This window comes from Malaya genurostris, chromosome 3, assembly GCF_030247185.1.
Source record: "Malaya genurostris strain Urasoe2022 chromosome 3, Malgen_1.1, whole genome shotgun sequence".
Classification (NCBI taxonomy): domain Eukaryota; kingdom Metazoa; phylum Arthropoda; class Insecta; order Diptera; family Culicidae; genus Malaya; species Malaya genurostris.
The window spans coordinates 144,301,290-144,445,468 of NC_080572.1; the positions used below are offsets into that span (position 1 = coordinate 144,301,290).

General features: G+C 37.7%; 1 protein-coding gene and 3 long non-coding RNA genes across 8 annotated transcripts in view; 3 read left to right on the plus strand and 1 right to left on the minus strand.

The window, feature by feature from the left end:
- Positions 1 to 435, plus strand: part of LOC131437110 (uncharacterized) — a 2,201-nt gene extending 1,766 nt beyond the window's left edge. For all 3 annotated transcript variants that reach the window (XR_009230704.1, XR_009230702.1, XR_009230703.1), the window contains one exon: positions 1 to 435. This exon is cut by the window's left edge and continues 6 nt beyond it. This is a non-coding gene — a long non-coding RNA (uncharacterized LOC131437110).
- Positions 436 to 5,054: 4,619 nt separating this feature from the next.
- LOC131439087 (4'-phosphopantetheine phosphatase) lies at positions 5,055 to 80,027 on the plus strand. Of its 2 annotated transcripts, none has more exons than XM_058609694.1 (5): positions 5,055 to 5,317; positions 5,372 to 5,574; positions 78,941 to 79,083; positions 79,135 to 79,423; positions 79,539 to 80,027. In XM_058609694.1, exons 1-5 carry the CDS (start codon positions 5,070 to 5,072, stop codon positions 79,724 to 79,726), a joined length of 1,071 nt encoding a protein of 356 aa, XP_058465677.1. In that variant the 5' UTR covers positions 5,055 to 5,069; the 3' UTR covers positions 79,727 to 80,027. The 2 variants fall into 2 exon arrangements, with proteins under 2 accessions (XP_058465677.1, XP_058465678.1); XM_058609695.1 differs by having other exon boundaries at positions 5,375 to 5,574.
- LOC131439088 (uncharacterized) lies at positions 7,978 to 14,585 on the minus strand. 2 transcript variants are annotated; one of them, XR_009231058.1, is made up of 4 exons: positions 13,937 to 14,585; positions 9,076 to 9,320; positions 8,749 to 8,993; positions 7,978 to 8,666 (listed from the first exon to the last, which is right to left on the minus strand). It is a non-coding gene; the product is annotated as an uncharacterized LOC131439088 (long non-coding RNA). The 2 variants fall into 2 exon arrangements; XR_009231057.1 differs by lacking the exon at positions 13,937 to 14,585 and adding an exon at positions 9,403 to 9,712.
- On the plus strand, positions 11,445 to 78,125 carry LOC131439089 (uncharacterized). The gene is made up of 3 exons (XR_009231059.1): positions 11,445 to 11,531; positions 62,174 to 62,646; positions 78,043 to 78,125. It is a non-coding gene; the product is annotated as an uncharacterized LOC131439089 (long non-coding RNA).
- Positions 80,028 to 144,179: the final 64,152 nt, after the last annotated feature.

Here is a 144,179-nt window from a genome sequence, read left to right on the forward strand (position 1 = left end):
TAAGAGGATGTCTTCGTATAATGATTAAATTAACTCGCAAGGGCATAAAGCATAAGGAAACAATGGAGCCGAATATTGGTATAGATACTGAACTAGCAGCTCCATTAATTAGATGGATTTCTGACTTACGAAAATTTTTTTGTATATCTATCTCCTTGTGTCATTATTCCCTGTGGAAAGGAATCAATTAACGCTATTGATACATTCTTTAGATCGTTCGTAGTGTTTAATTTGCGAATTCCGGTAAATTTATTAAAAATTGCAGATTTCCTGGACGTGTTTGCCTACAAAATTAAATCATACAGTAATCGTTCGACCGTTCAGAATTTGTGTTCTTTATTCATTGAAAGCGAAAATGCAGAAAAATTATTGTAACGTGCAGGTTTCGTAAATTTGACACTAATAAATGGTTTAAAATTACCCACTGGTTGCAAATACTCTAAATTATTGCTTATTCCATTTCTTCTCAAGTTTCTAGCACTGAGTACTTTTTCACCCATTTTCTCCAACTGAAATCTGAGTGTAAAATTACCCATATTTTGACATATACGGACAGTACTCACTTTTGAATAGAGGTCTTTTACACATTAAATGAGTTTTCCCAGTTTTGTCCGATATGGGTAGTATAGTACTCATTTATGAGTACTTTCATTTAACCGTGTGGAAAAAACAGAAAAGAAACAAATACTACGTTGACAGCTTCTTATGTCAAAATAATGCATTTCGACCGTCCCACGACAAAAGGGTCTAACTGCAAATGACAGTTTCTCTTTGTTTACTTTTTCTTTCACGATTTACCGAACTGATTTTATATTTGACGCTTAACTCTTCACAAAACTGTCAAGGTAAAACTACAAGCTTTCGATTTAAATTGTAAACTTAAGAGAATTTGCAATAATGAATCCATAATAATCAAAAGAGAAAGTACACGAAGAGAGGCTCTCATTTGTCGTGGGACTATCGATTTCCAGATCTTGGCTAAACTTTTCTAATCCAGCGAGATCCCTGCTAAACCTTTTTACTCCTGGTAAGACTTGTTTGAGTTCAGACAAAGTTTAGAGTGATTTACCCCTTGATCTGCTGTATTTTAGGTAATCTGACAAGTTATTGAGAGAGTCGATCCAAAATTCTATAATTTTCGTGCAATAAACAAGGTCTTCTTCTTCTTCTTCTTCACTTCTGGTGGCGTCACTTCATTTGAGATGACGCCGATTGATGGCACCAGACATGCCGTTTATACCGGCTCCCTGTCATGACGCCATCTTGATGAGATCAAAATCGGAACTTCAAAATCAGCTGATTGCAACGTAGACAAACAAATAGTAATACTTTTGTTTTACGCGTTTACCTTGTTTAGTGCACGAAAATTAGTAAATTTTGGGTCGACTCTCTCACAATAACTGGTCGGTTTACCTAAAATACAACAGACAGTGTTTTGGGACATCAAGTGGAGATAATTTGCACAATTTGAGAGTCGCGATGAATATCAAAACATCGCAATGTTTGGGGCTCGACGTAATCGGTATACTTTCGAATGGCTGGTGCTCACATACCGGTGTCAGATGGGTGGTTTATACAGATTCATCTGTATTATACAGATTTTTACATGCACATACAGATTTCATACAGAATACAGATTTTGTACAGGTTTTACATTTTTTCATATATATAAAAAATAGGTATACACACTTAAATTTTTTAGCTGAGTCTCGGCAAAAAAATGCCGAGATTCGCACAGCCGAGTAATCAGCAATCATCTCGGCAAAAATAAAATAACTGAGCGTCTCGGCACCCTCAAATTTGACAATCGTCAAATATTGCCGAAATCGCCAGCATAAGATTTACTGTTTGCTCAGTGAAACGTTCGCTGAATATTCGGCAATCCAATAAAACGAAAAAATGAAAAAAAAAACAAATTACCAAATCATCAGTAATTAAAAATTTAGTCAATTAATTTGGTTTGTAATTTCTAAACATTATAAACACACCATTCAGGATCAAAAATTCATTTTATTAACACTTAAAGGAGGCTTACAAATTTGTTGCCAGTAGTGCTTAAAACCTCTACCTTAAAACATGTAGCATAATAAAAAGCGGCGTTTCCGGGTGCGGCCACCTTGAGTCGAGCTGGAAATATGAAAATAAAAATAAATATACAAAAATTTTCAATATTTAATGATGCATATACGGTATTGTTCAAAAAATAAACTTACTTTGATCTATTGAATTTGTCCTCCGTTTTGTCTCGAGGACTCTTTGAGCCGTGTTGGGTGTTTTTCCCTTATAATGTGATCTGATAAAGTCGCTTTTTATAAAGCGAAACATGTCACTATATTTATTCAATATTTTTACTTGCAAGTGGTTCCACGTTTTTTCGAAGATTATTCATTCTCGGCAACAGCTAGCGCATATTCCGAAATCTCGGCAAACGTTTCTGCTAATGTCGGCATATCTGTTGTTTACTGATAAATTCAGCAAGCAATTATGCCAAATTTCGGCAAAGTGAAGCATTTTACCGAAATATCAGTGAATGCATTTAACGAAGTTCAGAAACATGCGTATTGATTACTGAGCAATCAGCAAATTTAAGTGTGTAGAATTCGCTCAAACTTTAGAAAAATTTTCCGAGGCCCAATCGATCGATTCAGCTCGACGAACTGAGCAAATGTCCGTGTGTGTGTGTGTGTGTGTGTGTGTGTGTGTGTGTGTGTGTGTGTGTGTGTGTGTGTGTGTGTGTGTGTGTGTGTGTGTGTGTGTGTGTGTGTGTGTGTGTGTGTGTGTGTGTGTGTGTGTGTGTGTTGTCAACTAAGAGGTCGAGATCTCAGAGATGGCTGGACCGATTTTGATCAAACTAATCGCGAATGAAAGGTCTCCCCGTCACCCAGAACGCTATTGAATGGTTTTGAGATCGGATGTTTACTTTTTGAGTTATACGAAGTTTTATGTCAAAATTTTTAGTTTTTTGACGGTATCTGTCACACTTGACCTTGAAAACGGAATATGTTTTCAGACTTAGATTCCGCATGGTAATACCTATCCAACAAGCCATAGATTGTTAAAATCCGTACATTTTCAACGGAGATATCGAAATTTTTGTATAAACGACTTTTCCCCCTTTTCCAGCAGTAGGAGTTTTGAGCGCTATATGATAGAGCAATGCTTGGGAGCAACGTGAAACGCGATATTTTATACTGTTACATACAATTGTTTCTAAGTACCAAAAAGACTGTGTACAGCATCTTTTTTATGACATTTTGCCTCGGACCGATTTTAGCACGGTTCATTTTTGGCAACATAATCGATCGAACATGGCATATTTAAAGATGATATCAGCATTTTCGAGTTGAAAGTAATTTCATAACTATATTCATTTAAACTACTTACAGCAATAAATGCTGGAAGAACATAACTTCCATATACCATACGACTCACTTTGTCGAGATCAGCAAATGCGTGTGTGACAAATAATTTCACTCAATTTTCTCGGAGATGGCTTAACCGTCTTCTACAAACTCAGAATTATATGAAAAGTAGTATACTCCCAAACAAGGTTCCTGAATTACGTTTGGATCCGACTTCTGATTGCGGAACCAACAGGATATGTGAAACGAAATTAAAATAATGCAATTCATTTTTCTCGTAGATGGCTGAACCGATCTAAGATTCAAATGAAATCTAATCATCTATGATTGAAATGAGATGTCTTAAAATCCTATAAAACATCTTACTTTTTAGTCAGATCCGACTACTGGTTTAGGAGATACAGGGTGATTAGTATAAAAATGTCCATTTTACGTAAATTAATCAGGTTTATCGGGTTTTTAGATTTGGATAGTCGATTACCAAATAAATTTATTTCAGTTTACGCGGTATTCGTTTTTGGATTCGGAATGTACCCCCAATTTTATTTCGCACTACAATTTCTCATAGATGTCTACATACTCCTCAGGTGAATTTAACTGATTTCGGCTACACCGGCTTTAGAATTCCGGTTCCAGTATCGAATCGTTTCTCAAAGCTAAATCATTTTCTCAAAATGGCCAAATCGAACTTCAAAAACAAAAGTTTAAATTAAAGGACTTAAGGTCCCATACAAAATTGGTGCATTTTATCCGATTCTGGAATTACAGATGATGAGTTTTTAAAATTCATACCGATATAGAAGATGTAAATTGTTTGGCGTATTAATTGATGGCCATTCGAATCATTTTGGGTTATGCTAGTTCCTGAATACCGGCTCTGGAAGTACCATAAATAATGACGAAAAACTCTAAAGTGGAACTTACTTCGACACCTCATGCAATGTTCAAACGATTGTCACACGTTAAGATTGAAATTCGATACGATTTGCAGTTTCGACATTACAGGGTAATGAGTGATTCAAATCTCAATTTGCCGTTTGAAGCGACTATAATTAAAATAATGACATGAGAACTAAAATACCTAAGAATATCCATGCAAAAAACACATGCGGATTGATAAAAAAAGGTATCATCTCACTGCTAGATGGATTAATCACGTTTTTCAAACTCAATTGTACAGATTTATAGATTTTTTTTAAAAAAAGGAAAGAATAAAATAATTTCGTTCGTCTAAGCTCTCTTTGGTAGTAGTGACGAGATGAGAGTTTTGTAATCAATCGACGAATCACAAATTGATCTAAAGATCTTTAAATGGTGTTGATAGTTTAAGTTGAGCGCTGAAGTCCTACATCAACTCACCAAGCCAACATTTTGAAAGTATATAAAATTGAAATTGTGTTTTGTTGATTCCGATTGATGATGAAAATTTAAGAGCATTTAATGTCGTCGTTATAGAATGATATGAATATTGAGCACTCATTCATTTTCTCATTGTAAACCATAAATTTTTGGAATAACATTACCTCAACAAATTTTCATTATTAATATTTCGATTTTATAGTGGATACAGATTTTTCATTCTGGGTAATACAGATTTTCTATGAAAATATCTGGAATCTCTGATCGATACATTGAAGTATCGCAGTATCGATATCCATCCCAAGAAATTGGCATTTTGTTTTGAGCGTGTATATTATTACTTCAGATATGTCTGTACACAAACGATTTTATCTTTTAAAAGATATTGATGGATACAGTCCAGACACACTTGACCTTCATCAGGATAAGGAGGCAAAAGAATACTGGTTCAACTGCTTCTATAAACTCGTGTTGAAATTTGAGCAGCAAGCTGCTAAAAGCCAGAATTTTGATCCTACCGCTGTAGAACGTGCTGCTAAGTTTAGAGAACACTATTTGGCAAAACTAGAACAACTTAAGCAAGATGATTGCAGTTTGTAAGTAATGATCATTTGAGTATTGTGCCTTATGCGATATGTGACTTTTTCTAGAAGTAGGCCACTATCTATTCGAAATTTATTAGAACTCAATGAATCAACCCTTAGAATGTTTGGCTTTGATGATCCATGGAAGGAACAAAAACTGATAGAGAATTCAGGGTCAATTAAAAAACTTAATGCTCGACTTCATCACTTAGATCAACTGGAAAACTCGACTGTGAAATGGATCGAGATTGTGAAAGGCGTGTTGGCAGGTAGCTTTAATCATAATAACATATATCGGGTCGGATGAAAAACTGGTCGGTTATGCTTCCTTCTTGTTCAGTTGTTCGGGGGAACGGATTAGACTGACCTCAGACGCTGACACATGGTTCGATTTGCAATCCATCCAGAATGTTTTTCTGGCTCGAGAGGCGAATTACTCTTAGAACAAAACCCATATTTAAACAAATTAAATTGATGTAAGAATGGTATATTTTTCTATTAGTTTTGCAAAACCAGTGATGCATCAGTAATAATTAGGCTTTTTATTATGACAGCTTTGAAGTAGGGATGGGTATCGATACTGCGATACTTCAAGGTATCGATACTTAAGCCTAAAGTATCGATTTTTTAGGATCGATATCGTGCAAAGTGGTATCGCGTGGTATCGATATTTTCATGGTCGATACCTGTCGATACTAGCTTAAAGTAAACATTATCTAGATCCCACTCTAATAGTCAATCAAAGAGCAACCAGCGACACCAAAAGCGCCCATTCTGTCTGGCAACCAAAGAAATGTCCAAAGAAAAGTATACAACTCTTAGTAAGATCATTCCCATTGTTCGAATGATTTCTGATGTAAGTATGTATCGAAGTTCTGTAAGAGCATATAATTTAAAATAATCGACCTAACTATTAAAACATATAATTTGAATGAAGTTTTTTTTAACAGAAACCAGGTACCAAGAACTTGCAACCCTCTGCATACATGGGAATCGATTTGCCATCAGTTTTCTCATTAATATCAATTAGCAAAAAAATACTTCAGTATTGGGGACCTCAGTACCATCCGTACGCCTATTTTCATTAGCCAGTAGGATAATGTACGACAAAAGTTGTCGTTTTACGTCTTTCACTTTCACTTTCAATGAGTGTTCTTATCCAGTTTGGATAACGAATTTTGGTTTTCATAGAAGAAACAGACTCAATCAACTAAGAAGTGAGATACCGTTTTTAATAACTCCGCAAGCGCGAACTTGTTTGATAAAACTCATCTATATTTCGTTGGAAAGGTATTCTCGCGAGGTATTGAAATATAAAAAAGAGTTCTTGATCAATTGCAAAAGATATTCTCAAATAACTGAAATTGTTTGTAACTCAAAAGGTGAACAAAGGATCTCAAAACCAATCAACAGCGTTTTGGATCTTTGGGGAGGTCATTATTTGAAGACTAGTTTAATCAAAATCGGCCTAGCTTGCATTTTCGATCGATACCGATACCGATAATAAGTATCGATACTTCTTCCTATAGTATCGATACAGATACCTGAAATTACAAAACGGTATCGCGATATCAAGTATCGATACTTTACCTCTCGATACCCATCCCTACTTTGAAGGCTTCGTGCTTATTGACTCGTGGTTCTTTTTGTTCTACCAGTTTGAAACTCACCAACAGAGATGCCAGGTAAAAATTTCAAATATCTGCAGACAGGGTCTGTAAATCTGAAAAAAAATCTGCAGTCAGCAAGTATGTCTTGCTGGCACCAATTTCTCTATAAAGTATGACAGGCAAAACTGACTTGGCGAGCAAAAAACACCAAAAGGTCGCGGAAATTGCAAAAGTCTGTAAATATAGACGAAAGTCTGCGAGAATTTCAAAAGTCTGCACAACAAAAAATGTCTGCTGCACTATACCTGCAGATTTACAGACAAATCTGCAGACCTGGCATCTCTGCTCACCAACTTAACCCAAAGCAGAGATGCCAGATATTTTCATAGATAATCTGTATTGCTTTGCGGAAAAATCTGTATTTATCTGCACAACAAAAAATGTCTGCTGCACTATACCCCCAATCTGCAGATTTACAGACAAATCTGCAGACCTGGCATCTCTGCTCACCAACTTTACCCAAAGCAGAGATGCCAGATATTTTCATAGAAAATCTGTATTGCTTTGCGGAAAAATCTGTATTTATCTGTATTCACTAATAAAATGAATTTTCTACAATAAAATAATGCTATGATGTTATTTCAATATATTATGATTAAAGAATAACAGATTTAATGAGCATTCATTTTTCATATCTTCTTAAGTCATTCTTAAGTCATTCATTAAGTTTGTTTACAATTCATCGACGAAATTTAATAGTTTAAAAATGTTGACTTCATGAGTTCAGGTCATACAACTCTCAGTCTGACAAAGTTTCATGATGTCATGACTTCTTTTAATATCAGTTCAAATTGGTTTCAAATTATACATGTAGTCCGTTGATCGATAAATTTTTATCTCGTCACTGCAATCAAATACTAATAGATACATTTAGGAGTTTTTGTTGGTTTGTGCAGAAACTGTGAACTGCCTTAAGCACTGACGCGAAATAATAGAAACTAAATATGTGCTATTTGCACAAACCAACAACACCCCTAAATGTTCACATTTTGCGACGGCCAGTATTAAGCCGTCACTCGCTTACGCCTGAGACGTCAGAAATAATATGGCACTTGTACAATATTGAAACGTAATGAGTTTCTCAATTTTCACTATGGTTGATAAAAAGACGTCTGCTATAGTTCACGGTTCACGAAAAAGTGAAGTTTTCTTTAATGCTCCTGTATACTCAGTTCACAGTATATAATGTTATGTATTTACATGTTCGAAAATAGGTACATTTAATAAAATAGTGGGAAATACAAGATGTTTTCGAGAGGGTGGACACTTCAGTCGCCGCCCTTTAAATGTTAAGTTATATATAAATGAAAGCTTATTCTATAAATTTATACAATGAAAAAGGTTTACAATATTCAGTGAAACAAATTATGGTTAATATCTCGAAAGATATAAAATTCTATCATCCGTAAATAAATTCCGAGTCGGCTTTTCGATGGCGAATTCTTTTTGAACGCCGTAGACACACGTCCGGCAAGTTTGCCGTGTTCGCGTTTCGCTTTCTGTTCCCGGCCTTTGCCTGAACCTCAGAGAATCCCCTGAATGGTTCTTCGTCCGTGCTGTATCCAGCTTGCGTTGTCTCGTCTCCTGGGTCGTCTTCTTGAGCGCCGGGCATGACCCACACGTTTGACCTCGGCTGTGAATCGTTCTGGCACCAACTTTTAAGCCATTGTTTTGACGTTTCCAATTGCTATCTGCAATGTATTAATAGAGAATCGTTTTAAGAATATAGCTTTTATCCATCTGTTGGGTAAGTTTGGGTTATGGTTTTTGTACCATATTAAATCTCCCTCGGTCAGATTATTCAACCAATCATGTGATTGTTTGTAATGTTTTAACGAATCATCTTCGTTAACTTCATCATTAGGGATGGTTCTTCGTCCGTGCTGTATCCAGCTTGCGTTGTCTCGTCTCCTGGGTCGTCTTCTTGAGCGCCGGGCATGACCCACACGTTTGACCTCGGCTGTGAATCGTTCTGGCACCAACTTTTAAGCCATTGTTTTGACGTTTCCAATTGCTATCTGGAATGTATTAATAAAGAATCGTTTTAAGAATATAGCTTTTATCCATCTGTTGGGTAAGTTTGGGTTATGGTTTTTGTACCATATTAAATCTCCCTCGGTCAGATTATTCAACCAATCATGTGATTGTTTGTAATGTTTTAACGAATCATCTTCGTTAACTTCATCATTAGGGATGGTTCTTCGTCCGTGCTGTATCCAGCTTGCGTTGTCTCGTCTCCTGGGTCGTCTTCTTGAGCGCCGGGCATGACCCACACGTTTGACCTCGGCTGTGAATCGTTCTGGCACCAACTTTTAAGCCATTGTTTTGACGTTTCCAATTGCTATCTGGAATGTATTAATAGAGAATCGTTTTAAGAATATAGCTTTTATCCATCTGTTGGGTAAGTTTGGGTTATGGTTTTTGTACCATATTAAATCTCCCTCGGTCAGATTATTCAACCAATCATGTGATTGTTTGTAATGTTTTAACGAATCATCTTCGTTAACTTCATCATTAGGGATGTTTGGTACTAACAAATGTCGTTTATAAGACTTTTTTGGATTTAATAAATCCAAGATTGTCTTAGGTTTAAAACAAAAAACTCTTTCACTGGGAAGTTGCCCGTGACTTGTCACAATATTGTTCCTATAATTCATAAGAAATAAATTAATCTGATCCTCCAACTCAACTTCAACCAATTCTGGTTCTAATAAAAACTTTTTCAGTACATCTTTTGTTGTCCTTACCAGCCTTTCGGCTTGTCCATTACTAGATGGATTATAAGGAGGACTTTTTAGAACCTTAATTCCCTGTTTTACAAGAAAGGTCGTAAAAGAGAATGAGTTGAATGGTGGACCCCCGTCCGACACTAAAACGTCAGGTAAACCAAATCTAGCAAAATAAGCTACCAATTTCTTTATTACTTTTGCACAATCCGTGCCTTTCCTCATCCATTCAATTTCTAACCACTTTGAATAAGAATCTACAATTAATAAAAATGTGTGTTGAGAAAAATGGAAGAAGTCAATATGGATTACACTGAAGGGTCTTGTAGTTGGTGTCCAATTAGACAAAATCTTTGTTTTTGGAACCACCCTCATGCTACTGCATACCTCACAAGTAGCAACATACTGTTCAATATCTTTATTTATCCCGAGCCAATAAACCTGTCTTCTTGCCAATTGTTTCATCTTAACTACTCCTGCGTGATTGGCGTGCAAAAGCCTAAGTATCCCGCTTTGCATTTGCTGTGGAATCACCACCCTGTCTCGATACAATATGCATCCATCTATAATTTCCAAATCATTATGATTGGCGAAAACGTCCATAAAGCGTTTGTCTAACTTTTGCGGCCATCCTTCACGCAGAAACTTCATTATCTGTTGTAAAAACAGGTCGTCATTTGTCCCTTTGGCAATCATGACAAAATCGATTGGAAAATCGTTACTAAAGTTTATACTTTTTACAAATTCATTATCTAGTTCATTAGGGACTTCCTGCTCCAATGGGAACCGCGAACAAAAATCCGCATTGCCCATTTGGGAAGAAGGTCTGTAACGAATTTCGAAGTTATAAATTGAAAGTTCCAGTATGTATCTTTGCAGCCTCGTAACAAATATAGAATTCTTGCCCTCTTTACCGAACATCCCTATTAATGGCTTATGGTCGGTATAAACTACAAACCTTTGTCCGTACAAATATTTGTGGAATTTTTTAATTGTGCAAACTAGTGCCAAAGAGTCCAAATGAAGAATTGGGTATCTTTTTTGCGCGTCATTTAACGTAAAAGATGTAAAACTTATAGGTTTTTCTTGCCCATCTACTAGGTGTGCAATAACACCACCCAGACCATAGCCTGATGCATCTGTAACTACTATTATTTCTTTCTTTGGGTCATAAAACTCTAAAATATTGGCAGAAATCAAAGATTGTTTACTATCATGAAAAGCTTTCTGACAATTGTCATCCCAAATGAACTTAACATTCTTTCTCAATAAATTGTACAGGTAAAATAGCTTGGAAGACATATGAGATACAAATCTGTTGTAATAATTTATTAATCCTAAATAGGATTTTAGTTCATTAACATTTTGAGGCACCTTTGCTTTCTGAATTGTAGAAAGTTTTTCAGGACTGGGCAAAAAACCATTTCCCCCAATAATGTGTCCAAGATAGTTTAATTCAGAAACAAAAAATTTACATTTCTCTAGATTTACCTTAATTTTTGCATTTGCAAGCCTTTCCAATACTAAAAACAATTTATAGCGACAATCGTCCAGGTCTTTACCTGCTATTAAAACATCATCAAGATAAACGAAAACACCTTCAATTCCGCCTAAAATCTGCTCCATTATTTGCTGGAAAATCGCAGCACTTGAAGAGGTCCCTTGTGGCAGACGATTATATGTGTATAGACCTTTAATTGTGTTGATGACCATATATTTTTTTGATCTTTCAGTTAAGGCAACTTGAGTATATGCTCCCTGAAGATCAAGAGAGCAAAATACTCTGCTATTTGCCAATTTAGCAAATAAATCACTCGCCACAGGCAAAGGGTAAGTATTTGGTATTAATGCTTTATTCATCGACACTTTACAGTCTATAACTAGTCTTATTTGACCATTCTTTTTAATTACTACAATAACTGGCGAAGCCCACTCACTGGTCTTTACCGGAGTTATCACATTTTCTTTTTCTAATTTCTCTAGGTATAATAAAACATCATCTCTTAGCCTGAAGGGAACATCATAGGCTTTTTTGAAAATTGGCGCTTCATTTTTCAAAACTAAATCCGCCTCAAACCCTTTGATGGGTGTGGAGAAATCTTTTTTGAAAACGGCAGAAAACTTATCTTTGATTTCTTTCACTATATTACCATTTGGCTCATACGTTTTATATACTTGCTCATCTGTTGTAACATTTGAAAACCATTGCCTCCACTTAGGATAAAAAATATCCAACCAATTTCTGCCAAACAAGGGCGTAAATTTGAAATCTGTATCTAAAACAAATAGTTTCAAATTAATTTCCAATCCATTAAGTTTAACCAAAACTTTTGTTTCCCCCTCAATTTTGAGTTTTGAACCATTTACTACAAGTAAATTTTTGTTGCATTTGCTTAATTGTTTTTTGAATAAATAAAAATATTGGCTTTTGCCCATAATAGAAACAGTAGAACCGCAGTCAATTTCCATATTGATCAGTTGATCATCTAACCAAACATTAATCAAACAAGGTTCACTTACATTACTCATTGACGCAACACACATACACTGTAATTCACCTGCATTCCAATCGTCGTCGCTGTCATCGTCAGTTAAAGTGGTCGTCATCCTACCCATCAAGGTGTTCAGCTGCTTCTCCGCACTCGTACCAGGTTTCGCTATATCCACAAACTTTACCGCATCTCTTTTCATATTTTTCAATCTAAAACATTTCTTTTTTATGTGCCCTTTTGTCCCACAAAAGTCACAGACTACATTCGAAAAATCAGGTCTGCGTCTATCATTGTTGTAACGGTTGTTGTTGTAGTTTGTTTTTCGTGTGTTTGGTCTAGATTCGTGATTCTGTCTCATGTTGTTCTGTGTGTACGTGTTTGGTCTATCTCTACCATAAGGCTGAAACCCTAATCGTTCTTTAATAGGTTTTTTCACTAAATTAATCTTTTCAAGAGTGTTTTGATTTTGTGCTCTGTTGTAAATGTTCATCAGTTGTTCCATACGCAAACCAGAAGAGGTTGGTTGTTTGTTATTTAACGTCTTGGCATTACTTTTCGCAATGTTCCAAGTCGTAATAAACTTATCCATCGACTCAAGTGTGAGATTTTCTTCATTTAGAAGTCTTTGCTTTAAAGCTTCATCGCTTAAACCCGCTAAAATTCTGTCCTGGATGGCGATATCTTTAAACGCCCCGAATCCACAAAACTCAGCTTGTAATTTAACTGCTAAGACAAAGTCTTCTGCAGATTCATCAGGCTGCTGAACACGGTGGCTAAATCTATAGCGCTGTACCGAATCCGGTTCTGTCTTATCAAATCTTTGTTTTAATTTATTAACCATTTCAGTGTAGCCCACTGTTGTCAAAGTACCGTTTTGAAAAACTAGCTTTAGTTGAGAATATACGTACGGCCCACATAAATTCATGAAGTGTGACTTTCTTTGTACCTCAGTCACTTCATTAGCAACAAAGGTAAATTCTAGGCGATCAGCCCAGTCAGAAAATGACGTACCTTTTCTGTATGGCTCAATACTTGTAGCCAAATGTCCGTTGAATTGTGCCATTTAAAAAACTTTTATTTAAAATCCGAAATAATTCAAATAAAAAACCAATTCAATAATTTAGGAACACAATAATACAAATGTTTGAAAATAAATGAAAAGGAAGTACATAAAAACAAGAAATCACTATAAGTTACTTTTTTTTAAATTAGTGAAACACTCACTTAAAAATGAATTTGAAAAAAAAGACTCACTCGTATCGATGCTATTATGTGTTTTTAAACGTGTATGGCCTTTGCCTTAATTTCGACAGTTGTCGGGTTTACTTATCAGATTAATTTTATTTGCAACAAATCCTTCAACACTCAGGACTTACTAAAAATATATCAAATTTTACTTCAAATCAGGACTTACTAAAAATATATCAAATTTTACTTCAAATCAGGACTTACTAAAAATATATAGAGAAAACACTCTTAGTATTGCGTAAAAAAAAACAATTGATTAATATAACAATAGCTTTTGAAAATCATCAAAAGAACCAATTTCATGAACCCTGAAACAAAAGAAAATCAATCGTATTGTTAGATACACAAATTTCACATGCAGCAGTAGCTGTAATTTTTATACACATATCAATTATTTCTTTAATTTTTTCTTACCAACTTTCCCTTTGGAAATTTTCTGGTAAACCAGCTCCGAAATAGTACAGCGAAAAAAAAATTTTTTTCACCTCTACTTACACGTCTTGGTTAAAACTTGCGTCGTCCAATTTCACGATGGCGTCGTTTCACAAATTTTCTTTCCTCGAAGCTATTGTCCTCACGTGATGGCCAATGGCGTATATGACGCCGGTCAGATTTTATCGATGGCGTCTCAATTAAATGATGGCGTCTGCGAGCGTCGTTATCCTTCTTTCGACAATTGTACCCAACAATCGCCTAACGTGCCAATTTCGTAGAAATTATAGATGTACAGCTTCAAATAACGGTATTCAACCTCCACTCGCGAGCACAGAAAACTCCAAAAGAATACTTTTCCTCGTCGCCAATTAAAACGTAATGAGTTTCTCAATTTTCACTATGGTTGATAAAAAGACGTCTGCTATAGTTCACGGTTCACGAAAAAGTGAAGTTTTCTTTAATGCTCCTGTATACTCAGTTCACAGTATATAATGTTATGTATTTACATGTTCGAAAATAGGTACAACTAATAAAATAGTGGGAAATACAAGATGTTTTCGAGAGGGTGGACACTTCAAATATCATTTGAGGATTGCATAAATAGTGCCAACTTTACGTATGCTTATAGATTGATCTGCTAGGCGCGAGATGGCAGTTAAATTTGAACTGCTTTAAGCACTGACAAGCCGAAGACGAAACGCGAAGAAATAGAAACTAATAGATAGCTAAGGCGAAATAGTTTATTTTTTCTTTCTTACGTTTTTGTAAAATCTGTATAAAATTTAGAAAATCTGTATAATATCTGTACTCTGTATCAAATCTGTATACGTATTTAAAAATCTGTATAATACAGATAAATCTGTATAAATGGCATCTCTGACCCAAAGACATATTAACAAGATACCCAGCGGTTTACCAAAAGTGACTGTTTGTATCAAGTCAGGCACTAAAACCCGAGCAACCAAAATTTGTTTGGTGTTTGGAATTAGACGATTCTCGCGCCATCTGCGTGTCACATTTTGAAACCGTCAAGTTAGGCACAAAAATATTTTGGTGCTTGAATGACCGTCAAGTTAGGCACCAAAATTTAGGCATACAAAAGAAATAGAATTCCTTAAGGAACCACTTTCGATCAAAGCTGCAGAGACCCACAGAGTTATATACAATTAGATTCAACTTGACAAGATCGGAAAAAAATCTATGTGTGTATGTGCATGTGCACAGACCCTGTCAGCTTGGAGCGAAATCAATCTTCAGTTCAACAACGCCATCACACGGCATCACATTCAACATATCATGTCAATTGTATGGGTGCGCAGCCATGCTATTTTGGCGCGCACGAATTTGACATTTCTCTCCCCTACTTCTATGTATGAGATTCGATGCGGACTCACCTGAGGGCGACGTGCTCGCAAAAAAGGATGTTGCCAATGATTTGTTCGGGAAATGTGAGAGCTGGATATCTTGTTAATATGATGTCTTTGATGTGCATCTTTAGAAGAGTTTTCTCCGCACAATTTTCTCAGAGATGACAAACGGTTTTCAACTTGCAACAGAGATCTCTATTAGCATAAGGAATTGAATGAACGTATTTTTCCATGACTTCATATGAAATTTTTCAAAATGTACTATGCTGTACTAGTACCAGAACCAGTGTACATTTTCGTCGATAACTTTTGATCGACCCGATAAATTTCGATTAAAATTGCAACACAATTTCGATTAATGTTGGCGATGAAGAAAAAAAGGGTGTTTCTGCTTTGTGAAAACTTTAATGGTAGATTTACAAATTTCTAAAAGAGTGAGAATAATATAAAGTGGGTTCATGTTCAATAATAAAGGTGACTTACTGTAGAGTGCCTATAACCAGAGTGACGACATCTCATCCGTAATTTTGGCAACAATTCAAAACATTCCATTAGCTTTAGATTGAATTGACAGGTCGTTTGCTCGTTTGGAACTGGGAGCTGTCATTCCAAACGAACAGCTGTCGCCACTCTGATTATAGTCACTCTAACTTACTGCAGTGTCTTTCAGCTACCGACCAACAATTTATCAAAGAAACGGTCTGGAACTCGATACTTAAACCTTCAGAAAGAACGAATTTTACTTTTTTTAGCATTAGATTGATCAATTTTACAAATTAAGGTAAAACTTTTAAGTTTTAATTCACGCGATTAGGCTAAGTTTTAACTTTGCTGTTTTTTGTTGCAAATCCTAAATAGTATTAATTTTAGATATAATTCACTGCACAGTTGTATAATGAATTCTTACCAATATAACGTTATTCTAAAAAGCGATTATATGTAGCTTTAGTTAGAATAATCAATGAATTTTTAAGTAATTTTTCCAGACGTGCACTTTTTCTTATATGTTTATCTTCTTCTGGTATTTCTGTTTACTCATCTCGGCTGCCAGTTCAAATAGGTCGGTAGGTCGAATGGTGTGTTTAACTTCAGTGGTTGTCTCGACGGGGAATTCCGTTCGCGGTACAAGAACTCTCGCTGTTAGACGTCGCGCATGTAACACTCCCTCCTTCAATGCGCTTAGGCTTCGTCTGAGCAGCATTCCCATTTACGTCATCGTCTAATACGGCGAGTTTAACGGCTGGTCGCTCGAAGATACCGTGAGCTGTTTGCACTGTAGCCATTTTCACCTGGGCGTCCGGAGCTACTTTGGTGGCTATTATACGTCCTTTGGGCCAGCTATTGCAAGGTAGCCTCGTGTCGACGATTATTACGATGTCGTTGATCTCGATTGGCTTCACTTTCGTAAACCATTTCGTTCTGCGAGTTATAGTGGGAAGGTAGTCATGGATCCACTGTTTCCAGAACTGGTTTGCCATTGCCTGTGATAAGCGCCAACTTTGCTTCAACGCCAACGGATTATCATTGAAGCAAGTCCACGGAAGCAACCCATTGGACGTTCCGGTTATGAAGTGGTTGGGTGTTAGTACTGGAGATTGATCGTCATCGAGAGGGATATCTGTCAATGGTCTCGAGTTAACGATATATTCCACCTCTATCAGCATATTTCTCAAAGTTTCATCATTTGGTAAGTGGCTTGGAAGCAGTTTGTTCAAGTTTTGTTTGACCGTTTGAATAAGTCTTTCCCATGTACCTCCTATATGTGGCGATAAAGGAGGGATAAAACTCCACGTTGTGTGTGGTGTCGTAAACTCTGCCACAATTTTATCATGATTCAACTCCTCTAAAGCCATTTTAAGTTCTTTGTTTGCACCCACAAAGTTTGTCCCACGATCGCTGTATATGGTAATTGGAATTCCCCTCCTAGCGATTACGTTGCGTAGAGCCATTATGCAGGAGTCAGCTGTTAGCGAGTGAGCGACTTCTGAATGGATGGCACGTACAGTAAGACAAGTGACTAGAACACCCCAGCGCTTTTCTGTGCGACAACCGATACGTACTATCATTGGGCCGAAGTAATCCACCCCCAAGTGACAGAAAGGACGACTGTAGGCAGCTAAACGTGCTGGAGGTAAATCGCTCATCATAAGTGCGTCTAGACGAGAGAGTTCGTTCTTGCAGAGTTGACATTCATTTCGCACTGATTTGTAAACAACCTTTAATCGAGGAATGTAGTAGCGTTGCTTCAGCTCGTTTATTATTGTCGCATGGTTTCGATGCAGTAGTTTTCTATGGACGTCCATCACTATGAGCTTGGTTACGCTGTGTTTCCGTGGAAGTACAACCGGATCAGCGACAGATCTATCAATGAATTTGCAACTATTAGCTCGCCCACGATTCCTTAGAAAGCCGTTTTCGTCCAGAAATAGATATAAGTCATAAAGAGGACTAGTTTCGCTGATTTTCGATGGTGATTGTTCCTGTTGACTTACGGACGTGATGGAGACTTCTCGGTTGTACGTGCTTCGTTGAGCAGTCCGGTACAGGTAGGCCTCGGCTTCAACTAACTCGTCTCGTGTGAGTGGTCCGCCGGTTATAGGGATCCTTCGTGTGGTACATTGGAAGTTCCTAACGACTCTCATTACGTATGCTGTTGTTCTCAGAAGAGTTGACCATTGGCTAAACCTATCTACATCAATAATTGATTCTTGGACCTTCAGATGAATTTGAAGGTGCGGTCGAAGTTCGGTGCCGGTGACTCCAACTGACGATAATTTCGCTGGCCATTCTTCCTTGCAATTCCAGAGAAAATCGGATCCACGAAACCACCTACTAGTGCTACTGAGATCTGGAATGGTTTCCCATTTGGTTCCTTCATCCGCAACATTAAGTTTCGTTGATATCCAACACCAATCTTGAATGTTCGTCGTTTCTAATATTTCGCTTATTCGTGCTCCCACGTACTGACTATAGCGTTGATGATCCGATTGAATCCAGCACAAGACATCTCTGGAATCTGTCCAGAAGAAGCGTTTCTGGATGTTTTAGAAAGAGACCGTTGGATTGTGCCTGCTAGTCTCACTCCGATGACACTGCCTGCAATTCTGATCGCGGAATTGAGAGGAATTTTAGCGGTGAAACTCTTGTTTTTGCTCCGGTGAGGGCGCATTCTACAGTGTTTCCTTCCTCGAAACGGAGATAGATAACTGCTGCAAATCCATTTTCGCTTGCATCTACAAAGGTGTGCATTTCAACGATATTACTTTCATTTGCCGTTGTTGCGATGCGATAGCATCGAGGAATTTTAGATCCGCAACTCGAGGAAGCGCATGCTGCCATTTGAGCCATTTCTCAAACTGTTTATCATGGATTTGCTCATCCCAGTCGACTGATGCTCTCCATATCTCTTGAAGAAGCGATCGTAGAAACATTGTAAACTGGCTGATCAAGCCGAGCGGGTCGAAAATCATCATGAGGGTCCGTACAACTTCACGCTTTGTAGGACATTTTGTTCTAGCCAGCACATCGGGGTCGTGTCGTGTGTATAATTTGTACGTGAAGCAGTCTGCCGATGTATCCCACCACATGCCGAGAACCTTTTCTGTAGTTCCAATCTGCCCGATATTCATGGTTTTCTCACCGTTCAGCCCGGTTACGATCCTCGATGAGTTTGACACCCAATTTCTCATTTCAAATCCTCCAGACCTATGGATCATTTTTACATTGGTTGCCAACTGTATCGCCTTCTCCTCACTTTCTGCACTGATCAGCATATCATCAACGTAATGCTGATGAATGATCACATCTACGGCATCTGGGTAATCGTGCTCGTAGCGTTTCGCATGCATATTCTTTACATATGGCGCAATGCTTGGCGAGCAGCACGCTCCGAATTACAGCACTTGCATGACATACGTGCTTGGATTTGTGTCTGTTTCCTTCTCCTTTCATAAAAAATGCTGACAAAAAAATGCTGGCCTCATCAGGATTTGATGATACATTTCCCGAATGTCTCCGGAAACCGCCATACGAAACTCACGAAAACGAATCAGCACTGTCAGAAGGTCAGGTCCTTTCAGAAGTACGGAGTTCAAAGATACTCCATAAGATTTTGCGGCTGCGTCCCAGACGAGTCTCGTCTTGCCAGGTTTGTTGGGATTTACTACCGGAAACATAGGAAGATACCATACATGGCTTTGCGAGGTCGTGAGTTCTTCGACAGTGAGTTTTCTGATGTAACCTTTTACGAGATAGTCACTGATAGTTGAATTAATCACTTGAGCTAGATCACGATCTTTCAACAACCGCCGATTGAGGCATTCCCAGCGTCTCAATGCCATTGTTTTATTGTCAGGAAGCCTAACGCTTTCGTATTTCCATAAGAGTCCAGATTCATATCTTCCATTCATGCGCCTGGTTAATGTTTCCAGCAGCTCGCCTGCCCTTTGATCTTCGTAAGATAGTAAGAGTTTATTCGGTTTACTAACTCCGAGCCCTTCCAACGAGAAGTACTGTTTCATAGTCTCGTTCAGGTCCTCATCTGCCTTACCTCTACATTGGCATAGTTGTGCGGTGTGATGATTTATGTAACCATAAGTAGCCTTCGTTTTGCAGTAGCCGTAAACGGTCCATCCTAGTCTAGTCTTAACGGCTATTGGTTCATAACGCGTTCCTTCACGACATTTCCTAATGTTACTCAAACTTGCGTGATCCAATCCAATAAGAATGCGAGGACTAATTTCTCGATATGACTCTATAGGTAGGTCAACCAAATAGCGGTATTTTTGCTTCATTTCTGGTACTATCAGCGTCTGCGGTCGAAGCTGTAGGTTTCCAACAGTATGTACGTTGGACAGCGGGAATTTCTTAGAAGGATTTGCTATACTTGAGATCTGGCAGGTCACCTTCTGCGAAACGTCTTCCGTTCTTGTAGTACCACCAGTCCATCGCAAGCACAACGTTTTTTCGGGTCCTTTCACTCCTAGTTCATCAGCTAAACTTTGTTCCATTACCGTCGTCCAGGAAAGTGTAGGCACGCAGTGTCTTCGATGGGCCATGCAGAAATACCGGAATAATTCGAAGTAAGACTTCAGACTGTCCCTGGTGGACGTTACAGCTCGTATTTGCCTGTTGACTTCTCCCAGATTGTGCGGTATCTGTCGTCGAAATGGAAATTTTATCGATGGATGACTTTCTATCGCTGTGCAGGAAAGAGCAACCATTTACTCCACATGCCTTATTTTGCTTACACGGGACGTAGTGTTTTCGTAAACATTTTCGACACACTTTGAACTCTCGTGTGACCGCCCATCTGGAGTCGCTACTGAGTTCATTGAATCGTTTACACTGGCCCAAGTTTGAACAACTCCCTTTGCAAAAAACGCATACTTTCATAAGCTCTTTCGACCCCGGGCATCTACTGTTATCCTGCGAGTTTAATGGTTTATTCGAAGGTGAAGTGTCCTCCCTAGAGTGAACGTTCAGGTAACTGTCTTTCTTGCCAACTCTTGAACGGTTTTCGCTGCCGATGAAAATCGAAACAGAGCTAGCGTCTTCTGCGATTGAACGTATCCACGAATTCCAACAGATTGGGAGTAGGATTGTTACGAGAATGTTTCGCCCAATCCAACTTTAGCGTCGGTGGTAATCTTTCCATTAATTCATACTTCAAGGGTGCGTTGTACATGAAGTCCTTAATTTCGCATGCTTCGACCGTTGCTACGAGATTCTCGACGTTAAGCGCAAAATGGATTACAGTATCCAGCTTCTCTATACTCGGTGGAGGGAGCGCTCGAATTTTTCTGGCGATTCCTTGGATAATAGCTTCGGGTCTTCCGTATAGCATCTTCAGAGTTTGCATTACCCCATGCATATTCGAAGGATGCAACAAGCGACATTTCACAGCTACCAATGCCTTGCCTTCTAGGCATTTACGCAGTCTGAGCATATTCGTGAATCCGCAAAGTTGAGTAGAAGAGTTAAATATCAAGTAGAAAAGTGGCCAGTCCTCCGTATTTCCACCAAAGTTCGGAAGATCTTTCGACACAGCCTGTCTAGCGGCTAACTGGCTTCGATTTAGCGAATACACCATTTCTCCATCTTCATTCGATACGGCTGGTTCAGTTACTCTCGATAGTGTCTGACGGACCGGCGTCGATCCTTGTCTGGGGATGAAATCTAAGCCGCCAGTGAACGTTCCGGTTTCTCTCGGGTTTGTAGAATAGTGATGTGATTCGGTACGATTGTACAGATACTGAATGTATGGATCCGGCTCTGTAAATTGGTTCGAGACTCCGGGCCTCGTAGACCCGCATCTCCCTGTTCCAGTGAAGGTCACTCTTGGTTCGACATTTTGTCTCGAATTGCCAGCGTTTCTATGCTTTAGATAATTCTGGAGATTAACACAGTTATGAACTGGTCTTTGTGAGTAGTTTCGACCTTGGCCTTCCCCGCCAATAAGCCCTTTCGGTAGCTCTGCATGTAACCCAGGATGATTATGACTTTCTTGCTGATGACTTGTCTCGGGATCTTCCTCTGGATATAAATCGACGAGTCCCGAGTCGTTGCCGTGTATTCCCGTATCTTCCATCCATTGCTGCACCTTTGACATGTTGTCTGCAAAGGATTCCAAATCGCTAGCTACAGAAGATTTCTCGCTTTCCAGGTCCTGCAATAGTATTTCCGTTCCAAATACTGCATCTGGATTACTCTCTCTTCTTCCAGTCTTTTCAACAGCAATTCGGTTTTCCTTCTGGAACCACTACTTTTGCTTGTAGTACCAGACGATCTTAACGGAACAACAGCGTTGGGGGTGGATTATCTAGTATTTGAACATTTGTTAATCTTCGATTCACAGGTTCACTAGTTAGATGTATCATCGCACTGGGGGTTTGAACATTCGTCACATTTGCACTTATCACTTTTGCACATCCCGGACACGACCAGCTTACTTCGGCAACTGACTCACTCACGTCGACGCAACTGAAATGGTACCAACTATCACATAAATCGCATTGTACCATGTTATCGTTATCGAAATTTTCGCATAATTTACAACTACTGACTCTATTTTCGCGAACGCGGGGGCGTAGGTTACGCGTGACAACTACATCATCACTTTATTCTTATTATTCGCACTATTTTGCGCCTTTTGTAATTTAGGAACTGTACCAGTTCTGTAACTATCCGTTCTACTAGTGGTTACCTGTTGGCTAGGAAGGGAAACAACTGCGACCTTCGAATGGGACTCGCTTTGAAGCTGGATTACCTGACGATATTGCCTCTACCTGACCTGTCAAACTTGGTTTAGAAGCTTTCTCCATTTGTCGTACTGTACTGTACTGTCGTACTGTACTGTACTGTCGTACTGTACTGTACTGTCGTACTGTACTGTACTATCGTACTGTACTGTACTGTCGTACTGTACTGTCGTACTGTACTGTACTGTCGTACTGTACTGTACTATCGTACTGTACTGTACTGTCGTACTGTACTGTACTGTCGTACTGTACTGTACTGTCGTACTGTACTGTACTGTCGTACTGTACTGTACTGTCGTACTGTACTGTACTGTCGTACTGTACTGTACTGTCGTACTGTACTGTACTGTCGTACTGTACTGTACTGTCGTACTGTACTGTACTGTCGTACTGTACTGTACTGTCGTACTGTACTGTCGTACTGTACTGTACTTTTTTTTAGCATTAGATTGATCAACTTTACAAATTTTACCTTAACTTTTAAGTTTTAATTCACGCGATTAGGTTAAGTTTTAACTTTGCTATTTTTAGTTGCAAATCCTAAATAGTATTAATTTTAGATATAATTCACTGCACAGTTGTATAATTAATTCTTACCAATATAACGTCATTCTACATAGCGATTATATGTAGCTATATAGTTAGAATAACCAATAAATATTTAATAAATAGTTAGAATACTCAATAAATTTTTAAGTAATTTTTCCAGACTTAAGAACGTGCACTTTTTCTTATACGTTTATCTTCTTCTGGTATTTCTGTTTACTCATCTCTGCTGCCAGTTCATATAGGAGAGTAGGTCGAATGGTGTGTTTAACTTCCGTGGTTGTCTCGACGGGGAATTCCGTTCGCGGTACAAGAACTCTCGCTGTTAGACGTCGCGCATGTAACAATTAGTATAAGGAATCGATTGAACGTATTGCCAAAAGTACCTTTTTCTATGACCATATGATTTGTTTTCAAAATGTAGTATGGCGGCGCCGAATACATTCACGACATTGTATTGTACGCACCTTAAGGATAAAATAACCTTGACTTCAGTCAAGTGGAAACGTTTCGCTCACGAGATAGTAAGACAACAGCTCGAATAAAATTATCGATTTTATTAAATGTAAATATATTTGTTTTATTCGCTCCGGATCCGTGGCTTCCACATTGGTGACATTGACGAGATTTTTTTAATTCGTGAACCGGAATTGTGTTTTTACACACAAAAAACTGATATTCCGTATAGAAAATTCACGATACTCCATTTTGTGAAAATAAACATAGCTCAAGTTTCGGGATCCGGAGATCCCTTGGACGGATTGGACGTACCTTTTCCTTTGTCACGAGATGCACACGTTACCGCAGCAATTTCTGTAAAATTACCGGAGTTTTGGAAAACGGAGCCGCTCATGTGGTTTGCCCAGGTTGAAGCTTAATTTTCGTTTGCTAAGATTCAGAGCGACCTAAACAAATTTTATCACATTATTGCTAAGGTAGATCATACAGTTTTGCGGCATATTTCCGATATAGTCGCAAATTCTCCTGCACAGGATGAATACGAACTGTAAAAAATCGACTAATCTCCTGCGTCTAATTCCTGCGATCTTGGTGATATGCGTCCGACTCATCTGCTAGCTAAGATGCAGGAGCTGACTACAAATCTAAACGTAAATGACGAGTTAATGAGAATGTTGTTCATGCAACGGATGCCAACGGGCATACGTGCAGTTTTTGCGATTTGTGAGAGTAAACTTGATCAGCTAGCTACAATGGCTGATAAGATGGTCTGGTCCTCAGATAGCCATCGCCTCTCTTCCTGCTGCTACTACAAATATACAAGATCTGGAAACCCAAATTGCTGCACTATCCAGCGAAGTGCGACGATTGAGAACGGTGGAAAATGGAAATCGGTCCCGTTCTTCATCACGTCGCCGTAACGACTTACAGTATTCGCAGGACATCATCGTAAATTTCGAGAGGCCGCACAACAATGTCGATTTCCGTGCCGGTATTCGAAACCAAAAAACTGAAATCCTTCTCATCCCAAACTGCGGGGGTGACCGTTGTGTTTAAGCTGGTACAGCGAAATTCTTTATTATATGGCTAGATGTTCTCGCTGGAAGACGCCGGGTCCTCAATACCCATGTTGGCCTTCTTAACAGCAGTTATATGAAAGCTATCTGATAATCAAATTTGGATCTACTGTTAGTCTACTCGTACACATTGGTAATGTCTTGAACTAATGGTGGCTTCACATATACATACATATCAAATCATCATCATCTTTTCGGACTGGTGGTTATGTTTACAAGCAAAAATTGGGGCACAACGAGTGACTGGTTGGTGTGGATTTTGGTCCGGCGGCATCATTGGTCCATTTTGCTTCGAAAATTATGAAGGAGCCGCCGTAACCGTCAATGGTGTGTGCTACGGTGCCATGTTGAATGATTTTTCAACTAAATGGAAAAGAAAGACATTGATGATGTTTGGTTTCAACAGAATGGCGCTACGTGCCACACAACCAACGACACGAACAATCTTTGAAAATCGAAAAGTTAAACCATAGCTCAGGTGTTCACATTCAAATATCTCGGGGTCTGGTTCGACTCCAAAGGCACTCGAGGATGTCACATTAGGTATCTGAAACAAAAATGCCAACGGATAATCAACTTTCTTCATACAATAACCGGATCATGGTCGGGTGCCCACCTAGGAGACCTGATCAGACTGTAACAAACAAGGAGCTTTATCTGGACGGTTTTGTTTTATATTCTTAGTCTGGGTACCATCGCATTGTTCAATTCCGGGCAATGAAAAGGCAGACTAATTGACTAAGGTGAGCGCATTAGAAGATGATAATTATGAAAGACCAATCTGCTTCAATGAATATTTTATTATTACTCGACAGAAAACTCTCGAAAGTTGGCAAACTTTATGGAGCAATGGCGAGCTTGGACGATGGCTACACTCCATTATCCCATATCAACGAAACCTTGGGCCCGAAGTAGACCGCCTGAGGTTCCGGTTCGGGATGTGTTGGCGAGTCGGGATAGTTCATATATGCTTCTCATATACCAGTACCTCAAACACCTTAATATACAAGTATAATCTGTTATATCTTGCTCATAAAGTTCTCCCTATTCATCGACGAGTTCTCAACTGTGGCTAAGAATATTTTTCACCTACAGGTTCGACAATAACACCCGCTCGAGCTTCCCGATCCCTCGTCGCTGTTCACTAACTTCATTGGAACTAACAAGATCTGAATACGATTTACTTTACTATGGGGCGGCTTTTAAAAATTATCCCTGTACAAGAATGTACAGAACTTTATCGCGAATATCTCTTGATGTACTTAATCCAGCAACATATTTTTTTCTATAAGCTATCGGAAATATGATCAGGAATTTGTGATTAAATTTTCAACAACGGGAGATATTCATAAATAACTGAAAAACAAAGTTTTCTAAAACGTTCGCAAAATGGGAAAAATTCATCACGCTTGCTTGCCGTTTTCGCACCAGGACGACGGTTTTGAGGTAGTCGGGCACATATCAGTTTCGACTATCTACTGGACGAGTATGAAAGTTAAACTTTGATTGAAAATCGTTCATTTCGTTTAGTGCATCAGAGGGAACTGGATGTCGAGGTAAGATTTTCCCACCAACATCAGTAAGAACAAACCAATGAAACTTTTTGCGTGGTACAAAACCTCAAACGATCAGGTTGCAGAGCCAGTTTCCTTTCAAAGAAGATCGATTACACCATCCTGCTGCTGGTCGTTTGCATTAGAGCAAAATATAACGAAAAATGGTCAACAATGGGGAACATCATGCAAAATCGGCCATTCTAATGGCTTTAAATGTTATCTAAAGAACTATAAAGATTGCTTCTCTGCATATCGGAAATTAAAATCAAAGCCACAAATTAATCCCGTGCAGCATTTTGATAGTTGCTTTCACTGAAATATTATCAAATCCGAAATGGAATAATCGACATCAAAATTCTGTATGTTGCTATTTAGACCCATAATTGTATACCCAAAGAATTATGCGAAATTTCACTTCACTATACTATACTATACGGCTCATTTTTCAACCAGTTGTAGAAACTGATTTGTTTTTGAGATGAGCAATTCCAGAAATGCTTAGCAGATCATCAGACTCGACCTTCTCCGATTTAGATGAAGCTTTGCACATGGCTTCAGTATGGCAAACCATGGAGAGGGTAATCCGACTCACGACTGATTTTTAAAAAGGGGGAATGTATTTTCGCATTTCACAAAAATTGCCATTTTCAAATCGTTGTAACTCGGAAACCGTTAATTATACTATTGTAGGGGTTCAATTGGGCACTCTAAAAAAAATACACTGAAATTTTTTTGGTTTTTCTCTCTCAATAATTACAAAATAATCCGAAAAAGTTAAACAAAAAAATCAGAGTTTTTAATTTTTTTTCGATATTATTTATTTTAAAGCTGTTATTAAAACCTACAGATTGATGGCTATCCCATCCATGCCTTTTGAAAAATGAAGAAGTTACAGCTAAAACAGTTTACGGGTGCATACAAATGATCAAGTTCTTCTTGTTGAAATTCGGAAACCATTCATCGTATAAAAATGGCGTCTAGAAAGAAGTTGTATGGAATCAATAGAGCACTCTAAAAAATATAGACCGAAAAAAAATTGATTTTTTTCTCAATAATTTCAAAATGAACCAAAAAAATTATATTAAAAAAAAATCAGGGTTTCGATTTTTTTTGCTAATTTTTATTTTAACGCTCTTATTAAAACCTACAGATTGATGGCTATCCCATCCGTGTCTTTTGAAAAATGAAGAAGTTACAGCTAAAACAATTTACAGATATATTCAAAATTTCAAGCTCTCGTTGAAAAATAATCATTTACACAATAGAACTAGCGTAACTACGGCAAAACGAATAAACACAATTTGAACTGCTCTGCACTGATGAGTCAAAGACGAAACGTAAAAATAATTAAAACGGTTATGTGCCCTAGTACAAAATTTGGCTAACTCCTAAATGACCATACCTGCATCGGCCAGAAATAGTCGAAAACACGTTTTCGTTTGGCACGTCAGAAAAGACATTGCACTCCGTTGCAAAACAAAAAGTGTTCTGTAAGTAGCAGAAACTTTACGTCTGCTTAGCGGTTCAAATTGAACTGCCGAGTTTAGCACTAAGCAGTTCAATCTGCACTGATGAGTCAAAGACGAAACGTAAAAATAATAAAAACGGTTATGTGCCCTAGCACAAAATTTGGCTAACCCCTAAATGAATAAACACATGTAGAATCAAAGAGGTGTGCCAGTTGACTACCTAATGTTTACAACCAACGTACGTACCGGCGAATTGCTTACCTAAATTCTACCTGTTTTACATATAATTAGCTATGCATCGTAGAACAGATATTAGTTTATAACAAATCTCTTTCGAAACAGTTATAATACTACAGTATGGTTTTCTCAAAGTGTTGTAAACCTTTTCCTGGTTTTGTGTGTTCCGGAAAATTTTTCCACTTAACAGAAACCATAATTGGAAAATCAGAAGCTCAAAAGTGCAAGGTTAAATTGAAAGTCATACGTCGGAAACAGAAGGGCAGTTAACAACGGAACCCCAACCATCCGCATCGCAATACGATTTAGAGGAAGTACCTTCAGCAGCTTCAATCAACTCAGCATTTTCTGGAGCATCAGTCGCGGCGCAGTATTCAAGAGCACACAACATTGAACTCTTCAACAAGGGCATCGCAGGAATCAACGTGTCTCCAATATCAACGAAAAAAACCCGGAATGTTAATTATCCTCGAGGAAAATATTTGGATATTTCAAGAGGTATAAAAAAGGAAATAATCGGGTTCCTGGCGGATGAAGAACATCCAGTATTACTCAAAACGAAAGCAGCAGAGTTGGATGAAGCTATTACTAAAATGATAGAGCAGTTTGCTAATCATGATTGCACTAGGAATGAAAAAGTGCGTTTGTTGTCAGTCTTGCCAAACTCGTGGTCAAAGGAGAAAATAGCCACGCAATTCAAGGCGAACAAATACATTGTGTCGGAGGTAAGAGAATCAACGGACGAAAAAAAGCCAAGAAACAAACGGGACGCAGCAGGAAGGAAACGATAGAAAACGAGGTGCTTCAATATTTCAACAGCGATGACGTCAGCAGAATAATGCCGGGATCAAGAGATTGCATCACAGTCAAAATGGTCAGTGTGAACGCAAACAAAAACGATTGCTTTATTCATCATTGAAAGAAATTTATTTGGGTTATAAAGAGTAATTTCCAGATCGAAATATTGGATTTAGTACATTTGCAGCATTAAGACCAAAACACTGCAAGTTGCTTGGAAGTTCTGGTTCACATAACATATGTGTTTGCACAATCCATGATAATGTTTCATTAATGATTCAGGCTGTTGAAAACTATTTCAAGTATGATGATAAGAATTGTTATTTAAAAAAGTTACTATGTGACTCATCAAAAAGATCCTGCTACCTCCGTGAATGCAAAAGTTGTCCAGCGACACAAGATCTAGAGAGAAGCGTTTTAGACAATTTCGAGGAACGTGAGATAAGATTTGAATAATGGGTTTCTACTGACAGATGTGATCTAGAGAAATTTGTCAAACCAGTAGAAGAATTTGCAGCATATTTTTGCGAAAAATTAGATTTTATTAAAAATCTGCAATCTGATTCTATTGAAAAGGCAAATTCTCATTTAAAGACAGGAGAAATTGTAATTATTTGTGATTTTTCAGAAATTTTTTCACTTGTTCTTCAGGATGCTGTTCAAAGCCACTATTGGAGTAATGATCAAGCAACCATTCATCCGTTTGAAATTTATTATAGAGAATCAGAAGAGCTAAACATTTAAGTTTCATTGTGATTTCAGAAGTGCCTAAACACGATACCATCGCGGTTCGAGTGTTTATTTCACAATTAATGTCATTTTTGAAAGACAAAATTCAAATTAAAAACGCAATATTTATGTCTGATGGAGCTGCCTCGCAGTACAAAAACAGAAAAAAATCTCTGTAAATTTAAATCAATGTATAACGTTGATGCTGAGTGGCATTTTTTGCAACTTCTCATGGTAAAGGACCATGTGATGCACTCGGTGGTAATTTAAAGCGAATGGCACGACGTGAAAGCTTAACACCCAATCACAACTGCCAAACTTTGGTTCAAATTAAATGATTCTCATACAAAATTCCTGAATTTTGTTTGGATCTGACTTCCAGTTTCGGAATTATGGGGTAAAGTGTGCAAAAAATTAAAATATGTGTACTGATTATTCTCAGAGATGGCATCACCGGTTTTCACAAACTTAGATTCAAATGAATGGTCCCATGGTCCTTCACAAAACTCCTGAATTTCATTTTTATCCGAATTATAAGGTTATTAGTGCAAAAATTCAAATTTAAAATTACTTACTCGTTTTTCTCAGAGTTGGCCTGACCGATTTCAACTAACTTTGATTCAAATGGATGGTCTTATGGTCCCATACAAAACTTCATTTGGATCTGACTTTCAGTTCCAGAATATTATGATAAAGTATGTAAAAACTTTTATACCATCACTCAGAGGGACGAAACAAAAATTGAAAAAAAAATTCTAAACTCAGCCCAAAACTACTCCAATTGGTAGTCATTACCAGTAAACGTTCAACTAAACCGATTCCGGTTAATCTTTCAAGAATAAAAAAAAACTATTTTGAAGAATACCACAGTAATGTATATGATTTTTTTTCCATAAATATGTTTATTTCATAGGCAATATACATAAGTTTTTATACATAAGTTTTTCTTCGCCGTGGCATTCACAATACATAGTACTTTAAACCTAATACATTTCGAATATCATATTAATATTTTGGTATTCATTAGTTAATCTTAACACTGTTTTTATCAGGCGGTTTGCTGTTGTAAATTACAATAAATAAAATACATTCATTTTGTACATGATTTAAAGTTTGTTTGTATCAGTTCATCATTTATTCAATATAAGATAGCTGGCTATTGGTTGAGCTCATGCAAGAGAAAGGGGTCTAACATAAAATAAAATTTAAATTGGAACTTCAATGGACTTAATGAAATGATAAAGAAGTTTCATGAAAGGAAGGTCACGACAAGCAAGATTATCGCGAACGGGGACAGTGGATAGTCTACCTTGAGTACGCAAGGAACTTATTAGTTGAGATCTGACATCACGATACTCCACGCATGTCCAAACGACATGATCAATATCGCGATAACCTTCACCACAAGCACAATAATTAGTCTCGGAAAGTCCAATTCGAAGGAGATGTGCATCTAACGTGTAGTAATTGGACATGAGTATGGACATCACACGAATGAAGTCCCTACTCACATCAAGTGCCCTGAACCATGCCTTGTCGATATTTTAGGAATGATTGAGTGCATCCACCGACCCAGATCATCTTTATCCCAAGAAGCTTTCCAGTTGGCAAGTGTTCTTTGGCGGGACGCGCTATAGAATTCGTTGAAAGCAATCGGTCTCTCATAAATTTCACCCTCAATAGCAGCACGTTTGGCCAAAGTATCGGCTCTTTCATTGCCTGGAATGGAGCAATGAGCCGGGATCCAAACTATTGTGATTTGATAATTATTATTCAATATGACGTTCAGGCACTGTTTTATTTTAGCCAAGAAAAACGGTTCATTTTTGCCAGCAGCGTTTGAGCGAATGGCTTCAATTGCACTCAGACTATCTGTGAAGAGAAAATAATGGTTTGGAGATAATGTGACGATTACACTCAAACTATAATGAACGGCTGCTAGCTTTGCTATATAAACAGATGCAGGTTCTTGAAGTCTAAACGAAGCCGAAACATTATTGTTGAATATACTAAACCCAGTAGCCTCTTCAATTCGTGATCCGTGTAAAATATTTTCTCAGGGTCAACATGCCTGAACTTATTTGTAAATATTTTTGGGATTTCCATCGAGCGTAGGTGTTCCGGGATTCCATGCACTTCGCGCTGCATGGATGTGTCGAAACATAGAGTTGAGTCAGGGACATTTAGGAGGGTGTCACGGATAAGAATATATGTTTAAGGGTTGATTTCCTGAGACATATGGTTAAAATATACTGTCATGAATCTTGTTTAAGATTGAAGCTCAACTAGCCTTTCGAAGTTATTAATAATCAGGGGATTCAGTACCTAATATACAGGGTCCGGCACTCGAAGTGTAACCAATTAAAAAGGCCATAAATTCAGTTTGGAAAATTACTTTTACTTAATTCAAAGTACAAAATGTGTAAAAATAATTCAAAATTCAGAATCAATTCACTTTTGCTCGATATGACCACCTTTTGCCTTGACTTGATGACTTGAGAACTTTGAATTAAGTAAAAGTAACTTTCCAAACTGAATTTATGGCCTTTTTAATTGGTTACACTTCGAGTGCCGTACCCTGTATATGATAATATGTTTGATATGAGGAAGGCATCTACTACCCTTATAAAGGTTAGAAATTTGTGTTTTTCATCACCATGTACAGGGTGACCCATTTAAAGTGGAAGCATTTGTTACTGAACAAAATATATGAAAAAAAAAACATTTTTATTTAGTTTCATTTCGATTATAATTTATTTTGGTTCAAGGGGATATGTTACAGCTATTTTTTAAAAAAATATATCGTCTAAATGCCATTGGCCTTGAGTATAAAATGCGCCCTATTTTTGGCATTTTCCATTGTTTTGGTCAATGTATCGGTCGATATGGCGGCGATTTCACGTCGTACGTTGTCTTTGAGTTGCGCTATGGTTTTTGGCTTATCAGAATAATCTGAATTCCTTGGATTTCAAATAGCCCCACAAAAAAGTTCGGTGGCGTCAAATCGGGTGATCTCGAGCGCCAGTCCAAATCACTGTTTTTATTGAAATGTAAATAACTTTAAAAGGGCGACGACTGAAATGTCCACCTTTTCAGGTACATCATGTACATCGAAATATGTAAACAAAAGTTGCTTCCGAACATTATATCTGTTGGGTCGTTTTCGGCTAAGAAAGGTTCGCCAAGTGACGGTCTGCTCACTGTTCCGATAGTCGTTTATTAACGGTATAGTACGCTTCAACTATAAGGGAATTCATTTGAATATATTATAGATATCAAAATAAAGAACTTACAATTCAGTGCGCATTTTCACTTAGCTTAGCCGACGCAATTTCTAATCGTATAATTGCTAGATCTATTCGAAATATACAGCAACCAATTATGTGCAATTCAGTCAATTATAAACTCACAATTTATCAAGTGAACTAACGAAAACGATCTGTCCGTACAATCCAACGAAATGTCCACGTTTTTGTACTTCACAACGGCCTGACAGCTGCTCGTTACTCAAGGTGACAATAATTCGATCGCCGTGAACGTAGTGGCCAGTTTTCTCATTATGCTGGCAGCGTTGCCGGATCGTCTGCTGCGCCAACATCCTCTCCCGGGTGTATCTTGCCATCGGTCAAGACTACACGTGCCTTTCCAACATCCAACAACGCTAGTTTGGATACCGGACGACGCAGCTGCCCGCTAGACGTTTGAACTATCGCCTGTCGTACTCTGCCCTCGCTGTCCTTCGTAACAGCAACCACGCGACCACGAGTCCAGCCGTTCCGCTTCGTTTCTTCGTCGATCAACACTAAGTCCCTTTCCTCGATTGCTTTGACTTCGCCAAACCACTTCGACTGTCTGCGAATCACTGGCAGGTATTCCAATAGCCATCGTGTCCAGAAAACGTCAATACGCTGTTCAATTTGAGTTAACGTATCTCGCGACATCTTAGCCCGCGAAGCTGGAGGCACAACCGGTTGCTTGACACCATTTGAACTTCCACGTAAGAAGTGATTCGGTGTGAGCGCCTCCGATTCCTCAGAATCGATCGGCAAACACGTCAGAGGCCTTGAATTTACCAATCCTTCCGCCTCCACGACCAACGTTTGCAGTCCTTCATCGTCCAACTTCTCGTCTGAATACGCACACCCCATCGCTATTTTCACCGAACGCACTAAACGCTCTCACGCACCACCCATGTGCGGAGCTCCCGGTGGAATGAAGGTCCATTTTGTCGACGCGTTCGTAAATGTTGCAGGCAGTCCCTCGTTGATCTGCTCGCGTAGAATTCGCTCTGCTCCCTGGAAGTTGGTCCCGTTGTCTGTAAAGAACTCGACTGGAGACCCTCGCCTAGATACAAATCTTCTGACACAGGAGATACAGGAAGCAGTAGATAAACTGTAAGCAATTTCCAGATGTACTGCTCGAACTGTTAGACAAGTAAAGATCCACCTTTTCACGTTTGATCTTCCACAAGTAAAGATCCACCTTTTCACGTTTGAGCAATCCACCTTTTCACGTTTGATCTTCCAATTTTCACCAGAAGCGGTCCGAAGTAGTCGATTCCCGTATACATGAATGGACGAACGTGATCAGCAAGCCGAGCTGCTGGTAATGAAGCCATTACGAGCATTTGCGGTTGAGCTCTACGAATTTTACAAAATTGACATTCTCGGGAGATCCTTCTCACCATTGTACGAAGTCTCGGGATCGTGAACACTTGCCGTATCTCGTTGCATACCGTTTTATGATTAGCGTGACGGTATGTACGATGATACCAATCGATCAGAAGCAACGTTACAGGATGATCCTTTGGCATTATTGTAGGGTGTCGCATATCGGCAGACAGATGTTGAACTTTCCTTACTCGACTGTATTGACGGATTAGTCCACGATCGTCCAACACCGGCATGAATTGGTGTAACAGACTACTGGAATCCAACGACTTCCTTTGATCCGATGGTAGAGATAAATTTCGTTTCAACAGTATCACTTCATCCATGTAACTTTCAGCCTGAACTTGCTTGAAAATAATCTCCTTAGCAGCCAGTAACTCTTCTTGCTGGGATGTCCAAAATACCTTGGATGTAGTACACGAAACGGTTGACGTAAGCGATAGTGTGATGAAGTCTTTCCCAGCGTGAAAAGCGGTTGTAATCGATCAGGGGTCAAATTAACATATGAAGTAACGATGACGGACGCAGTTCCTCAGTAGTCGCTACTGATGGTTTCGCAGAATTCGGTCAAATGTCTTCCGAGAGACGTAGAAAACTTGATCCTCCAAACCATTTACTCTCCTCATTGCAATAAGGACCACTTCCCCACTTGGTCGATTCATCCGCAGGGCTTAACCTTGACGGAACCCACCTCCACTCGCTAGCTTTAGATGACCAAGATTTCTCCGATGCGATGTGCTACAAATGGTCGATAGTTGCGTAGATCAGCTAGAATCCAAGACAATGCAGTTGTGGAATCGGTCCAAAGAACCCGTCTGGTAACGGGAATACGGTGATTCTCAAGAAAGAACTTCATTAACCGCGTACCTAGCACGCATCCTTGCAACTCTAATCTTGGCACAGACATTGGCTTCACAGGTGCCACCTTTGCTTTCCCATTCACGAGAACGCATTGAGGATCACCGTTAATATCTATCGTTCGTAAGTACACAGCACAAGAATAGGTAGTTTCACTAGCGTCCACAAACACATGAAGTTGAGCATCTGTATATGTGTTTTCCGTTGCACCCGGAAAGTAGCATCGTGGTAAATGCACGGTCGAAATGAATTCTATCACCTTTGTCCATCTTCGCCAGAAGTCATAGCCATAGTCGTCGACTTCTTCATCCCACTCCGCACCAGTTCTCCAGAGGTTTTGAATGAGTACCTTGCCGTGAATAGAGAAAGGTGCCAGTAATCCTAAGGGATCAAACAGCGTCATAACACACCTTAGAATCTGCCGATTCGTCGGTCGAATATCTTCAGCGATCATGTTTACCAAATCCTCGCTCATTTGCGTAGAGAATCGCAGCTCATCTGCCATGGAAAATCACAACATGCCTAACACACGCTCAGTCTTCTCTGTTTCTGTTAGCCAGAGTGTCTTATCGTTCACGGTCTTTGGTTCACCCAGATGATCCAAGACATTTTCGTTGTTTGATCGCCACCCACGCAACGTGAACCCACCATTCCGATGAAATAGACGCAATTCTTCAGCTTTCTTTTTCGCTTCTTTCTCGCTACTGAAACTGTCGAGATAATCGTCGACGTAGTGGCTGTCGATGATACCTTGAACTGCCCTCGGAAACTTTTCGGAATGCTCCATCGCGTTGAGGTTCTTGATGTATTGCGCTGACGCCGGCAAACAGGTGGAGCCAAACGTGGCAACATCCATCAGGTAAATTAACGGTTCTTCAGAGAGATCGAAACGCCACAGGAATCGCTGTGAGTGTTTATCTGCATCCCGTATACGTAGCTGATGAAACATTTGTTGAATATCGGCATTTACGGCTACTTGATACAATCGAAAACGAAAAAGTACGAGTGTGTAATGCCAGAGACATAACTGGATGTCGTGAATACGAATAAAACTGACACGATTTCTTTACACTTTCGAATTCGAATTGATAGTTGATCGATTGTGTGAATTGCGAAACTTTCCACCTTTTCATTACTAAAATTTTCAACGATTTTTGACGTCGATTATCTCATTTCGGATTTGCATATTTCATTGAAAGAAACTATCAAGATGCTGTACAGGATTCATTTCTGCCTTTTAGAAGGACCAAATTGTGGAATTTTCTTCGATATTTAGCACAGTTCGGAACATTTATCTCGAACGATTTTAGCACAGCGAAAAGTGCACGAAGCAAATCAAATTATTTTGGATTTTCACTAAACTGATGTTTTCTACCTTCGATTTGCAAAGAAGTAATCTTAATAGTTCTTTAGATGGGGGACGGGTATAGCGTGATAGGTAAGTCGATGCCCTGTCACGCAACCCACCTGGGTTCGATTCCTAACCCCGCACATAGGGTCAGAAAATTTTTCTGGCCCGAAGAGGCGAATGACCTGAAGGTTAAAACCTCTATAATCTAAAAAAAAAGTTCTTTAGATAACATTTAGAGTCATTAGAACGGCTGATTTTATATAATGTTGTCCACTTTTCGTTTCTTGTTTTCTTTCTCTCCAATGCAAACCATCAGCAGCTGATGCAATCGCTCTTGTTCGAGTTGAAACTAGCTTTGCGTACAAACCGCAACACATCCGCTCGCACTGTCAAATGGTGCGGAACTGGTTTAATGCGACTTTTCGCCTTGACGACCGGAAGGCAAATGAGAACTACGATCTGAGCGTTTGAGGTTTTTAACCACGCAGAAGGTCCGCTCTCCGATGCAGCTGTTTGAATGCGTTTTCTCGCCCGACGTCTGCTTCCGTCTAAGGCACAAGAAGAAATGATCGATTTTCGACCACGGTTCCCCTTTTATAACGTTCAGTTGAAGATATGTGCCTGACTACCTCAAAATCGTCGTCCTTGCGCGAAAAACCCTAGCAAAAGTAAAGAATTTTCCGCGTTGTTTTATAATTTACAGAAAACTTAATTTTTGAGTTGTTTATGGTTATCTCACACTGTTCAAAATATTATCCTAAATTCCTGATCATATTTTTGATGAAATAGTGAAAGAATTATGTTGCTGCCATTAATACAAGTCGAGATATTCACGATTAAGTTCTGCCCATTCTTCCATATGGCTAATTTTGAAAAGGCGCCCCATAGTAAAGTAAGTCGTATTCACGACAAAAGAACACCAGGCAGAGACGCTAGCTGATCCGCACCCTTCAATAAAACGGAATTGAGCGATACGCCATCTACTTTAGCCGATTATGCGAACCTTCCCGGGTTTCTTCACGTTTGTTACTGCTCCTAATGGATCTGCTCTCGTTAATTCATCGTTTGTCACTCGGTGGGCATATCCCTTCTCAATGTATTCGCGAAGCTGTTGATGAAGATTCTCCTTCAACGGGGGATTACGTTCCATCCGACGTTCGACGCTAACTGTTTGGGAGTACTATTTCGTCCTGCTTCCACAATGATCCGGTCTCGAACCGATTCCCGATCCGTTTAGTAGTACTCTCTAAAATATGCTGAGCACGTCGATCTTCCTCCGATATCACTGAATCCGGTATTTTAACACTCGCTTGCTCGATCGCAAAGAACTGTTTCATGACTTCATGTAACTCGCTGTTGGAATTACACTCGCAGATGTGAAAGCTATGCATCTTGCTGGATTCGTTCCGTTGCTGGCCGTATACACACCAACCGAGTCGTGTTTTTACTGCTAGCGGTCCATTTCCGTCTCCTTCTTTCACTTTCAGTGGCAAAGCCAATCGTAGATTATCGATTCCGATTAACAGTTTCGGCACAGCATTCGCATAACTAGGCAGTGGTAATCCTTTCAGGTGTTTATACCTCTTCTCCGCTTGTTCTCGATGAAAACTTTGACTAGGCAGGTTGAGACAGTCAACCGTTCTTGCCTCTGTTATCTTAAATCTTCTGCAATATTCTGTTCCCGCGAGCTCGAAGCAAACCCTTTGTGAATCCTTCTCGCTGCGCGACACGTTGCCTGTCCAGTGAAGGCAGAGCGGCTGAGGACTTCCTTCAATACCAAGCTGCATTGCTAATTCGCCTTCAATCAGCGTGAGCGTAGAACCCTCATCTAGGAATGCAAAAACATCAGTAGACCCAGACTTCCCATAAACAGTAACAGGAACTATACGAAAAAGAAAGCTGGTAGCTTTCCCACAAGCTCCAGCAAAAGCGTAGGGTTCGCCAAATGCGCCTGTTCGTCAGCTGCTTCAATATGATCACACAATGCTTGCACTGCCATTCCATATTCAATTAATCCTTCCAGTTTCTCCGACTTAGGAGCAGGAATTGCTCGTACATTTCGCAGCAACGAGTTCATCAACACCTCCGGTCGCCCATACCGCATGCGAAGCGTTTCGATGACGTGTGGCACCGCCTGGAGTAACACCAATCGGCTACGAACAGTCTCAAGTGCGTGTCCTCTGAGACTTCGTTGAAGTCGAACCATATTTTCACCGTCTGTATAGCCACAAGCTTTCGTAGTGTAATTGAAGTTAGATATAAATATCGGCCAGTCCGAAGGATTGCTGGAAAAACAGGGAAGATCACGAGCCAGCGACTGCTCCAACTGCTCTCGTATATCGATGATTTGCTCCTGAGCTATTTTCTGCTGGTCGCAGGCATCCAGCTGTCTCTGTGACTGCTGCGATTTCACTGCAATATCTAATGAAACTTCTACCTGCTTTTCATCCGATGAGTCTGTGGGTCCCGCTGGTGGCTCGGGTTCGATCTGGAACTTCTTTTGCAGCTCTAGTTCGACAGGTTGTTTCTCCAACTCCTGTCTCTCCACTAGCCGTTGCATTGTATCAGCTAGTAGAGAAGCATGACCTGAAACACTGTTTACCGATGATGCATTAGCTGCTAAATTGCATTTAGAACAGCTCCACGCTCTCTCGCTGACCGAACTCGTGACTTCCACGCAGGAATAGTGCCACCATTCGTTGCATCTGTCGCATTGGACCATATCGACCACCGTATCGGGTCTATCACATGCAATGTGAAATGTGCTATACTTTACCACTTTCGAATATTGCTTATTACTGGAATAGTAAGGAAAATGTTTGTGATCGTGTCAAAACATTCTGAAGAGAAACTAAACTAAACTTGTTTTTATTTGCTCTAACCTCTCCTCTACCTCTATAAAAATGTTTTATATATTGCAAAGTTTAATGATATGCTGTAATAATGTTTTGTGCCCCCCCTGTCTAAATCTGGTTTCCACTGGTTACTAACTAAACGAGGCGGTTACATATTTGTAAATGTTTTTTCGCATATCTATCAATGTGGCGTAGCCGAAGCTAAATTACTATGCCTTAGTCGATTTAATCAAAACTGTAATTTCATTACGAGAACAAAGTAACCTCGGTGGCGTACCGTTTCAAAGCTCCAACATAGTACAAATAAAAGTGCTGATTGATGTAGCTACTTGCGCATCGTTCAAACGATGTACACTGTAGAGCCACTGATACGAATGATTAATATTATGCTGGTAAATCAGAAAAAATACAGCTGGTGTCAAATTTATATCTCTTGTTCTATTTTGTTCACAACTGACATTTATCAGAATATTCGGCCGAACCAACAAGTTCGGATATTTAGATGTTCCGAGCTGAGTGCGGTGTGCGAGAACGGGAACGCTTCCAATTTGAATCTGGAATGTATTTATCGAAAATCTTTTTAAATAAGTTGCCTTTATCCATCTAGCATGAACATGGGGATTAAGGTTTTTATACCATAATTCATCTCCCGTGTTCAGATTGTCCAACACCGATTCAGAATTTACCGGACATGGTTTTGGAGATACATCATGTAAAGGAGTTTGATGGGTTATTTTAATGTTTTTATAGTTATTTTTAGCATTTTTAGGATTTATTAAGTCAATTAACAATTTAGGTTTATATGAAAATACCTTTTCAGGTGGAAATTTACCATCTTAAGTCATACAATTTCTATAATTAATTAAAAATAAATTTATCTGATCCTCCATATGTAAATCTACCACTTCCTGGTCTAGTAAAAATTTCTTTCTTCTAGCAGGATTATACGGAGGACTTTTAAGACTTTTATTCCTTGTTTTTCCAAAAAATTAACAAAGGAAAAGGAACTAAAGGGCGGACCACCGTCAGATACTAAAACATCGGGTAAACCAAATCTGGCCATAAAACTTACTAAACGTCTTAAAACTTTATTACCATCAGTACCATTTTTCATCCAATCTATTTTCACCGATTTCGAGAAACTGTCCACCATTAAAAAGAAAGTGTGTCGTTTGAAGTGGAAAAAATCAATGTGGATTCTACTAAAAGGTCTTGTAGTTTCCATCCATTTAGAGGTAATTTTTGTTTGGTATAATCATCATACTGCTACAAATATCACAGTTAGCAACGAATTTTTCTATTTCCGCATTAATTCCGTACCAGTAAACAAAACGTCTAGCCAATTGTTTCATTTTTATAACTCCGCCATGATTGGCATGTAAAAGTTTGAGAATCCCACCTTGTAAAGAGTGCGGTATTATAACCCTGTCTTGAAACAACAAGCACTCGTCTACAATTTCTAAATCATGTTGGTTAGAAAAAACGTTGACAAGGTGTTTGTCGATTTTATTTAGCCAACCATGTCTTATATACTTTACAATTTGTTGTAAAAATTTGTCCTTCTTTGTTTCTTTAGCTAGAAGTTTGAAATCCATTGGGAAATCATTGCTAAAATTTAAACTATGTATTATATCATATTCTTGGCAACAGTATCATTTAATGGGAATCTGGAACAGAAATCCGCATTTCCCATTTTAGATGATGGTCTATAAATTATATCGAAATCGTCTATAGAAAGTTCTAAAATGTATTGTTGAATTCTCGTCACGTAAATGGAATGTTTTCCAGATTTGACAAAAATAGCAACTAGAGGTTTATGATCCGTAAAAACTAAAAATTTTTGTCCATACAAGTATTTATGGAATTTCTTTATAGTACACACCAGCGCCAGAGCTTCAAGATGCAGAATAGGATATTTCTTTTGAGCTTGATTTAAAGAGAAAGATGTAAAACTGATTGGTGTCTCAGTATCGTTTACTATATGAGAAATCACTCCTCCTAAACCATAACCTGAAGCATCTGACGAAACCACCAATGGCTTTTTAGGGTCAAAAAATTCAAGAAATTTGCTTGAAATCAAAGACTTTTTACTGTTCTGGAAAGCTTGTTCGCAATCTTTGTCCCAAAGAAACTTTACATCACTCTTTAATAATTTATACAAATGAAACAATTTAGAAGAAAGATTAGGTATAAATTTATGATAATAATTTATCAAACCAAGAAAGGATTTAAGTTCTGTGACATTTGAAGGTGTTTCAGCATTTTCAATGGTTTTAATTTTACTTTGACATGGAGCCAGACCTTTCTCGCTAATCATGTGACCTAAATAGTTCAATTCTGTTACAAAAAACTTGCATTTTTCCAAATTTACTCTACTGTTTGCTTCCGAAAGTTTCTCCAGAACCACAAACAATCTTTTCTTGCACTCGAAGATGCTCCTTGCGGTAGCCTGTTGTAAGTGTATAACCCTTTTATGGTATTAATAACCATAAATTTCCTTGAACGACTGGATAAGGAAAGCTGAGTATAAGCTCCTTCCAGATCTAGAGTGCAAAAGACTCTGTAACCAGACAGATTTGCAAAAAGGTCTTGCACCAGAGGCAAAGGGTAAGTATTTTGTATTAGCAGTTTGTTTATTGACACTTTACAGTCAATAACTAATCGTATATCTTTGATTTTCTTAATTACTGCCACCACTGGAGAAGCCCACTCACTTGTTTTAATTGGAGTAATAACTTTCTCATTTTCTAACTTCTCCAAATAGTCTAAAACTTTTTATCTTAGCCTGCAAGGTACATCGTACGCCTTCTTGAAAATGGGTGTGTCTGCTTTAATAATAAGCTCAGCCTCGTAACCTTTTATTGGCATCGAGAAATCTTTTTTAAAAATGTTTAAAAATCTTTGTTTTATTTCCTGGATAAAACAATTTTCATTCAAAATATTGTTAACTGAAACAGTTCCAGCAAAAAATTTCCTCCAATCAGGAATTAAAACATCTAACCACGTTCTACCAAATAACGGATAGAAATTGTTTTCAGAATTAATCACTAAAAGTTTTAATTTTGCTCTTTTGTCTTTGTGTTCCACTATAACTTCTGTCTCCCCTAATAATTGTAGATGCGATCCATTTACCACAATAAGTTTTGTCGTAGTTTTTGATAAATTTTTAGAAAAATATGAAAAATAATGAATTTTATTCATCACTGTTACAGAAGCACCGCAGTCAACTTCCATCTGTATTGGTACACCATCAAGTTTTACATTAATAAAACAAGGATTGTTAATTTTATTCAAGGTAGAAACTTGCATGCAAGATAATTCACCTGTATCCGAATCTCCATCCAATTCGTCATCCGAGTCTTTGGTATTCATGCGCCCTAGAAGGATCGAGATGTTCTCCTTACTGCTACCAGGAATGTCCATCCGGTTCACTGGATATTTATGTTGGTTCTTTTTTTAACATTTTCTTGCCACATGCCCTCTCAGTCCGCAAAAATCACATATGCGCTGATCCCATTTTGGCTGCTCATTTCTGTACTCCGCTGGCCTAACATCTTCATATCTTCTAGCATCATCGAACCGAACTCGTTTTCTGTAATTCGAATCATGGCGTTTGTATCCCAGTCGATTCTTTACTGGAATACGATTTCGTTCTTCGAAACGTCGTTGCCTAGATTCTTGAAAATCTTTCATTCTTTGTACAACTTGTCCTCTACCCATTCCAGGGAGAGATTTCATAGCAAAAACTTCATCTTCTTTTTCAGAAAACGGTTTAGAATTAGTAGTAGCCATTTCCCACGTTTCAAGAATTTTTTCAGCTAAAGCGAGTGTCAATTTGTCCTCGCTAAGCAATTTTTTCCTTAATTCATTATCTTGAACCCCCGCTACAATTCTATCCAATATAGCTAAGTCTTTATGATCACCAAAACCACAAAACTCAGCTTGGAGTCGAAGCGATAATGCATAATCTTTCAACGATTCATTTGGTTGTTGATTACGGGTATTGAATCGTAGACGTTGTATCATGTCTGATTTAGTTCTGTCCAACCTAGCACTTAATTTTGAAATTAGTTCCTCATACGGAAATTTGTCAAAATTTCCCGTGGGATAAAGTAATTTTATTTGTGAAAAAATTACCGGGCCACCCATCGTAATGAAGTGGGCTTTTTTATCATTGCCGTCTTCTATTTTGTTTACAATAAAAAAATACTTCAGTCTTGCGGCCCAATCCGCGAAACTAGTGCCCGTACGATACGGCTCGATTATAGCAAAAACGTTTGCCATGTTATATAAACATGTAGATAGGCAGTTTATAGTAATATCAATATAGTAATAAAATCAATAAACCTATTTGTAAAATATAGTATTAAAATTTTCCAAGAGAAGAAAAAACTTGCACTCACCGCAGAAAATTATTCCTACCGACTCACCGAAACGCTATCGGTATACAGGCCTTTCAATTGGCTGGATTTTATTTTCCAAAATTTCCACTTTTATTTATTCGCCAGGCTCAGCGAAAATTCGTCTTACTGGTCACACTGCCTATCTACTCTCCAAAAAGAAAGAAAAAGATATCAATACTATGAAAACAAAATGGCTTCCCTGTATAATAAGTGTTTTTTTTCACCAAAAATTGAATAAAATAGCACACATAAACGTCGCTTATTTTCACAATATGAATAATTTAATTTTCTTTTTGTTCTATTTAATGGCCACCATATTAAAAAACTATGCTACTTACAGAGCTTTCCAAACCAGCGTAGCCGTTGAAAAGAAAATGCTGTAATATGTATAATTGCTGACTGCAATGACCGGTGCACGGTACCGGTTGTCCTCGTCGCCAGTTATCAAATCCAGAAAGGGAAACGCGGTATGAATCGTCCGAAGGATACTATCCGAAGAATCCGAAGAGAGCCGGTTATAGCTGGATTTCGGGTTGTTTAGTTAGCTTAAAAAAGGCACGTCTGAAACTTAGAGATTACTCAAAAGAACTGCACGACCGAGCTCAACCCAGTTGCCAGTTAGTTTATTCAGTTCATCGATCTTATATACGCTAATTTTAAAGTGTTTAATAACAACTTTTCGATTGTATTAAACTACACTGTACATAACAGTAATGAAGAAGAAGAAGAAGAAGAAAGTTTAAGCTAAATGACTGCTCGCTTGTTGGACACACAGCCAACGATGAATGTGAAGCCCACTAATGTGAAGGAAAATTAGTAACGAATAATACTTCTATACGCTTACCTTCCAAGTACAGAAGAGCTTTGATTCACTAATACATACTAATGTGAATCAACTCCGTCTGGTCAGAAGTGGCTGACGAATGTTGGTACATTCATGAACCATGAAGCGAATGAATGATGCTTACTTTCATTCAGTTCATTCGTTTTCCAAGCACTGCAGTGGTAGCCGCTAATCATTTGGATTGACAATAATATTGATTTGTGTATTTTACTTACTGACAAGAGACAAGACAAGAGCGGACATTATGTGCCTAAAAATGATATTATATTATTGAATGAAAAAAAAAAGAACGGACACTCAAGTCAGGAAATGAGCCAGCACATGAGTCAACTCACGAGCTAGAACCCAATCCAGAAGAATGAGCCAGAAGAAGGGCCAGCAAACCAGTTGAATTGCGAGCTGGTTCTACGAAGCACACGACTCTCAATCTAGTAGCAACACGGCACACGAGCGTGTGCTTCAGACTTCGTGTGCGTGTTTTCTGCTAGCTCGAGTGTTTCGTATTTCAGCGAGCCATGAGCTCTATCGATACAGCTTTTTTTTCTTGCTAGCACACGCTCAATGAGCTTCATAGGCAGAGCAGATATAGAGCAGCTCGTGCGCTGAGCTAGAACATCACTGGTTCAATTCCAACCGACATTGTTCCTTTTTGCCAGAAAGACATTTATCGGCTTAACAATGGTCATGACAAGTGGCACAAAACGATATTTATCCGAGCGAAGTTAAAATCCACATAAATAATCGAGATAAACCGCCAGAAAAAATGGTTAAACTTCAAAGATCCAGTCCACTGTACATAGTATCCCTTTCCCCTAATCAGTTCGGAGTCATAAGAGTGGAAGCAAAGGCATTATAAAAAATATATCAAATTCGTACCCGCCAAAATAGCAGCACTTGCACACCCATATAATTGACATGATACGTTGAATGTGATGACGTGCTATGGCGTTGTTGAACTGAAGATTGATTTCACTCCAAGCTGACAGTGTCTGCTGGAAGGTAGGAGAGCGAAGGCAAGTTACGCGACGTTCGATGCTCGATTTTCAAATTACCAAAAACACACGCTATCACTCTATTACTCCACGAAAAAATATTTGAAGTAAAAGGCATTTTTGGTTATTATTGACGAAAATGTACACTAGTCCTGGTACTAGTACAGCATAGTATATTTTGAAAAATTTCATATGAAGTCATAGAAAAAGGCACTTTTGGCAATACGTTCAATCGATTCCTTATACTAATAGAGTCGATCAAAAGTTATCGACGAAAATGTACATTGGTTCTGGTACTAGTACAGCACAGTATATTTTGAAAAATTTTATATGAAGTGGAAGAAAAAAGCACTTTTGGCAATACGTTCATTCGATTCCTTATTGATACAAATCTCTGTTGCAATTTTCATCGAAATTTATCGGGTCGATCAAAAGTTATCGACGAAAATGTACACTGGTTCTGGTACTAGTACAGCATATTACATTTTCAAAAATATCATATGAAGTAATAGAAAAAAGCACTTTGCCAATACGTTCGATTTCTTATACTAGTAGAGATCTCTGTCGCAATTTCCATCGAAATTTATCGGGTCGATCAAAAATGATTGACGAAAATGTACATTGGTTCTGGTACTAGTTCAGCATAGTACATTTTGAAAAATTTCATATGAAGTCATGAAAAAAGGTACTTTTTGCAATACGTTCAATCGATTCCTTATACTAATAGAGATCTCTGTTGCAGTTTTCGTCGAAATTTATCGGGTTGAACAAAAGTTCTCGAAGAAAATGTACACTGGTTCTGGTACTAGTACAGCATAGTGCATTTTGAAAAATTTCATATGAAGTCATAGAAAAAGGCATTTATGGCAATACGTTTTTTCGATTTCTTATACTGATACAAATCTCTGTTGAAATTTTCATCGAAATTTATCGGGTCGATCAAAAGTTATTGACGAAAGTGGTTCTAATTCTAAGTGAACAACTGGTTCTAATAGTACATTTTGAAAAATTTCATATGAAGTCATGGAAAAAGCACTTTTGGCAATACGTTCAATCGATTCCTTATACTAATATACTGCCCATACTCGCATATCAGTCCCATATGCAAAGTACCCGCATATCAGTCCCATTCAGTGCAAATATCAATAATTTCATTTGTTGCAATATTGGAACAGCAAAGGTGTAGTACCGATATTTCATGTAATAATACCACGATTTAGCATTAGGTAGAACAATAAATAAAAAATTCGAAAATAGAATTTTAATCGTCTTTTTCTCGACATGCCGATTTGCCATATGGGACTGATATGCAAGTATGGGCAGTATAGATCTCTGTTGCAATTTTAATCGAAATTTAAAAATAAACACACAGACTTTTTCCGATCTTGTCAAGTTGAATCTAATTTTATATAACTCTGTGGGTCTCTGCAGCTTTGATCGAAAGTGGTTCCTTAAGGAATTCTATTACTATTCTATGGAGAAATACGAAAAAAAACCTTTATCATAAAATATGCTAAGATTATTTGTTTCACGGAATATCGGTTTTTAATAACGGTCGGGAATAACTAAAATATACCTAAATTTTGGTGCCTAGTTTGACGGTTCCACATTCAAGCACCAAAATATTTTGGTGCCTAATTTGACGGTATCAAAATGTGACACGCAGATGGCGCGAGAATCGCCTAATTCCAAACACCAAAAAAATTTTGGTTGCTCGGAATCGACCCTGTCAGATTGGAGCGAAATCAATCTTCAGTTCAGCAACGCTGAAGGGGTTGCAATATGAAAATTTGCATATAGGGTAACGGCTCCCTATTTCATCTGAGCTCCTATTTCCATCTCATCCCCTCATGTTAAATCTGTTTTCACTAATAAAATCTGTTAACATCACTTTATTAGTGAAAACAGATAGACCAGATATAGACTTTCTGTGCAACGTAATACAAATTCTATGAAAATATCTGGCTTCAAATAGTTCAAATTGGTTCCAAATTTTAATATAAATGTTTGTCAGTATTCATAATCAATTATCTACATAAAAGATTTCCACTTTAACATGTGATTTGTCCGTTGATTAATAAACCTTTAAAGAATCACTGCAATCAAATACTAATAGATACTCAGAGAGAAAAGTCTAATTTTTTATTTCTTTCTTTCTATGAACCTGTACAAATCTGTATTAAATTTAGGAAATCTTTACAAAATCGGTACTTTGATTTAAACCAGTATGCGAACGCAAAAATCTATACAATACCTTTAAATCTGTATAAGGGGCTGTCCATAAAAGACGTCACGCTTTTTTTGACGATTTTTGACTCCCCATCCCCCCTTTGTCACAAATTGTCACAGAATCAAAGACCCCCACCCCCCTATGACACATGTCACGAATTCAAAATAAATAAAATTCATCTCAATACATTCTCAATATGTATGACAAACCATACAAATATGAGGAAAAAATCGATTTATTACATGCTGTCATTAGATTAAAAAATATCCCTAAAACTACAAAATCATCGGAATTATTTTATTAATATCAATTATATAAATTAACAAAAGTATTTGGTTGGAATTGATGAAACATTTAAATCATCTGTTTTATTCCTCCTAGGGGTACACAGATATATTATTGTTTTAGGTAAAGAATAATAACAGTTCGGCTGAAAAGTTCGTATCGTTTCATAGAAACACACATTTTTTTGCCAAAATTCGTTTTTATTATTCAACATAATTGCCATCAGAGGCGATACAGCGATTATAGCGATCTTCCAACTTTTCGATACCATTTTTGTAGTACGATTTGTCCTTTGCCTCAAAATAGGCCTCAGTTTCAGCGATTACCTCTTCATTGCTTCTAAATTTTTAACCAGCGAGCATTCTCTTGAGGTCTGAGAACAGGAAAAAGTCACTGGGGGCCAAATCTGGAGAATACGGTGGATGAGGGAGCAATTCGAAGCCCAATTCGTTCAATTTCAGCATGGTTTTCATCGACTTGTGACACGGTGCATTGTCTTGATGAAACAAAACTTTATTCTTCTTCAAATGAGGCCGTTTTTTTTAAATTTCGTCCTTCAAACGCTCTAATAACGCTATATAATAGTCACTGTTGATGGTTTTTCCCTTTTCAAGGTAGTTGATGAAAATTTTACCATGCGAATCCCAAAATACAGACGCCATAACCTTACCGGCGGATTGTTGAGTCTTTCCACGCTTTGGGTTCGGTTCATCGCGTGCAGTCCACTCAGCTGACTGTCGATTGGATTCCGGAGTGAAGTGATGGAGCCATGTTTCGTCCATTGTTATATATCGACGAAAAAAATCGGTTTTATTTCGATATAACAGCTCCAAACACTGCTCAGAATCATCAATTCGTTGTTGTTTTTGATCGATTGTGAGCTCACGCGGCACCCATTTTGCACAAAGCTTTCTCATATCCAAATATTCGTGAATAATAAGTCCAACACGTTCCTTTGATATCTTCAGGGTGTCAGCTATCTCTGAGACCAACATGACATGACATGATCTACGACTGAAATCGTTTATCTCCCGCCCTTTTTCAAATGGAGTACAATTAAACAAACTGCATCAGAATAAGATAAGAGAAATTCTTATAATATACTATTATCAATGCAAGAAAATCAAATTACTGAAAAATTGTCAGTGCATAACTTAAGTTAAATCGTTTGAAGGCATCATTTTCTTGTTTACTCATATCAGGTAAAATTTATTAATTTCGCTAATTTACTCGCTCCTCCGTGTACTTTTGCTGATCACAACAGAAATGATTTCCTGCATCATTCATTTCCGAATTTACAAGAAGAAGCTTTTACATCAACAAATACACATTTCCCTATGTTATGAGAACGTTTATTGTGAAGTTTTTTTCAGGAAATAGGGCAAAGCAGTAATATAATTAGGTATTTCAAAAATGCGCTCATTGAAAATATTGGACGTCACATTCAGAAAACCTCCCCCCTTTCTCCCTGTCACAAAAGGTCACGTTTTATGAAACACCCCCCTCCCCCTTGCGGCGTGACGTTTTTTATGGACAGCCCCTAAATGGCATCTCTGGCTCTACACTTTGTTTTAAGAAGGGCTAATGAATAAATAGTAACAATCACAGTTTTGTTTTTATTTAAAGTTCACCAAATTAACTTTTCAGTAAAATTTTAAATTTAAAGGTAACGGAAACGACTGAAAAATTTTTAAATGTTGAAATGATTTCAAACTGGTTCTAAAAATATCGTATATTGTCTCATAGTTGGCATTAGGCCGTTTTTAAGAAGAATTCTAACATTTTGAACCTGAGAGTGTAATAGTGGAATATTTTGTTTTGATTGCTGTCGCCATTGCTAATTTATAGGATGAATAAAGGATCAACGATAGGATGGATAAAAATCCATTGAGATGAAATTAGGAGCAGAGTAGTGAACATTTCATAAGTGTTTTTTGCTGTTTTATGAACATTATTTTAATTTCCAAGGAATGTGAATCAAATCTAAATGTGGAGCAAGGCGAATGAAGCAGTAATATGAAATAGTTATAGTGATTTTAGTGGCTAAATCGAGGTTTGAAGGCGACGTCCTTACAAATGAGATGAAATAGGGAGCCCTTACCCTATTTAAACTTTGCTAATTTCATGTTCCATTCAATAGTGAATCAAGAGCAATGTAAATTTGATAATTTTGGACATTTTCGACGAGCATAGGGTGGTGCTATTTGGAAAATTTTTGACTAATGTCGATTCAATGTCCTATTAATTGGTGAATCAATAGCAGTTCCAATAGGATTTCCAATTTACAGCGAGCGTAGTATGGTCCTATTTGAAAAATGTTAGTATTTGAATTTGCAGATCCGATGCTTTATTGATTGATGAATGAATTAAATTCGAATAGAATAATTTTATACATATCTTGTGGGCGTGGAATGGCTTAATATAAAAATTTGGGAATACTTTACCTTTTGCTAATTCAATGTTTAATAGATAAAATATTTTCAAATTTTTATATTAACCCTTCCTACGATCGCTGAAAATGTTCTTATCATCATCATGAAAATCATCTTATTTGAACTGCTATTAATTCATCAATCAATAGAGCATCGAATTGACATTAGTCAAAAACATTACCATTATACAGATAGAACCATCCTATGGTCTCTTAAAATCTCGAAAATGAGCAATTTGTAATTGTTATTAATTCACTATTAAATGAAACATTTTATCAGCAAAAGTCAAAATACTTACAAGTTTTCATATTGTGCCATCTTACACTCACCGAAAATGTTCAAAATTATTCAATTCGAACTGATCCAACAATCAACAAACCATCGAATTGGTATTAGTCAAAAATTTTACAATTTTTCAAATAGAAAAACCCTACGGTGGCAGATAATTTCCAAAGATTTTTTACTATTTAATAAATCATCGAATTAGTAAAAAAAATCTAAATTTTCAAATTTCGCCACTCTACGCTCTCTTAAAATGTCTAAAATTATCCAAGTTGAACTGCTATTGATTTAACAATCAATAGAACATCAAATTTAAATAAGCTCGTTGAAAATACCTGAAATTACTTAATTTTCTTTGCTATTGACTCACCAGTTTATTAAACATCGAATTTGCAAGAGTAAAAAAAATCCATTTTCATATTGAGCCACTCTACGATTGCTGAAATGTTCCAAAATATTCAATTCTTATTGTTATAGATTCTATAACAAAAACCATAAAATTTGCAAAAGATCCAAAACTTACTATTTTCCATATCGAGCCACCCTACGTACACTGATAATGTCCAAAATAATATCATTTGAATTGCTATTGATCGATTTATCAATCGAACAAAACAATTTTTTTTGTGCTTATCACGTGTGCATTGATAATTTCAAAACCAGGATTGAAATCAACAAACCATCGTATCGAACGCAGTTTACTCGGCCCTCGCCGATGGTCCGCCAACCGAACGAGATTGCTTCGCCAAACACCGAGCACAGAACACCTTCGCATTAACCGAGGGAATAGTTTTCGAACCTATCGCATGCTTACGCTCGGTGAACATTTTTGAGTAAATTTGCAGAAGCATCGGCGTTCGGTTCGCAATTTACCACCACTGCTCCTCATTTTAAAAATGGCTCAACAATGAACGAGCCCTCTTAGAGAAAAACGTTCAACGGTGGTCCTTCGTTGGTCCAATACGTTGGATCAGAGGTCCAATGAAAGTCCAATCAATCGTTCAACGGGAGGCTCCTCATTTTAAAAATGGCTCAACAATGAACGAGCCCTCTTAGAGAAAAACGTTCAACGGTGGTCCTTCGTTGGTCCAATACGTTGGATCAGATGTCCAATGAAAGTCCAATCAATCGTTCAACGGGAGGCCAACACGGGACCTTCGTTTGCCGATTTTGAAACAGACCGTTGAACCGAATGCCATTTTTTTCGTTCAACAAACTCGGCAGACAGAGGTCCATTGTTGAGCCATTTTTAATATGAGGAGTTGGAGCCCCGTTGGACTAGTTTTACTGTAAAATTTCCGAAGTTTTTTCCATTTATTTATTTAAACTAAAAATACATACCTGCACAATACTTCTACTTAACGTAGTATAACAATAAATTTTCTTTCTTTATGAAGGTAACACACACTTTTCACACTATTTTTGCAAGAGAAAAAACAACATCAAACCGTTCCAGCAAGTTGAACGAATATTTCGTGCAGTATGTTGTTCAACAAGCGCTCAAGGGCCAACAAAATAGAACGGCCTGCTGAGAGGGAGTGCACCTGTTTTGATTGCCCGACTGCGCGAAAAGTGCACGAATCGAGCAAAAGACTTCACGAGTGTTCTCAATGAATGAATTCTCAATGACGTCATTAGATTCAACTTGACAAGATCTGAAAAAAATCTATGTGTGTATGTGCATGTGCATCTTTAGAAGAATTTTCTCCGCACAATTTTCTCAGAGATGACAAACTATTTTCGATGAAATTTGCAACATAGATCTCTATTAGTATGAGGAATTGAATGAACGTATTGTCAAAAGTGCCTTTTTCCATGACTTCATATGAATTTTTTCAAAATGTACTATGCTGTACTAGTACCAGAACCAGTGTACATTTTCGTCGATAACTTTTGATCGACCCGATAAATTTCGATGAAAATTGTAACAGAGATTTCTACTACTATAGGGATTCGATTGAACGTATTGCCAAAAGTGCCTTTTTCTATGACTTCATATGAAATTTTTCGAAATGTACTGTGCTGTACTAGTACCAGAACCAGTGTACATTTTCGTCGCTAACTTTTGATCGACCCGATAAATAGATCTCTACTAGTATAAGGAATCGATTGATCGTATTGTAAAAAGTGCCTTTTTCCATGACTTCATATGAAATTTTTCCAAATGTACTATGTTGTACTATTACCAGAACCAGTGTACATTGTCGTCGATAACTTTTGATCGACTTGATAAATTTCGATTTAAATTGCAACAGCGATCTCGATTAGTATAAGGAATCGATTGAACGTATTGCCAAACTACCTTTTTCTATGACTTCACATGATTTTTTTTCGAAATGTATTATGGTGGCGCCGATCACATTCACAACATTGTATTGTACGCACCTTGAGGATAAAAACACCTTGACGTCAGTCAAGTAGGAAACGTTACGCTCAAGAGACAGTAAGCCAACCGCTCGAATAAAATGATCAATTTTATTAAATGTGAATATATTTCACTATCTTTACGTTTTGTCTTAGACTCGTCAGTGCAGAGCAGTTTAAATTGAACTACTTACTGCGAACTTAAACAGTTCAATTTGAACCGCTAAGCAGACGTTAAGTTATTGCTATTTGCAACACACTTGTAATAAGCACCGAAGTGCTAAGTCTTTCCTGACGTGCCGAACGAAAACAAGTTTCGACTAATACTGGCCGATTCAGATGGTCATTTAGGGGTTAACCTTAATTTGTGCTAGGGCACATAAGCAATTTCACTATCTTTACGTTTCGTCTTAGACTCGTCAGTGCAGAGCAGTTCAAATTGAACTGCTTACTGCGAACTTAAACAGTTCAATTTGAACCGCTAAGCAGACGTGAAGTTATTGCTATTTGCTTCACACCTGTAATAAGCACCGAAGTGCTAAGTCTTTCCTGACGTGCCGAACGAAAACAAGTTTCGACTAATACTGGCCGATTCAGATGGTCATTTAGGGATTAACCTTATTTTGTGCTAGGGCACATAACCAATTTCACTATCTTTACGTTTCGTCTTAGACTCGGCAGTGTAGAGCAATTTTAGTGTTACAGCTACTTCAATAGAGCAACTTAGGGTGTTCCTAAAAAAATCAGATTTTTGGCTCTAGCTTTCTTATTTTTCACTTCTCGTTTTTGGTGTCTTTGAATATCTTTTAGAGTTTGTTGAAACCAATATTTTGATGACCAGCGCATTCAGGTAGCGTTTTCTGAACCGAAGTTTCGAGCAATACTAGTTCAAAAACAGATCATTTTTAAACTGCTACATCTAACATTGGAGCAAGAAACATTGGAGAAAATACTTTCGAGCATGTTTATAAAAAAATAGCGGAGGAGATATTTTTTAAATTGTGTTCAAACATTGGGTTTTTTCATTGAAAAATGCTCTTTCATGTAAGACATTTATTAGCTATATATATTAAAAAACTACAAGGATCAGCCTCATGGGGTTGTTCGAGCCATTGATGTGGAACAAGGCAACCAAAATTTCTAATGTTCTACAGTCAAACAGTTCAATCAATCGTCACACTTCAATCCGCAATTGCAATTGTAGAGTCTGTCTAGATTGATCTTGATTAGGAACTAACACCGAACATTGTTTGTTTTATGGCCGACGAAATTACACCAATATCCCAAATGTATGCAATTATATCTTTGTACATACTTGCGTTACGATTTTCATATTAATTTCAAATTTATATAAGATGAACTCGATTGATAATGATAAAAACGTTTATCGCTTCAACCGAAACCGCAGAATGGTAGAGAAACTTAACGCTATAAAAATAACTGTTTGCATACAAAACTTGAACACAAGACTGGCGAAGAGGAGCTCTTCGCCAGTCTTGTGTTCAAGTTTTGTATGCAAACAGTTATTTTTATAGCGTTAAGTTTCTCTACCATTCTGCGGTTTCGGTTGAAGCGATAAACGTTTTTATCATTATCAATCGAGTTCATCTTATATAAATTTGAAATTAATCTTAAGCACTAAAAATTTACCCAATTTCTCAGGCGAAACGACATTACATGGAATTTCATCCGAGCTTGCATGACACAAGTTCAGAGCATACCAATTAAAGTTTCAAATCGTTTTATGACCAGGGTTGCGAACGGTACTGGAGAATGACATGAAACAGCGGACAGTCAAACCGCACAAATGGTAGCTGTCGCCGAATGAACTTTGCCATGACTGCAGCGGATTAAAATGTCATAGATCTCATGACATTTTCTCTCGTGGATGTACCCGTGTGCTCTCATCGGTAGCTGTTTCTACTCTCTTCAATCAGAGAATGGCTTACCACAAAGAACAGTTTCTCCTTTCAAATTCTACAGCTTGTCAAGTCTATCACTTTTTGATAATAAGAAGCTAACTCACCAATTAGCAAAACGACCGGCCAATGAACCCAAACTGTCCAGAAGGGTCAACGAACTTTCCAGGAGCCAGGAAGATGAGGTGAACCAGGAATTTCTCAGCTGCAACCAAAAAGCGATCCGAACTACTTGATAACTCAAAAACTAATGACAGCTTTTAGCTGTATTTGTTCTTTATCATATTGAACGCGTTATGATGCGTTACTTGATTTATGCTGATTTTTACACTGAACCAAATAAAAGTATCATAATAAAAGTGTTATACATTACAGCTCTTCATTCTTTAGTTCATAATTTACAATTGAATTCAGTATTCGAACGAATTAATGCTTATAATTATAAACTAATCTATTTCGATTCGGCATTAGCCAATTTAAACTAATCAACATCTATCTTAATAAATAAGATTCAGATCGGCTTATAGCCATGATGAGTTACTATAATAAATGTACTCAGGATCAACCTTAGACAATCGCAATCGTTTCGAACGCCTCGGAACGGCCGTTGCCGATTCAGGAACTTCCGCTGCTTTTCGTTTTCTGCTTCCTTTAGTTTCACTTTCCGGGAATCCCAAAAATGGCTCTTCATCGCTTCCTTCTTCGTCATTTCCATTTGGAAACTCGGTCGATATTGTAATGTTTGGTCTTGTAGCTGTGTTCTGATTGACTGTTCTAATTTGCTTTCGATGGGCCATGTACGTTGCGTTTCCAATTGCCACCTGAAATATATTTTGAGAATACTTTTTAATAAAGGTCGCTTTCAACCATCGAACATGATTTTGGGAGTTGTGATTTTTGTACCAAATTACATCTCCCGCCATCAGTTTATCCAAGGGACCGTTATAATTGGTCATTGTTTCATTTAGATTGTTAACATCATTGGAAAGGGATTATCTTGGAAGCATGTTTTGCCTATACCAGTACTTTGGGTTGATAAGATCAATTAAAGTTTTTGGCTTAAAAGAGAAAACGTCCTCTGACGGAAATTTACCGCTTTTTGTCAAACAATTGATTCTGTAATTTATTAAAAATAGGTTAATCATATCCTCTAAATCCATTCTATCGAATTCTGGTTCCAATAAGAACTTTTTTAATACTTCCTTTACTGTTCTACTGTTCTTTCTGCTTGCTCATTACTAGAAGGGTTATATGGCGGGCTATTAAGTACTTTTATACCTTGTTTTTCCAGAAATGATTTAAATGAATACGAATTGAATGGTGGACCATTGTCTGACACTAGCACATCTGGTAATCCAAAGCGAGCAAAGAAGGTTACTATTTTCTTCAAAACTTTGGCACAATCCGTGCCTCCTTTCATTAATTCAACCTCTACCCACTTTGAGTAACTGTCAACTATTAGTAAAAAGGTATGATGTGAAAAATAGAAGAAATCTACATGTATTCTACTAAATGGTTTAGTAGTGGGTGTCCATTGAGACTTTACTTCGGGCTTATGCACTATGACCATACTGTTGCAGACATCGCAACCAGAAACAAATTTTTCAATGCTGCTGTTAATACCGAACCAGTAAACTGTCCGTCTTGCCAGTTGACTATTCCCGCATGATTGGCATGCAATATTTTCAAAATCTCACCATGTAATATATGTGGTACTATTACCCTGTCCTGGTACAGCAAACAGTCATTTACTAACTCAATTTCATGCTGATTTGCAAAGATGTCAACAAAGCGTTTATCAAGTATTTTTTTTGGCCAACCATTTTTCATACAAGAAACAATTTTTTGCAAGAACTCGTCATTTTTCGTCATTCTAGCAATCGCTGCATAATCCAGTGGGAATTCGTTACTGAAATTTACGCTTCTAACAATTTCACTGTCCAGTTCTTTAGGAACGGACTGAGCTAATGGGAACCTTGAACAAAAGTCAGCATTCCCCATTTTGGAAGACGGTCTGTACTGTATTTCAAAATCATATACTGAAAGTTCTAAAATATACCTCTGCAATCTAGTGACGTAAATCGAGATTTTACCCGCTCTTTCAAGTATTCCTACTAATGGTTTATGATCTGTAAAAACCAAGAACTTTTTTCCATAAATATATTTGTGGAATTTTTAATGGTGCAAACAAGAGCTAACGCTTCAAGGTGTAATATTGGGTAATTTTTCTGGGCATCATTTAATGAAAATGAGGTAAAACATATAGGCTTTTAAACTCCATCAATAATATGGGCAATTACACCCCCTAATCCATAGCCTGATGCATCCGACACAACAACTAGTGGTTTCAACGGGTCATAAAATTCCAAAAATTTAGTTTTTATAAGCAAACTTTTACTTTCATAGAACGCTCTGTCACAGTCTTTGTCCCACACATATCGAACATCCTTTTTCAATAGATTATACAAATGATACAATTTCGTGGACAACCTTGGTATAAATTTATGGTAATAATTGAATAGGCCTAAAAAGGATTTTAGTTCTGTAACATTTCGTGGTACAGGCGCTCTTTGTATGGTTAAGATTTTATCCGGACATGGTAAAAGTCCATTTTCGCTTAAAATGTGTCCCAAATAGGGAAGTTCCGTCACAAAAAATTTACATTTCTCCAATTTACTTTCAAATTTGCTGAAGACAGTCTTTCTAACACCAAAACAAGTTTCTTCTGGCAGTCTTTCATGTCTTTACCCGCAATAAGTACGTCATCTAAATAACAGTAGACATGTTCAATTCCCTTTAGTACTTGGTCCATAACTTGTTGGAAAATTGAAGTGCTTGAAGAAGTTCCTTGAGGTAATCTATTATATGTAAACAGACCCTTAAAAGTGTTTATTACCATAAACTTTTTGGACCTCTCCGAAAGAGACAGTTGTGTGTATGCACCTTCTAAATCAAGTGCACAAAACACTTTGCATCCAGCCAAACCTGCAAACAAGTCTTGTGCAGTTGGCAAGGGGTATGCATTCGAAAGTAAAACCTTATTAATTGAGACTTTACAGTCTATTACCAATCGTATTTCGTTTTTTTTTTTTCATTACTATAACAATCGGAGATGCCCACTCACTTGTTTGTATAGGTGTAATAACGTTTTCTCTTTGTAATCTATCCAGATATTCCGACACTTTATCTCTCAAACGGAAAGGTACCTCATAAGCTTTTCTAAAAATTGGAGTATCACTTTTTAGAACTAGCTCTGCCTCGAATCCAACAATAGGAGATGAAAAGTCTTCAATGAAAACCTTAGCAAATTTTTTCTTGATGTCTTGAATATATGCTTGAATATATGTATCATTTGTTGCTAAGCCCATATTATTTACGCTTCCCAAATTCGAGAAATATTTCCTCAAATCTTGGAAGAATATGTCCAACCACGTTCGACCAAGCAATGGAATGAAATTGTGTTCACAGTTTAATACTAGAAGTTTTAAAATAGCATGTTTGCTTTTAAACCAGACCGAAACCTTTGCTTCCCCTTCTATTTTAAGCTCATCACCATTTACCACTATCAATTTTTTTTACTGTGAGCCAGAGGTTTGTTAAAATTAGCAAAATATTGCTTTTTACTCATAACCGAAACAGACGACCCACAGTCAATTTCCATCTGAATTATTTTATCTTCCATCGTCAAATTAATTAAACAAGGATTATTTATACTATTAATGGACACCACTTGCATACATTCAACATTACCCATGTCTCGTTCGTCGTCGCTATCCGATTCCTCAGCTCTCATCCTGCTGAAGGCTTCGCTCAGTCCACTAATTTTGCTTGGTCCAGGCTGTTCCCATTTGTCAACGAACTGCACCGTGTCGCGCTTCAAATTTTTCAATTTGAAGCATTTCCGCTTTATATGTCCTTTTAGACCACAAAAATCGCAAACATAATCCGAATAATCGGGCCTTTTCCTATTCGGATTGTCACGCCATCCAGCAGAATTCCTACCTTTTTTTTTATAAGAACGTGGTCTAAATCCAAGTCTAGATTTTACCGGTCCCCTATGCTCACTTTGCCGTTCCTCTTTGGAACCCAGCCTAGCCAAATTGTAAGCTGCTATCAATTTATCAAAATGGGAACCTGTTTTGATTGGAGTATTCAGTGAAGCTATCTGATCGTTTTCATTGTTACTATTTAAAACTAATGTTCGCGCATTGGCACCCGCCATCTCCCAGGTTGTAATGATCTTTTCAACAGATTCTAATGTCAAATTTTCTTCATTTAATAGTCTCTGCTGTAGAGCTCGATCTCTCACTCCCGCTATGATTCGATCACTAACGGCAGCAACCATAAAATTTCCGAATTGGCAAAACTCGGCTTGCAATTATACTGATAAAACAAAATATTCAACCGATTCGTCTGGTAATTGCACCCGATTATTAAATTTGAATCGCTGTATCAAATCAGATTCTGTCTTATCAAATCTAGATTTGAGTTTTTGAATCATTTCATTATAATTTACTGTTTCTAAATTTCCATTTGGAAACAGAAGTTTCAATTCCGTATAAACGGCCGGGCCACTCAATGTTATAAAATGTGCCTTTTTCGTCTCTTCCGGCACTTTATTTACCACAAAAAATACCCTAATCGTTCTACCCATTCCGTAAAGAAACATCCCTTACGGTAGGGCTCAATAGTCGTATTGACACTGACTTGGGCCATTCTTAGTATAAATTATTCAATAGTAAAACACGGAGCACTGTTAAGATAACTAACAACGTCGTAGATAGAAAAAATTGTGCCAATCAGCAATGCCCGAGATTAAAGAATATAAAGCGGCCTACCTCTAACGATGACTTAGCCTTGTCGACCTTTGCCGATGCCTTGGTTAATTTTCCTATCAGCCAAATAAGCTGCAGATGTCCCGCTCTTTAGCGACTACCAGTAATTAATTGTATATTTATCACTGTCTCTGCCTATATAGAATATAAGAAAAATAATATTAGAATTTTATTAGCACAAGCCAACTGGAACAAAAGGCACAATAGGTTCAATCAAAATGGCGCTTTTTATTGAAAGACAAAATTTCCAAATGTAAGATTTCCGAGTATTTGCACTGGTCCACACTAATTGAAAATCTTTAGAATTTCTTTTTTTATTTTTATTATTTCTTTGATTTAGATCTCACAATATATAGTGAGTCACCCTACTTACGGCTATTGATATTATGTAACAATGTACCGCACCGCACAAAATGACGCCGCTGTCACACAAAAGAAATAATATAATGAGACAAAAGAATGTTATTAAAAAGACCCCAACGTTTTCCTCGTCGCCACTGTCAAGTCTATCACTTTTTGATAATAAGAAGCTAACTTGCCAATTAGCAAAACGACCGGCCAAACCCAAACTGTCCAGAAGGGTCAACGAACTTTCCAGGAGCCAGGAAGATGAGGTGAACCAGAAATTTCTCAGCTGCAACCAAAAAGCGATTCGAACTACTTGATAACTCAAAAACTAATGACAGCTTTTAGCTGTATTTATTCTTTATCATATTCAACGCGTTATGATGCGTTACTTGATTTATGCTGATTTTTACACTGAACCAAATAAAAGTATCATAATAAAAGTGTTATACATTACACAGCTTTCGAGAGACATCCAACAAAAAGGCTCAACGTTGAAATTCGTTTTATGTCTGTTCTCACGCGGTGTATGGAGACATACACATGGAAGTTTTGGTTCGCTATGCTGACGGTTTTTCTGTATTCTTCCGCACTCTCGTTGGAAGAAAGCGGCTCAGTGAGCAAAGCTGAAAAGCTGTGTAAACTAATGCTTTGGCACGAATTTGTAGAGGTTTGGTGCGTAATGTGTTATATATATATATATGTATATATATATATATATATATGTATATATATATATATATATATATATATATATATATATATATATATATATATATATATATATATATATATATATATATATATATATATATATATATATATATATATATATATATATATATATATATATATATATATATATATATATATACATATATATAACACATGGATCAATAAGTCCCGAGAATAACAATGGAAACAACTTTTTTTGCATATTTATTTTTATTCATCCACATAATCACCTTTTAGGGGGGGTGATACAATGGTTTCAACGTTTTTCCAATTGTTCAATACCATGTTTATATAAAAAATATCTTTCGCTTCAAAATAAGCTTCAGTTTCAGCGATGGCCTCCTCATTTGAGCCAAATCTTTTTCCCTGGAGCATTTTTTTTTTAAGATCAGCAAAGAGCCAGTAATCACTGGGGCTAAATCTGGCGAGTATGGGGGGTGGGGAAGCAGATCAAAGCCCAATTCGTTCAATTTCGCCATTGTTTTCATCGACTTGTGGCAGGGTGCATTGTCTCATTCGCGGCACCCACTTGGAAAAAAATCTTTTTCATGCTCAATTTTTCATGAAGGATAGTAAATACACTTTCATATGATATCTGTGTCATCTCAGCAATCTCACGGAGCTTCACTTTACGATCTTTCATTATGATTTTTGTCACTTCACTCACATTTTCCGGTGTAACGGCTTCCACAGGCCTACCCGAGCGTTCCGCGTCATTTGTGTCGGTACGACCACGTTTAAACTCGGCGAACCACCGACAAATCGTTGCTTTTGATGGACAAGAGTCCGGATAACATTTTTCAATCCATTGTTTCGCTTGCACTTTTTACCCATTAAAAAACAATGTTTTATCAAAACACGAAACTCGGTTTTTTTTCATTTTTTAAACAAACTACAAAACGACTTCACTCCAACCTTGATAACTCAGCTATTTCTGGTCGGATCGACTTAAAATTTTGACCAGTTTTAAGCAAAGGTTACTACTCTAGATAGACGTTACTGGTTACTGGTTTACTACGAGCGCCATCTCTGCTTTAGTCTCGGGACTTATTGATCCATGTGTTATATATATATATATATATATATATATATATATATATATATATATATATATATATATATATATATATATATATATATATATATATATATATATATATATATATATAATGCTTACGGATATTAAAACGAAAGTTATGTATTAGGGGAAAATAGTATGAATCATCCCATCTTAGTAAAAGCCCCCTTTTTCAAATAAACTTCTTCTTTCAAACATTCAAACATGCTTCTTGCAGTAACATTATCTTTCCGAAGGACCTTTCGGCTTTGCAATTTCGCAAATCTATCAAGACCATATGTTTCTCAACATAAATTAATCTGTATACTACCTTTGTTTCATAGGGATTCTTAGTGTCAGTAGGATCATAGGACTAGCCACGCAATGATTCAGTACACCAACAATCGGCTGCGAAGTTTGTTGTAACAGAAAGGAAAAATTCCACAAAAGGAATGTAATGCCAAGACTTTGCTTTGCTTCATAAGGCAATATACATAAATTTTTCTTCGTCGTAGCAATACATTTCGAATATCATATTAGTATGTCGGAGTTCATTAGTTAAAATAAATGCTGTTTTTATCAAGCGATTTACTATTATAAATTACATTGAATGAAAAACATTCATTTTGTACATGATCTTATAACTATTCCAGGTTGCCCGTCAAGCAATGTTGACAGCGTCGCTTCCACTCTAGTGCAGTTCAGAGCAGTCACAACCGATATGACTATCCAGTTATAGAAATGACATGACATTTTGAGCTCGCGACATATATATGAAAACTGTGAACGAAAATAAATGCAGCTACCTATCCAGAATGTACGTACACTACCGCAGAGCGAACGGTGTGACTTTGACTGCTGTGAGAGAGTGCGACAAAATGTTTTCCATGTTGCTGTCGTGAGTCGTGGCTCTCACGACTGCACCTAGCTATTGTGTCATTGCGTGTTGGCTACTGTTAAACGTAGCAGCTGAGCGTATCGTTTTACCTGTCTTGCTGTCTCGCAACAACCTACCTATAGCATACTACGCGTAGGCCTGAAACGTTAGCTAGAATTTCGCTTCTATTTATAGATTCGCGTGCTTCCAACAGCTTTGCTTGTGGATCGATTGGCCAATCAGAGCGATGCTTTCACTTTGATATATCGCTTACTCCTTCAAAACCGTCGTCTATGCAGGAAAATCCGATATGCCGGAGAATTTTAGCAGACAAAATAGGACACTGCTCGCTACTAATCAAAATTTCAATCATTTATAATTGAAAATACGTGGCTTGATACGTTCAAATTGAATCGTATAAATATTTCCAATCAAATAATGAAATAATATTAATAATTGATACAAAATATACTGAGCTGTAAGTGTTTAAAACCTGACCACATTTCTACGTGTATTTTTCCTTGAATTTCTGATTTGTACCCCTAATAAAGATGTGTTCCACATCAAAAAAGGTGTTAAAACTAATTCAGCTGCATAATCGGGAAGATGGAGTACACTCACGTTGAGCTGTCTTGTCAGCGATTCGAAATTACATTGAGATGCGGAACTTCCTGAAAAAAATGGTCTGGAGCAGTTGATGAATATCGAGGACACAACTATTCACGACTTTCATCGGATTTCCATATAAATTATATGGGATATTTTTATAACTTTCATTATGATAACGTCCATTTAGATTTGACGTACTCATTAAATAAAGATTATAAGTTTCCATATAATTTATATGAATTATATTCTGCAAATGATTCATATGACAAATCTAATGAATATATATAAGATTTTCATTTTAGTGTAGATTCACTAAACGATTGAATTTCTGCGGATAAAACTGCCTATACTTGCGAATTGATTTTTCAATTGCTGGGATTAAGAGCGACCTAACCAAATTTTATCACATTATTGCTAAGGTAGATCATACAGCGGCATATTTCCGAAATAGTCGCAAATTCTCCTGCACAGGATAAGTACGTAACTGTAAAAAAACATCTAATCTCCTGCGTCTAATTCTTGTGAAACTGGTGATATGCGTCCGACTCATCTGCTAGCTAAGATGCAGGAGCTGGCTACAAATCTAAACGTAAATTACGAGTTAACGAGAATGTTATTCATGCAACGGATGCCAACGGAAACTAAAACGAACAGCAGCCGTCTAAATATTTTCGATCGGATAGCAAACAAACGATTTTTAATAGATACCGGATCAGATCTCTCAATAATTCCAGCTACAATGGAGGATAAAAATGGAAATCGAAGTCAATGGGAACTGCACGCTGCAAACGGAACAATTATAAAAACGTTCGGACAGCATTTCGTTACAACATATATGGGTCTACGTTGTAGATTCTCATGGAATTTCATCGTCGCTGATGTAACTACACCTATAATAGGTGCGGATTTTCTGGCTCATTTTGGGATTGTTGTGGATCTGAAATGTCGCCGGCTCATCGATTCAACTACGAAATGGCTCTCAATCGGCGGAATAGCAACTCCTACACTGTGCCATATAACAACCGTGGTGGGTGTAACTATTCGACTGTGTATCCCGGAAAAGCTCAATAGCAAGAGACCCCTCGAGCTGGGTCTCAGGGTCGGCTTACTACTGGGTACTCGTAGGGGCTTCGCGAACAACTTATGTAGGGTACTGTCACCTGTCTGAATATGGGTTGTGAATAAAAAATGAAATGTATTTGGACTAACAAAACGGATTTATTTGATTTACCATTTTTATTTATTTTTTAATCTGTAAGTGTGACTGTATGTGAGTGCTGGGGGGTTTTCCTGGTACGTACCACTGCTGTTGTTAGGCGAATCGGGATAGTCCGGCGAGCGCTCGCGTGGCTGCTACAGACGGTGCGGTTGTACGGGAACTATGGCTGGCGTAGAATTCCGGTTGGTCGAAATTGGTGGGTTCTAGGATGAATGTTACGGCTAGTACTGGCGTCCTCCCCTCTTTGACGGAGATCGACAGGCCCAGGACGATACCGGAGTGACCGTGCCGAGAGGGGTATGTCCTCCTTTGCGGTTATGGCCCAAGGCCAGAGAACAATCGCTGGCCTTTCACGGGTTAGACGTAGTGAGCATCCAGGTCTCACTAGGCCGAATCGTGTGCTACCTTGAGAAGATTTTCCTTCAGTTCAAGGCGATCAATTAATATATCAAAAGGTCCTGTGAGGGTGTATGTAATACGGGTATTAGTTTTACCCGGACTGGCACAGTTGGCTTCTGTTCAGTTTACGTAAGCTCTATACAATTACCTGAACGAATTATTATCAAACCTCACAATTTAGATAAAATACCACAATCTTCACACTATTCACTGCTCTACTGAACCTCAGCACACGAACGCCAGATTAATTCTGAACCTTTGCTCTGGGTTCGATTGCTCTTCTCCTCTTGGCGGTTGTTTTTACCTTCTTCCAGGCGCGAACAATTAGTGTGCCGCGGAATCGTACTTCATCAGTCGTACATTTTTTGTTATACGCTTCGGTGTTCATTTGTACCCACTGTGTTGTTTTAGTGTTTTGACAATTGTGTGTTTTTTTATAATCTAACAATTTTGTCGTGAATACGACTTACTTTACTATGGGGTGCCTTTTCAAAATTTACCCTCTGAGAGAGTGATAAGTTTTTGATCGTGAATATCTCTTGTTGTATCTAACGAATCAAGATAATTCAAGAACCGAATCACTACAGCATATTGATAGTTGATTTCAATAAATTATGCAAATCCGAAATGAAATAATCAACACTAAAATTCTGAATGCGAATATTTTTATAGCCGTTAGGATCGCCCATTAGTGAAAAAGCTACAAACGAAATCAGGTAGAAACAAGCCTCTCAACAAAACTTGAATCAGTTTGGATTCTATCGCCACTGCGAGCAGATGTATTTTGTGTCATCTGCACAACTAGTTTCGCTTTCGACAAGAGCGATTACGTCACAGCTGACAGTCATTAGCATTGGTGAAAAAACAACGGTGGAGAGCATTACACAAAATCAGCCGTTTTAATGGCTCTAAAAGTTTTCGAAAGAACTATTAGGATTTGTTGTTCGCAAATCGAAAGGAAATATCCTCAGTTTAATGCAAATCTAGAACAGTTTGGTTAGATATGTGCACATTTCGCTGTGTGAAACTCACAGTAATCGAGATCAAGTGAAGCCTTCTTTGTTTTTGCGAAAAAGGTTCCAGAGTTTAATGTCGTAGAGAATTACGTAATTTGACCTTTCTGAATGCTAGAAACGAGTCCCTACAGCATATTGATAGTTGATTTCAATAAATTGTGCAAATCCGAAAAGAAATAATCAACATTAAAATTCTGAATGCGGCTATTTTTATAGCCGTTAGGACCACCCATTAGTGAAAAAGTTACAAACGAAATCAGGTAGAAACAAGCCTCTCAACAAAACTTGAATCAGTTTGGATTGTATCGCCACTGCGAGCAGATGTGTTTTGTGTCGTCTACACAACTAGTTTCGCTTTCGACAAGAGCGATTACGTCACAGCTGCCAGTCATTAGCATTGGTGAAAAAACAACGGTGGAGAGCATTGCACAAAATCAGCCGTTCTAGTGGCTCCAAAAGTTTTCTAAAGAACTATTAGGATTTGTTGTTCGCAAATCGAAAGGAAATATCCTCAGTTTAATGCAAATCTAGAACAGTTTGGTTAGATTTTTGCACGTTTCGCTGTGTGAAATTCACAGTAATCGAGATCAAGTGAAGCCTTCTTTGTTTTTTGCGAATAATGTTCCAGAGTTTAATGTTGAAGAGAATTACGCAATTTGACCCTTATGAATGCTAGAAACGAATTCCTACAGCATATTGATAGTTTTTATCAATAAATTGTGCAAATCCGAAATGCAATAATCGACATTAAAATTCTGTATACGGCTATTTTTATAGCCGTTAGGACCGCCCATTAGTGAAAAAGCTACAAACGAAATCAGGTAGAAACAAGCATCTCAACAAAAAGTGAAGCCTTCTGTGTGGGTGCAAAGGAGTTTATAATAACTAATGTATAGTATGCCATGATAAATTGCGGTAGACATCATTGCACCAGGTCAAGCGAGCTGTAACAGAATTGCTTTGCACATTTCACCACGAACAACCTTACAGGTAAGAAGTGTACCGCTCTGGGTGATTCCGTTTCCGATTAATAGTTATAAAATGCACAATGGCGATCTTGCCAGGAGTTGCAATTCGAATAGCAAAGTTATTCAAAACGGAAACGGAATCACCTAAAGCAACAGAAAATTATTCAAATAATTGGCACAAAGATTTTCATTTTCAAATGAAAAAAAAAGCGTCGGTGGAGATTACGTAACGTTGAAAATAACTGGAACAAGCGGATCATTATGGTCGCGCATCATAAGCGGACCAGGAAGGTCGCGCATCATAAGCGGACCAAGAAGGTCGCGCATCAAAGCGGACCAGGAAGGTCGCGCATCAAAGCGGACCAGGAAGGTCGCGCATCAAAGCGGACCAGGAAGGTCGCGCAATAAAATACATTAATAAAAATGTTGACGATTTTTTTTTAATAGAAAAAGGCGGATTCATAAAATCGCGCATCACATAGCGGATCTGGAAGGTCGCGCAAATATTCAAATGTAAACGAGCGAACCGAAAACGTCGCGCACAAAGAGAGCAGGCAACGTGGCCGTGCAAATGAAAAAAAAAGAAAAAAATAATGAGCAGATTTTCAATAATCGCGCATCGTAAAGCGGATCGTTAGATCGCGTACATTTCAGTTATAAGTTATCTCACGCATATATTTTTGTGTATAATTCCAGACCACAAAAAGGCGTTAAACTAAAGTAATATGGCAAACGACGGAAAATATGTCCGATTGGGCAACTCAAAATATATACCAATATTCGGCTACAATCGCACTATCTGGTACGCAGATTTTCTCGTTCAATTGTGAAAAGAAAATGACCGAAGAGAAAATGAAATGAATGAAAAAGCGGATCACTATGGTCGCGCATTATAAGCGGACCAGGAAGGTCGCGCAATTTTAATAAAAATGGCGGATTCTCGAAATCGCGCATCACAGAGCGGACCAGGAAGGTCGCGCAAATATTTAAATTTAAATAAGCGGACCGGAATCGTCACGCACAAAAGGAAACAGGCAACGTGGCCGTGCAAATAAAAAAAAGAGCGGATTTGAATAATCGTGCATTGCAAAGTGGATTTTGAGATCGCGCACATTTGCTTCGTAAGTAATCTTACGCGCATATTTTTGCGTGCAATTCCAGACCACAAAAAAAAGTGTTAAAAGCGAGATATATGGAGAATAACGAAAAATATGTCCGATGGGTCAGCGGTACGAGTAATGCAGAGAATCAGACGACATTTGACGCATCTGTTGATCAGACTGACGAGGAGTCAACGATTTCAGTAACGCCGTGCAGTTTGAGCATGTTATGCTTCAGGTAGTGAAATCGAACTCGAAAACATGATGACAATGATTTAGAAAATGTACAAACAAATAATGTAGGAGTTTCGCTTCGCCATCATGATACACCACACACAAAAAAAATTGAATTTTACAGGTGTACTCATAAAGACCTGGGAAATTTCATTTGTAATGGCTTAATTTTTTTTTCTATAAGTACGTTTATTTAATAGGCAATATGCTTAAGTTTTTCTTCGCCGTGGCATCCACAATACATAGTACTTTAAACGTAATACATTTCGAATATCATATTAGTATGTTTTTATCAAGCGATTTACTATTACTGGGACATTGGATAGTCTACCTCGGGTACGCAAGAAATTTATTAGTTGAGATCTGACATCACGATACTCCACGCATGTCCAAACGACATGATCAATATCGCGATAACCTTCGCCATAAGCACAATGATTAGTCTAGGAAAGTCCAATTCGAAGGAGATGTGTAGTGATTGGACATGAGTCTGGATATCACACGAATGAAGTCCCTACTCACATTCAGTCCCCTGAACCATGCCTTTGTCGATATTTTAGGAATAATTGGGTGCATCCACCGACCCAGATAATCTATATCCCAAGAAGCTTGCTGGCAAGTGTTCTTTGGCGGGACGCGCTATATAATTCGTTGAAAGCAATTGGTCTCTCATGAGTTTCACCCTCAAAAGCACCACGTTTGGACAAACTCTTTCATTGCCTAGAATGGAACAATGAACCGGGAGCCAAAACTAAAGTGATTTGATAATTATTATTCAATATGTCGTTCAGACACTGTTTTATTTTGCCCAAGAAAAATGATTCATTTTTGCCAGCAGCGTTTGAGCGAATGGCTTCAATTGCACTCAGACTATCTGTGAAAAGAAAGTAATGGTTTGGAGATAATGTGACGATTACACTCAAACTATAATGAACTGCTGCTAACTCTGCTATATAAACAGATGCAGGTTCTTGAAGCCTAAATGAGGCCGAAACATTATTGTTGAACATACCAAACCCTGTCGCTTTTTCAATTCGCGATCCGTCCGTGTAAAACATTTTCTCAGAGTCAATAGGACTGAACTTACTTGAAAATATTTTTGGGATTTCCATCGAGCGTAGGTGTTCCGGAATTCCACGCTGCATGGATGTGTCGAAAAATTAAGTTGAGTCAGGGACATTTAGGAGGCTGTGACGGATAGGAATATATCTTGAAGAGTCGATTTCCTGTAACATATGGATAAAATATACTGTCATGAATCTTGTTTGAGATTGAAACTCAACTAGCCTTTCGAAGTTATTAATAACTAAGGGATTCAGTACCTCACATGCTATTAACAGTCGCGATAAAAGCTCCTAAAAACGATCTTTCAATGGAAGAACTCCCGCCAGAACTTCAAGACTCATTGTATGTGTCGAATGCATCCAGCCTAAGGCAATTCGCAAACAACGGTACTGAATTCGCTCAAGTTTGATAATATGAGAGTTTGCAGGGGAACGAAAACAAACGCATCCATATTCCATCACTGAAAGTATCGTTGTTTGATACAATTTTATTAGCTCTTGCGGATGAGCACCCCACCAAAATCCTGTTTTTTTTCGAAGAAAATTTACTTTTTGTTGGCATTTTGTTATCAGATACCTAATGTGTCCTCCCCACGTGCATTTGGAATCAAACCACACTCCGAGGTATTTGAAAGTCAAAACCTGTTGGATAATTCTTCCCATCATATGAAGCTGAAGCTGCGCGGGATCATGCTTTCTTGAAAATACGACCAGCTCTGTTTTTTCCGCAGAGAATTCGATACCCAGATGAACAGCCCAAACGGACAAGTGATCTAAGGTATCTTGCAATGGTTTTTGCAGTTGTCTTAGTGTACATGGGGTTAGCTGTCAATGTCATTTACGTAACAATTATAGAGGAGCGGACAGAAGCAAAATCAAATATCCATCTGTTCGAGTATTCCTCACTCTCATGTCCTACGTAACGATTCCTCATTCGACTGGTCGTATTGACAAACCTTCGACAAAATGTCTCCAATAGCTGCATTTCTTGGCTCGAAGTATGTTTTTGTACTTGGTTTCTAAAACAAGAATTTTTCAAAATTCTGAAGAGTTCCTCATCCTCGTTTTAAAAACGTTTTGAAAGTATTTTTTTTTCGCGTGTTTAGCACCTGAGCACTCTTTGTCCCACCAAGGGCTTGGAGGCCTTCTGTTAGACGATGGACTAAGAAATCGTTTGGTTTGGGCTTGTTCTGCGGCCTCCAAATAATGGCTTAATATTTCACTAGTTTGATTGTAGTGCATGAATTTTACTAGTTTGATTGTAGTGTGCATTCGGCTAGCGGGTTAGACTGTATGAATACAGATGTGTTCTTCTGTTGCTCAGTCGATCAATGGACGTACTTTGTAATCCGATTATTCTCAGTTCAAGTCACAGCGGTCGCAATCATAACCTTCTTTTTATTTCAATGAATTTCATGTCATGGAATTTTAGGTATAATATTGAATGTTCTTGCACGTAAAATTGCTCCATTTATGTGCATTTGATAAAATATAAAATCACAGGATTTTTTCGAAGTGTGCAGTGTTAATTCTACATCGTGGATCCGAGCGATATACCACTAAGGGATATACTCGATACACCCAGGGATGCCAAAGGTTAAAAAACAAATCTGTGCATTGCGAAAAATCTGAAAACTTGAGTGAAACTGTATGATTACACTGAAACGTTATTCCTTCTCTGACATAAGTTCTCGTATATCGACCTATAAGATTATTTTATTTGTTTTTATTTTGATTTATTAGAAGTAAAGCTAAGAGAACTAGTATTTCATTTTTTTTTTGAGAAGAGGGTGGATGTGTGGGTGCAAAGGAGTTTATAATAACTAATGTATAGTATGCCATGACAAATTGCGGTAGACATCATTGCACCAGGTCAAGCGAGCTGTAACAGAATTGCTTTGCACATTTCACCACGAACAACCTTACAGGTAAGAAGTGTACCGCTCTGGGTGATTCCGTTTCCGATTAATAGTTATAAAATGCACACCTTCTTTGTTTTTGCGTAAAATGTGCAAAAGGGGAATGCTTGCATAATTCATACAATTGATCAACTAATTGATATTCGGAAGTGTTAAGGAACATGTCAGTTGTTTTCGTATTCACGACATCCAGTTATGTCTCTGACATTACCCACCCGCTTTTTAAACAGTTTTATTTGACTAACCCTACTAACAATAAACCCTTTTATTAACATTTAGAAACGTGACAGTACAAATAACATTTAAACATATACTAAAATAATCAGAGGAGTTTGTAACAAACGGTTACACTATCCCCCCACAAAGATAGAATAAATGTGAAGCATTTATTTTTATTTCATTTAAAACACTATTGCTTTTAAGAACATGTAAGATATTTTCATAATCAACAATAGGCTTTTTTTGTATTACGCGTAGCAGTTCAAAAATTCAAACAAGTCTGAGTGAACGAACAACACTTTAAAATCATGCGTAACTAAAAGCTAGATTTTGAATAAAATTTACCATAATTGATCACATGTGATTTTAATCCTGTGCTTATACATCACCTTGAACACAAGTGGTGAGATTCTACTACTGTGATTTATTATTTTATCGATTCTCTTATCGGGCAATACCGTCGATGGCAAGAATAATCAATTCAGTCTACCAACAATCTTGATCGTACGTGGTTTAGTAACGTGATTCTTCGGGCGAGATCACAATGGCGTTTGTTCACGGAACAAAAATATTAAAAACTGTGTAAATTATTGGAAGCGGTGAATCAAGTGGAATACAAGATAAGTAAAAATATTTCTGTATCCTAATTTGTTGGGCTGATTGAAACTTTTTATTTCAGGATTCGTTCCCCCAGTTGGCCACCTGGGTAATTAGGGAACAACTCCAGAAACATGTAAGTTTCTGGAGGCTAAATTTTATCTTATTCTAATTTGTGTAAGTATTGATAAAGATTCTCCTAGTAGGGGAAAGATTATTATCTTCGACCTAATTTCTAATTCGCTTCTGTTCGTGCACTAACTAAAGATATCATCGGATGTCTGCTCATCCTTCAACATTCTATGTTTTTGTGACGTCACTATAAATTAGACTACATTCAATGTCTCGTTGTCTCTTTTCAGCAATTACATCAAACTAAAGCTGAATATAACGGATAAGTTCGGCAGCCAGAGATATTCACCACCCACGTGAATGAACCTACTTGAGGGTGATATTTTTTTAAAATAACTATTTATTGGAATATGAGTTAAAATTAAATTATTAAGATTGAAATTGGGTGTTCAGCCACAAGTGGTGACTTTTCAGTCCTATTATATATATGATTTGGTTGTTACCATGAGGACATCGTTTGCTTCCGCAATTCTGAGATATTTGTTTAGGGAAAATTCTAAACCTACTTGTATTGTGTAATGGGGAAATGGAACTTATATACTAACTTACTAACTAATACAGAGAGCGAATCGATTCAATTGAAGATTGCATCGATTTTTGTTGGAATTTGCTTATAATATTATGTGACATTACATCTAATGGTTCTATATTTGTGAGTCTGTGTAACTCATTTGTACTAAACCAGAAAGGACGCTTCAAAATCATTTTCAGAATTTTATTCTGAATTCTTTGAAGCGTTTTCTTCCTGGTGGAACAACAACTTGACTAAATTGGTACTGCATAAAGCATGGCTGGTCTGAAAATTTGTTTATAAATTAACAATTTGCTTTTAAAACAGAGCTTAGAATTTCTGTTTATAAGAGGATATAAACATTTAATATATTTATTACACTTGGCCTGGATTCCTTCAATGTGATCCTTGAAAGTGAGTTTTTTGTCATACGTTAAACCTAAGTATTCAGCTTGATCAGACCATGTCAATTCCAATCCATTCAGTTTGAGAACGTGATTATTGTTTGGTTTAAGAAAATAAGCTCTTGGCTTATGAGGAAAGATAATTAATTGCGTTTTTGCTGCATTTGGTTTAATTTTCCATTTTGACAGAAAATCACTGAAAATATTTAAACTTATTTTTAGGCGAATGCAGATCACTCTTAGATTTCTACCTGTGGCTAACAGACTTGTGTCGTCACAGAATAGCGATTTCTGACAACCAACGGGTAGATTTGGAAGATCAGAAGTGAAAATATTATACAAGATTGGAGCTACGCTCGAATCCTGCGGAACACCGGCTCGTACGGGTAGCAATTCTGATAGCTAACCTGAAGAGTACGATCAGTTAAATAGTTTTGAATCATTTTGGTCAAATAAATAGGAAACTGGAAATACATTTTTGCTATTAATCCTTTGTGCCAAACACTGTCGAATGTTTTTTCTATGTCTAGAAGAGCAACTCCAGTGGATAACCCAGAAGATTTATTTGTTTTTATCATGTCCGTAACTCTTACAAGTTGATGAGTAGTTGAATGTTCATGACGAAATCCAATCTGTTCTGGTAAAAAAATTGAATTCTCATTCATATGAGACATCATTCTCAACAAGATAATTTTTTCAAAAAGTTTACTGATAGAAGAAAGTAAGCGTCGATGAGCTTTGGGAACTGAAAGATTTCTAGCTTCGATAATATAATGATTCAAATTATCAATTTCTGTGTCGATGTCCGCAGAATTTTCTAAAATAGTTTCATGATTCACATGATTTTCAATGTGAGATCTGTAATCCAACCAATTAGCTCTATGATAGTTGAATATAGAACTAATTGGATTAATTCTAGCTTCGTTGGAAAGTCTGAATGTTACTGGAAAATGATCTGAGTCAAAGTGTAATCGGTTCACTACAAATGTGACTTTGATCTGTTAGAACCAGATCAATTGTAGACGGATTTTTTTGCTTACAATTCCACTGGACATGCTTAGCATTTAAGTCCCCTATTACGAAAAATTTCGATCGATATCTTGTAAGTTTTTGCAAATCGCCTTTAAAGAAATTTAATTATTTTTACGTTTCGTCTTTGACTCATCAGTGCACAGCAGTTCAAATTGAACTGCTTAGTGCTAAACTCGGCAGTTCAATTTGAACCGCTAAGCAGACGATAGTTTAGCACTAAGCAGTTCAATTTGAAGAGTTTAGCGATGAAATAAATTCCATGAATGGTTTCAACTTCGATTCCCAAGCTTTCAATAACTTTAGTATTGAAAGAAGGTAAAAATCGATGTTTAATTTGCCGTTAGACAAAAATGGCAACTCCACCACCCATTCCAGTAAACCTGTCAAATCGATGAACCACATAATGTGGATTACTTTTCAATTTGATATTTGGTTTAAGAAAAGTTTCTGACAAAATGGCAATATGAATTTTGTGAACTTTGAGAAAATTATAAAATTCATCTTCACTCGACTTCAAAGATCGAGCATTCCAATTTAAAATATTCAAATAATTATTCAACATCACTATTAAATTTTAAATTCATTATAATATTATTTGCGAATTGCCATCCGATTTGAAATGCTTTAAAAAGTGATGAAGTCGAATTCATTCGGATGATCATTAGAAAACGTTGATCCTGTAGGTAGATCATTTTATTTTCAGTTATATCGCCTAAATCAACTTCATTTAAAGAAGCGAATGGCATTGAAGAAATATTTGTAGGTAGACCTCCATTAGAAGAAGATGATATGGTCGATCTACCTATTAATAAATTGTTTTCATTAGAAGATGAACTGCAAGGCGGTCCTGTGTTTTGATTATTTACATTAGAAGAATTAAGTGGTAGATTTCTACCTGTTATACTGGCATAACTGACATTAGAAGAAGACGAGGTCGATCTACCTGTCAATAAATTGTTTTCGTTAGAAGACGAATTGGCAGGCGTACCTGTGTTGCCTTTCTCATATAGAAAGGTTATGCAATCACTGTGAAAACCGATTTCTGAACCGAGGCCCGGAGGGCCGAGTGTCATATACCATTCGACTCAGTTCGTCGAGTACGCAAAATGTCTGTGTGTGTGTCTATGTGCGTATGTGTGTATGTAACGTTTTTCTGTACTGACTTTTCTCGGAGATGGCTCAACCGATTTTCACAAACTTAGATTCAAATGAAAGGTCTTGTGGTTCCATACAAAATTCCAGAATATCATTTGCATCCGACTTCCGGATCCGGAATTATGGGGTGAAATGTGCAAAAAATTGTGAAAATAAGTGCACTAACTTTGCTCAGAGATGGCTGAACCGATTTTCACAAGCTTAGATTCAAATGAAAGGTCTTGAGGTCCCATAAAAAATTCCTGAATATTATTTGGATTCAACTTCCGGTTCGGGAGCTAAGGGGTAAAATGCGCAAAAAATGAAAATATGTGTTCTAACTTTTCTCATGAAAGGTCCTGTGATCCCATACGTAATTCCTGAATTTCATGCAGATTTGACTTCCGGATCCGAAAATATAGGGTAAAATGGGTTAAAAATTGTATACCATTACTAAAACTGGGGAAAAACCTAAAAAAATTCTTAATCGACCTCAAATCTTTTCCAATTGATAGTTTTTATCAGTAGACGGTCAAACAAACCGATTTCGGTTATTCTTTTAAGAATGTAAGAAAATTATTTTGAAGAATACCACAGTATTATATATGATAGTATGATTGATATGAGAAAGGCACCATTACCCCACTAGGTGGATTAAAACAGGTTTTTTGTTTTAAATTCGAAGAAATAAGTGCCTTAGAAGAATTAGGCGTGGCATTTGTAACGGTTTTTGATTTTCAGGTATGTTCTGTAAATTTAAGGTCGTTGATTAGACTTGTTGCCTAAGCGAACGAGCGTTGGATTTTTTTCCCTGACAGGACATTTCAAATAATTGGATTTATGATTTCCATTGCAATTTGAACATGAAAATTTATCAGTGGTTTCATTCATTGGACAAACGTCTTTCGAATGCGATTTACCACAATTCAAACACCGTATATCCATATGATAATTTTTGGTTCCATGGCCGAAGCCTTGGCAACGAGTTTGCAATACGATTATGCCGTTTATAATGTTCCCAATAAATTTTTAAGGTGAGAAATGAAACGTACTTTTTCTAAAGTTTTTAAATTGTTTACATCACTTCGATTGAAGTGTATTAGGTAAAGTTCATAGGAAATTCCAGAGCGTGGTTTAGAAGTACCATTCGCTTTTTTTTTATAAGTATTACTTGGGAAGGGGCAAAACCAAGCACTTCTTTTAGTTCATTTTAATTTCATCAATACTTTGATCATTTGATAAGCCTTTCAAGACAACCTTGAAGGGTCTGTCTGATTGAAATTTATGAAGTTTCTTGGACAAATATCGAAAAAGACGTTCGTAATCTTCCAATCCATCAACCAAGACTCGACATTCTTCTCTTCGTCCGATTTGAAATGAGATTTTTACTTCCGGGAGAAAAGTAGAAAGCTCAGTACGGAATGCTTTGAAGTCGGAAATCATCACCGTCACTGGTGGCATAGATGTATCTTCCCAGAACGACAAGCGTCCATTTTGGGAATTTTCGAAGAATTTTCTTCTATGTCGCTACAATCGGATTCAGGAAGAATCTCGTAAATATTGTTAGACGGCATAGAATCAACGGAAGGGAAATCCGTCCGTTGTCTTTTATTTTTACATTCAGATTCTATAAGATCGTGAATGTTATTAGAAAAATATTGAATAACGGATTGTGATTTATTTCGTATTGTATTATTTTTAGCCTTAGGCTTTTTGCCTTTCCGGTTGGATGCAGGCATTTTTGAAATGAATGAAATTTTAAATTAAATTAACTAGGCTAAATTAGTCTTCGATTAGACTCCTAACTAGCCTTAAAAAAGGCTGATTAATTTCTTAGTCACTCTAATATCACTCTTTGTATCACTTAGTCACTCTAATATCACTCTTTGTATGGCCTTGAGAAAGGCTGACTAATTGTTAGTCTTTAAAAAGATTGTTAGTGATTCAGGTAGCCTTGAAAAAGACTGAAGCCTTGAATCAATGAAACTAAAGGTAGTCAGAAAAAATTTCCAGGAGCCAAGAGCTATACGCGTGTGATTCGTCACAGTTTTTTCGGGTTACCCCAAGGTTCAAGCCTTGGCCCTTTCCTGTTCAATCTGTACACCAGTGACTTAGAGAAATCAGTACAAGTGAATGTGTTTTTACTCAATATGCCGATGACTTTGTTATCGAGATAACATGCCAGGATAAAGAGCGAATACAAACGAAACTACAATCTTCTTTGGATGGAGTAGTACAATGGGGAGAAAAAAACGGGTTTAAATTTTCGGCAGACAGACCTAATGGTATTCTCTAGAAAAAGGACAACCCCGAATATCGATCTGGAACTGTACGGCATGAAAATTAAAATTTTTGAATATAAATATTTAGGTGTATGGTTTGATACCCGACTAACATGGAAGGTCCACATTAATTACATTAATAGAAATGCCAAAGAAGAATCCATTTCCTAAGGGCAATAATCGGCACGTGGTGGGAGCGCACCCATCGCTTTTGCTCACACTCTATAAAATCACAATACTCTCCGTACTAGAATATGGCTGTTTTGTCTCCTACCTTTGAAACTTAGTTTTATTTGAACTTACCTGCCGGTTCATCCTCAAATGTTTTTCATGCCAACACCCCGTAGTTGATGTAATGAATTCGTTATTCGAGCTAAATCTTTCCTGTAGAATTCTCAGATCATACATACACTGTATTACGGCTGACCTAAACAGTATCGCTGTCGAAAACTATTTTTCATATGATATAACAGACCACTCGTTCTACTTTCAAATAGACACATCCGTTGACGATCAGCTTGAGGGAATCCCTAAACACTGTTTAACACATACAGCAACAGCAATTGTACAACAAAAGTAAAGTATAATCAAGTTAATATTTTTTACACGGATGGTTCAAAATCATTCAACACCTCGGGATTTTGAATCGTCAATGCTATTGCTAAATGCAGTTTTCGTCTTCAAAACCAATGTTCTACAGCGGAAGTAATTGCCATTCTCCATTGTCGTGAAATGATAAAGAAACTTCCTCCATCTGATTACGTGATATATATATAATATATATATATATATATATATATATATATATATATATATATATATATATATATATATATATATATATATATATATATATATATATATATATATATATATATATATATATATGCTGGCTGATGCATTAGCAAAATCAGGTGTATCAAACTTATCCCTATTCAATCGATCGTCAAAAAGGACCTGAGAACCTCCCAGATTTCATATCAAACGTATCAAAATTAATTCCCGGCTTCGTGATGGCGATAAAACTCGCTGATTTAGCCTTAGATTAGTAGCATAAGGTTTTCAGTTTGTTAATCAATTTAGATATTTTGTAATTAAAAAAAATTCTAATCTCTTAAAAGAAAACATATTAAAACCAATAAATACTGCTCTAACATTTCATCAACCATATAGCAGATTTTTTTTTTAGCTTTACACTTAACATTCAATTTAATCGAAACTTAGAGCGCTATTATGGACTATTATTATAGTGAAAATACTTAGATTTCAATAGATATTACACTTAATTCTCATGTATAATAAATCTTAATACTACTTAATGCATAATTATTGAAATGTGTTTATATATAAATAATATACATAATAATTCATCTACATTTTTTCGATTTTTGCCAGGTAATATGTTTGACTGGGGAGCACAAGCTGTTTCTCAAATTCTTGAAAGTGATGCCAATTTTGGGTTGAAAGAAGCCATAGATCGCATACAAAAGCGTCCATGGCTGATTGACTGTTTGGATCAATGGTTGGAAAGAATGCAGGTTTGATACCAATTAATTCATATAACGATACCAAAGCTACACCATTTTTAGGGCACAGCTCATAGATGCGCTACTATATTCACAGATAACTCTGGTATAGATATAGTACTAGGCATACTACCACTAGTGAGAGAGCTGTTACTACGGCAAACAAAAGTATTACTTTGCGCAAACAACAATCCGGCGCTCAATGATATTACATATGAAGAACTGAGAGAGGTTATTAAACAATGTTGTACCGAATGTGATGTTATTAAGTATGCTTTTCATATTGGCATGTTGAAAATTCTAGGAAATGATCAGAACGGTCCATGTCTTGACTTCCGTCTCATCACACCAGGTATGTTTTTAGAGATTCCCGGTCAAATATACGAATAACAGAATAACATTCAATTATATTCAATTTCGAATACTGTGTTTCTATCTGCGTTTCTCTAATATAGTGTATTTTACAGATTTATGTAACGAGATTGTGAAAAGTGATCTGGTTATAATCGTTGGAATGGCTAGAGCGCTACATACAAACTTGAATACAAAATTTACCTGCGAAACTTTAAAACTAGCTGTCATCAAAAACGAGTGGCTTGCAAAACGTCTTGGTGGGGAAACATTTTCTGTTATCTGTAAATATGAAAATATATGATATTTTTTAGTGTAGTAGCTCAGGATGATGGATAAAAGATGGACCTATGGACCATTTGTGTATGTAGTGGCGAGATTGTCAATTTGGTAAAACGAAAAAAAGTAGAAAAATGCGTCGTCAAAAAAACTATAAATCTCATGTTGCAATATCGTATACTGTTATTTAAATGAAATGTCTAATTGTCGCGCACTACTATAACCAAAAACTATTTACAATTCCACCCTTTGTCCATCATCTTGGTGCTGGCGTAGTTTGCGTTTTCAACAGACAAATATAAGCATAAATAAACCTGGGAGATTAATTGATCTGTCATTTATTTAATAAAAACCTGTTTTATTCCACCTAGTGGTGTGATGATGCCTTTTCATGTGACTTGTATTCTCAGCAATATTACTGTGGTATTCTAAAAATAACTGCTCGTTCAGCATTCCAAACGATCTTACGCGGAAATCCTCTAACGAGCTACTCCACATATCTCTGACAACCCATTCGCTTTTTTGTCGACTGACGCTAATGTTTCAAATGACCCTGACGAAGGATCTTCTTCTGTTCAGCTAGGAACAAACAGGAAGCGACCAATTATGTCCTTTTCTAAGCTTCCTCGCAAAGGTCTTAAAATACTAGAAACTAAAATATTAAAACGGAACCAAAACAACAATGTCACAGAGTCGAAGCCAATACCTCCGAAAATCGAATTACAACCAGGAATTTCCAGCACTTCCAGGGACACTGAAAAACCTAAGTGACCCCAAATCACAACCAGAAAGTCAAACAAATACTGGGTTGCTGAGATTTTGTGATATCGTGGACTGGATATTAACAGCCTTCAATATAACTGATCCTCTTAAAAGTATTCTAACGGCTTTATTACCAACAGTAAGAACATTTTTAAAACAGTTGACAGAACAATGGCCTCTCCTTGCAGCGATCGTATCTATCGATGGCTGAAATACCTACAGAAATCGAGAATATGATCACTATACTGCAGTGGAATTGTAGAAGTATCATCCCAAAATTAGATTCTTTCAAAATTTTGATAAATTCGCGTAACTGCGACGAATTTTCATTGTGTGAAACATGGCTCACTTCAAATATAAACTTTGACTTCCACAATTTCAACATTATACGCCTGGATCGAGGAGACTCCTATGGAGGGGTTCTTTTAGGGATCAAAAAGTGCTATTCAAGCCCAGACCAAACGAGTACCCAAAACTACAATTACTACGCGACCTTCAACCCCATGGTGGGATAAAGAGTGCTCGGAAACATATAAAACAAAATCATCCGCGTATAAAAAATTCGGGAACAATGACAAGCGCGAAGACTACGAAAAATATGCATCATTAAAAAAGACCATGAAAAATCTGATTAAAGCAAAAAAAAAGTTACTGGCGTCGGTACGTCAATGGCCTATCTAGGGAAACATGGATGACCACTCTGTGGAATACAGCCCGTCGTATGAGAAATGCAACCACTAATAACGAATCCATAGAATATTCAAACCGCTGGATATTTGACTTCGCCAAGAAAGTTTGCCCGTATTTTGTTCGGGAATCGAGTACCTATCGCGTCGCGTCCTCTCGATACACTGCCCTTTACGATGACGGAGTTTTCTCTTTGACATCAGTCGATATGACATATGATCTAACGAAAAACATCGACTGGAATTACTACTCGACCGCGATATCCCAAGCTCTCGAAACGAAACAACTAGATTCGCTAGAAGAAGAATACAAATCCCTAGCTGACTTGATCCTCAACGCCGCGATTCAAGCCCAGACCAAACGAGTACCCAAAACTACAATCACTACGCGACCTTCAACCCCATGGTGGGATAAAGAGTGCTCGGAAACATATAAAACAAAATCATCCGCGTATAAAAAATTCGGGAACAATGACAAGCGCGAAGACAACGAAAAATATGCCTCATTAGAAAAGACCATGAAAAATCTGATTAAAGCAAAAAAAAAGTTACTGGCATCGGTTCGTCAATGGCCTATCTAGGGAAACATGGATGACCACTCTGTGGAATACAGCCCGTCGTATGAGAAATGCAACCACTAATAACGAGTCTGTAGAATATTCAAACCGCTGGATATTTGACTTCGCCAAGAAAGTTTGCCGGATTTTGTTCGGGAATCGAATACCTATCGCGTCGCGTCCTCTCGATACACTGAAAACGATACCCCCTTTACGATGACGGAGTTTTCTCTTGTCCTCTTATCGTGCAACCCAGGGCGTGATCAAATTAAATTCAACTTGCTTAAAAATCTTCCCGATATCGCGAAAAAACCTCTGTTGAACTTGTTCAATAAGTTCGTCGAACAGAACTTTGTTCCTCAAGACTGGATACAAGTGAGCGTTATAGCTATTCAGAAACCGGACAAACTAGCCTCCCACCACAACTCGTATCGGCTGATTGCAATACTTTCCTGTATTCGGAAACTGCTGGAAAAAATGATTCTGTTTCGTCTCGATGAATGGATGGAAACAACTGGCTTGCTTTCAGATACATAATTTGGCTTCCGTAAAGGCAAAGGAACGAACGATTGCCTTGCGCTGCTTTCTACAGAAATTCAAATGGCATTCGCTCACAAGAAGTAAATGACATCAGTATTCTTGGACAAAAAGGGGGCTTTTGATTCAGTTTTCATAAAAATTCTCTCGGAGAAGCTGCACAAGCATGGTCTTTCCCCACTTTTCAACAATTTTTTGCACAACTTATTATCGGAAAAGCACATGTTTTTTACACATGAAGACTTGACGACCTCACGAATTAGTTACATGGGCCTTCCCCAGGGCTCATGCCTCAGCCTCCTTCTGTATAACTTTTACGTCAATGACATCGATGAATATCTTGAAAATTCTTGCACGTTAAGGCAACTTGCAGATGATGGCGTGGTGTCTATTACAAGATCCAAGTCTACCGACCTGCAAGGACCATTACAAACTACCTTAGACACTTTGTCTACATGGGCTCTACAGCTGGGTATCGAATTCTCCACGGAGAAAACTGAGCTGGTAGTATTTTCCAGGAAGCGTGAACCTGCACAACTACAGCTTCAACTAATTGGTCAAACCATAGCTCAGGCCTTCACATTCAAATACCTCGGAGTTTGGTTCGATTCCAAAGGTACCTGTGGGATGTCACATTAGGTATCTGAAACGATAATGCCAAAAAAGAATCAACTTTCTCCGTACAGTGACCGGGACTTGGTGGGGAGCTCACCCTACAGATCTTATAAGGCTGTACCAAACAACGATATTGTCAGTGATGGAGTATGGATGTTTCTGTTTCCGTTCAGCCGCGAAAATACACTTTATCAAGCTGGAGAGAGTCCAGTATCGTTGCTTGCGTATAGCCTTGGGTTGTATGCAGTCGACTCATACGGGGAGTCTCGAGGTACTGGTGGGAATTCTCCCGTTGGAAAACCGTTTGTGGGATCTCTCATATCGACAACTCATTCGATGTAGCGTCTTAAACCTGTTGGTTATCGATATCTTTGAACGGCTAGTCGAGCTTAATTCTCAGACCCGATTTATGACATTGTACTTTGATTCTTCCTACAATCCTCACAGTGTTCGTTTCTATGATAGCTCTAATTCTACGGTGTTTTTCGACACATCCGCGTAAGAAGATATTGATGGAATTTCGGATCACGTATGCCCTCAAGTGATCCCAAATATTTTTAATGACAAACTTAGAGAAGTCGACTGTAATAAAATGTTTTACACTGACGGATCACATCGCGACGGGTCCACTGGCTTCGGTATTTTTAATGAAAATTTCACCGCCACCTATAAACTCAGTGATCCGGCTTCAGTTTACGTCACAGAACTAGCTGCAATTCAGTATACCCTTGAGATCATTGAAACTTTGCCCACAGAACACTACTTCATTGTTTCGGACAGTCTCAGCTCTATCGAGGCTCTTCGCTCAGTGAAGCCTGGAAAGTACTCGCCGTATTTTCTGGGGAAAATACGGGAACAACTGAGTGCTTTATCTGAAAAATCACACCGGATTACCTTGGTTTGGGTCCCATCACATTGTTCCGTAAGGGGTAATGAAATGGCGGACTCACTGGCCAAGGTGAAACCTATAAAAGACCAATCTGCTTCAATGAATTTTTCAGTCGTTCTCGTCAAGAGGCACTCGTCAGCTGGTAAACCTCCTGGAATGATGGATATCTAGGACGGTGGTTACATTTCATTATACCGCAGGTATCGACGAAAGCTTGGTTCCGAGGGTTGGATGTGAACCGGGACTTTATTCGTACAATGTCAAGACTTATGTCCAACCACTCTTTGCTCAAAGCTCATCTTCATCGTGTTGGCCTTAGTGAGAGTAATCTTTGCGTTTGCGAAGACGGTTATCATGACATCGAGACATGGGTGTGCTCCGAGTATTGCGACGTCAGACTCCAACTAATTGATTCCCCTCGGGCCCGAGGTAAACCACCTTATGTTCCAGTCCGTGACGTTTTGGCAACCCGAGATCTCCTTTACATGACCTACCTCTATAACTTCCTCAAAGCTATAAACGTGCAAATCTAGTGCCATCTCTTTCTCTTTCTTTCTTCTACAGTGGTCCTACCCCAAACGAACTAAACACTGGTTAAGCTGAATTGCTGGAAACCATCCATAAATGACACACCAAAGTATCCGAGTTTAGTATAGTCTCTTCCTCGTTAAAATATGGAGAACGTCGAGAACCCGGAAATGCCAAGTGTGTTTAAAAAATGCAAGCTATTAATGAATGATTTGTAATATCAAAATATGTTCAAAATCAATACAGTATAGGTCCCACCCTCCTGACACTCCTTTACTAACTCTAGGGGAGCAGGTCGCCCCATAATACGGCTTCCACTCTTTTCCACCTAACAACAAGACAGTCGGCCACGTTAAGCTAACGCAAATGAGCCCAATAAAAATTTTATTATAGAAAAAAATAAAAAAAAAGTCACCGGACTCATCAAAATAAGGTATCGTGATAAGTTAATGAATTTCTATAATAGGAGTTAAATAAATAAATATATGCAGTCATGCAGTGAAGAAGTCCGAAGAAAAAGAAAGTTATGGCCATAACACATGAAATTATTCGTGACCATCAGTAATGAAATCTTTTCCACCCATGCCAACGAAATCTCAGTGCTCGAACGAAAACATAACAGTGAAGTTTACAAAGACATAAGTGAGCAATTGAAACAAATAAAATCACTTGAGCCTCAAAAAGATAACAAAAAAAAAAACACAGTTGAACGGTACGATGATATAAACGAGAGTAGAAAAATCTACATCGAGAAGAGAGCAGCCATCACTTAGCAACAGAGAAGCCACCACCCAACAGCGGAGAAGTCGACGGACTCATCAAAATAAGGTATCGTGATAGATTAATGAATTTCTATAATAAGAGTTAGGTAAAAGAATAGTTCCAAAATGGGATGGTTCTCGAGCGACGAAACCGTCAATAATAACATTACACAATTACCAAGAAATACAGAGTCCTTGGCCTTATGCATATTAGCAGGTTTAGCGATAGGTTACATAGCAATGAAAGGCCTCATTAAAATACATAAAATACATTAAAAGCATATACGGAAAAAATTGCGACCAGAAGTGGAAGTATACAGGTTTGATATGAACTCATACCATTCAGGTAAGTTTATTCTTCCTATGTGTGTCACTGCGGAGAAATAAATGTTTTTACACTCTATCTTCACATAACGTTCGGTGCCTTTGAGCACTTAGGTATGTGACAGATGCAAAATACACACCCATCGGTTGCCTTAAAATCGCAACTGGTGGTGTGAAACTATAGCAAAGCAAAGTCTTGGCATTACATTCCTTTTGTGGAATTTGGCCTTTCTGTTTCAACAGACTTCGTAGCCGATTCTTAGTGTACAGAATCATTGCATGGCTAGTACTATGGATCCCACTGACACTAAGAATCCTTCCAGGTCAGGGCTAGAACATATGACAACTGGCTTGTAAGACCAGCGTCCTATGCATTGAACCGCCAACCCGGGACTGTGAAACTGTAGTACTGGTAAATACCGGCAAGATAGTAAAGTTTCAAACTTTCTTGTTTGGGCATCCTCTATATGTGATAATAGCATTCTTACTCATCTTCACACGATCTATCGTTGTGTGATCGCTGGATTTAAATCATATCCCTATACTAATTGGCGCCATGCAGGGAATCTGCGCGGTAAGCCAGCGCTAGCTGTTCTATATAGATATTTTTTTTTTTTTTTTTTTTTTTTTTTTTTTTTTTTTTTTACAAGGTGAAATGCATTTACGCACGGAGTGTGGGACTCTCCACAGGACTACCCAACTGTTGATTGGAACTACCCACTAAAACACCTTGGATCTCCAACCCTACCTCCCCGGCACCACCGCTAGGTATTACTTCGGGGTGGAAGGCTATTGGTGCTCACAGCACCCTCCCCAGATTTATGCAGAATGGGGATCAGCATCCTGCTCTCAAGGGATCGACCAGTTGGATGACGAGGTCGGTCCAGTGATGCCGGCTGGAGGGTAACTTCCGGTTCACTGGCGCCTCGACGACCCAAAACTGATGCTACGTCGCGGAACTACTCGACTAGTCTCCGCCGAAAGATCTAGTCTACACCGACGGAGGGTTCCCCGACGAGGGAAGTCCTCCCGAACCGACGCTTACGGTACGCGTCTACGACCCGACCGAAAGGATGCCTAAGTCGATCCAATGATTCCGGTTGGAGCGTGGCTTCCGGTTCACTGGCGCTCAGACGATCCTATCGGTATCACGCGACGATCTACTCATCTAGTCCCCGACAAAGGATCTAGGCTACTCCGACGGAGATTTCCCCGGCGAAGGAGAATCTCCCGACACCGAGTCTCTTACACCACACGGGACACCCGATGGAGTGCCGAGGTCGGTCCTGCGATTCCGGTTCGAGCATGGCTTCCGGTTCGCTGGCGCCTCGACGACTCAAATCGGTGTTGTGGCGGCTACTCGACTAGCCCCCGCCGAAGGATCTAGCCTACACCGACGGAGAGTTCCCCGACGAAGGAGGCCCTCCCGAAACCGACGCTTCGATTCCCGTCAACGCCCGACCGAGAGGATGCCTGGGTCGGTCCAGTGATTCCGGTTGGAGGAAAGCTTCCGGTTCACTGGCGCCCTGACGATCCTAGCGGTATTACACCACGATTTACTCGTCTAGTCCCCGACGAAGGATCTAGACTACTCCGACGGAGATTTCCCCGGCGAAGGAGAATCTCCCGACACCGAGTCTCTTACACCACACGGGACACCCGATGGAGTGCCGAGGTCGGTCCCGCGATTCCGGTTGGAGCATGGCTTCCGGTTCGCTGGCGCCTCGACGACTCGAATCGGTGTTGTGGCGGCTACTCGACTAGCCCCCGCCGAAGGATCTAGCCTACACCGACGGAGAGTTCCCCGACGAAGGAGGCCCTCCCGAAACCGACGCCTTCGATACCCGTCAACGCCCGACCGAGAGGATGCCTGGGTCGATCCAGTGATTCCGGTTGGAGGAAAGCTTCCGGTTCACTGGCGCCCCGACGATCCTAACAGTTTTTTGTACTACTCGTCTAGTCCCCGACGATGGATCTAGACTACTCCGACGAAGAGCTTCCCGACGAAGAAGGTTCTCCCGGACCGACGTTTATTCGCTGATCCCTCTTGAGCCTGCTACGGTACGCGGCTGACCTGTTGTTGATCCGCACTCCATTTCCGCTGCAATATTCCCGCAATTTGGGATGCCGCGGTCGACACTGCGTTCCAGTTCTCTACGCAGTGGCACATTCTCTGGATCAGGTTTTCCGGTGTGGTGTCCCTGCCGCATGCCTCCAGTAGCTCACTCCTTTGAGCCGCGAAACGGGAACATGCGAACAAGACGTGTTCAGCCGTCTCGATCTCGTCTGGGCAGCCAGGACATACAGGGGATGTCGCGTGGCCGAACCTGTGGAGGTACCATCTGAAGCACCCGTGCCCTGTGAGGAACTGCGTCAGGCCGAAGTTCACTTCTCCGTGAGGTCTATCTAACCAGCTCGAGACCCTAGGTATGAGCCGATGTGTCCACCTGCCCTTGGTTGAGCTGTCCCACTCTTGTTGCCATCTGCGTAGAGAAGCGGCTTTGGAGGCCCTACGGGCGTTCCTGTCTCCTCGCATGCTGTAGCGCTCCGCGTCTTCCTTCACTATCAGACTGATAGGCATCATGCTTGCAACCACGCAGGCCGCATCCCTCGATACAGTGCGGTATGCACTGATTACGCGAAGACACATCAGTCTATGCGTACTCTCCAGCATCTGTGCGTTGCGTTCCACATTCAGTGCCGACGCCCATACCGGGCTGCCGTACCTGAGGATCGAAACTGCCACTCCTGCCAGTAACCTTCGTTTACTGGAGCGCACAGGCGAGCTGTTGGCCATCAAACGAGAGAGCGCCGCGATCGCTGTTGATGCGCGCTTGCAGGCGTATTCAACGTGCTTGCTGAAACTGAGTTTGTCGTCAAGCATCACACCCAATTGCTTCAGTGATCTCTTGGAGGGGATCACGCAGTCTCCGGCATGTACCAGCGCCTCCTGTTCCGATTTGCGGTTATTTACCACCATCACTTCTGTTTTGTGGTGCGCGAGTTGCAGTTTCCTGCTACGCAGCCAGTCCTCCACCAAGCAGATTGAGTGTGATGCACTCAGTTCGACCTCTTCGATGGATTCGCCGTAGACTGTCAGCGTGACGTCGTCCGCGAACCCGACTATCTTGACACCCGGAGGGAGCCTCAACCTCAGTACTCCATCGTACATTATATTCCACAGGATCGGGCCCAAGATAGATCCCTGTGGTACTCCAGCCGTGATTGGAGTGCTACGTGTGCCTTCGTCGGTCTCATAGAGCAATACTCGGTTCTGGAAGTAGCTTTCCAGAATCTTGTACAGCCCTTCCGGTACTCCTAGTCGAAGTAGGGAATCAGCAATGTCTGCCCAGCAAGCACTATTGAACGCGTTCTTGACGTCTAGCGTTACTACCGCACAGTAGCGGATCCCTCGTCGTTTGCGCTGTATAGCTACCTCCGCCGTGGTTACCACCGATGTTATGGCGTCCACCGTCGACCTGCCTCTGCGGAACCCGTACTGTTGACCGGACAGTCCTCCTGCCTTCTCTATGAAGGGGGCTAGCCTGTTGAGGATGATTTTCTCAAGGAGCTTACCCACAGTGTCTATCAGACAGATTGGTCTATACGCCGAAGGATCGCCTGGGGGTTTCCCAGGTTTCGGTAATAGTACCAACCTTTGTCTTTTCCAAATGTCTGGGAACATACGTTCGTCCAGACATCTCTGTATGACCTCCCTGAACATGTCCGGTTTAGTCATTATAGCCGCCTTTAGAGCCACGTTCGGGATACCGTCTGGCCCCGGGGCTTTCTTTGTATCGAGCGATCTCGCCGCAGTGAGCAACTCCTCGTTCGTCACCTTTACGACTTCATTCGCTGGTAGCGGAGCTGGCTGCCAGGGGGACCGTTATGATCTCCTTCAACCTCGCCGGACTACGTTCAGGGGGTGCTAGCGCCCCTCTCGTTTTGGCCATCACCATCCTGTAGGCATCGCCCCATGGGTTGGAGTTGGCTCCCTCGCATAGCTTGTCGAAACAGGCTCTTTTGCTTGCGCTGATGGCCTTGTTTAGTGCTAGCTTCGCCGCTTTGAACGCCGTGTTCCTCTCCATCCTCATCTCCGCTGATCGAGCTCTTTGCATCCTTCTTCTAGCCCTGAGGCAGGATGCGCGAAGGCGTGCAATTTGCTCGTTCCACCAGTAGACCGGTGGTCTATTGGTCCTCGGTTGAGCCTTTCTAGGCATGGTCGCGTCACACGCCCGTGACAAGATAGCGACCAACTCGTCCCCTCTCAGGTTCGCGTTGTGCTCCTCTAATTCGAGGGCAGCGCAAAACGTTTCGCGGTCGAAGTTAGCCACCTTCCACGCAAGAGTTTTGGGAGTATTACTCCTCCTTGTGTTTCTCGCCAATTGGCCGATCGTGTAGCGAATGGCTAGATGGTCGCTATGGGTGTAGCCATCATCAACTCTCCAATTAAGATCTCCAGCTAGGCCGGGACTACAGAAAGTCAGGTCGATAAACGACTCGACTCCGTTCCGCTGGAAGGTACTTTTCAGTCCATCATTCGCTAACATGACGTCCAACTTGGCGAGGGCCTCCAGTAACGTCTGTCCTCTCCTATTGGTGAAGCGGCTGCCCCAAGCCGTTGCCCAGGCATTGAAGTCTCCGGCTATCACCACCGGCTTCCGACTCACCAGGTCTGCGGTCAACATGTCGACCATCCGAGTGAACTGGTCTATTGACCATCTCGGTGGTGCGTAGCAGCTACAATAGTAAACTCCGTTTACCTTAGCTATGGCTACTCCCTCCGCTTGTGTTTTCACCACCTCTTGCACTGGGTATCGACCAGTCGTCAAGATCGCCACCGTCTTGGCTTCGTCAGACACCCAGTTCCCGTTATCTACCGGTGTGTGATAGGGATCCGAAAGAATCGCGACATCAATGCCCCATTCCGTCACTGACTGGTGCAGCAATTGCTGGCCAGCTGCACAGTGATTAAGGTTCAGCTGTATTACTTGCATGCTGATTTACTCCCTCCACTTGTTGAGCAAGTAGGTCCGCCCATGACGTGGTTTGTGGCCTTCTTCTTGCTCGCGCATAGCATGCAACGTGGCGTTCTTTCGCATGCATACGCCTTGTGCCCCTCGCCGCCGCAACGCTTGCAGAGGTTGCTCCGGTCTGGGCCTTTGCAATTCCACGACTTGTGGCCAGGTTCGAAACACCTGAAGCACATGTCGACCACCGGCGGTTGGTAAGCGGTCACTGGGCATACCGACCATCCGACCTTTAGCCTGCCCACTTTGAGGACCTTATTGGCATCCGTGGCCGATAGCTTAAATGTAGCTATCTGGGTGCCCTGTGGTCCTTTCCTCATGCGGATGGATTCCCGTGAGACATCCACACCTCCTTGCTCCTTGATGGCCATGGCAAGTTCTTCTGCGGTGGCGATTTCGTCCAACCGTTTGCACTGGAGTGCAACCTCGTTACGCAGGGCTCTAACTTCGGCCGTATCGCCCAGGACTTGTTGGGCAAGCGCAACAAGCTCCGTTCCGCCCTGAGCTCCCTTTTTAAGCTCGAGCAGCATCTCTCCCGTCTTCGTACGACGAATGCTGCGAACCTCTTTGCCAAGCTCAGCAAGCTTTGCCTCGCTCCGCATGGCCTTGAGCACATCGGCGTACTTTTCTTTGTCGGCCTTAACCAACAAAGCCTCTCCTTTGTCCCTAGCCTTCCTCGCGGGAATGGGCCCGGCCTCTTTTGGGACCTTTTTCTTTTTGGCGACCTTCACCCATGGATTCTCGCCGGGTTCGCTTACATGGCTCGGATCCGGGGTTCGAGTGCCGAGGTTTGGGTTGAGCCCCTCGCCACGTTCCTTCGCCCCATCAATTCCGCCATGGTCTTTGCTCCTTTTGGCCTTGGGAGTCAGGCGTTTACTGCCTGGAGAATCCCTGGCGCGTTTCCGGCGCTGTTTATTCCGCTCAATCGTGAGCCGGAGCGCATAGTCGACCGCCTCCTGTTTTTTGTCGGTATCGAAGATGAAGGGCTCTGTTTGAGAACACTTCTCCGACTTTCCGCCACCCTCTAGCCGCACTATCAACGCCTCTTGGTCCCTTTTAGCTACGTTCACGGCCTTACGTAGCTTCAGCAAGTTCGCCTTCAGCTCCTTGCTGATGTTGGATTTCTCCTGCGCGAATTCAATAATCGCGTCGAGCTGTTCTATGACCGCTGTCATACTCGGCTTGATTATTTCCTTCGCTCGCTCCTGGGACTCAGGCTGGTTCACTGGTTTGACGTGGACATTGCTGTCGCTCGTCTCCTCAGCTACTGCTTCGCTCTCCTTTCTCACACCCGTTCTGGATGGAGACCTCCTCAAACCCCCTCTTGCGAAAGGGTTTACCTCCTCACTCGACGCCGATGTTGATGGTGTTGAACTCATGATTTTATATGGGTCCCCCTTATGGCTGCCGTCAAACCCAGCCGAAAGTAGTCGCTATCATGATCCCATGGTTACCTATGCGGTGCAGTGAGGCCATGCGAGGGTTGGCTTTACGCTCAGAGCCGGATCAGCGCAAATCAGGAAAAGGGCATCTGAACCTACTTCCACCCAGTCATCCCAACCAGGTGGCTGAAGGTGAGACGGCGTGCCATAAGGCCTGCCACGGTTTTATGGGACGGAAGGCAGCTGCGGCATTAGCCTACTCGCCATTTCAAGCCGGTTCCACCCTGCTTTACTGAAGGAGTAGAATACCGCAGCTGTCAGCCCTAGTTTCTCTATATATTCCGATCTACCGTGTCGTATCCATGGATGGTGTGGTAGCCAGTATACCATAGTTAGGACCTCACTGGCGTTAGTCCTAACGTGCCGAGTCGGCACTCCCGTTGGGCTTGTGCACTTTGAGCGGCACACGATCGCTTTGGTAGGACTTGCTTGCGGATACATGCAGCTTTTTGTAGAGGATTAGCAGAGCCCACTGCCAAACCCCACCGCATCCTAGGCAAGCCCTACAACTCGCAGTTGCCGGGGGAGGGGTCGTCAAGCCCTTAGACATAGTCCCTGCTGCCCCATATAGTTCTATATAGATATAGGAGTAATTCTATATAGATATAGGAGTGATAAATTGTACACCGCGGTGTGGACGGTTTGGGAACTGCTCGCGAACAGTGCTGCTTAAATTGTTTTTCCTGGTCGTTTCCTTTCTCCCTTGGCTGTGAGAACAGTGCATTGGATGCAAATCAAAGGTCATTTTTGCACATTGACCTCTGTGGTATTGATTGTTCTGTGGTTTATCACAGCCTTTGGGGGAGTTGTTCTGGGTTTTTCATTTGAGCTGCAGGTTTGCCGATATGTCTCGAACGTTTGCACCGCTGTGTGTACAATTTATTACTCCCATTTAACACTTCAAGTGTATCTTTGGTCGGTGTATGCAGATTTGGACAGTTTGTCACACTCGTCCGTATTGAACCCTACAGTCTACATCGGAATTGTCTTCCTATTCATTGGGATACTGAGAGTTAGCAACGGAGCTACCCGAACGAGGATAGCGAGAATTGCTGACGAACACGTTAGCATCGGCGCCAACCTGACAGGACAGACATGAACACTGACGGAACATTTCGCACCTGAAGACATCGATCTATGGGAACGGAGAAAAGTCACGTCCACTAAAAAGTGCAATTTGCCATTATGAATTGTTGATACAATTGAATTGAAGAATAAAGTTAGTTAGATTTAACGAGTGTAACGAGTAGTTGTATTTTTTAAAAAGAAATTTATATAAGTGAACTTTTAACTGGAGGCTCCGGCGAGATACTCGCGGACGGGAATAGAATAAGTGATCGTGTAGTGAAAAAAATCCTTTAAGGAAAAACTTAGTGATAAAATTCTTCAAAATTGATTAGTGCTAAGTGCTGATTATAAGAGTCAGGTCACAAACCGATTAAAGGAACCGGAACTATAAATCACGAAGCGAGTGGTGAGACACTGTGTCGTTGGACCGATCGGCACCGCTGGACCGGAGTAACGTGACGTAAAACGGAGCAACCCAAACGTGCCGGCTCACCGATTCCCCCGCCCCGAGCACAGCCAACAAAAAAGACCAACGGACCAAATGTTGGCCGCACCCAGGACAGGTCCTTTATGTAAGTAATAAAAATTATGTTTATTCAATAAATAGTGAATCAAAAAGATAAGTGTTAATTAAAGTGACTGATTTTTCCTGATCAGTGAAAATATTCCAAGTAGACATAGAATTGTTTTTAGCCAATTGAAAAATAAATTTACAAACAATGGCGAACCCAAGGCCAGCTTTAGCTCCAGAATTGATCATGCAACAATTCATTGAGCTTGGGAGATTACCTGATTTTGTAAAGGATCTCCAACTTTTCGACAGAAGGCCAGTTGAATTGTTATCCTGGCTGACAGACATTGGAGGAATTTTTGATATGTACCGAGAGGCCGGAGCCACTGTCTCTCAAACACAGTTAATTGAAAGATCAATTAGAAGGAAGATCAAAGGCGAGGCCGCTGATGTTTTGAATTCTAACAACATTACTTATGACTGGGGGGAGATTGAAAATACACTCCTACTTTACTATAGAGATAAGCGTGACATAAAAACGCTCGATTATGAACTAACTTCGATAAAAAAAATCAGCAAACGAGAGCTTAAGTAGCTACTATTCTACAGTGAATGAGTTGTTATCTTCGCTCGTCGCTCAAATTCAAACCGAAGAAAAATATTGCCTGCACGTCAACTCTCACATTGATTATTTCAGGGAAAAAGCTGTAGACGCTTTCATTCGTGGCCTAGAGAAACCGCTTTGCCATTTATTAAAAACCTGTAATCTGCATTTTAAGTGGTTATGTTACTCAGAGACGAACAAACTTTACAAACATTTATAAAGTCGATGGTGTTTGTATTTGATTCAAATGTTTGATTCTAGAATGACATGTGTAACGAAAAAATTGAATGTAACAGAATTAAAGATGTAAAACCGCATGGACGATGGGAAAGGAAGATCTTTCATATAAATCTAAATTTGTAAAAATCAATCCAGGCGGATGTGAAATAATGGGGTCTCTGAAGGAATAACCTAGGATCAAATCGATATTATTTTGATGCGAACTGTATGCAGCATACAATGCAGTCTTTCTTCAGAAATTATTTTATGATTGCAACGATAAAAAATTTTTTGACATAAGTTTACAAGTCTAGAGAAGAACTAACTGATTAAAACTCCTCGATATATGATTCGCAAAAATAGCCTCGCGTGAATGGCGAGCTATGAACAAACAAATTGTCAAGAACGTGAGAAAATGTTACTGTCAGTTTTTTTTTATAAATTTGCTAGTTCTTAAATGAAACGAAATATTAAATCCTCTTGATGTTTCACAATGGATGGCATTTGTCTCGAATGATAAGGATCCGTTAAAAAAATCGTTCGTTTAATTTTCATTCACTTTGCGGTTGTGGCGTTTCTTGTAGTACTATGATCACAGAGATTTCACATGCTTTTTTTTGGTTCAGTGTATTTTGTGTTGATAGAAGTTGCAATTTTTCGTTCTAGTGTTATAAGCCTAATAACAGTGTTAAACCACCGCAAACTTTTAATTTTTCCGTTGCGTTGAGTGTGATAACTAAGCCTATTTTGCATACGAGTCATATTTCAACCGATTTGCTGGACATATAGTGCGTTATTGTTGAATAAATTATTCATTGGTGAACTCACAAGACTGCAGTTCTTGTTACGCTTATCAAGGTTGCTACCACTCACACACTCGAGCGAGTATTTATTTGACATCTACCGTACGCCGCAACCAACACAGTGGTGACGAACAAATGTCATGCCGTCGTTTGTTTTGGATCTTCTAGTACCCGAGGTACCAAAATAGTTTGACGTTTCTGCTTTGAAAGTTTCCACGGTAGGTGTGTCAATTTAAACACTCGCTAGCTAAATCCATTCGAGAATGTGCTGGATTTTTTTGGTTATGCACACCGTGTCGGGAAGTTTCCAATCGCAACGAGTTATCCGATGAAACGATACAATTGATTCTCCATCGTACTACCTCTGCCTTGAAAATGATCGGAACCTTAACGGATACATTGCAGTCGTTTTGCCGTTCATACTCTAATGTTTGTACCAGATCAAGCAGTATACATCGTTCTGTTTCACGTGACCAAGCCGAACGTTATGTCAACGATTGCACTCCTTTTCTCGAACGTCTGGATGACCTACAGCTTAACCTAACCAATCTTTTTAAATCTATTATGGAAGACACAAATAAACGGCATCGAACTAGCAGTATCAGCAGACCATCACAATCGCAACCTGAAAAAATTCCGAGAATCGACGTTCCAATTTCGAACCTTTCTACCTCAAACACTATAACTCCACTTGTTTCAGATCCGAATATAAACAATCATTCGGCTAATCTGATAACTTTCTCCACTGATGAAAATGCGACTTTGACAACAACACCAATGCTAAAATCGTCAACCCCACATATGATCATATCAACGATCCATCATGTCGAATCGGCAACAGTTCTCTCCGAACACATTTTCGAAAAAACCGCCAACCATTCTCACCGAACCCATTTGCCCAAAACCGACAACAGTTTCCTCCGAATATGCAACCATATCATCCCAATACATTTCAAAGACCAGAGCCAATGGAGGTCGACCAAATTTTACGATCTCGCAATATAAACTACGGAAACTGACCGCAGATGAACTTAAAACGTCCACATCCGCCGTCGTACCAAATACCTTCCTTCAAGAGACAGGCACACCCCGTGGAAAATTCATTTGAATATGTCCAAGGTAATTTCTTCGACGATTACGAACATGATTATTATCATACGTTCGATCAATATTACAATTATAATGATTATCAAGATTCTCAACCACCGGCTCCACCGAACAATGAAAATAGTAACACACCGGCCGAACAACATCAAAACAATTTTGACGAACCCGAACCCACGACATCTAATACAACGAATTTTTTTGAGTGGAATCCAAGTTGGTGAGGCCGTACATCAACTTGAAAACGACATCAATTTCTTTTACCCTAAAATCATGTCGCTAAATTTTTGTTACATAAATTTCATTCATATTTCTGTGGAATCATTGGAACCGAAATATTACCCGCTTTAAACGCGATCATTGACTTAAGCAACAAGACTCGTCGTCCCATTGCAAGAATATGTTCAACCAGAAAACTCAACAAATAACATTTTTCGTACAAAGCATCTCTCCGAAAAAGAACATGTCAAATTATATCAGATTCTCGAAACTACGAAAGAAGTTTTTCACAAACCCAACGATAAATTAACTTGTTCAACAAACGTTGAATGCATCATTAACATGACATTCCAGTACATCAACAAATATACACTCAAATAAAAATTCACGTTCGATTCACTTGAAAAATCACGTAGAATGGTTTCAAATGTCAAATTGAATATTTTACGTGACGAAAATGAATGTTATACGAACATCCCTTGAAATGAATAGAGTCATCACATAAGGTTCACATGAATTGACCAAACGTCAAACAATCTACGTGAATTTTCCGTGTGAAAAACTCGTGGCCCTCGAAGTGTAAGTAGTGTAAATATTTGTGAGAAAAGTTATTTAATTACAATTTTTTACTCCATCGACCGGACCATTCTAGTATGAAAGTTTCCATATGTTCAACTGGGCCGGGTGTCTGCGTGAGTCCGGAAGTTTACCCGTTCCTGCCGAATGCTTCAAACAGGCCGTCGGTATGAAGCTAGAGACACTGGAACCACGTAATGCGAATTCAACCTGCATCGGTAGTGTTGTGGGAGTTCTTGGATCTCGACTTCGGCTTCGGTTGGATGGTAGTGACAACAAAAACGATTTCTGGAGGCTTGTCGATTTGAGATACCACGACGTTATTAGTTGCTTTTTAAGCCATTGGAATTATATGACAATTTTCTGAAATAAAAGTTTTATTTTTCATGGCATTTTTCATTTTATAGATTTATATCAAAATCTGAAATCTCCCTTTTGACTTTATCCAATATATAAAATAGTAATTTTCTGGTATCTAAATTTGATATGAACTGATAGATAAATGCAATATGAAAAGTACATTACATTTAACCTATGAAACACGTAACTTTTACTGGATTATGCATTAAACAGCTTTTAAATGCCAGTCCATTAAAACCTACGTGAAAAGTAGGGTGGAAAATATTCACATAACTTTTCACGTAACTATAATATGATTATTATTTTGAGTGTATCCTTACCCTGCTGCTTATGCATATGAGGTCAAGAAACAAATCAATAAACTTTTAGATTTCGATTCGACCATCGCGATCCGCCTGGACAGAACCGGTTTGAGTCGTACCAAAAAAAAGATGCGTCGGGTGAAAACAAGTTCAGAATGGTTATTGACTATCGGAAGGTCAATGAGAAAACCATTGCTGACAAATATCCAATGCCCGAAATCAGTTGTGTTTTAGATCAACTAAAATGCCAAAAATATTTTACGACACTCGATCTAGCATCTGGATTTCATCAGATAACGATGAGAGGAAAAGATATCGAAAAAACAGCTTTTTGGATCAATAATAGAAAGTACAAATTTACCCGGATGCCAATCGGCTTGAAGAATGCTCCCGCGATCTTCCAGCGAGCAATTGATGATGTCTTAAGAGACCACATAGGAAAAATATGCTATATGTACATCGATGATGTCATCGTATTTGGAAAATCACTAGACGAACATTTGATAAATTTGAAAACAATTCTAGAAACACTAAATAACGCAAATCTAAAAATTGAATTAGATAAATGTGAGTTCTTACATTCTGAAATTGAATTTCAAGGATTTATTATTGGCACAGAAGGAATTAAACCTAACATTAAAAAAATCGAGGTGATAAATAATTACCCTGAACCTAGAAATCTCAAAGAACTCCGCTCGTTCCTTGGAATAATGAGCTACTACCGAAGATATGTAAAAGACTTTGCAAAAATTTCAAAACCTCTTACAAACCTTCTACGGGGAGAGAGCAATCCCGCATCGAATCGTAAAATTTCTTTAGACGAAAATGAAAAACGTTGTTTCGAGAGGTTGAAATTATTACTATCTTCGTCCGACATTCTAATTTACTCAGACTACAAGAAACCATTTCTTTTAACAACGGACGCATCCGATTTTGCCATCGGCGTAGTCTTATCTTAAGGTGAGGTTGGCAAAGATAAGCCAATACATTTTGCCTCTAGCACACGGACCCAGACTGAAGAGAGATGATGATGAGGATGATGGTCCCATCTCATACCCCTACAAAGGTGTGAGCAGAACGAGTTATCTAAGTGATAATTAATATTTTTGCACATATCTTAACGAGTAAACAAAAGAAAACGATCTGATTAATCTAGCTGGTATAGATTCTTCTTCAAAAGAACGACTGACCACAAAATAACATTCAAATATTTCGGATTTACTATCCAGGGTTAATCAAGAAAATTTCCAACCCGGGAAGATCTTTGATCACATCAGGAATCGAACCCGATATCGTTACCAGTATCAGACAGTAATTCACCTGGCCCTTCCCGCCGGACCAGTTCATCGCTACACACATCAGCTACGATGGAGTAACAAGACTGCGGATGAGCAGATCCAAGCCCAATTCCATCAACAACTGTCGATCCCAATTAGTTTCCCGATACTATTCCTTAATTTATTAATCAAACCTTGCGATCAAGGTCAAGATCAATTTTAGCACACTGAATGCTAAGGCTCTTCGGCCAGTCCTGTTCGCTTTCCAAATAGTCACTACCTGCTTCATTATTTTTTAACTCTCAAACGAACTAAAAATCCATCATCATACGGAACATAGTAACTTAATACGTCTTACAACAACATATATAACCAAAAAATACAATCTTCGTAATAGGTAAAAAATAAAAAATCTGAAAAAATTGATCTAACTAAATATTTGCTTACAAAGCGGACTTTATGTGTGAAATACGTAACTTTTTGAACTTAACCAATGTCGTCGCGAGTTTGATTTCTCTTGGCATCGAATTGAAAAAACTTATTCCCCTGTACAATAATGAGTTTCGTGACCTGGCTAACAAAAAGCTTGGTGTTCTAGCATCAGATGCGTTTCTAGTATTGTACATATGCAAATCAGTTCCTCTTTCAATTCGATCACACAAATATCGAGGCAGCATGCCATTTAAGATCTTGAAAATGAATACCATGGTTAAGTAATAAATTCTCTGTTTCACTGAAAGCCATTGTAATGGTTCAGTAGAAAATCTGAAGAGGTATATCTACTATATTTTAGAATTAATCGCATGATCTTATTTTGCAGTCGCTGTAATCTCAAGATTTGTGTGTTATTAGCAAGAAACAGATTGGATGCGCAAAAGTCAATATGTGGTGAAATGACTGTTTTATACAAAAGAATCTTACTATGGGTCGTTAAGTCATTTTTCAAACGACATAATACACCATACTTTTTGGCAATCTTCTTGATGACGTTATTGATATGCGATTTGAATGTTTACTTTTGATCAATTATGAATCCAAGATACTTCATTTCACTAACGCGATCAATAGTTTCACCATCAATTTCCACATTGGCGTCATGACCGGTGCTAACAGAAGAAATAACCATATATTTAGTTTTCGCGACGTTTAGTTTCAGTTGCTTAAATTTTAACCATCGGACCAGCGAACTTAGATCCTCGTTTAAATGTGCAACAGCTTCATTGACATCCTTAGCCGTAATAAACAGAACAGTATCGTCTGCAAACAATTTTATATCACAGAAGCGTAAGACTCGCTTCATATCATTAATATACATAATAAATAGAATAGGACCTAACACACTTCCCTGAGGCACACCAAGTGAATTACCAAGGGAACTAAACACTACATCGTTAAAAACAGTCTTTTGAGATCTACCACATAAATAGTTTTCAAACCATTCATATGCCATTCCCCCGATGCCAAAACGCCGTAATGTCTGCAACAATAATGGTCTTGAAATTGTTTCAAAAGCTCTCTTCAGATCCAAGAACACAGTAAAATACACTCTTTGGCTTCGATTTTCTCCTTCCATTTTGCTAATACTACACTGAAATGAAAATCTTATTTATATTCATTAGATTTGTCATATGAATCATATGCCGAATATAATTCATAGAAATTATATAGAAACTTATAATCTTTATTTAATGTGTACGTCAAATCTAAATGAACGTTATCATAATGAAAGTTATAAAAATATCCCATATAATTTATATGGAAAACCGATAAAAGTCGTGAATCGTACTGCTTGAAGCTGAAGGAATAGTTGTGTCCTCGATATTCGTCAACTGCTCCAGACCATTATTTTTTTCAGGAAGTTCCGCAACTCAATGTAATTTTAAATCGCTGGAAAAACAGCTCATCCAACTTCGTTCAAGGATATGCGTTAACGGACCATGAAATATATATCCGGTACGTTACATTACTCTATCTGTCTAGTAAGATTCATTTTTTTATTTTCAGTCTCGGGATCTCACTTCTCTTTCGCAAATATCATGAGGTGCTCCCTTACCGAACGGAATACTAGTATTGCTTGAATCCTCAAAGAAAAGTAGTAGTTTGCAATCATCTACTATTCGTATGACCTCCATTGAAAGTTATATATATATATATATATATATATATATATATATATATATATATATATATATATATATATATATATATATATATATATATATATATATATATATACATATATATATATATATATATATATATATATATATATATATATATATATATATATATATATATATATATATATATATATATATATATATATATATATATTACTAAACTAGTCATATGGTATATATGAACCTATCTAAATAAATTCGAAGTGAATATAATATGCGCTTCATAAATTGTTCCAATGTATGTTGTGCGGATATCTAGTAATGGTTATAAGACGCGCCAATAAATTTGACTCAGACTGGAAATTTCATTCGTTATATGGAAATCCTGTAAAAATAATGTTAAGCAGAGTTTTATGTTTCATAAGATTATCTCATATATTTGACATGATGTTGAACACATCTTGTAACTATTATTGGAAATGCTAATAGTGCAAAATCATTAGAATATCATATAATGTGAAAAAGAAAATTTAGCTCAGTGTAGGTTCAAAGCGGTTTCACAAGAGTGACCCTTACGATATCCCGGTTGTTCCGGTATTAGTAAACTGTTAGAGTTCAAAAAGTTAATCAGCTGATCTTTAACAACAGCTTCCAGATTTTTTTCCAGCGTTTGCAGCATGTTAATGGGACGGTACTCCTCGGCTTTATCCGTTCCAGTAACCTTGGGGAAAGGAACCATCAGAGATTCTTTCCACACTTTTGGTATGTGCCCCGTGTACAACGATTCATTTACCAAATCCAGTAGATCGTGTCCGATAACATGAAAGCAATCCTGTATCACTTTTGAGTTTACATTGTCAATACCAGTCGATTTTCCCAAATTAAAACAAATATTTTCCAGTTGTTCAAAATTGATTGGTTGAAATTCATCAAGTCTACAATAGTTATTAATCGGCTGTTTTATTTCAACAGGTTCACCTACCAATTCAATACTTTGATTGATCTGTTGAACACTATTTATGAAATAACTGTTGAACTTTTCAGATATAATTTGTTCTGTGTACTCTTCTATACCGTTAAAAGTTATGGTTTTCGATGCACTATGTGTAGGCTTGATCAACTGTTTGAGAATTTTCCATAACTCTCTGCTGTTTTGCTGATTTTGATCGATCTTCCTCTGTATGTACCATGCTCATATCTAGTCTTCTTCAGGGCCCGTGAATAAATATTTCGTGCTTGTGTATATCTACTCCAGTGACTATCATTGTTAGTTCTACAGAATCTCTTGTACTGTTTATCCCTCTCCCATTTTAACCGTAAGAGGTCTATTGAGTACCAACTACTCGAGCTGTTGAAACTAACATACTTTTCAGTTACTAATTCATTAGTACACTTTTTCAATATGTCAGTAAGAATAGATGCCCTGTGATCCAAATTTACAGTCAACTGTGTACAACCCAAGCTTCTTGATACAAGTCGAGATAGGGTTTGCTTTGAATAGTTTTTCCTACTATTGATTTTCACCATATTTTCCTCATTTCTAGAGCTACTCGTTACGGAAATTGCAATTGTTTCATGATCTGAAATCTTGCAATCGGATTCCACATTTGAATAAACATTGTCGAAATTGGAATACACGTGATCTATCAATGTTTTACTGTATCTCGAAAGTCTTGTAAATTCATTCACAGTTTGCTTCAAATTGAAGAATTCTGCCAACTGTTTCAATTGATTCGAACCTTGATCACTGAGCCAATCAATATTAAAATCTCCAGTAATAACATTTAGTTTACCAAAATCGACGAAATTCCCCCACCAGTTTTCTAGAATTTCCAGAAACTGGTGATCGCTTGAACTTGGAGAGTGATAAACAACTCCATAATTTCCCATATGCATGCCTCTTTCAACTGATATACTCAAGAACCAATTATTTCCAACTGCTTCGTTTGATTGAATGTTAAATTTAATTGATTCTCTGGCGTAAATTGCAACTCCACCCGTGTGCCTGGAATGGGACAAACAAAAAGCAACAGTGTAACTCGGAACACTGAACTGATCGAAAGCGTCAGAATCAACTATATGTGTTTCTGAGAGCAAAACTAATGAAGGATGTCTATCCTCTATAAGATAACATAATGCGACATAATTAGAAGACAAACCGGCTATGTTCAAATACAAAATATCTGAATGCCTCTCATCCATTAGTTGCTATTCCATTAGTTGCTATTCCAACGAACACCTATCACAGCCGACGCAAACTTTGCCGGCTGCCATCAAGCCGGAATGAGTGTTCTTATCCACCTCAAGATACTCGGTACTCGAAAAATAAATGCTTGCTATTCATTGGTCTTTATAAGCATTCAGAAACTACCTATATGGCGCAAAAATCCTGACAGACCATCAGCCACTCACGTTTACCCTTTCCCCTAAAAATACGAACGCGAAACTGAAGAGATGGAAGGCGTATTTAGAAGAGCACGATTATGGAATCGTGTACAAGCCAGGAAAGGCGAACGTTGTAGCAGATGCCTTAAGTAGGACGTATGCTCCATGATGGGAACACAGCATTTCGCCGGTACGAGCGACGATTTCTTCATAGTATCAACCTAAGCTCCAATTAACTCATTTTGTCACCAGGTGATCATCACGAAGAATCCGACAAAGTAACGACAGAACGACCATTCGACTCGTACACAAGAATTACTGTCCATATAAATGATATTAATGATCAATCTATTTTGCGGATACTGAAAAATCATTTTAATCTTAGTAAAGTTAGCGGGCTGTTAACAACAGAAGAAATTATGGGTAAAGTACAGGAGGTATATAGGAAACATTTCGGACATAAGAGATTATTGAAAGTCTGCTTCGCTCAAACACAACTCGCAGACATCCAGGCAGTGTTGGTGATTGCTGAAAATTTGACAGAAGCTGCTCGATTTTTATCTCTATTGTATACAACATTTTCAATCCGGTAGAAGATGCTACAAGAATTCGAGTCTCTCAATGCATGAACCTCGAAAGAATTTTTCTACATTTCTTCGCTCCACTTCATACTCTGAGTATTTCATGGTCCTAAAAGAAAATTTCAGTCTGATAATGATCGCCGCTGTGTGGAATATACCAAGAGAGAATCGCAAGTTGACAATTATCGCAAAAAATCGAATCGATTATTCGACTTGATGATTGTCATACTAGGTTGCAATATCTAAAAACCCTTGTGTGGAGCATTCACATACATTTTCATAGACACAAATTATACAAAGGTTATAAGCACATAGTTAGAATAAGCGGCAATAGTAAAAAGATTCTATCGCAATTATCCACTGCCCATACAGAATCGGATCGCGAAACTAGAATAAGCGACCGTTTGTTGCTTCAGAGAGAATCCCCACAGCAGCGTGCTAGCCGTTGATTCTCAGACGGTTCACCGAGAGAAATTCGCTCTCGCACTAGTGTCTATTCTATGTTAAATGTACCATGCCGGTTTTTTTTGTTGTTGCGATGATTTCCGATTCTCTTTGATGGTACTGATTTAATCGTGGAAGAGTTGCGAGTGAGCATTCTTTGATACGATAAAAGCCATCCTTGCATCCAGGAAGAAACGGCAATGGGCTGTCATCCGAAAAGAGCATCAAAGAGCTCACAGGAACGTCGAAGAGAATAAACTTCAAATTCTAAAAAGATTCTACTTCCCCAGATTAAAACAAAAATTACGGGAATTTATTGTTAACTGTCAGATCTGTAATGAAAGCAAATATGCCAGAAGACCAATACACTACCCAATCCAAGCAACTCCAATTCCAAACGCTCCTTTCAAGCTCACATTTCCTAGCTCACATCGATATCCTATTCCTTGAAAGTGGTGATTTTCTTATATACGTAGATAAATTTTCCGAATCGCTCAAATAAAATCCATACCCTCCAGAGCCGCCATTGATATTGTCCCAGCTGTGAAAGAAATTCTTCTGAAGTATAACCCTCCAGAAATTCTAGTTGGTAAACTTTTACAATGTTCATCATATAAAACCTTACGTCACAGCAACAGGTCGAAGTGAAATGAACGGCATTGTTGAACGTATCCACTCTACCATTTTGGAACTATATCGAATAACCAAACACGAAAATCCTGAAAAATCAGTCACCGACTTACTTCCCTTAGCACTCAATATATGCAATTCCTTCATCCATAGTTCCACAAAACACACTCCTTACGAAGTCATAGTACCTTCTCCTCGCACGCCCACGATAATAGAAAATGTTTTCAAAACATTACAGAAAAACAAAAAAAAGATTTGGACTTCCATAATAAGGTCAGAAAACACACAGAAATAGACAGTAACCAGGATGTGTACGAAAACGCTAGACAACGACTAAAACACAAAAAAAGTTTCAAGAGAAATAGAATTAATGAAGTAAATAAAAGGGGACGGGTATAGTGTGATGGGTAAGTCGATTCCTTTCACGCTGTCCGCCTGGGTTCGATTCCCAACCCCGCACATAGGGTTAGAAAGTTTTTCTGGCTCGAAGAGGCGAATGACCTTAAGGTTAAAACCTCTTTAATCGAAACAAAAAAGTAAGTAAAAGTACGGTAACTATGGATGATGGAAGAAAAGTTCACAAAAATGATATAAAGATTAAAAAGATCTGACCAGGTTTACCTTTTCTCTTTACAGAGTATTCATAAATTGGAGATATTAGCAGGCGAAAAATTGGAAATCAAAAGAATAGATCATCTCCCTATAATTTTATTTTGTTCAGGAACAGCTAGGATACAAATTTCAGCCCAATGTTACGGCCTTAAAAATACATGTAGAAAATCTCACGATACAATTTGGTGAATTAAAATCTAACCAGTTTACAGAGCTCACAATTCAGAAATTCGAACAAATTTATCAAACCTTACACAATTTAGCATCTTCTAGAAGAAAAAGACAGTCTAGGAACAGTTTGGAAGTTTATAACAGGTAGTCCCGACACCAATGACCTAAAGATAATATATTCTTCCATCAACGACCTTATTTCCAGTAACAATCAACAAGTTAGAATAAACCGAGCCTTAAGGTGAAATGTAGCGGAATGCGAAAATCGCGTTTTTGATCAATTATTCAAAAACTAGACCGATTTTCGAAAAACCAAAAACACTTAAGTTTTCGAAATCAAATTTATCATAACTAAGTATTCTTAGAATTTTGAAATTTTGCTTTGCCGAGCCGTAATTGATTTTTGAAATGTATAAACGGTAACTGTTCCGTTCCACGGGGATGATTTTAGGACTGAAAAGTAGTGTTTGTAGCAGAATTTCACAAAGAATCTGAAAATGCAACTCAAAATTATAAAATTTTAGCTGAAACAACCGAAATTTGAAAAAGTTCACATAAACTTTTCCGCATTTTTTTTATTGCTTGCGCGCTGCTGTTTCGTATTGAGGTGGTGTGAGAAATGCACGGTGGGCACGGTGGCATTATATCGTGAGCAAAAATTACATGTAAAATTATGACGCGAATTTATGCAGCATTGGGTTTTGTGTTGAAATAAAAACGAGTTGAATACAATAAAATGGGTATTGTAAGAAATTGTTTATTTTCTAAGTAACTGTCATTTATAATGCTAATAATGTCCAATTCTGTTGAGTTCAATGCATTGATGTTGCTGAAGCAATAAAACTTGGCTGTGTGATATCGTATAACAGGTATTATTTTAGATTGTAGCAATTTTTATAGCAAAACTATAACTTCATCATTGACAAGCTACTGAATGAAATACAAACCAAGTATTATCGTGATATAAACAATGTGATAAACATTGATAAACAACAGGCATATACATGGTTATCAAGTTGGTTAATACATATACATATAACCTCATGTTAGTCATTCATAATTACTCATGATTTATAGCTCTAGTGTAAGAGTAATCACTAACAATAACGATTGTATTAGCATATATTCAAAGTGTGAAAGATTCAAAATCCATTACGTTCAGTCTTTTTTACAAGCCAATATAACGAGAGGTAAACCCACTGCTCAATCATTGAAAAAAGTTCTTGTTTCTATGTGTCCGTTTTTCTTGGTATGCTTTGTGCGACAGTTCGTTCAACTGAAGCGGATAAAATTTTGCGCGCATTTTATGACGCTACATTTCACCTTAAACTTACAGATGATAGAACTAGTATACAAAACCAAAGAAGCAATAGAGCTTTTAAACACAAAATCAACAGAAATATATTCCATTACCATTTCCTCAATTTAAGATATTTGTCAAAAAAACTAGAACAAATAGCAGACAGCATATCATTAGCTAGAGCTGGAGACCCAAATGAGAAAATTATTAGTCAGGAGGAAGTAAACATTTTGTATCAAAGTATAATCAACCAAAATGTCACAGTTCATAATGTCTTGGATGTACTCAGTTATGCAGACACTAAGATTGTCACGAATGGCAAGGAATTCGCTCTCATTATAAAAGCTCCCATCTAGGATAAAATGATATTTAACAAAGTTCACATCTTTCCTTTCATAGCTAACCACAAGCAAATACATCTGATGAAAAGAAACTACCTAAGTCACGAAACTGCAATTTCATCGTTAATTCATTAAAACCTGATATATACAAATTAGCCGAAATTGAAATCGACAATTCCAGATGTATTCCCAGCCTACTCTCTGGTCAACAAGCAGACTGTAATTATACAGTGAACCCGCCTGAACACGAAATCATCGTTGTAAATGATGAAAATATCATCTTAAACTCTAACAAGAATATCTCAACCGTACTCTAAGCGGCACATTTCTAATAACTTTCCAGGATTGCGAAGTAAACATTAATAATATCAGTTACTCTAACCAAATGCAGGACATGGTTAATAAACCAATTCAACTTCCCCTGGAAGGCCTCACAATACACAAACAATTCACCATAGCCAACCTAAGTTTAGAACATTTACACATGGGGGCCAGAAGAGAGATGGATTACATCCCGATTAAATCAAACCAGTAATCAATGACCAGTTTGGCCTGTTTTTTGGAGACTCATTTCTCTCCCATGTTTGATAATAGTCATCATGGTTTTATTCAAAATTTTTTCCTGCAGATCAACCGTTTTTTAAATACAGCGGGTAACTGAGACCACATCAAACCAGGAGCCAGAGAGGACATACAACCCAAACTTAGATCATTGACACTTAAGGATGTGATTCGTACGGAACCTCATCTCTAAGGAGGGACGAATTAGCAGCGGAGATACCCGAACGGGGATAGCGAGAATTGCTGACGAACACGTTAGCATCGGCGCCAACCTGACGGAACAGACAAGAACGCTGACGGAACATTTCGGAACGGAGAAAAGTCACGTCCACTAAAAAGTGCAATTTGCCATTATGAGCTGTAGATACAATTGAATTGAAGAATAAAATTAGTTCGATTCTAGCGAGTTTAACGAGTGGTTGTATTTAAGTATTTAAAAAGAAATTTATATAAGTGAACTTTTAACTTGAGGAAGGGTTGGCAGACTCAGAAGTTTTGATGAGATTCGGCAAAACCCGGAGGTTTTGTTTAATCGATGAAGGATACTCAAGGCGGGTCCAGTTACTGTGGGAAAACGCATATACGGAAAAAATTGCGACCAGAACAGTACGTCAATTACCAAGTCAATTACAAATAGTCAATGCTTAAGAAATAGCAGTACATAAATTTTGAAGTTAGACTAAAGCTAGAAAAATGGTACGGATTCTTAACGACAAATGGCCACTTAGGATTGCTGAAATTCGCCTCACACAACTCATTAACGTTCATCGCCTGCGAACCTTTCAAGAACGGAGACAGCAAAGCATGTAATGCCGGACGGGGCAAAAGCTATGCTTAATATGTGACTGCCTGAGCGACTCGCAAGAGAGAAGAGAGCTTGCTTTTTCTTGCTGGTTTCTATTCCGCCGTGTGCCATTTTCTACCATTTCAAGAGCAGGTGTCATCAGGTACGAATAGCGCTTACATTGAGTCAATTTTTGACTCACTGCGAGTCAAAATGACAGCAATCATGAGTGCAAGTGTTCAAAAAAAGACATTAGCGATGCGATGGAAACAATTTTTTATTTTGCTGAAGTTCAAAAGTTGAATTGTCTCGTAGATATTGCCCTGATAAAAAGTGTGCGTTGAACATCACAAATTAGCTTGGAAAACTTTAAACGTAACATCAATACTTATGATTGGAAGATGGGTTGGATAAAAATTAAACTGATAAATAAAACTGATAGTCCACTTCAAAACGTCGTTTAAAATCGTATGCTACTGTGCTAATATAAAGTACTTCCTACTGCAATAAAACTAATGAAACAGTTTATGCAGATTTCACCGAATACTATTCTCACGTTCGTACTCCGTGCTGTTGAAATATTGAGGCAGGTAATGGCAGATAGATTTTAAAAAAGCTGGAGTTGAATCACATATGGTGACCTGGGGACAATCACTTTTGTAAAGTGAAAATTTTGCAGTTTATATGGCTTATTTATATAGGAAATAAGACAAAAGGAATTATTTTCCACATATAACTGTAGCAACACTTTTGATATTCTTTCGGGTTGGTTTGATATCTATTTTATTTATGATTTTGAAAATGGACTGAAATATCTACAGTGATATTCTTTAAAATCACATATGATTATGAATGATCATTCCCACGATTATCATCTATGCAGCTGTAGGAGCCAACGACGCCACTGTATCGTAGATCTGATCTGACATCACTCCCAACTGCCTGCTTATGCCATAGATCTGACATCACTTCCAGCTACCGGTTCCCTTTTTCACTTTATTCATTGTAAACGATCATAACCCTTATCGCACACAAGTGATAGAGTCACATATTATATTGTTAAACACACGAATTGTTTTAATCGTATTTCTTATCTGTTGGGTCAGGTACACCTTGTAGGAATACTAAATGTAAGTTGAATTAGTAATCAAACTTGTTTAAACTGAATGTACTAGCATTACAGCTTTGAAGCTACAGTCTTCAGAATCGACTTGGCTAACGAGAATTCCGAAAGATCCCAACAAAATTCAAAGCTTTATTGATCGGATTCAATTCAGAGGTTCTATTCGACGTTTAAAATGCCGGAATCGAGCCGATTCGACTGTACGATATGTCAGTTGCCGAACAACATCGACGAAATGGTCGAATGCGATGGTTGTCAGAACTGGTTTCACTTTGGATGTGTAGATTTCGATGAGAGCAAAAGGCAAGAGGATTGGAAGTGTTCCTCGTGTGTTACAAAATCCACAGGGGACGACGAGAACAATCTACAACCGCCTTCCACACTACCAAATTCCGATAATCGGGAGGCAACTCTTGTTGATTCACGTGCTGCTCAGATTAAACCTCAATCGTTTAGAGGAGGAAAGAACGTTAATGCAGAAGGAAATCGAACTGAATCTCTCAACTCAACTTGAAAGGCAAAAGTTACAGTTGGAGAAGGAGGCTAGTAGAGCAAAATATGATATTCTACGTGCACATTGGAATGGAATAGCCGTTAGAGATGGAGTTTCAGAGGATAGTTCCGGACGAGTAGGAGAGTGGTACCAGATGTTGAATCAGGTTGTGGCTAGATCGAGCCCGGAAGTCGGTGTCTCGACAGTCGTCACTACGGTTCATCAAGCGTGTTTACCACCACTATCTGCGTCACAACCGCCTTTGAATACATTACCGTACTCTTCTCAACCGCGTTGTGCGACGTTGCCATCAGGGCCTACACAAGGTCAGTCCAACCAGCCAGCAGTGCATTCATCACCACATCCCTTCAACCCTAGTGAGACATCGGCAGCGCCTGGTTCGTCGGTAACAAATGGATATGCTACAACAACGGCAATGATGCAGCCAGTCTACCCAGGTTATACAAACAACTTCTCACCTGATTTTCTACCGTTTAGCGGCATACGTCAACCAGGGTCATCAACACCAATAACAGCGGGCACATCTGGTCATCCAGTTGCAGACGTCACAAACCTTACTCAGTCGATGCCACCTATTATAAATTCCGTTAGACAACAAATGGTAAAATACCTACCAAACCAGGTAAATAGTAGCATAGGAAATCAGTTTTCGGTAGGACTTTTTCCCTCGTTACAACACTATCAGTATAATAGAGCGAACAATCCAAATATCCAAGTAAATGTTACTGCGCCTCAAGGCTCCATCCCCTTCCCACAAAGTGTTTATTCTCAAATACCATCAGTGCTACCACCGACTGTGCCGGTCTGTGAGGGCGATAGTCCGACAGCACGTCAGCTGGCGGCGAGACACGTAATGTCAAAGGATTTACCTACATCCAGCTGGTGGTCAGAAGAGTGGCCATTGTTTTTAAGTGCTTACACAACATAATGTAGAGAACCTAGGACGCCTACAAAGATGCCTTAAAGGAAATGCATTGGAAGCTGTTCGGAGTCGCTTGTTGTTACCGTCATCAGTACCACATGTGATGCAGTCATTGCAGATTCTATACGGCCGTCCTGAACAAATCATATACGCATTGTTAGCAAAGGTGCGTGAGGTACCCCCTCCGAGGCACGACTATTTGAAGACGTTAGTGAACTTTGGAATGACTGTGCAGAGTTTCTGCGACCACTTAGAAGCAGCTGGACAAATATCTTATCTGTCAAATCCGGTGTTATTACACGAGCTGGTGGATAAACTGCCAGCGCCCTTGAAATTGGATTGGGCTGTGTTTAAGCGACAGTACGTAATCGTTGACTTGCGGTTGTTCGGAAGTTACATGAATAACCTCGTTTCGGCAGCAGCAGACGTAACACTTTCTATATAATTGTCACCGTCACCGTCTCGCCCGATGAAGAACGATAGAATCAAGGGGTTTCTTAATGCTCATTCGGCAACACCGACAGCGCAACTTGAGAAACAAAGAGAATCTACGGTGAGCTGTCTCGTCTGTAACAAACAGAATCACAAGGTCAAGGAATGTGATACTTTCAAGAGGATGACCACCGATGATCGATGGAAGTCGGTACACACTCTACATCTGTGTCGAGTATGCCTCGGTAGACATGGTAGAAAGCCATGTAGGTCGCAGGCGCGCTGTAACATTGCAGGATGCCAGTTGCGACACAATCCTCTACTCCATGGAGCATTGGTCTCTATTATTGCAGAGCCATCGGATAAAGTTACACGAGACGCAAATGCTGTAATATCGCTCCACAATGTACAAGGCGCCGTGCTTCTTCGTATTCTTCCTGTGACGCTACACTATCGAGGAAAATCTGTTAATACTCATGCCTTTATAGACGAAGTATCATCTGTTACTCTAGTGGAGAAGAAATTGGCTGACATACTAGAAGCAGAAGGTGTCAAACGATCGCTGTGCCTCTCGTGGACAGGGAATGTTACCCGAGTAGAGAAGGACTCTCAACAAATCACACTGGAGATATCTAGTGAGGAAAATAGTTATCGGTACAAAATCGATGACGTCAAAACCGTCCGGTCGTTAGCTCTTCCCCAGCAAACGCTGCGATACGACGATCTATCTCTTCGGTATGATCATATACGTAATTTACCGATCAAAAATTTCGAGAACGTTACTCCTGTTATACTCATTGGTATAAAGCACGCTCATCTGACTGCGACGACACACGTCCGCGAGGGTCAACAAGGAGAACCCGTTGCAGCAAAAACCCGTTTAGGTTGGGCAGTGTACGGTCAAATATTCATCGTCAAATGGAGGAGTATCGATACAAAGGCTACATGCATGAAGCAACCGATGAAGAATTGCAGACTGCTGACCTGCCCAGGTATGGTACCTACCGATCGGTGTGGTATTGCACCCGAAAAAGCCAAATATGTTTCGCTTAGTCTGGGACGCGGCAGCCAAAGTGGGGGACGCGGCAGCCAAAGTTCGCTAAATTCGATACTGCTCAAAGGACCGGATTTCACGGCATCTTTACCCGTCGTCCTTGCTGGGTTTCGCGAGCGAAAGGTGGCAATTGGAGGAGACATATGTGAAATGTTTCACCAAATAAAAATAAGGAAACAGGATAAGAACACTCAAAGATTTTTGTGGCGAGACAACCCAGAACAACAACCACGGGTGTTTATTATGGAAGTGGCCACGTTCGGGTCGACATGCTCCCCATGCTCCGCGCAATTTATAAAAAACCGTAAGGCGGAACAATATGCTCAACAGTATCCACGTGCAGCGGATGCCATTCGAAACCGGCACTACGTCGACGACTACCTCGATAGCTTCGACACAGAAGAGGAAGCAATCAAAGTGGCCAAGGAGGTAGCTCTCATACATCGAAGAGGTGGTTTTACTATGCGTAGTTGGTTGTCCAATTCTTCGGAGGTTCTGCGACGGGTCGGGGAATCTACTCTTCAAGCCGAGAAGCATATTGTTTGGGACAAAAGCAGCTGGATTGAGAGAGTACTTGGTATGTCGTGGGATCCTAAACATGACGTATTCCTATACTCCAGTAGCGTGAATGTGGAAGTTACCACTACCACGAAGAGGGGAACCTTACGGTGTGTGATGAGTCAGTACAATCCCCTTGGATTGCTGTCACACTTTTTGGTTCACGGTCGGATTATTATCCAGGATATATGGCGGTCAAAAACCGGGTGGGACGAGGAGATAAACGGTGACATTTCGTGGACGCCAGGGAATGCGCATATGCCTGTGTTGCATATTTTCGTGCCGTGATAGCCGATGAAATCAAAGTGGCACTAGTATCAGCGAAAGCAAAAGTATCACCCTTAAAGTCGTTATCTATTCCGAGGTTAGAACTCCAAGCCGCTCTACTAGGAGCGAGGTTACTGAAAACCATCATCGAAACACACTCACTACCGGTATCTCAAAAATTCATTTGGACGGATTCCAAAACAGTTCTGGCGTGGATCTTTTCTGATCATCGTTGCTACCGACAATTTGTTGCCTGCAGAGTGAGCGAAATCCTTTCTATAACTGATTCGAGTGAGTGGCGATGGATACCAACCAAAGTCAACGTTGCGGACTTAGCGACAAAATGGGGACGAGGTCCAGAACTTTCCATGAGTAGCAGCTGGTTTTCTGGTACTGAGTTTCTGAAACACTCCTTTATGCAGTGGCCGAAGATGATCGCCGAACAGTTTTCAACTATCGAGGAATTTCGGCTATGTTATTCTCATTGTGTGAAACCGCTAGATGGATTTATTGCATGGGAACGCTTTTCCAAGTGAGAGCGCCTCCATCGAATGACAGCGTATGTCGGTCGCTTCGTGTCGAACAACAGAAATTTTAGCCGTCTATCGAAAGAAGTAGGTTATCTTACTAGTGACGAGCTGTCAACGGCCGAAAATGTTCTTTGGTGTGTGGTTCAGAGTATGGTTTATCCCGACGAAGTATCCCTACTCAAAAGGTTTCAGGAAACGACAACTAAATGTAAGCTTAAGAGTGCACTGAGCGGTTCTAATAAACTTTATAACATGTCTCCATTTTTGGATAAACACGGAGTTATCAGAATGGAAGGACGAATTGGAGAGACCGTTTTTATGTCTTACGATGCCAGAAATCCAATTATTCTTCCTAAAGAGCACCGCCTTACCTTTCTTTTGGTTGATTGGTATCACAGAATTTACTTACATGCAAACACCAACACCGCCGTAAACTAAATTAAGCAAAGGTTCAGAATCCCCCAACTACGAGCTCTTGTCCGGCGAGTATCCAAGTCTTGTATGCAATGCAAAGTCAAAAAGGCAAAACCGTTGCCGCCGAAGATGGCTCCTTTACCGAGTACTAGATTGAGTCCGTATACTCGTCCATTCTCATTCGTCGGCTTAGACTATTTTGGACCAATAGCTGTTAAGGTCGGTAAAAGTCTAGTGAAACGGTGGATAGCGTTATTCACGTGCTTGACGGTCCGCGCTATTCATCTGGAAGTTGTGCACTCTTTGTCCACAGAGTCTTGCAAGATGGCTATACGGCGCTTCCTTGTCCGTCGTGGATCCCCCCTGGAAATATACAGTGACAATGGCACTAACTTTATAGGCGCTAGTCGCGAACTTCAGGAACAGTTTCAGGTGATGAACCAGAGACACTAGCCGAGCTGTTTACCAATGTCAATACAAAGTGGTTCTTCAATCCCCCATCAACCCCACACATGGGTGGATCGTGGGAGAGACTCGTTCGCTCAGTCAAAACGGCATTCGCGACTATGTGTACAACGAAACATCCAAACGAAGAAACTCTTGCTACTATATTGGTTGAGGCTGAAGGAATAGTTAACTTCAGGCCGCTGACATTTGTTCCTCTTGACGCGGACGACCAGGAAGCTCTTACTCCGAATCATTTTCTGCTGTCAAGCTCAAACGGGGTGATTCAAAAGCAGCAAACTACTATCGAACCAAAGGAAGCGCTGAGGACTAACTGGAAGCTCGCTAGACATTTGGTAGATCAGTTCTGGCACCGTTGGGTGAAGGAATACCTCCCTACCATCACTAAGCGCACGAAGTGGTTTGATAATACTAAACCACTGGAGCCAGGCGATTTGGTCTTAGTCGTAGACGAGACTGTCCGAAATGGGTGGATACGTGGACGCGTTTCGGTTGTTAGAAGCAAAGATGGTCAAGTTCGCCAAGCTTTGGTGAAGATCGCCTCGGGAGTTATACGCAGACCAGCTACGAAGATTTCCGTATTAGAAATCAACAAAGATGATAATGCCTGCTCCGCTAATTGTGCGGAACAGAATTATGGGTCGGGGGATGTAGGGGCCAACGACGCCACTGTATCGTAGATCTGACATCACTCCCAACTGCCTGCTTATGCCATAGATCTGACATCACTTCCAACTACCGGTTCCCTTTTTCACTTTATTCATTGTAAACGATCATAACCCTTATCGCAAACAAGTGATAGCGTCACATATTATATTATTAAACACACGAATTGTTTTAATCGTATTTCTTATCTGTTGGGTCAGGTGAACCTAGTAGGAATACTAAATGTAAGTTGAATTTGTAATCAAACTTGTTTAAACTGAATATACTCGCATTACAGCTTTGAAGCTACAGTCATTAAAATCGACTTGGCTAACGAGAATTCCGAAAGATCCCAATTTTCACTAGCAGATAATGATATTCAGATGTCAAAAGTCCAATACGCAATATCAATATGCAATGCAAATACAGTGACAAAAATACATTCTGAATATTGATTATAGAGGCAAATCTAATTTTTTACTTCCAGGGATGATTTATTTTCTCATAGTTTTATTATATTAAACACAATTTAACGCTTCTTCACATAGATTTCATTTATAGAAGTAATAGGAGCGCAGGGTTTTCCATAACGTTTGAACCTACTGAGAAGCCATCCCGTAGAAAAATAAACCATTAATTTTACAGCATAAACAATTCATTTACAATTAGATATATGGGTTACAATAAATTTTATTGTATCTTGACAAGAATTTTTTCATTTTCAACGATTCAATATATTGTTTCTACGATTCTACAATTTAATTTATTGTACACGTGGTGTTTCAAACAATATGTAAACTGTACATTTTATTGTTTTCCAAGAAAACATGTATGAGAAAACTTTATGATTTGAATTGTTACGACACTTAACAACCTATACATTCTATTGTAAAAAGCATTGTCACAATTAATTGAATAGTGTATAACAATACATTTAAATATTATTCAATGGACAAAGCAAAATTGTGGCAGGTTTTGTAACAGTAAATCGCATTGTTTTTCTACAATATTTTTTATTCGGGATGATACTGCTTGCTTTTGCAAAAATCAAAGCAATTAAGAAGAATGGCTAACAAAGAAATAGTCATTACTAACTAAATACTCATTCAGCATCTTTTACCATACATCTACGCAAATTATCGATTAGAATAACTGTACTACGATCAGGAAATTAAGACTTTTAAATTAAGGATCACGGTTGTGGTTCCGTCCAACTGCCACAGGATGTCGAAGCATTTCGTAAAACGAAATTTAGAATTGGAGGAATAGGTGTTCCATTGAAATTTACTTTTGCATTTTTGTATCGCCTTATTAACTTAGTCCTTTTTTAATGCATTCATTAAATTTTTGCATTTAATATTATCATTTTTGAGTTTCACTAAACTTTCGCCTCATAAGTTTTTTTTATCAAAAGCAAACAGCAAAATAATAACGTAATGTGATATCAGTTGAGAAATTGATGAGCTGAAATCAAGTTAAGATTAGAATCTGATATTGCTGTCAAAAATGTATTGAAAATAAAATATTCTACAATTGACTCCCGAAGTGATCGGTTTAGCTTTTGTCGTGAATACGACTTACTTTACTATGGGGCGCCTTTTCAAAAATAGCCATATGGAAGAATGGGCAGAACTTAATCGTGAATATCTCGATTTGTATTAATGGCAGCAACATAATTCTTTCACTATTTCATCAAAAATATGATCAGGAATTCAGGATCATATTTTGAACAGTGTGAGATAACCACAAATAACTCAAAATTTAAGTGTTCTGAAAATTTTAAAACAACGCGGAAAACTCTTTACTTTTGCTTGGGTTTTTCGTGCAAGGACGACGATTTTGAGGTAGTCAGGCACCTATCTTCAACTGAACGTTATAAAAGGGGAACCGTGGTCGAACCTTCTGCGTGGTTAAAAACCTCAAACGCTCAGGTCGTAGATCTCATTTGCCTTCCGGTCGTCAAGGCGAGAAGACGCATTAAACCAGTTTCGCATCATTTGGCACTGCGAGCGGATGTGTCGGTTTGTACGCAAAGCTTAGTTTCAATTCAAGTAAGAACGCTTACATCAGCTGCTGATGGTTTGCATTGAAGAGAAAGAAAACAAGAAACGAAAAGTGGACAACATTATGTAAAATCAGCCGTTCTAATGGCTCTAAATGTTATCTAAAGAACTATTGAGATTACTTCTTTGCAAATCGAAGGTAGAAATCACCAGTTTAGTGAAAATCCAAAATAATTTGATTTGCTTCGTGCACTTTTCGCTGTGCGAAAATCGTTCGAGATAAATGTTTAAACTGTGGTAAATATCGTAGAGAATTCCACAATTTGGTCCTTCTGAAAAATAGAAATGAATCCTGTACAGCATCTTGATAGTTTCTTTCAATGAAATATGCAAATCCGAAATGAGATAATCGACGTCAAAAATCGTTCAAAATTTTAGTAATGAGAAGGGGGAAAGTTTCCCAATTCACACAATCGATCAACCAAAGTGCAATATTTATGGTAGTATATTGCCACATGTGGTTCTGTTGTTTGTTGCATTATTTGTTATATATTGAATTGAATTATATTACATTGTTAATATTATAATTATTATTATTATTATTATTATTATTTATATTATTATTATTATTACTATTATTTTAATTATTATTATTATTATTATTATTATTATTATGATTAACAAAGAAATATTATATTTCCTGAAGTACTGCGACGAAAGAAGAGTATAACTTACACTGCGACATCAACTGTTATACATTGTATCATAGCATATTATTTTATGTAGTTTCTTCTGTTATGTTATATTATGTTGTATGGTATATACAGCATTGCATTATATCATATTATATTGTATTATATTATATTATAAGTATATGTATTGTGTTATATTGTATTATGTTATAGTATATTGTTAGAATATATTGTGTAATGTTATATTATATTGTGCTTGATTTTCACTTGTATGCTTAACACAGCTTTTTAAAAAGTTTGTACTAGCTTGGTAGTATACTGTATTGCATTAAATTATGTTATACTATATTGTACTGTATTATATTATATTATATTATATTATATTATATTATATTATATTATATTATATTATATTATATTGTATTATGCTCAAGTATATCGACAACGGGAAGGGACATGGAGTGCATCAGGATGGATGGATGATGGAGTGGATTGCCAACCTGAGTTACGCGGTGGAAGCTTTGTGAGTCTCCTTGAAGGTCTGAAATGATTAAGACGCACCCTTCTAACAAACAAACCATCCGGCGGGTTTAAGCTGGTACAGCGTATTTCTTTAATATATGGCCGGATGTTGTTGCTGGAAGGCGCCGGGTCCTTAAAACCCATTTTGGCATTCTTAACAACAATTATATGAAAACTAGCTGATAATCAAATTCGGATCTACTGTAAGTCTACCCGCATACACTGGTAATGCCTTGAACTGATGGTGGCTTCGAACATACATACATACATACATACATACACAATAAAGTTTTTGAAAGATTTGATTTTTTGTATTCGCGCGCTGTATGCAAAGTGCACCGCGCGAGCGAGTCGGTAGGGTGCGATGTCGTCGTTGTGATTGAAGCGAGCTGCGAAAAGCTTGGACAAGTAGGCATAGAAATTGATTTTTTGCGTTTCTCATCTAAACTTTTTTAAATTGTAGTATTTCGATGAATTTTTGCTGTAATATATAAGACAAAATGAATAATATGAAAATGGCATCATTATAAAGGGTGATTTTTTAAGAGCTTGAGAACTTTTTTAAACAATAAAACGCATAAAATTTGCAAAATCTCATCGGTTCTTTATTTTAAACGTTAGATTGGTACATGACATTTACTTTTTGAAGATAATTTCATTTAAATGTTGACCGCGGCTGCGTCTTAGGTGGTCCATTCGGAAAGTCCAATTTTGGGAAACTTTTTCGAGCATTTCGGCCGGAATAGCCCGAATTTCTTCGGAAATGTTGTCTTCCAAAGCTGGAATAGTTACTGGCTTATTTCTGTAGACTTTAGACTTGACGTAGCCCCACAAAAAATAGTCTAAAGGCGTCAAATCGCATGATCTTGGTGGCCAACTTACCGGTCCATTTCTTGAGATGAATTGTTCTCCGAAGTTTTCCCTCAAAATGGCCATAGAATCGCGAGCTGTGTGGCATGTAGCGCCATCTTGTTGAAACCACATGTCTACCAAGTTCAGTTCTTCCATTTTTGGCAACAAAAAGTTTGTTAGCATCGAACGATAGCGATCGCCATTCACTGTAACGTTGCGTCCAACAGCATCTTTGAAAAAATACGGTCCAATGATTCCAGCAGCGTACAAACCACACCAAACAGTGCATTTTTCGGGATGCATGGGCAGTTCTTGAACGGCTTCTGGTTGCTCTTCACTCCAAATGCGGCAATTTTGCTTATTTACGTAGCCATTCAACTAGAAATGAGCCTCATCGCTGAACAAAATTTGTCGATAAAAAAGCGGATTTTCCGAATGGACCACCTAAGACGCAGCCGCGGTCAACATTTAAATGAAATTATCTTCAAAAAGTAAATGTCATGTACCAATCTAACGTTTAAAATAAAGAACCGATGAGATTTTGCAAATTTTATGCGTTTTATTGTTTAAAAAAGTTCTCAAGCTCTTAAAAAATCACCCTTTAGTACTAGGTAGATTAAAACTACTAATACCAAATACAAATAATAATATAGGGGTATTATAGTCCCATACAAACGAACCGCCAATGTTTGGTTCACAGCCTGAACAAGTAAGCCTAGCAAATTACTCCCTTTCATTGCGATAGTTTGAAAAAATGAACACAAACACCCACGAATCTACAAATATCAATACAGCTAGTAGTATATTCATGGTGGCTTAACCATTCTAGATTATTCTACAAATATCAATACAGAATCTATTTCGCTTACATTTCGCTTGTGATCTTGATTATCAGATAAAAACTGTTTGTTTATTTATTTTTTACTATAATAAACAGTAACTACACTCAGAAAAATATTATAGTAACCGCAACCTGTTCCTCATGGTCATTTCAACTATGCACTCAAATGATAGTAACGACCATGATATCAGATTATTTACCATCTGTATTGTAATAAGCACTAGAACAAAAAATCTTCTACTTGACTATACTATTTGTCTTTATGACTTTTCTGGTGTGGTAATTCTGACAATCTTCAAAATAAGAACGAAAAAGTCCCAGTGACAACTACAAGTAAGGTGAAATTGAACTTTCGGTCATTATAAAGTTGAGAAGTGATATAGTTATGACTACCATGTGAGTAAGTTCTTCTTCAGAATATAAAAAATCCTACCATGAATAAACATATAGTTGGATAGAGATTGTCAAGTTTGAAAGCACTATACATATTGTTCATATCAACATAATCTATGTAGAAAGAACATCGTCGTATGGTGTTTTTCAACCGACTATGTATTTACTTAATGCGACTATACAAATTGTCAATCAACACGTCTGCTTTTTTTTAGTGTCACATAAAGTTTCATTACAGCGGCAGATTGCATATTCCATCGACGAAGTTGCGATATCTTGTATAAGTGATTTATTTTGTAATAGTGCCCAGTTGTACTTCAAAATTGGTATTACAGGTGAGTAAATTTCATAAGAAATAATGATTAAGGAAAGATTGTTACAGATTGTTATAAAACATGGAGAACTCGATTCGGAGCATGTTAAACATTTGGCACATGTCGTATTCGCCAATAACGAATATCTCTAGCGGATATGGAAGCTTTTTTGGAAATAATATCCAAAAAAATTTTTAATGTGTTTTCCGTTAAGTTCCTGTGTATTTTACTTCGATCAGTAATTTTGATATAACTATTTCTCTACACTTTTATAGGAACTATATTATTCCCCAAGAAATTCGTTGGTAAAAAACCCTTCTGGTTCATTATATGATCGATTTCATAACAGAAGCAAGAAGGAAACATTAAAACGTTAAAGAGAGCAACGAGTTGGTGATTTTGAATGTCTACGAGCGATCAAAAAATAAACTCTTGCGCTAACAAGTGAAAGTCAATTTATCATCATAAAATAGTTGAAAGTAACGAATATTCGAAATCAAATCAATTACTACACTCAAATAAAAATTCACGTTCGATTCACTTGAAAAATCACGTAGAATGGTTTCAAATGTCAAATTGAATATTTTACGTGACGAAAATGAATGTTATACGAACATCCCCTAAAATGAATATAGTCATCACATAAGGTTTACGTGAATTGACCAAACGTCAAACAATCTACGTGAATTTCCAGTGTGAAAAACTTGGTTTTGAAAATGGCGAGCATTGGCCCTCGAAGTGTAAGTAGTGTAAATATTTGCGAGAAAAGTTATTTAATTACAATTTTTTACTCCATCGACCAGACCATTCCAGTATGAAAGTTTCCATGTGTTCAACTGGACCGAGTGCCTGCGTGAGTCTGAAAGTTTACCCGCTCTTGCCGAATGCTTCAAACAGGCCGTCGGTATGAAGCTAGAGACACTGGAACCATGTAATGCGACTTCAACCTGCATCGGTAGTGTTGTGGGAGTTCTTGGATCTCGACTTCGGCTTCGATTGGATGGCAGTGACAACATAAACGATTTCTGGAGGCTTGTCGATTTGAGATACCACGACGTTATTAGTTGCTTTTTAAGCCATTGGAATTATATGACAATATTCTGAAATAAATGTTTTATATTTCATGGCATTTTTTATTTCATAGATTTATATCAAAATCTGGAATCTCCCTTTCGACATCAACCAATATATAAAATAGTAATTTTCTGGTATCAAAATTTGATATGAACTGATAGATAAATGTGATATGAGCAGTACATTACATTTTACCTATGAAACACGTAACTTTTACTGGATTATGCATTAAACAGCTTTTAAATGTCAGTCCATTAAAACCTACGTGAAAAGTAGGGTGGAAAATATTCACATAACTTTTCACGTAACTATAATATGATTATTATTTTGAGTGTAGAAGTCGCTTGTTTCATTGCGGAAAAAATATCTCAAAATCAGGTTTTTCATCAGGCTGAAGAAACACTATGAATAATTTTTTTAAATGCTAATGATGATGTTTATATATAATGTTAAATTAATGTATGAATGTTAAGGAAAATAAAGCAGGGTTTAATGTATTCTTGTTATTCTTGCATCGAAATTTTAATTAATATAACTTTTGAACGTTTTCGAATGTTCGAATGATCTTCACCATTGTCAAATTAACCATAATTCCGTGTTTCGGAAGAACCAGAAGTGAAATGTTAAAAATACCATGGCACTAGTTGAAACAATAAGTACAATGTAAAAATAATTGCTATCATGGTTATGCTAAACATTTCAATTGTAGTAGTTGTTCATACGTTATACAGTTCAGCATTACTATTCTACACTGAAATGAAAATCTTATTTATATTCATTAGATTTGTCATATGAATCATATGCAGAATATAATTCATAGAAATTATATGGAAACTTATAATCTTTATTTAATGTGTACGTCAAATCTAAATGGACGTTATCATAATGAAAGTTATAAAAATATCCCATATAATTTATATGGAAATCCGATGGAACTCGTGAATCGTACTGCTTGAAGCTGAAGAAATAGTTGTGTCTCCGATATTCATCAACTGCTCCAGACCATTTTTTTTTCAGGAAGTTCCGCATCTCAATGTAATTTTAAATCGCTGACAAGACAGCTCATCCAACTTCGTTCAAGGATATGCGTTAACGGACCATGAAATATATATCCGGTACATTTCATTACTCTATCTGTCTAGTAAGATTCATTTTTATTTTCAGTCTCGGAATCTCACTTCTTTTTCGCAAATATCATGAGGTGCTCCCTTACCGAACGGAATACTAGTAAAGCTTGAATCCTCAAAGAAAAGTAGTAGTTGGCGATTATCTGCTATTCGTATGAGCTCTATTGAAAGTTATATATATATATATATATATATATATATATATATATATATATATATATATATATATATATATATATATATATATATATATATATATATATATATATATACAATTTTTTAAAACTAGTCATATGGTATATATGAACCTATCTAAATAAAATCGAAGTGAATATTATATGCGCTTCATAAATTGTTCCAATGCATGTTGTGCGGATATCTAGTAATGGTTATAAGACGCGCCAATCAATTTGACTCAGACTGGAAATTTCATTCGTTATATGGAAATCCTGTAAAAATAACGTTAAGAAGAGTTTTATGTTTCATAAGATTATCTCATATATTTGACATGATGTTGAACACATCTTGTAACTATTATTGAAATGCTAATAGTGCAAAATCATTAGAATATCATATAATGTGAAAAAGAAAATTTAGCTCAGTGTAGAGCCAAAGCCATTCATACACTCAAAATAATAATCATGTTATAGTTACGTGAAAAGTTATGTGAATATTTTCTACCCCACTTTTCACGTAGGTTTTAATGGACTGGCATTTAAAAGCTGTTTAATGCATTATCCAGTGAACGTTACGTGTTTCATAGGTAAAATGTAATGTACTGTTCATATCACATTTATCTGTCAGTTCATATCAAATCTAGATACCAGAGAATTACTATTTTATATATTGGTTGGAGTCAAAAGGGAGATTTCAGATTTTTATATAAATCTATGATATGAAAAATACCATGAAAAATAAAACATTTATTTCAGAGAAATTAGCATATAATTTTAATAACTTAAAAAGCAACTAATAACGTCGTGGTATCTCAAATCGATAAGCCTCCAGAAATCGTTTTTGTTGTCACTGCCATCCAACCGAAGCCGAAGTCGAGAACCGAGAACTCCCCCAACTTTACCGATGCAGTTTGATGTCGCATTACATGGTTCCAGTGTCTCTAGCTTCATGCCGATTTTGAATTCGTTTTTCGGTGGACCAACGACATTTGAAGCATTCGACAGGAGCGGGCAAACTTTCAGACTCACGCAGGCACTCGGTACAGTTGAACACATGGAAACTTTCATACTGGAATGGTCCGGACGATGTAGTGAAAAATTGTAATTATATAATATTGCTCGCAAATATTTACACTACTTATACTTTGAGGGCAACTGTTTGCCATTTTCAAAATCGAATTTTTCACAATGGAAATTCACGTAAACCTTATGTGATGACTCTATTCATTTTAGGGGATGTTCGTCTAACATTCATTTTCGTCACGTAAAATATTCAATTTGACATTTGAAATCATTTTACGTGATTTTTCAAATGAATCGAACGAGAATTTTGATTTTAGTGTAGTAAAAGTGAGCTTTATTGTGATTTTATTGTGTGCTGTAAACCACTATACTCGCATGGTTAATCTAACCTCCCATATGGTAGCTGTTACCATCTTATTTTTCTGAGTGTATGGTGAACTTGTTCTTACCCTTCAGTGTTGCTATTATAATTTGTATTTGCTAATACCACAAAACAACATTACTTATTGTAAAATCGGTTACCTCGTGAAAATGGGGGGGCACTTCAGAAATTTTTTTACTCAATTGACAAAAACTTGGGACTATTACTTCTCAAGCATAATAAACAACCCTATATTCGACCGAATGAAAAATACCAATTTGGCATACCTTTTATAGTTTGATGGTTAATCAATAACATATCCAGGCAGGTATCAAAGTTGTCCCAAACGCTACAAATCACGATTGAAGTATAGCAAACACCGAAGAAATGTGCAGTGAAGACAATTCAAAAAGATTCGATATCTTTCTTATAAGCTTTATTTAAGAATAAAATTTTATCATGGGCGGTCATTCAGTTGTACCGCCATACGAATCACCGTGAGTAGAAAATTCCACTCAACGCGAGTCATCAGCACCACCGAATAGCTTTCTACCTAAACGCTTCGAAACGAACTCACTGCGAGCCAACAGAGTGCATATATGATGCTTGCTTGTTTTGCCAAGCGGTACATTTCTCTGAGTGGTGGAAGGAAAGAATGAATAAAGCAGACACGGAATATATACAAACTGCTCGCCGCACGGGTAGAGCATCGCCGGTGAAAAGTATAATTCACGAATATTGTTTCTTTGATAGGATCAGCAACCTATTGGCCACTATCAGTCTCAAAAAATTACAAGAATTAAATGAGAAAGTCAAAGAAACCCGTAAAGCAGAAATTCAAAAAGAACACGTATGTGGGTATTACTGCATGTTCATGACCCAGAAAGAGCACATTAGCTATTACAAGTGCGACAGAAAAAATACGTATATATTTTAACTGTTCTACTTCATTGTAATAATGGACTTGAAGACAAGGAAATGAAAAATTATACGGAAATAGAAAAAATTTATACATACGTAAAGAAATCAATCAATACCAAATTATCAAGAAAAACGTTAGAAGAAGAATGCGAGCATTGTAAACTACTAAAAACGCAATTGGACGACTACTTGATCGAAGAACAACACACCATCGACGATAAAACCTTTCACAGGTAGTGACTATTTTCAAAGCGAACAGGACTGGCCGAAGAGCCTTAGCATTCGGTGTGTTAAGTTTGCTCTTGACCTTGATCGCAAGGTTTGATTAATAATTTAAGGAATAGATTCGAGAAACGAATTGGAATCGACAGTTGTTGATGGAATTGGGCTTGGCTCTGCTCATCCGCAGTCTCGTTACTCCATCGTAGCTGATGTGTGTAGCGATGAACTGGTTCGGCAGGAAGGGTCAGGTGAATTACTGACTGATACTGGTAATGATATCGGGTTCGATTCCTGATGTGATCAAGGATCTACCCGGGTTGGAAATTTTCTTGATAAACCCTGGATAGTAAATCCGAAATATTTGAATGTTATTTTGTGGTCAGTCGTTCTTTTGAAGAAGAATCTATACCTGCTAGATTAATCAGATCGTTTTCTTTTGTGTACTGGTTAAGATATGTGCAAAAATATTAATTATCATTTAGTTAACTCGTTCTGCTCACACCTTTGTAGGGGTATGAGGTGGGACCATCATCATCATCACATACTAGTGAAAAACACAAGACAAATTTACAGGATAATAAATTTAAAACTTAAACAAATCGAATCTGTTGAAAAGACAAAAATGACGCAAACACCATAAACGGTTACTGTTCCGTTCCACGGGGATGATTTAAGAACTGAAACGTGGTGTTTGTAGCAGAATTTCACAAAGAATTTGAAAATGCAACTCAAAATTATAAAATTTTAGCTAAAACAACCGAAATTTGAAAAAGTTTACATAAACTTTTCCGCATTTTTTTATTGCTTGCGCGCTGCTGTTTCGTATTGAGGTGGTGTGAGAAATGCACGGTGGGCACGGTGGCATTATATTGTGAGCAAAAATTACATATAAAATAATGACGCGAATTTATGTAGCATTGGGTTTTGTGTTGAAATAAAAACAAGTTGAATAAAATAAAATAAGTAATGTAAGAAATCGTTTATTTTCTAAGTAACTGTAATTTATAATGCTAATAATGTCCAATTCAGTTGAGTTGAATGCATTGATGTTGCTTAAGCAAAAAAGCTTGGCTGTGTAATATCGTATAACAGGTATTATTTTAGATTGTAGCAATTTTTATAGCAAAACTATTATTTCATCATTGACAATCTACTGCATGGAATGAATGCAAGCCAAGTATTATTGTTCATTAACCTGTGATACAAACAATGTGATAAACATTGAGGGTCAGCTTCGAGCCAGTCAGCATGGAAAACTTATTCATTGGTTTTTCAATTATTATGAATACAATGAATCAACGCTTGATTTTGCTTTCAAAATCGATTGAATAATAATGAACTACGAAATATTTTTATTTTTAATTTCGTGCCCCAAATATGTGCTTGAGAAAAGATTCACTAAATTATTTAAACTGCATGGTAAGGTGATAGTTATAATTGGAATGTATTCCAATAATGTAATCTAAGAAATTATTAAACTATTGATTTCTGGCACCGGAGGCCAGAGGACATTTGATCTTCGGTTCGTTATCGTTGAAATAGACATTTCTAGACTCATCATGCTATAATTCCGAAAGTCGCTTCCGAAAAAATGGTAAATGGTAGTCGGCCCTTACACGATCGTTAAGTGTCCTTACTAAAAAGTAATGACACTTTGAATGATCGTGTAAGGACTGCGAGTTCAGTAATGACACGAGTAATGATGGAATTCCAGATTTTCCATCATTACCAACATTATTTCTTCTTCTTATTTTTTGTGAAGTGCTGAATATCGTCAGTTGTATTAGATAAGAAAATTTAACAGCCATGAATTAAACATTCTCTTCAGAACTGTACGTGAAAAAAAATTCTAGAAATGACAAACCTTAACGTTTCAATGGCAAATAAAATTTATTTTCAGCTAAACGAAGATAAAGAATATTGTTAATATTCTTTAATTGCTGAGGGAAAATTCTTCCCCGTGCTGGAATAGTTACAAATACTCATCATTAATAATTAACGTGTAATGCTAAAAAGTAATGATGTACAGTAATGCAGTAATGACGAGCGTTTGAGCAGAAGTGTCATTACTTAGTAATGACACTTTTAATGATCGTGTAAGGGCCGCTTTTGGCTTGGTTTGAAATTTCTTCGGCTGTGTATGTGAATTAGGTTTTGCACGAACATGACATAACCTCACAAAAATAAACAGAATGAATTTGTTTTGACAGTCGACGTGTACTTGTTTACAGTTTAAAAGTTCATCAGAAGTTCATCGTTCGAATGCAAAAATTGCAAGTCGTCTCACACTCAACAAATTCATACATAAATCGCTCCTTGATGCTGGAAACACATACAGGGCAATCTTTTTAGTTATTTTCACTGTGGAATACGTTTTTAACAGGCACTTTTTCGTCATTTTTTCAATTTTTAACTTTCAGTCGCAAAACAAAACAAGTACACGGCAACTGTCAAAGATGAACTTGATTCATCGGCAGTTCATTTGTGTCGTCATCGTGCAAAACCTAATATTTCATCATACCGGTTGCAAAAACTCGCAGTAGCAGAAAAATTAGACAATACCTGACAACTGGCTTCTTATTCTTTCTTCCGAATCATCATTCTCGTCATTTTCGTTCTGTGGAATAAATCTGCATAAAATGTTCAAAACGACGTATGTAACATTTCAGCTGAACCGAGAAAAGCGATGTTGGAAAATAATCGCACAATTTTAAATCCTATTTAAAAATGAGTAATTGAAACAACTTCATCTCTTTACTAAATCGTCCAATTTGTATGCGTGCAACGTATCATAGTGACTAATTCACAATTTTCAACTACAAAGATAACTTTTAGGCAAAAACGACACTTACGTCGTTTTGTAATTTGATCATGTACATTAGACAGTAAGATAGGTCGTTTTTCCTGGTTGACTTGACACATAAGTCGTTTTGCTTCTGTTAGTTACGTCGTTTTGCGAAAGTCACAGTGTTCATTCGTCGTTTTGTTACTCGAACTAGTGTGAAAGCCAGTTTTGCTCGAAAACAAGAGCTTGTTTTGCATATCAAGTGGAAAAATAACAGTCGACTCGTTTTTAGTGTGTTTTGATAATTTTCGCTTTTGTTTGACGAAAGATTCATAACGGTTTCTACGATTGGAAACAAATCAGTTTCTTTCCAAATTAATCAGTGTATTTTTCAACAAGCTTAGTAGCAACTTGATCCCATTAAATATCTTCAACTCTACAGTAAGTCGCACTTTCATAATATCACACTAGATCGGCTTTTTCGTGGAAAACTATTTTGTCGTATGTCCGCGCATACACTTTTGTTTATGCTTTGGTACATTGGTCAAAACATTTCCAATTGACGTAAGTAGCATTAATGATTATTTTTCATTGATTTCGACATACGTCAAATGTGTTGACAGATTTTTTTAGTGAATCTATAGTGAATTGAGAAACGGTGTTCGGATAGTGCGTGTATTAGGACATTCCTAACAAAATGCAATAAAAATCTCGGTTTGTTTACTTTTGTTAGTTAAGTCGTAATGAACATTTTATACAGAAATATTGTCGCTGCCGCACTAATCTGCAATTCGCTGGACAGTCCAGCGCAGCGACGTTGCCGAGCGACGTCAGTTGAACTGCCATTTCCTATACATCAACTGATAGAATCATGTTACTTTATACATATTTTGTTGTCTTGTTTATGAACCACGTGCTTCAACATAAATGAAAACATTACCTTACCTCCACTATCGAAGCACATAACGATGGAATATTACTTTCTGTATGCGCTTAAAGTTGATAATGTATGCTTGGGAATCAAAGGGTTAAACACTGAACGTTACAAGGGAGTGAATTTTCGTACAATTATGAATGATTAATATCGCATGGCAGTCTACATACCATTGGGGCACAGTGAACTTCGCTGGAGCAACATAATCAGGCGAGAGAGACGTCACTTCCGATTTTTATCTGCATGCACAATACCACACTGAGCTAAATTTTCTTTTTCACATTATATGATATTCTAATGATTTTGCACTATTAGAATTTCCAATAATAGTTACAAGATGTGTTCAACATCATGTCAAATATATGAGATAATCTTATGAAACACAAAACTCTTCTTAACGTTATTTTTACAAGATTTCCATATAACGAATGAAATTTCCAGTCTAAGTCAAATTTATTGGCGAGTCTTATAACCATTACTAGATATCCGCACAACATACATTGGAACAATTTATGAAGCGCATATTATATTCACTTCGAATTTATTTATATAGGTTCATATATACCATATGACTAGTTTTATAAAATTTATTTATATATATATATATATATATATATATATATATATATATATATATATATATATATATATATATATATATATATATATAATATATAACTTTCAATGGAGGTCATACGAATAGCAGATAATTGCCAACTACTACTTTTCTTTGAGGATTCAAGCTATACTAGTATTCCATTCGGTAAGGGAGCACCTCATGATATTTGCAAAAAAAAAGTGAGATCCCGAGACTGAAAATAAAAAAATGAATCTTACTAAACAGATAGAGTAATGAAATGTACCTGATATATATTTCATGGTCCGTTAACGCATATCCTTGAACGAAGTTGGATGAGCTGTCTTGTCAGCGATTTAAAATTACATTGAGATGCGGAACTTCCTGAAAAAATGGTCTGGAGCAGTTGATGAATATCGAGGACACAACTATTCACGACTTCGGATTTCCATATAAATTATATGGGTTATTTTTATAACTTTCATAATGATAACGTCCATTTAGATTTGACGTACACATTAAATAAAGATTATAAGTTTCCATATAATTTCTATGAATTATATTCTGCATATGATTCATATGACAAATCTAATGAATATAAATAAGATTTTCAGCACTCTGGCTGGTTTGGTAACCGTGGAACTGCAGGATAATGACTTGTTAAACTGCTCTATTTGTTTGCCCATATCCAGAAGCATTTTCGAAGTCGGCGAAAGAATGTTAACTGCAAATAGAAATTTTTTATTTAATAATAAAATTCAAACACTCACCTGCACTCAGCTTCATCATAATTTGCATCGATGATGATTAAAATTATTTAGTTGCTCTCCGGAATTCACTAAATAACCGGAAAAGACACAAAAATAAAATCGGTGGAATTATTTCACAACAATTTTAAACTGTTTGTTTATTTATTCTGGTGCTCCTTGGTAACTAGTTCATAGCAACCTAAACAGTGTTGCTCGAAAAGTAAGTTTTTGTCATTTTCAAGGGGTCGCTATATTTATGGTAACTGGTGGTAAATCGCTCACGAACACTTTTTATTCCGATTTTTCTTCGGAGTGTCTGGTCGTGTCGTCGGTGCTGCCACTATAAACATTTATTGCAAATGAGATTGAAAAAACTACAAGGATCAGCCTCGTGGGATTGTTCGAGCCATTGATGTGGAACAAGGCAACCAAAATTTCTAATGATCTACAATCAAATTAGATTGAACATTATTAGGTCATATTCAGTAGTGTTCTAGTTCTAGATGCATAATATATGTTAGTTACAAAATTTAAATCTAGATTTTATAACAAGAAAAACTGGCAGCCCCTGCAGTGTTTTACTAGTGTTTCAGATGTACAAAAAAATAGAACGGCATCGTAGACCGTTTAAATTTGACAGAAGAACTGGTCGAATAAATGAAGCTAGAACGGCTTGCTGGGGATACGTTTGTTCCAGTTTCTGTTCTTTTATAGATCTTCCATATAGAATTTCCAGCTGCTGAATTTGCTCTTAGGAACCAAAACCGAACACGCGAACCAAGAATATAGACTTTATTTGTTGTGAATTGTATTTGTTTTGTAGCCGACGACATTACAAAAAATAGTCCAATTGTTTGCAATTATATGTTTGTACACGATACGGATGTCGATATTTAAGTTTGCGATACGGATATCGATATTTAAGCTTCTCTTCGTCAAGCTTGTGTTCAAGTTTTGTATGCAAGCAGTTATTTTTATAGCGTTTCTCTATCATTACAACCATTCTGCGATTTCGGTTGAAGCGATAAACCGTTTTCTTATTATCAATCGAGTTCATTTTATATAAATTGGAAATTATTCTTATGCACTCCAAATTTACCCTGGGATAGTTGTCAATTTCTCAGGCGAAACTACATAACATGGAATTTCATCCGAACTTGCATGACACAAGATCAGAGCATACCAATTAAAGCTTTAAATCGTTTTATGGCACTTTTTGTCTTACTGTCTAGCAACAACCTACCCCTAGCATGCTACTCGTAGGACTGAAACGTTAGCTATAATTTTGCTTATATTTATAGCTTCGCGTGCTTCCAACAGCTTCGCTTTTGCATCGATTGACTAATCAGAGCGCTGCTTTCCCTTTCATATATCGCTTACTCCTTCAAAACCGTCGACTATGACAGGGAAATCCTGTATTGCGGAATTTTTTCACAGATAAAATAAGACACTGCTAGCTATTAATCAACATTTCAATGATATACAATTAAAAATACATGGCTATTAACATTCAAATCAATACGTAGAAATATTGGAAATGGATCAACATGCTCTGAAACATCTCCGAAAAAAATGACTTCTTTGATTTTTTGTAAGGAAAATTGTAAACCTTCTTGTAATGTGTAATAATGGGAAAAAAGAATTTATATAGGGTTACGGCTATATAAATTCTTTTTTCCCTATTTCATCTGAGCTCCTATTTCCATCTCATCCCTTCACCTCATTACTTTGAACATGAATAATATTTTAAAACCTACCTGTACCAAACTGTGAAATGTTTTAAAAATGATTATAAAAGCTATTGTCACACTTTCCTGTTGAAAGAAATTGTTTTAAGTTCTTCGGTTATCGTTTTTTTTCATTTAAAATAAACTCACTTTTCAATTTAGGACACATTTTCGTCTCAAGATTTACAGTTCGTCATGTTTCTGATTATCTACTAATCGATTCGTCTCAAAACATGATCACTTTTTCGCACAATTACACTACCATTGAATGCTGGATGGCTTCATAATTAGTAATGTTCACTTGCTACTTGTTTTATTAACGATTTAATACTTCAAAAACAACCCGACAAACAATAAAAGTCTTAAAAAATATGAGATGAAAGTTTTTCACTTAGTTCACTTGATTGCGCTTTGTTTTCATCTCATTTGGTTTCGCAAAGTTGCCAAGTTATCTCATAATGTTATAAAGCAAAAATTGTTTTTCTTCTTCAAAATCTCATCAAAAAGTATGTTTTTGGTATCCGTGACATTAGTTTAATTATATTATTGATATTAATATTTCAATAAAACTGTTTTGGCTTCGAATATTACCAGGAAGAGCATGTTAAATACTAATGAAATAACCATTGTGCAAATCTAGTAGCACTGGTTTCATTCCGCTATTGAGGTTTCTATGCCCGGTTTGTGGTTGTAAGTGAGCTGTCAGAGAGCCTAATACGTCAACATAACGCTGTGAAGTGTGTGTGTTTCATCGGCTGTGCACAGAGATGCCAGATATTTTCATAGAAAATATGTATTACGTTGCATAGAAACTCTATATCTGGTCTTTCTGTTTTCACTAATAAAATGATGTTAAATCTGTTTTCACTAATAAAATCTGTTAACATCATTTTATTAGTGAAAACAGATAGACCAGATATAGACATTCTATGCAACGTAATACATATTCTATGAAAATATCTGGCTTCAAATAGTTCAAATTGGTTCCAAATTTTAATATAAATGTTTGTCAGTGTTCATAATCAATTATCTACATAAAAGATTTCCACTTTAACATGTGATTTGTCCGTTGATTAATAAACTTTTAAAGAATCACTGCAATCAAATACTAATAGATACTCAGAGAGAAAAGTCTATTTTTTTATTTCTTTCTTTCTATGAACCTGTACAAATCTGTATTAAATTTAGGAAATCTTTACAAAATCGGTACTTTGATTTAAACCAGTATGCGAACGCAAAAATCTATACAATACCTTTAAATCTGTATAAATGGCATCTCTGGCTCTACACTTTGTTTTAAGAAGGGCTAATGAATAAATAGTAACAATCACAGTTTTGTTGTTATTTAAAGTTCACCAAATTAACTTTTCAGTAAAATTTTAAATTTAAAGGTAACGGAAACGACTGAAAAATTTTAAAACGTTGAAATGATTTCAAACTGGTTCTAAAAATATCGTATATTGTCTCATAGTTGGCATTAGGCCGTTTTTAAGAAGAATTCTGACATTTTGAACCTGAGAGTGTAATAGTGGAATATTTTGTTTTGATTGCTGTCGCCATTGCTAATTTATAGGATGAATAAAGGATCAACGATAGGATGGATAAAAATCCATTGAGATGAAATTAGGAGCAGAGTAGTAAACATTTCATAAGTGTTTTATGTTTTTTTTAGTGTTTTATGAACATTATTTTAATTTCCAAGGAATGTGAATCAAATCTCAATGTGGAGCAAGGCGAATGAAGCAGTAATATGAAATAGTTATAGTGATTTTAGTGGCTAAATCGAGGTTTGAAGGCGACGTCCTTACAAATGAGATGAAATAGAGAGCCTTTACCCTACTAACATACTTACTAATGCAAAGAGTAAGTCGATTCAATTAAAGATTGAATCGATTTTTGTCGGAATTCGCTTATAATTTTATGTGACATTTCATCTAATGGTTCTATTGTTGTGAGTCTGTGTAACGTATTTGTACTAAAGAAGGGTGGGTACTTCTGAATTTTATTCTGAATCCTTCAAAATATTTCCTTCCTGGTGAACAACAACTTCACCAGATTGGAGATTTCTGATAACCAACGGGTAGATTAAAAAGATCAGAAGTGAAAATATCATACAAGATTGGAGCTACACTCGAACATTGAGGATTTCCTGTTCGTACGGGTAGCAATTCATATTTACAATTCTGCAAACTAACCCGGAGAGAACCGAAAAATAACCAGAATGTTTTTGTTCATTCCGGTTATTTTACCCACACTTTTACATAACATGCTATAGATTTTGCTTCCCAATCACAAAAAATAGATCGATATCTTGTGAGTGTTTGCAAATCGCCATTAAAAAAATTTATTTTGTCGCCAGTGCATTGCTTTAGCGATAAATTAGATTCCGTATGTGGTACAGGGATGCCAGGTCATTTTTTCAGAAATCTGTATCAAACCCAAAACCTGTCTGTGAAAATCTGTGACCGTTTTCCGTACCACAATAGCAGTTCAAAATCAATAGGTCTCACTACCCATTTTCCGTACCATCGAATTCAATTTAGCGAGCAAAAAAAAAAAAGGTCTCACTACCAACACGCTCTGCTCTATTCCTTTTTCCTCTACCGCAATGTAAAATCTGTGATTTATTCATGAATCTGTGATCATTTTCAGAAATCTGTGAAATCTGTGTCATTTTAAAAATCTGTGCAGAAAATTCAAAATCTGTGAAACACAGATTAATCTGTGAACCTGACATTCCATGTGTGGTATACTTCAGTATTAAAAGAAGGTATTGTGCATGCAGATAAAAATCGGAAGCGACGTCTCTCTCGCCTGATCATGTTACTCCAGCGAAGTTCACTGTGCCCCAATGGTATGTAGACTGCCATGCGATATATTAATCATTCATAATTGTACGAAAATTCACTCCCTTGTAACGTTCAGTGTCAAACCCATTGATTCCCAAACATACATTATCAACTTTAAGCGCATACAGAAATTAATATTCCTTCGTTATGTGCTTCGATAGTGGAGGCAAGATAATGTTTTCATTTATGTTAAAGCACGTGGTTCATAAACAAGACAACAAAATATGTATAAAGTAACATGATTCTATCAGTTGATGTATAGGAAATGGCAGTTCAACTGACGTCGCTGCGCTGGACTGTCCAGCGAATTGCAGATAAGTGCTGCAGCGACAATAATTCGATGTTTGATTTGCGTTTGGACAAAAATGACAACTCAACCACCCATTTCAGTAATCCTATCAACTCGATGAACCATATAATGTGGGTTGCTTTTCTATTTGACATTTGGTTTAAGGAATGTTTCTGTCACAATAGCAATATGAATTCTGTGAATATTGAAAAAAATATATAATATTTATCTTCACACGATTTTGAAGGTCGAGCATTTCAATTTAAAATATTCAAATAATTATATAACACCATTGTTCAGTTATAAATTCACAACAATATTCTTCGTAAATTGCCATCCATTATAAAATGCTTCGAAAAGTTGTATAGTCGAATTCATTTCAATAATCGTTTGAAAAAGCTCACTTTTTATAGTTAAATCATTTTATTGTCCGTTATATTGCCTAAAAAAACTTCGTTAAAAGAAGCAAATGGTATTAGAGGATCGGTTGTAGATAACGGTCTACAGGTCACGTTGGCGTAATTGACATCAGATGACGGGGCAGATTAACCGGTCAATATCATGTTTTCATTGGAAAGCGAAGTGCATTAGAAGATGATGTTTAAGGCATACCTGTTTTTTATTTATATTGGAAGAAATAAACTCATTGGGAGATTGAGGCGTTGCAGTTGTTGATTTTCAAGTATATTCTGTACATATGAAGTCGTTGAATTGACTCGTTGTGCTCAAAGCGAACGAGTGTTTAATATTTTTTTTACTTGACAGCACATTTCAAATTATTGTAAACTGAGGTCTATTTTATGGCTTTTTACGTGACTTTCCTTACACAGATTTCTGAAGTTACGTGTTTTTTACGCGGATTACCGAAGTTACACGTATTTCCGAAGTTACGATTTTTTTTTATTATGAATATTCAAAACTATGTGGTTTTTTGTTCTGTCTTAGAAATGTGTGTAACTTAGAGATCTGGTGTTATCCCGAATTTCGTTTTCGCCAAGAAATTTTTTTCGAGATGATTCCAGATCTCGACGTTTCAGTTTTAAGGCATTTGACATCAATAACAAAAATTCGATTTCGGAAATCTCAACGTCTTGAAGTCGATTTTTTTTACACAAATTATTGTCAAGATAACACCAGATCTTGATGTTTCATGAATTTTTAGACATTCGAAGAAAATTTATCTATAGTTGTGTGTTTTTACGAGAATAGTTTTGTGTTTTTACTAGTTCATGGTTTATAACGCGGATTCCCGTAACATGGTTTTTTGTGTGGTACATATCCATCACAAAAAACTGATCTCAGTTTATTCACGATTTTCATCACAATTAGAACAATAAAATCTATCAATGATCTTATTCATTGAACAAACGTCTTTCGAATGCGAATTACCACAGTTCAAACATTGTATGTTCATATGACAGTTTTTTGTACCAACACGCTTAGAAAAAGTTACTCAGAGTTTGAGTACTAGTTACTCATTTTCAAGTGATACATGGAAACGTTAAAAATTGAGTAGTTATCATCAATGATATTGAGTAACTCCTACTCTAAATTTGAGTTTAACGAAAGAACTCGTTTTTTTGTTACTATTCGCAAGATCAGTCTAAAAGTTGTAATAACCATTTGTAGCAACAGGTTGTATATTTTGTTAGTGAGATCGCGTATTTCGAGGGTGAGTCGCTCAACACAAACGGTGTTGTGTCTGCAAAAACCGGAATGATAAACTCCGTGTTGTGCTTTAGAATGGAAACGAATATGCTCAAATGTAATTTATGAGCAATAAGTGTATGATTGGTGCCTGAGCATAACTGACATGTATGTTAATTTGCGATTGACACACTACTCCAAGCGACCATCACTTGATATAGTATTGAGTTCAATTACTTAATATTTTAATACAATAATAGGAGCAATTTGTTTGCAAATTTGGTATATGTGAAATAAAATTCCACTCAAAATTTGAGTGATAGTTACTCTATTTTTGGTACATGTACGAATAAAGTATTACTCAGTAAATGAGTAGATTTTACCCAAATATCGTTTCCAGTGGAAGAACTCAAATTTGAGTAACTTCGGAGTTACTCTAAATTAGAGTTGTTCCACTTTTTCTGTAGATGAGTGAGATCTTACTCATTTTTGAGTAACTATTTTTAAGCGTGAAGACCGAAACTTTGGCAACAATGACACTGTGTAAAATTTGCATTACAGTTCCTAGGAGATTCCAGAGTGTAATATCATTCGTTCTTTTTTCATAAAATTTTGCTTGGCAAGAGGCAAAATCAAACAATTACTTTTGTTGATTTTTAATTTTTTTAGTACTTGGACCATTTGATAAGCCTTTCACGACAACCATAAAATGTTTATGGGATTCTATGTCATATGAACAAAATTTATGAAGCTACTCAGACTAATACCGATGAGGACGTTTGTGATATTCTAATCCATCAAACAAGACTTCATGATCTCTTTTACGTTCGATTAAAAATGAGACATTTTGAACTCTTTTTATGATGACCATTTCTTAAAAGAAATAATTCGCAAAAATATTTTGATTAATCGAAGTAAATGAGCTTATGTATATATCAACATTCAAATATGTTCCTCAGAATAAAAAAATCAATGTGGTTGAATATTTTTTAAAATCATTTTTCTGATATAAAAAGGCTGTGCAAACACTATGAAAAAAGATTTTCTAATCAAAATCCGAAAGTCCCATAGTCATATTGAATTCGAATCAGTTCGTCGAGAAACAAAAAACCTATTTTAATCCACCTAGTGGTGTAATGATGCCTTTCTCATGTCAATCATACTATCATATATAATACTGCGATTCTTCAAAGAATAACCGAAATCAGTCCGTCTACTGATAAAAACTATCAATTGTAAAAGATTTGAGGTCGATTTAGAAATTTTTTTAAGGTTTTTCCCCCTTTTTAAGTGATGGTATACAATTTTATCCCACTTTACTCTATATTTCCGGATCCGGAAGTCGGATCCGCATGAAATTCAGGAATTACGTATAGGACCACAAGACCTTTCATTTGAATCTAAGTTTGTGAAAATCGGTCGCGCCATCTATGAGAAAAGTTAGAACACATATTTTCTTATTTTTGCACATTTTACCCCATAACTCCCAAACCGGAAGTCGAATCCAAATAATATTCAGGAATCTTTTTATGGGACCTCAAGACCTTTCATTTGAACCTAAGTTTGTGAAAATCGGTTCAGCCATCTCTGAGAAAAGTTAGTGCACTTATTTTCACAATTTTTTGCACATTTTACCCCATAATTCCGGAACCGGAAGTCGGATCCAAATAATATTCAGTAATTTTGTATGGGACCACAAGACCTTTTATTTGAATCTAAGTTTGTGAAAGTTTCCTTTTTTTGCACATTTTACCCCATAACTCCTGAACCGGAAGTCGGATCCAAATAATATTCAGGAATGTTTTATGGGACTTCAAGACCTTCCAATTGAACTTAAGTTTGTGAAAATCGGTTCAGCCATCTCCGAGAAAAGTTAGTGCAAAAAACGTTACATACACACATCCGCACATACACACACAGACATTTTGAGTACTCGGCGAACTGAGTCGAATGGTATATGACACTCGGCCCTCCGGGCCTCGGTTCAAAAGTCGATTTTCACAGTGATTGCATAACCTTTCTATATGAGAAAGGCTAAACTTGTATAGTCATTTATCTTAGAATATTGGAGCCTCAATAATTTGAGTTGGAAATGAGTATCCAAGATACTTGGATGTAAGACATAATTCTGTCCGATGATTTGACGAATCCGGGGTAGAGGTGATTTGCAAACCAATAACAATTTTTTTTATTAAAACCAAACATCTCAATAGGAGAAAATAACATTATTCAGTTTAAAATTACATTTAAAATATCAAAAATCATAACAAAGTCTGCATGATACAAAATACAAAATTCTTTCATAGTAATATCAAAGCAAGAACAAAATATTTATAGAAGACGAATTTTCCAGTTATACACTGAAATGAAAATCTTATTTATATTCATTAGATTTGTCATATGAATCATATGCAGAATATAATTCATAGAAATTATATGGAAACTAATGGAAACTAATCTTTATTTAATGTGTACGTCAAATCTAAATGGACGTTATCATAATGAAAGTTAAAAAAATATCCCATATAATTTATATGGAAATCCGATGAAAGTCGTGAATAGTTGTGTCCTCGATAGTCATCAACTGCTCAATGTAATTTTAAATCGCTGACAATACAGCTCATCCAACTTCGTTCAAGGATATGCGTTAACGGACCATGAAATATATATCCGGTACATTTCATTACTCTATCTGTCTAGTAAGATGCATTGTTTTATTTTCAGTCTCGGGATCTCACTTCTCTTTCGCAAATATCATGAGGTGCTCCCTTACCGAATGGAATACTAGTATAGCTTGAATCCTCAAAGAAAAGTAGTAGTTGCCAATTATCTGCTATTCGTATGACCTATATTGGAAGTTATATATATATATATATATATATATATATATATATTATATATATATATATATATATATATATATATATATAAATATATATATATATATATATATATTTATATATATATATATATATATATATATATATATATATATATATATATATATATATATATATCTATATATATATATATATATATATGTATATATATATATATATATATATATATATATATATATATATATATATATATATATATATATATATATATATATATATATATATATATATATATATATATATATATATATATATATATATATATATATATATATATATATATATATATATATATATATATATATATATATATATATATTAAAACTAGTCATGTACTATATATGAACCTATATAAATAAATTCGAAGTGAATATAATAAGCGCTTAATAAATTATTCCAATGTATGTTGTGCGGATATCTAGTAATGGTTATAAGACGCGCCAATAAATTTGACTCAGACTGGAAATTTCATTCGTTATATGGAAATCCTGTAAAAATAACGTTAAGAAGAGTTTTATGTTTCATAAGATTATCTCATATATTTGACATGATGTTGAACACATCTTGTAACTGTGATTGAAAATGCTAATAGTGCAAAATCATTAGAATATCATATAATGTGAAAAAGAAAATTTAGCTCAGTGTATATTCTAGCTCTCAGAATAAAATAATGTCTTTAGCATTTCTCTTATCTGATTCTGATGCAGTTTAATCAATAGTATTTTATTTGAAGATAGAGATATTGGATCAATTATACCTAATAAAATTAGAATAATTCACCAATAACGAAATAACATATAATAACTAATTTTAATGCTGAACAGATATTGTACAATTTCTTGATTCTTTCGATGAAATATCAAGAAAATATCAAGTAACGCTAAAATAGCACAGAAATATCAAGACAAGATACGATGGTAAATTTTGTTATCATCTTGATCTTTGTTTGCTATTTATATCCACCCGTGATCTCATTAGTTTATCTGCAAAACCGAATTCGTACATAATCTGCCATTACGGATCTTGATGGATTGTATCATGCGCAATGTAAGGTGATCGACAGGTCAAAGCAGAACTACGATATGCATCTGAATAGCGAAACGCAGGATACAGAGAACGACACGACGAGAAGAATCAATCTGGGTTCACGCTCAGCCGACGACAGTTTCTCAGCATCTAATCTATTAGAGAAAAGGGGAGAGGTCGGTAAACTAAGGGATAAAAAAGTTGCGAGCAATGACCAATTGCCAGATGAGCTGCTCAAACATGGAGGAGAGGCACTGACTAGAGCGCTGTATTGGATGATCTCTCAGATTTGAGAGAAAGGGATTCTACCGCAGGAATGGATGGAATGAGTGGTATGTCCGAGGGGATGATAAGCTTGACTGTTTGTAGTAAAGCGTAATCACATTGCTGAACGCCGCCTACAAGGTGCTCTCCCAAATCCTCTATCGCTAATAAATAGCTAAGAAATTTGTAGGGCCGTACCCAGCGGGATTTACTGGGGCCCGCGCCACTACGAATCACATATTGGCGATAAGTACACCAGAAGTGTCATGAATACAACGTCCTCACGCATCACCTATTCATTGACTTCAAAGCGCCATACGACACAATCAAACGAAAACATTTATAGCAGATTATGCACACATACGGTTCCCGATTCCCGATAAACTGACGCGATTGGTCAAAACAACGATGGATAGAGTGATCTGATATATGATATATGATAGATATCTGGAACACTTTCGAGTCCCTTTGAATCTCGGTGATGAATACGACAAGGTGATCGACTCTTGTCCCTTGTTTAATATTGCTTTGAAAGATGTAAGTCGAAGAGCCGGGATTGACACGAGTGGTATGATCTTCCGATAGTCTGTACAGCTTGTTTACTTCGCCGACGACGTTGATATTGTTGCACGTAACTGTGAGAAGATGATGGAAACGGGAGCGGGTCATTGCGCCGAAAGCCATTTTGCCGAAAGTCGTTTCGCCGAATAGGTCATTTCGCCGAAAGGGAAATTTCGAATACATCATATTATTTTTTATGCCTCCTGTAAAACTGATGTAGCCACATAACCGAAGCCAAGATGGCGACGCCGGCTGAGTTGGCCGCCGACCCGCCGTCGGAAGCGGCAGCCTCTTACATACAAACCTGTAACCGCCTCGTTTGCCCGGTCTACTCAAAGCTAGGTTTCTTTGCTTTAATTAGGTCTGAACGAGCGCTAGCGAGGTCGGACAGCACACCAATCCAATCGATGTGGCGAAGCCGCATTAAATATTTTTGTCGTGAATACGACTTACTTTACTATGGGGCGCCTTTTCAAAATTTACCCTCTGAGAGAGTGATAAGTTTTTGATCGTGAATATCTTCTGTTGTATCTAATGAATCAACATAATTCTTGCAGCATGCCATCGGAAATATGATCACAATTTAATGATAAAATTTTCAGTTGTGTGACTTAATCTTAAATAGTTCAAAATTAAACTTTTCTTAAATGTTTGGTACAAACGAGTGTCAAAGAGGATAATTCATATGGCGCGTTTGCCTTTCTCGTATTTTGGAAGCTCATAGCTCAGTGATCTGTAGAAGGATTTATATAATCTAACTACCAATAGAATCGAAATTTTTCAACTTGAACGTGTATTGCAACAACATTGAAGTTTTTCAATAGTACACTATTGAAAAACCTGTTTGATTTAACCCATGACAGCACCAGCCAATCAGAACGCGAGATGTCTGTATCTATACAAGAGCATCCATATAAAAGTTGAGTGCTTCATTTTTCGTACCATTTGCTGAGCATCTGTTCCCGAAACAAGACACACGAGAGCAACATCGTGGACCTGTCGTCTCACTGTTTCCCGTTCTGCGTACAGGAAAGGAATTCTAACAAAGGTGATGTGAAAAATAGCGGCAGTTAAGTTAAAGCACGAGTGTCAGCACGATGACAGCGAAAACCGGATGAAAGGCAGCCGAAAATTCCAGCAAATTCAAATAGCACTTTTAAGTGCTAAAAATAATCATAAAGAATTAGTTGAATTTTATCGCTTTCCTACCATTTTCCGAGCAACTGTTGCCGAAACAAGGCACACACGAGAAGTTAAATTAATTTGCACCGTCACTAACACATTCAATTACGAACGGCAATGCGAAAGTGGAAGTGATGATGTTGAATACATCTTTATACTAGTACACAAATATGCCGTGCGAAAGAGTTGCATTCTTTAGTATGGGGCGCTTTTTGATCATGATATCTAACACATTCAATTACGACAGGACAGTAACGCTGTCTCGCAATACGAAACAGAAAATTTTGATTTAGAAACATCTTTATACTAGTATACTTTATACAAATTATTAGAACAAATGTTTTCACTTGATTTGCGCATTTTACTTTCCAGGCGTATCTGAACTGGCTAAATTTAAAGCAATCCTAAATATTTCTTTATCACAGTTATGTGGTCGTCCT

Coding starts and splice junctions, on each gene's coding strand:
- LOC131439087 (XM_058609694.1), top strand. CDS start 5,070: ATGTCTGTACACAAACGATTTTATCTTTTAAAAGATATTGATGGATAC. Junction 5,318..5,371: donor AAGCAAGATGATTGCAGTTT/GTAAGTAATGAT, acceptor GACTTTTTCTAG/AAGTAGGCCACTATCTATTC. Junction 5,575..78,940: donor TGTGAAAGGCGTGTTGGCAG/GTAGCTTTAATC, acceptor GATTTTTGCCAG/GTAATATGTTTGACTGGGGA.